General features: G+C 44.3%; 1 protein-coding gene and 1 long non-coding RNA gene across 2 annotated transcripts; both read right to left on the reverse strand.

Annotated features, from left to right (window-relative positions):
- Window positions 1-38,782: 38,782 nt before the first annotated feature.
- Window positions 38,783-78,926, reverse strand: ONECUT1 (one cut homeobox 1). The gene is made up of 2 exons (XM_053593908.1): window positions 77,546-78,926; window positions 38,783-45,962 (listed from the first exon to the last, which is right to left on the reverse strand). The coding sequence occupies exons 1-2, from the start codon at window positions 78,648-78,650 to the stop codon at window positions 45,670-45,672; spliced, it is 1,398 nt and encodes a 465-aa protein (XP_053449883.1). The 5' UTR covers window positions 78,651-78,926; the 3' UTR covers window positions 38,783-45,669.
- A 10,551-nt stretch (window positions 78,927-89,477) lies between these two features.
- Window positions 89,478-94,115, reverse strand: LOC128587587 (uncharacterized). The gene is made up of 3 exons (XR_008380620.1): window positions 93,639-94,115; window positions 93,341-93,429; window positions 89,478-90,281 (listed from the first exon to the last, which is right to left on the reverse strand). It is a non-coding gene; the product is annotated as an uncharacterized LOC128587587 (long non-coding RNA).
- Window positions 94,116-144,179: the final 50,064 nt, after the last annotated feature.

The following is a 144,179-nucleotide window of genomic DNA, read 5'->3' on the forward strand; positions in this document are numbered from 1 at the left end:
CTTGAATGAGCTCCATTTTCCGAAAGGTCATAGAATTATTATTATTATTATTGTTATTATTTTCAGAGACAAGGCTGAAGCCCAGGCTGGCCTCATACTCCTGGGCTCAAGGAATCCTTCTGCCCTAGCTTTCTAAAGTGCTAGGATTACGAGAATGACCCACTGAGGTTGGCACAAGGCCATAGAATTAATTGGTCATGTAATCCTGTAATCAGAATGCTGGTGGTCTCTATAGACCTGTCTTCCCATGGCATTTCTGTATCAAATTCTATCTGCTTAAGTTTAGCCTTCTTTTCTTTTAGGAAAAGAATAATTATCCCTACATGGGTCCAAACTAAGGTTTCTTTCTAGCCCAGCACTTGCTCAGCTGATGGCTTGTGAAGATACATATTTACTTAAGTAAAAGTCTGAATCCTTCTTTTATTAATAATTCTGTAAATTAATATCCCTTTGCTCTCTCTTTTGGTGAAAGAAAACTCCATCCTCCCCCAACAGCCAAAGAATCTTTCTGTAGTGCACACGTGCCACATACAACTTTTTTCCTATGTCACTGACAACATGATCAATTTCCTGTTGACTTGATTTGCATCATGCACGTGCCATTAGATTTTATGACTAATGGATGACACCTTCTGAAAAGGACTTAATTACCTGTAATTCTAGTTCTTTTGCAATTGACTCACATCTGGTTTCTTTTCCTGGTCTAGTTAAGGCAAGTGATACGGAGATCATTTTTCTATCCCCTTCCTCATGGGGGTAAGGGTGAGGTTAGCTACCCACCACGATACCAGACTTGTGTTTCAGAAAAAAAGAAAGACAGTGTCCAAAGGATTTCTGGGGAGGTGTAATAAATGTTTTCACTTATTACATCTTTTATGGTCCAGTGTTCCAAGGTGCATAAAACCAGCACATTGAGGGAGGGCAAATGAGAGTAGGTGTCATATCTCAGCTTTCTTGTCTCATAGTACACCTGGGAGAACACCTGAAACCCTTGGTAAGCCAACACCAAGGTTAAGAATACCTCACTCTCTCTTGGCTGGGGGAGAGAAGAACTCACCTTGTAGCGGGATGGTAAAGGCCACAGCCACACCTGCTTAAGAAGGACATTTTGTTGCTGAAGAGCTACCCAAATATAAATACTGCCCACCATCCGCTTCTTCCCAGGAACATGGTGGGGACAGTCCTGAGCTGTCATCATAACTTTGGCAGAGTTGGGAATGGCTTTCTCCTAGTAAAAACAACTTGCCTGGCTTGGTGCACGTAGCACAGTGGTTATGGTGCTGGCCACGTACACCTAGGCTGGTGGGTTCAAACCCGGCCTGGGCCAGCTAAACAACAGCTAAAAACAACTGCAACAAAAAAAATAGCCAGGCATTGTGGTGGGCACCTGTGGTCCCAGCTACTTGGAAGGCTGAGGCAAGAGAATCGCTTAAGCCCAAGAGTTTGAGGTGCTGTGAGCTGTGCTGTCATGGCACTCTACCAAGGGCAACATAGTGAGACTCTGTCTCAAAAAAACAAACAACTTTTGGGCGGCGCTTGTGGCTCAGTGAGTAGGGCAACGGCCCCATATACCGAGGGTTCAAACCCAGCCCTGGCCAAACTGCAACAAAAAAATAGCCGGCTGTTGTGGCCGGCGCCTATAGTTCCAGCTACTCGGGAGGCTGAGGCAAGAGAATCATCTAAGCCCAAGAGCTGGAGGTTGCTGTGAGCTGTGATGCCACAGTGCTCTACTGAGGGCGATAAAGTGAGACTCTATCTCAAAAAACAAATAAACAGGGTGACGCTTGTGGCTCAGTGAGTAGGGCACTGGCCCCATACACCGAGGGTGGCGGGTTCAAACCCAGCCCCGGCCGAACTGCAACAACAACAACAAAAATAGCCAGGCGTTGTGGCAGGCGCCTGTAGTCCCAGCTGCTCAGGAGGCTGAGGCAGGAGAATCACGGTAGCCCAAGAGCTGGAGGTTGCTGTGAGCCGTGTGACGCCACGGCTCTCTACCGAGGGCGGTAAAGTGAGACTCTGTCTCTACAAAAAAAGAAAAAGGGGCAGTGCCTGTGGCTCAAAGGGGTAGGACACTGGCACCATATGCCAGAGGTGGTGGGTTCAAACCCAGCTCTGGCCAAAAAATGCAAAAAAAAACAACAAAAAACCAACCAACAAACAACAACAAAAAAACAAAACAAACAAACAGACAAAAAACCAACTTTCCTGCCTTGATAACCAGCCACCTGAAATTCTAGCAGTAACAGATACCTTTAGCTGAAGTCGTGTTCAAATGCAAATTCTCCCAAGAATGGTAACAAATTGATCAGTGTATTAAAAAAAAAAAAACTTGTGATTGTCGAGAAAGTCATATGTGCACATAGTAAAAATAAGTTCATATAGTATATAAAGTTATACTTTAAAATTAGTCTTCCTGGGGCGGCGCCTGTGGCTCAGTCGGTAGGGCGCCGGCCCCACATACCAAGGGTGGCGGGTTCAAACCTGGCCTCGGCTGAACTGCAACCAAAAATAGCTGGGCATGGTGGCGGGCTCCTGTCGTCCCAGCTACTCGGGAGGCTGAGGCAAGAGAATCGCTTAAGCCTAGGAGTTGGAGGTTGCTGTGAGTTGTGTGATGCCATGGCAATCTACCCAAAGGGCATAAAGTGACACTCTGTCTCTACAAAAAAATAAAAAAATAAAAAAAAATTAGTCTTCCTGGCTTGGCGCCTGTAGCTCAGGCAGCTAGGGTGCCAGCCACATACACCAGAGCTGGCGGGTTCGAATCCAGCCCACAGAACAACAATGACAGCTGCAACCAAAAAATAGCTAGGTGTTGTGGCCGGTGCCTGTAGTCCCAGCTACTTGGGAGGCTGAGGCAAGAGATTCGCTTGAGCCCATGAGTTGGAGGTTGCTGTGAGGTGTGATGCCACAGCAGTCTACCCAGGGTGACAGCTTGAGGCTCTGTCTCAAAAAAAAAAAAAAAAATTAGTCTTCTTCCTAGCCAGCACCCTCTGTCCCCCAGTTACTGCCCCCACCCCAGCAATCACACTCATCAGGGTCTCATATAGACTTCCGGAAATATTCCATACATATTTAGGCACATGTATGATATATAGCTTTTTATAGCCCCTGCCTCCCTCCCTCCCTCCATCCCTCCCTTCTTTCCTTCCATCCTTCCTTCCTTCCTTGAGATGGAGACTCAAGCTATCACACTGGGTAGAGTGCTGTAGCGTCACAACTCACAGCAACCTCCAACTCCTGGGCTTAAGTGATTCTCTTGCCTCAGCCTCCCAAGGAGCTGGGACTACAGGTGCCCGTCACAATGCCCAGCTATTTTTTGGGCTGTAGTTGTCATTGTTGTTTGGCAGGCCCAGGCCAGATTCGAACCCGCCAGCTCTGGTGCATGTGGCTGGTGCCTTAGCCGCTTGAACTACAGGCACCACCAGCCCTCCCTTTCTTAATGAACACATGAGTCCAGTGCACACCCGAGTCCACTGTTCTCTCCTCCCCTTTCCCTCCTTTTTTGCCTCCTTGCTTTTCTTTTACAGACTGATTTGCTCTGGGCTGATTTAGCAGTTGGAGAGAGCGCTCATCCTTCCCAGTCTTCTCTGATCACAACAGAGGGCAGAAGCTGACCTGGCTAAGGGATGATCAAGGGCGCCGGCCCCATATACTGACAGTGGTGGGTTCGAACCTAGCCCCGGCCAAACTGCAAGAAAAAAATAGCCGAGTGTTGTGGTGGGCACCTGTAGTCCCAGCTACTGGGGAGGCTGAGGCAAGAGAATTGCCTAAGACCAAGAGCTGGAGGTTGCTGTGAGCTGTGATGCCATGGCACTCTACCAAGGGCAACAAAGTGAGACTCTGTCTCTAAAAAACAAAACAAAACAAAACAAAACAATGTTTTGTTCTTGTTTTGAACTTTGAAGTTCTTGTGAACTTCACATGTCCAACCTTCATCGTCCTGGATTTGTTGCTGCTATTCTTGATTCGTCTGTTATGGGTTTAAGGTGGAGGTAGAGACCAGGCAGAGCAGGTGCAAGGTAGGAGGGGGTGGACCTTGACCAGACCCAGCAGTGGGAGCCGGGTAGCGCTATGAGTCAAAATGAAAACAGATAAATCCATTACCTAAGAGAACACAGAGGAGTTTTCTCTATCAGGTTTAAATATTCTGTTTTCTTGTATGTGGATTTCTTCTACATCAGATCAGACCACATTTTGTGACTTAGATTCTAATGGTAGATTTTTAAGTCGACTCCCATCCATATAATGAATAAGTAAGGAGGTTCTGTGTCTCACGAGATTAAGATAAATGTGGTCTAATTGGGTAGTGCCCGTTTAATACCCGTGTGTGTTTGATACTTTATGTAATTTGTATAATCGCCATCTATGTAACTCGGCTTTTCTATGTGACACTTCCTCCATTTATAAGATATACTTAGAATTCTGTCACTTTAAAAATGTTTAACCTGAATCTCAAACTTTTAGATCTAACTTCTAGGTTACCTAAAATTTAAGGGACAGAGAAACAAAGCAAACAACATCATGAAGAAGCTGTTGGACACATTGAGGAGGCCAGGCACTCTACAGGTCAGCTGACCCCATCTTCAACAGTTAGTAGAACATGTTTGTTTGTTTGTTTTTTGAGACAGAGCCTCACTCTGTTGCCCTGGGTAGAGTGCTGTGGTGTCATTGTAGCTCACAGTAACCTCAAACTCTTGGGCTCAAATAATCCTTCTGCTTCAGTCTCCTAAGTAGTTGCTGGGACTATAGGCACCTGCCTTGATGCCCACCTAGTTTTTCCACTTTTAGTAGAGACAGGGATCTCACTCTTGCTCAGGCTGGTCTTGAACACCTGAGCTCCAGCAATCTGCCCATCTGAACCTCTCAGTGCTGGGATTACTGGCATAAGCCTCTGCATCCAGCCCAGATAGTAGCATGTTGAAAAAGGACTGTTAAGATCAAAATACTATGGGGACCTAAAAAGCAGGTGCAATCTATGGTCCTGTACTGGATACAAGTTTAGAGAAATCAAGTATAAAGGACATTTTTAGGACAATTTGGGAAATTTGAATTTTAATTCGGAATTACATATTAAAAATATAATCATATAATTTAATTTGGCTCATTGTAAAGATGTTATTTTGACTCCAGAAAAAGGCTTTTCTTTTTAAAAGATGAACACTGTAAGTTTTAAAAACTGTATTTCTGTTCCCCTACCCCAGAACTTTGAGTTCTTACAGTGGAGGCTCCCAGATGAAGACAAGGGTGGCCGTGCTCCGTCTTCATTTCTGTCCTGGTTGCTTAGATGCAAGTGTCATTATTGACAACCGGGACTTGGTGTGTGGGGAGGAAATTACAGCAAATCAAAATGCTTGCAGCCGTACATGGCTGTCATTCTTGAGTAGGCTCTTTGCGGGTGTTGAGTTCTTGTATTAAGTTTTGCACTGTCAGCAGGGCAGGGTGTGTGTTATGTAAAGCCAGGGTTCTTGCATCACAGTGTTCAAGCCCTCTTACTGCACCCTGTCACATTCAGCTGCAGATGTGGCAAGAAGCTCCAAAGCAGCAAAAAAAGCTTGCCCTAGGCCTGCAACCTGCCCTCTGGGCTCAGTACGATATGGGTCAAGGTGAACCTCAAGGACTCCCGGTTGGGAGGGAAGGCAGATGGGAATCACTTGAGGGTTCAAGGTCTCCCAAGCATACAAACCTTAGAATCGTGTCTGGGCCTCCACATTCTAACAAGTCCTTTCTCATGAGGAACGAGGGAGCAGAATCAACTGTTATCTGGGTCCTCTGAGCTTCCTGGACTGGGTGGTTTGGACTAGACATTGAGATTCCCATAGAGATGACTGCCTTCAGGGGCCCCGATCTGGGCCTGGACCTGATACTTTATAACAGCTCCTATTGGAACTAATTCTTCAAGCTCATTCCTGTCTGTCCTAATATCTTTCGAGCAGAGGCCCCAGGGATCCCTGCTGGATTCTGCCTGAGTCAGAAGGCCACGTCCTTCTACATGTCCTCTGCGGGGGAGGATACAGGGTAGCATTAGCTGAGTGTTTTGCTGGAGAGCTCTCTGAGCAGACACTGCTATGCCCATGTGTTCATTAGCAGTAGGCTATGGATTAGGAGTGGCAGAAAGGCTATCTTTAAATAGATTTCTTTTTTTGTTTGTTTGGTTTGAGGCCTAGTGATTGAGGTCACGCTGGGAAAAGCTTCAGAAGTAGCAGGAAGCTCTAGTCAGAGGCTTAGGTTTTACATTTCACAACCATTATCCTACTTCAATGAGGGGAAGGAAAGGTTAGCTGGGTAGGGTAGAGAAATGAGGAACGGAAGTTCCTGGTCTAGAAGAATCAGAATAGGAAACACTATTAAAATACATATTTTGCGTGTCTTAATCATTGATTGGAGGGCTTGGGTTGGTGGGCACAGCTCAGCTTCATCAGGGAGTCCTTGGTGACTGTTGGAAAGTAACCCAGGTCCTTGTCACCTTAGAGTCCATCCTTCTCAGATAAAAGGCATGCGCTTATAATAGGTCTCTGCTCTGACAGAGGGGGACTGGACTTATTCAGCATCTTGGCTTTGAGTCCTATCTGTGGTACTTGCCAACCCTGGTATTTTATTTTATTTTAGAGACAGAGTCTCACTATGTCACCCTTGGTAGAGTGCCATGGCATCACAGCTCACAGCAACTTCCAACTCTTGGGCTTAAGTGATTCTCTTGCTTCAGCCTACCCAGTAGTGGGGACTGCAGGCACCTGCCACAACGCCCGGCTACTTTTTTATTTTTTTGAGACAGAGCCTCAAGCTGTTGCCCTGGCATCACAGCTCACAGCAACCTCCAACTCCTTGGCTTAAGCGATTCTCTTGCCTCAGCCTCCCAAGTAGCTGGGACTATAGGCGCCCACCACAATGCCTGGCTATTTTTTGTTGTTGTTGCAGTTGTCATTGTTGTTTAGCTGGCTCAGGCTGGGTTTGAAGCCGCCAGCCTCAGTGTATGTGGCTGGCTTCATAACCACTGTGTTACGGTGCCGAGCCCAGCCCTGGTATTTTAAATATCTCTCATGACTTCTCTGCTCAAGTGACCAGCAGACAGCAGAGCTTACTGTGGTCAGGTACAGACTGGGACAACTGCACATTGATGTGAGCAGATCTGGACTTTTTGAAAGAATACAGAAGAGAATTGAGTGAAATTTCTTCCAGGCCCACAATTCTAAGAAAAACCAACAACAATTATAAATTTGGTTTTAGTTTTACTTAAAAAAATGTTTTTAAAAAGATGAAACTTTTGGGCAGCACCTGTGGCTCGAAGGGGTGGGGCGCCGGCCCCATATGCTGAAGGTGGCAGGTTCAAACCCAGCCCTGGCCAAAAACTGCAAAAAAAAAAAAAAAAAAAGATGAAACTTTCTACACCATCATATAATTTGTAGATTCTTTGTGATTCATCCTTTAAAGTCTTAAAAATTTGCAAATTCGCCCTTTGAGGTTCTTTCTACAGTTGGCATTAAGGGCCTAAGGCTCTTTCATGATGCCCGGTGCCGAGGGTGGTGGCGGGGTGGGGATAAGAAGGAGGTGGATAATTTGTCCTCCACGCCTTACATCACTGTTTACAAGTTCATTCCTCTCTGCCTCATCCCTTAAGTGCCCGTAAAAATGGCACCTCCCTATAGTGATTTTACGTCACCTTCAGCTCCCGGGTTCAGGGTTCAAGATACCTCATTGTTTTACCTCTCTTCAAGCTGCCATTACGTCTGGCTGTTACCCTTGTGAAACTTGTCATGTACTGCCACCTACTGGGCAAAGAGTATATAAGTAAAAGAGCTGTGATCTAGAAAAGGTTAAGGCCCTAGGAGCTATAATGATTAACTAGGTTGCTACTTTTCATATAACCTTGTTAGCTATTTGGAAAGCAAAGGAAGACTCCACCAATGTGCTGTCAAAGAAAAATGAATCTTGAAAAATAGTTGTTTAGTAAAAAGGTTAGAACATTTTATGTCAAAATAATTTTAGGATTCCAGAAAAGGGGCACAAATAGCATAAATTCTGCTACTCTTTACTCAGCTTTCCAGGTTATTAGCATCTTACTTAATCACAGTGCAATGATTGCAACCAGGAAACTAATATTGATACCACACTTTTAACTACTCTACAGATACGATTTGAACTTAGCCAGTTTTCCTACTAAGGTCCTTTTTCTTACGTGGGATCCAGTCTGTGATCTGGTGTTGTATTTAGTCGTCATGTCTCCTGGGCTCCTCCACTCTGTGACAGCTCCTCAGTCTTCCTTGACTTTCACACTTTTGAAGAGTAATGGCCAGTTATTTTGTAGAATGGTCCTCAGTTTGCCTGATACTTCTCGTGAGTAGGTTGAGGAACGTGTCTTTGGTGAGAATATTATAGTATTCTCACTGCATCACATTGGGGAACACAAGACGTTGGTGTGTCTTATTTATTAATAGTGATGCTACCTTTATGTCTTGGTTAGGTGGCATCTGTCAGATTTGTTCCTGTGAAGTTACTGTTTCTTTTTAATTAATGGTTCTGTGGGGAGATACTTTGAGATTTTGCAAATCTCTGATTTCTCATCATGCTTTCACCTGTTGTCTTTAGCATTCCTGATGGCTCCTGTCTGCAGCAATTATTACTATGCTGTTTGTTTGCCTAGCAGTGATTATTTGTTTCTATCTCTCCTACAGTTTTTACTTTATTGTTTTAGAGACAGGGTCTTACTCTGTTGTCCAGGCTGGAGTGCCGTGGTGCAGTCCTAGTTCACTGCAGCCTCCCAACTCCTGGGGTTAAGCAATCATCCTGCCTCAACCTTCCAATAGCTGGAACTACAGGTGCCTGCCACCAAGTCTGGCTAATCCACCTTCTTTTTTATTTTTTATTTTTTGAGACAGAGCCTCAAGCTGTCGCCCTGGGTAGAGTGCCCTGGCATCACAGCTTACAGCACCAGCACAGCATCACAACTCACAGCACACACCTCCAGCTCCTGGGCTTAAGCGATTCTCTTGCCTCTGCCTTCCCAGTGGCTGGGACTACAGGCGCCCACCACGATGCCCGGCTATTTTTTGGTTGTAGTTGTTATTGTTGTTTGGTGGGCCTGGGCTGGATTTGAACCTGCCAGCTCTGGTGTATGTGGCTGGCACCTTAGCCACTTGAGCTACAGGTGCCGAGCCTAATCTAGGTTCTTTTTTTTTTTTTTTTTTGAGACAGAGCCTCAAGCTGTCGCCCTGGGTACAGTGCCGTGGCATCACAGCTCACAGCAACCTCCAAGTCCTGAACTCAAGCGAGTCTCCTGTCTCTGCCACCCAAGTAGCTGGGACCACAGGCACCCACCACAATACCTGGGTATTTTTTGGTTGCAGCCGTCATTGTTGTTTGGCGGGCCCGGGCTGGATTCGAACCTGCCAGCTCAGGTGTATGTGGCTGGTGCATTAGCCGCTTGAGCCACAGGCACCGAGCCTTAATCTACATTCTAAAATTGGAATTCTACTGTAAGGAAAGAACTATCTTTCCCACATTTATTTAATCATTCAATTATATATTTATATTAGTAAAGACTCAAGCATATTTATTTTGTGGTGTGTTATAATCTAACGCTATCATTGTTTATTTTGCTTTTTTATTTCAGAATATTATGGGGGTACAAATATTTTGGTTATGCAAATAGCTTTTGTAAAATTTAGTCAAAGTTATAAATGTGCCCCTCACCCGGAGTGTGCATTATACGCATTAGGTATGAATTTACCCCTCCCATTCTGCCACCTCCCACCTGTTTGCTTTCTGTTGAGTTTTACTGCCAAAGGGGCACATGGGTATTGATCAATTAGTTCCAATTTAATAGTGAGTACAAGTGATGTTTCTTTTTCCATTCTTGTGAAACTTCACTTAGAAGAATGATCTCCAGTTCCATCCAGGTTGTTGCAAAAGGTCTGAGTTCACATTTTTTTTTTATGTCTGAGTAGTACTTCTTGGTACACATGTGCCACATTTTATCAGTACGTTTATATATTGATAGGCACTTGAGTTGGCTCCACATCCTTGAAATTTTCCTGTTGTAAACACTCACATAAACTTATCTTTCTGATAAAATGTACTTTTTCCTTAAAGGAAATACGCAGTAGTGTGATTGCTGGATCAAATGGTAGGTCTACTTTTACTTCTTTGAAGCATCTCCATATCACTTTCTTTTTTTTTTTTTTTTGCAGTTTTTGTCCAGGGCTGGGTTTGAACCCACCACTTCCGGCATATGGAGCTGATGCCCTACCCCTTTGAGCCACAGGCGCCGCCCTCCATATCACTTTCTCTAGAGGTTGTACTAGTTTGCAGTCCTGCCAACAGTGTGTAATGCGTTCCTCTCTCTCCTCGTTCCCCACCAGCATCTGTGGTTTTGGGATTTTTGGATAATAGTCATTCTCTCGGGAGTTAGGTGATATTTCGCTGTGATTTTGATTTGCATTTCTCTGATGATTAGAGATGTTGAGCATTTTTTCATATGAGCTCTTTACAGATTCTGGTTATCAGCTCTTTATCAGATGAATAGCATGCAAATATTTTCTCTCATTCTGTAGGTTGTGTATTCACTCTATTGATTGTTTCCTTGGCTGTGCAGAAGCCTTTTAATTTAATTTAATTAGGTCCCATTTATTTATATATATTGTTGCTGTATTTGCCTTTGGCGTCTTCTTCCTAAGTCCTTGCCTAGGTTGATGTCTATAAGAGCTTTTCCAACATTTTCTTCTGAAATTCTTTTTGTGCTGTAGGTTTAATTCTGTTATCTAATGTGAGTTAATTTTAGTGAGTGGATCCTGTTTCAAACTTTTTCATGTGGCTATCCAATTTTTCGAGCACCACTTAATTTTTATTTTTTTTCCCAGCATCACTTATTGAATAGGATTATTTTTTCCAGTGTATGTGAAATCTTCTTTGTCACAGATTAGATGGCACTGTGAGGATGGTTTTATATCTGGGTTTTCTGTTCTGATCTATACGTCAATGTCTCTGTTTTTGTGTCAATACTATACTATTTGGTTGCTATAGCCTTGTAATGTGGCTTGAAGTCTGATAAAGTAATGCCTACGATTTTTCCTTTTTGCTTAAGGTTGCTTTGGCTATTTGGGTTCTTTTCAGGTTTCATGGAAAGCATAAAATTGTTTTCGTAGATCTGCAAAAAATGACTTGGGTACTTTAATTGAATCTGTAGATCACTTTGGGTAGTATAGATATTTTAACAATGTTGATTCTGCTGATCTGTGAGCATCATATATTTTTCCATTTGTTTACATCCTTTGCTATTTTCTTCTTCAATAACTTGTTGTTCTCCCTATTAAATATATTCATAAGTGTTTTGTTTTCTTTGTTGCTATCGTGGAACTTTTTTTTTTTTTTTTTGCAGTTTTTGGCCGGGGCTGGGTTTGAACCCGCCACCTCCGGTATGTGGGGCTGGCACCCTACTCCTTGAGCCACAGGCACCACCCTCGTGGAAGGTGGTGATTTGGTGATTTGATTCGGTTCTTAGTTTGACTGTTGTTGGTGTTATAGGAATGCTATTGATTTGTGTACATTGATTTTGCATCCTGCGTCTCCTGACAGACTCTTTAGGGTTTTCTAGATATAAGATCATATCATCAACAAATAGTGATCATTTGATATCTATTTTCCCCATTTGGATACCCTTGATTTCCTTCTCTTTTCTGATTGCTCTGGCTCAGACTTCCAGAATTATGTTGAATAGAAGAGGTGACAGAGGGCAACCTTGACCAGTTCCAGATCTAAGCAGGAATGCTTTCAATTTTTCTCCATTCAGTATGATGGCTATGTGTCATATATGGCTTTTAAAATTTGAAGTATGTTTCATCTATGCCTATTTTGCTAAGAGTTCTCATCATAAAAGGGTGCTGAATTTTGTCAAATGCTTTCTTTGCATCTATTAAGATGATCATATGGTCTTTGTTTTTGCTTCTGTTTATAGGCCTGCATATGTTGACCCATCCTTGCATCCCTGAGATGTTCACTTGATTATGGTGGATTTTTTTTTTATGTACTGCAGAGTTTGGTTTGTTAGAATTTTATAGAGAAATTTTGCATCTATATTAGTAAAGGATATAGTTTTCTTTCTTTTTTTTTGTTGTATCCTTTCCTGGCTTTGGTATCAAGGTGAAGAGGGCTTCATAGAACAAGTTGGGGAGAGGTTTCCTCCCTTCTCAATGTTATGAAATAATTTCTGCAGTACAGATACCAGTTCCTCTTTGTAGTTCTGGTAAAACTTGGCTGAGAAATCATCTGGTCTAGGACTTTTTTCATTGATACTTTTTTTTTATTGTTGCTTCAATTTCACTACTGGGTATTGGTTAGTTTAGGATTTCTGTTTCTTCTTGATTGAGTTAGGTAGGTTTCCTAAATTTTCCTAAATTTTGGTTTCCAAAAATTCATCCGTTTCCTAAATGTTTGCTCGTTTGTGGGCATAGAGCTTTTCACAGTATTCAGACATGGTGTTTTTATTTCTATATCTGTTGCATTTCCTTTTTCATTTCTGATTGAGCTGAGTAGAAACCGTTTCTGTTTTTGGTTAATTTAGCAAGATGTCTGTTGATTTTGTTTATATTTTCTTAGAACTAACTTTTTGTTTCATTAATCTTCCATATAATTCTTTTTTTTTTTGTAGAGACAGAGTCTCACTTTATAGCCCTTGGTAGAGTGCCGTGGCTTCACACAGCTCACAGCAACCTCCAACTCCTGGGCTTAAGCGATTCTCTTGCCTCAGCCTCCTGAGTAGGTGGGACCACAGGCACCCGCCACAACACCCGGCTATTTTTTTTTTTGGTTGCATTTCGGCCGGGGCCGGATTTGAACCCGCCACCCTTGATACATGGGGCCGGCGCCCCACCGACTGAGCCACAGGCGCTGCCCCAATCTTCCATATAATTCTTGATTTCATTTAGTTTGGTTTGATCATATAATTATTGATTTCATTTAGTTTGGTTCTGATGTTATCTTTTTCTTCTGCTAGGTTTGGGATTGTTTTGCTCTTCCTTTTGTAGTTCTTTATTTATTTTTTAATTTTTTAGAGACAGTCTCACTTTGTGGCCCTTGGTAGAATGCTGTGGCATCACAGCTCACAGCAAACTCTAGCTCTTGGGCTTAGGCGATTCTCTTGCCTCAGCCTCCCAAGTAGCTGGAACTATAGGTGCCCGCCACAACACCCAGCTATTTTTTTTGTTGCAATTTGGCCAGGGCTGGGTTTGAACCCACCACCCTCCGTATATGGAGTCGGGGTGTTCTACTCACTGAGCCACAGGAGCCACCCACCTTTTCTAGTTCTTTGAGATGATTCATTAGATTGTTCGTGATCTTTCTGGGGTTTTATTCACTGTAGCATTTAAGGCTATGGACTTTCTTCTTAGGACAGCATTTGCTGAATCCCACAGATTTTGATAACTTGTGTCCTTTTTGTCATTTAGTTCAAAAGAATCTTATGATTTCCATCTTGTTTTCCTCCTTAACCCAAATTATTGAGCAGTAGGTTTTTAAATTTCCATGACTTTGTGTCATGGAAATTGAGTGTTTCTGTTGGAGTTGATTTCTAATTTTATTGCATTGTGGTCTGAGAAGATACATGGCATGATTTCTGTTTTTTTGAGTTTGTTGAGGTATGTTTTGTGGCCTAAGATGTGATCAGTTTTGGAGGATGTTCTGTGTGCTCATGAGAAGAGTGTATAGTTAGTAGTTTGGGATAGAATGTTCTGTAAATGTCTTTAAGGCCCATTTTCTCTAGCACAGTGTTTTCCAACCTTTTTTGGCTCATGGCACACTTGAACCTATGTTAAAATTCCATGGCACAGTTAAATTATGTTGATCAAAAAATGTTTAAAAAGTATAATTACTGTGCTTTACTTATACACTCTGTGTTACATGTATAAGTATTTAGAGTTGTTATGCTTTTTGGTTGAATTGTTTCCTTTCCCATTAGATAATGATTGTCTTTATCTTTCTTTTTCTTCTTTGAAGTCTGTGTTATCTGATATAAGAATGGCTATATCAGTTTCTTTTTGTTTGCATTTATATAAAATACTCTTTTATTTTCCTTCACCTTGAGTCTGAATGGGCCCTTGTAGGTTAGATGTGCATTTTATTGTTTCAATTGTCCAAGCTTAGGCTTTAGGAGCGCTTTTAAGTCAGCTTCTGTGCCTTTTAAAATCTTCTTTTTTTTTCAACTAGGACAAAGTAACAGGGCCATTTTTCTTTTCTTTTGTTGGGTTTTTTTTTTTTTTTTTTTTTTTTTTGCAATTTTTGGCCAGGGCTGGGTTTGAACCCGCCACCTCTGGCATATGGGGCTGGCGCCTTATTCCTTTGAGCCACCGGTGCCGCCCTCTTTTGTTGTTGTTTTAAGACAGGGTCTATCTATGTTGCCCAGGTTGATTTTGACCTCCTGGGCTCAAGTGATCCTCCCACCTCAATCTACCAAATAGTTGGGATTACAGGTTTGTGCACCCTTGGCTATTTTTTTTTTTTTTTTTTGGTTGCAGCCATCATTGTTGTTTGGCGTGCCTGGGCTGGATTTGAACCCGCCAGCTCAGGTGTATGTGGCTGGCACCTTAGCCCCTTGAGCCCCAGGCGCCGAGCCACCCTTGGCTATTATTTTTGTTTGTTTCGCAGTTCGGTGGGGCCAGGTTCGAACCCACCACCCTCGGTATATGGGGCTGGTGCTATACTCTTTGAGCCACAGGCTCTGCCCATCCTTGGCTATTTTTAGTAAAAGTAATATAAATGTTCTCATACAAAGGTTTTTGTAGACATTTAAAATTGTTTTATTTTGAAATAATTTCAACTTACAAAAAGAGTTGCAGGAGGCTCAGTGCCTGTAGCCCAGGCCTGCCAAACAACGACAACTACAACCAAAAAATAGCCGGGCCGTTGTGGCAGTCGCCTGTAGTCCCAGCTACTTGGGAGGCTGAGGCAAGAGAATCACTTCAGCCCAAAAGTTTGAGATTGCTGTGAGCTATGACGCTATGACACACTACCCAGGGTGACAGCTTGAGACTCTGTCTCAAAAAAAAAAAAAGGTGTAAGAATAGTATAAAGAATACTAATTAATATACCCATTATCTAGAATTACCAATTTTTTTTTCAAGATCTCACATATTTATTACTGCACCAGCTTATTAGGGAATAGCACATAAATGAAGAGAAAACTCATTTTCCCAATGAAGTGTGGCAAATGTCCAACTGATGACATTTTCAGCTTGATATGGTAAGACGATGATAGTGACCGTAGTACAGCATAAGTACATGCCATCTCATGTGCAATTTCTTATAGACCCAGCTTGGGTCTTCTCCAGTGTCTCCTCTGAGTTGTACCTGATTTTATTACCGGTTTTCATTCAAATCCACTGGGGAATGGGACGATTTTGTTTTTGTTTCTTGGCCAAAAACCGCTTGATTCTGAAAGTCTTATGAGAGGACATGGCGACAAACGCGACTACTCACCAATTTTTTTTTTATTGTTGGGGATTCATTGAGAGTACAATAAACCAGGTTACACTGATTGCATTTGTTAGGCAAAGTCCCTCTTGCAATCCTGTCTTACCCCCAAAAGGGGTGGCACACACCAAGGCCCCACCCCTCTCCCTCCTTCCCTCTCTCTGCTCTTACTTTCTCCCACCCCTCCCTCCTTCTTTCTCTCTGGAGTCTTACCATCCTGTTTTCCCGAAAATAAGACCTACTTCAGGAAAGATAAGACGTCCCTGAAAATAAAACCTAGCGCATCTTTGGGAGCACACCTTAAAATAAGACACTGTCTTATTTTCGGGGAAACAGAGTATGTCACCCTTGGTAGAGTGCCGTAGCGTCACAGCTCACAGCAACCTCAAACTCTTGGGCTGAAGCCATTCCTTTGCATCAACCTCCCAAGTAGCCGGGACTACAGGTGCTTGCCACAAGGCTCGGCTATTTTTTGTAGCAGTTGTCATTGTTGTTTAGCTGGCCTGGGCCTTGTTTGAACTTGCCACCCTCAGTGTATGTGGCTGGCACCGTAACCACTGTGCTACGGGAGCCGAGCCTGCTTTATAATTCTTTATGTATATGTTTACATTATTATTTTCCCTTAACCGTCGTAGCAGAGGTTACATACATCATGCCCACTTATCTCTGAATAGTTCCACAGGTATAGTTGTGAATGGGCTTTGGGGCTTACCAGTGGGATGGTGGGAGGGATGCTGAGTTCTGCCCTGAAGAGGATTCATACCAGCTTAATTTTATTTTTATTTTTTTTTAATTTTAATACTATATAAAAATTTTGTTCCTATATAGTTCCATACTCTCTTGTGATGGTCAATTTTATATGTCATGTTGACTAGTCACTAATTGCCAGTTACTCAAATGCTAATGTAGATATTGCTGTGAAGGTTTATCTTATAGACATGATTATTGTTCAGAATTAGTTGACTTTATTTTATTTTATTTTATTTTTCAAGACAGAGTCTCATTTTATCACCCTCGGTAAGGTGCCATGGCGTCACAGCTCAGAGCAACTTCCAACTCCTGGGCTTAGGTGAGTCTCTTGCCTCAGCCTCCCTAGTAGCTGGGACTAAAAATAGCCTGCCACAATGCCCGGCTATTTTTTTGTTTTTTATTTTTTTGAGACAGAGCCTCAAACTGTTGCCCTGGGTAGAGTGCTGTGGCATCACAGCTCACAGCAATGTCCAACTCCTTGGCTTAAGCGATTCTCTTGCCTCAGCCTCCCAAGTAGCTGGGACTACAGGCACCCGCCACAACGCCTGGCTATTTTTTGGTTGTAGTTGGCATTGTTTTTGTTTGGCAGGCCTGGGCTGGATTTGAACCTGCCAGCTTTGGTGTATGTGGCTGGCACCTTAGCTGGTTGAGCTATAGGCGTCAAGCCAGGCTATTTTTTTTGCAGTTTGGCCGGGGCTGGGTTTGAACCCGCCACCCTTGGCATATGGGGCTGGCACCCTACCCACTAAGCCACAGGCACTCCTCTAGTTGACTTTATTTTTTTTTTAATTTTTATTTTTTTCAATTTTTTTTTATTGTTAAATCATAGCTATGTACATTAGTGCAATCAAGGGGTACAATGCGCTGGTTTCATATACAATCTGAAATATTCTCATCAAACTGTTCAACGTAGCCTTCATTGCATTTTCTTAGTTATTGTATGTAGACATTTGTATTCTGCCTCTAGTAAGTTTCGCCTGTACCCATTCTAAGATGCACTGTAGGTTTGGCCCCACCCATTACCCTCCCTCTACCCTAAAATCCCCCCTCCCTTCCCCTTCCTTGGCCCTTTCCTCATAGTCTTGTGCTATAGTTGGGTTATATCCTTCATGTGAAACTAAAATTTAGCTTTATAGTAGGGCTGAGTACATTGAATACTTTTTCTTCCATTCCTGAGATACTTTGCTAAGAAGAATATGTTCCAGCTCCATCCATGTAAACATGAAAGAGGTAAAGTCTCCATCTTTCTTTAAGGCTGCATAATATTCCCTGGTACACATGTATTACAATTTGCTAGTCCATTCGTGGGTCGATGGGCACTTGGGCTTCTTCCATGACTTAGCAATTATGAATTGGGCTGCAATAAACATTCTGGTACAGATGTCTTTGTTATATTGTGATTTTTGGTCTTCTGGGTATAAACCTAGTAAAGGAATCGTAGGATCGAATGGCAGGTCTATTTTTAGGTCTCTAAGTATTTTCCAAACATCCTTCCAGAAGGAATGCATTAGTGTGCATTCCCACCAGCAGTGTAGAAGTGTGCCCTTTTCTCCACATCCACGCCAACATCTCTGGTTTTGGGATTTTGTTATCTGGGCTACTCTTACTGGGGTTAGGTGATATCTCGAAGTAGTTTTGAATTGCATTTCTCTGATGATTAAGGATGATGAGCTTTTTTCATGTGTTTGTAGATTGTGCGTCTGTCTTCTTTACAGAACTTTCTTTTCAAGTCCCTTGTCCACCCTGAGATGGGGTCACGTGTTCTTTTATTGCTAATACGTTTGAGTTCTCTGTGGATTCTGGTTATTAGACTTTTATTGAAATATAACCTGCAAATATTTTCTCCCATTCTGAGGGCTGTCTGCTTTCTTTACATACTATGTTCTTGGCTGTGCAGAAGCTTTTTAGTTTGATCAGGTCCCAGTAGCGTATTTTTGATACTGCTTCAATTGCCTGGGAAGTCCTAAAATATTCATAAAATATTCACCCAGGCCGATTCCTTCAAGAGTTTTTCCTGCACTTTCTTCAAGTATTTTTATAGTTTCATGTCTTAAGTTTAAATCTTTAATTCAGTGAGAGTCTATCTTAGTTAATGGTGAAAGGTGTGGGTCCAGTTTCAATCTTCTACAGGTTGCCAGCCAGTTCACCCAGCACCATTTGTTAAATAGGGAATCTTTTCCCCACTGGATGTTTTTAATTGGCTTGTCAAAGATCAAATAACGGTAAGTAGCTGGATTCATCTCTTGGTTCTCTAATTCTGTTCCAGACATCTACTTCTCTGTTTTTGTGCCAATACTATGCTGTTTTGATCACTATCGATTTATAGTACATTCTCAGGTCTGGTAGTGTGATTCCTCCTGCTGTGTTTTTATTGCTGAGTAATGTTTTGGCTATTTGAGGTTTTTTCTGATTCCATATAAAATGAAGTATTATTTTTTCAAGATCTTTAAAATATGACAATGGAGCTTTAATAGGAACTGCATTAAAATTATATATTGCTTTGGGTAGTATAGACATTTTAACAATGTTGATTCTTCCCAGCCATGAGCATGGTATGTTTTTCCATTTGTTAACATCTTCAGCTATTTATTTTCTTAAAGTTTTATAGTTCTCTTTGTAGAGATCTTTCACATCCTTTGTTAGGTATACTCCCAAATATTTCATCTTCTTTGGCACTACTGTGAAAGGAATAGAGTCCTTGACTTTTTTTTTGGCTTGGTTATTGTTGGTATATATAAAGGCTACAGATTTATGGGTGTTGATTTTGTAGCCTGAGATACCGCTGTATTCCTTGATCACTTCTAAAAGTTTTGTAATAGAATCCCTAGTGTTTTCCAGATATACGATCATATCATCTGCGAAGAGTGAAAGTTTGATCTATTCTGACCCTATGTGGATACCCTTGATCGCCTTTTCTTCCCTAATTGCAATAGCTAAAACTTCCATTACAATGTTAAAGAGCAATGGAGACAATGGGCAATCTTGCCTGGTTCCTGATCTAAGTGGAAATGATTTCAATTTAACTCCATTCAATACGATATTGGCTGTGGGTTTGCTGTAGATGGCCTGTATTAGTTTAAGAAATGTCCCTTCTATACTAATTTTCTTAAGTGTTCTGATCATGAAGGGATTCTGGATATTATCAAAAGCTTTTTCTGCATCAATTGAAAGAATCATATGGTCCTTATTTTTTAGTTTGTTTATGTGCTGAATTCCATTTATAGATTTACGTATATTGAACCAGCCTTGAGACCCTGGGATAAATCCCACTTGGTCATGGTGTGTAATTTTTTTGATGTGTTGTTGGATTCTTTTCGTTAGGATCTTATTGAGTATTTTAGCATCAATATTCATTAGTGATATTGGTGTATAATTTTCTTTTCTTGTTGGGTCTTTCCCTGGTTTGGGGATCAAGGTGATATTTGCTTCATAGAATGTGTTGGGTAATATTCCTTCTTTCTGTATATTTTGGAAGAGGTTTAGTAATATAGGTACTAGTTCTTCTTTAAAGGTTTGGTAGAATTCTGACATGAAGCCATCTGGTCCTGGGCTTTTCTTTTTTAGGGAGATTTTGTATAGTTGATGCTATTTCAGAACTTGATATAGACCTGTTCAACATTTCCACTTCATTCTGGCTAAGACTTGGTAGGTGGCATACTTCCAGGTATTGGTTGATTTCTTTCAGATTTTCATGTTTCTGAGAGTAGAGTTTCTTGTAGTACTTGTTGAGGATTTTTGGAATTTCTGAGGGGTCTGTTGTTATTTCATCATTAGCATTTCTGATTGATGAAATTAGAGATTTTACTTTTCTTTTTACTGGTGAGGTTGGCCAAAGGTGTAACTATTTTATTGATCTTTTCAAAAAACCAACTCTTGGATTTATTGATCTGTTGTATAAATCTTTTGTTTTCAATTTCATTTAATTCTGCTCTGATTTTGGTTATTTCTTTTCTTCTGCTGGGTTTGGGGTTGGAGTGTTCTTCCTTCTCCAGTTGCTTGAGATGTCCCATTAAGTTATTAACTTCATCTCTTTCTGTTTTCTTGAGGAAGGCTTGCAGTGCTATAAATTTCCCTCTTAGGACTGCCTTTGCGGTATCCCAGAGGTTCTGGTAATTCGTGTCTTGATTATTGTTTTGTTCCAAAAATTTGGTGATTTCCTTCTTAATCTCATCTATAACCCATCTATCCTTCTGTATAGGATTGTTTAGCTTCCATGTTTTTGTATGGGTATGCAAGTTCCTGTTGTTATTGAGTTCAACTTTTATTCCATGATGGTCTAAGAAGATGCAAGGAATAATTTCTATTTTTTAAAATTTGCTGAGGTTAGATTTGTGGCCTAGGATGTGGTCGATTTTGGAGTATGTTCCGTGGGCTGATGAGAAGAATGTGTATTCAGTTTTGTTGGGATGAAATGTTCTGTAGATGTCTGTAAAGTCCAGATATTGAATGGTTAAGTTTAAATCTAAAATTTCTTTGCTTAGCTTCTTTTTGGAGGATCTATCCAGCACTGCTGAAGGGGTGTTAAAATCTCCAACTACTATGGAACTGGAGGAAATCAAGTTGCTCATGTCTGTTAGAGTTGGGTGCATAAATATTAATAATTGAAATCTCATCATATTGAGTATTACCTTTAACAAATATGAAGTGTCCATCCTTATCCTTCCTTATTTTGATTGGTTTAAAGCCTATTGCATCTGTGAATAGGATTGCAATGCCTGCGTTTTTCTGCTTTCCATTTGCCTGGAGTATAGATGACCATATCTTCACCTTGAGTCTATATTTGTCTTTTAGTGTAAGATGTGATTCTTGTTGCAGCAGATATCTGGCTTGAGTTTTTGTATCCAGTCAGCCAACCTGTGCCTCTTTAGAGGACAATTTAAACCATTCACATTTATTGAGAATACTGATAAGCCTTTCAAGAGTCCAGTGGACATTTTTAATCCTTTTGCAACTGTGGAAGTTGGAATTTGATCAAAATTTTCTAGGTGGGTTTACCTTTGTGGTGGAGGATTACGCTGGTCTTTATGGAGGATAGGTCTGAGAATATCCTAGAGAGCTGGTTTAGTTATGGCAAATTTCTTCAACATGTGAATGTCATTGAAGTATTTAATTTCTCTGTCATAAATGAAGCTCAGTTTAGCGGGGTACAGGATCCTGGGTTGAAAGTTATTTTGTTTTAGGAGATTAAAAGTCAATGACCATCCTCTTCTAGCTTAAAGGGTTTCAGCAGAGAAATCTGCAGTTATTCTAATATTCTTGCCCTTGTAGGTGATGGTTTTCTTTCGTCTGGCTGCTTTCAGAATTTTCTCCTTCATATTAACTTTAGTGAAATTGATTATGATGTGTCTGGGGGATGTCTTATTTGGGTTGAGTCGTGCTGGAGTTCTGAAACTGTCTGCTATCTGAATTTCAGATTCTCTTGGCATGTCTGGAAAGTTCTTCATAAATCATGGAGAAGAGACTGTGCCTTGTGAAGCCACTTCGTCGCTTTCTGGGATCCCTATGATACGAATATTGGTTTTCTTCTAATTATCCCAGAGCTCTCTGAGAGAGTGATCTGTTTTTGTCTTCCATTTCTCTTCCTCTTTGAGAGTTTGGGTGCATTCGAAAGCTCTTGAGGGCTGCAACTTCTTGTCTCAATGTGTCAAAATCTTTGGTCACTTGGTCTTTGAATTCATTGAATTCTTGAGATATCTTTTGGGTTACTGCTTGGAATTCTAATTCGATCTTATTTGCTATCCAGATTCTGAATTTGATTTCTGACATCTCAGCTATTTGTTTGTGCATGGGATCTTGTGCTGTGTCTGCCCCATTGATCCTTGGGGGAGTTGATCTACTCTGATTATTCATATTGCCAGAGTTTTTCTGTTGATTTCGCCTCATGATTGTTTTTCACCATTGCCTCTGGCCGTCCTCAGAGTTGGGGAGGTGTCTCTGCAAGATTAGACCCCAGAGGGATCAGTCTACTGTTGTTGGATCTTTGTAGGGAATGACCCTGTGTAGTTCCTCTGGGTCTGCCCTAGCCATGGAGTTTTGGTTGTGGAAGCGGGTCTGAGTGTGACACACCCAGATCCAGCAACAGGGCGGGAGGTGGTGCGCATGGTTCTGGGAGTGCCTGGCTCCCAGTGACTTTGGCACAGAGACCCCAAGTCTCCAGCAGTCTCTGGCCAGGAGAAGGGCTCTGCACAGAGGCAGGGAGGGCTCCAGAGGGCGCGCAGCTACCAGAGTCCCTGGCCAGACAAGTGGGCCAATGTGGAGGCAGGAAAGGTATAGGAGGGAGGACGCAGGGTTGCGTGGCTCCCGCAGTTCCTGGTCAGGGCATGGGGAGGCCCGGCGGGCACGGGTTCCCCCTAGTTGACTTTAAATAAAGGAGATTATGCGATACAGAGGTGCAGGAATATTTTGGAACTTTAAAGCCCTCTATGGATATCTCATTCCTCAACTTTTCCTTAAGCTTACTGGTCAACTTCTCAGTTTGCCCCAATTGTTGCCACCAGTGCAGCTGCAATATGAAGCACTTGTGCCTGACTGTATTTCGCAAATGCCTCAGGGAAGAGGTTGTTGGAATTGAGTGAAAACTGAGTCAGGTAAAATTTTTAAAAGCCCTGTCACTGGAGATTTCCAGTTATCAGAGAAGTGTGTTTTGGGAGAGCTCCAAAGGCCTTCTGCCCCCTCCAGTGGCTACAGGGCTGTTGGTTTTCACCCTGTTTGCAGGTCTATTAATTATTAAAGTTGTTGCAAAGGTGGGGGAAAGAAGAATTGAAATAGCCCAAGTTAAAATGTCATGAGCCTGTCTGTTCTTACCAAAATTTAGCTGTTTTTCTTAAATAAACATCCTCAGATTATTATAAGCTTTTGGATAATTTTCAGAGTTCTGAAAATGTTTGAAAGTTTTTGCCTGTGTCCTCATTGCCTTTTCTTCTTTGCCGTTCCACCTGCCTGCCGTAGGGACATTCCCCCCTGCCTGCCGTAGGGACAAGAGCACAGAGCTGGTGTCCATCCAGGTTCCCTGTTGTCAAGGAAGCCAGCAAGCACAGGGTTAGGAGTTCAGAACTCTTCAGAATGCAATGATTTTTTTTTAAACCTTTGTAACTTCTCCATGGTTGTTGATTTTTGTCCTGCCAAGTCTATTTCACCACATGATAAAATGCAAAGGTCCAGAGGGCCTGGGTTAGGTACTTGTGATAATTGTGTAATAACTGAGTGATTGCACTCAGGGAAGAGGATTTCACATGTCCGTTTTTGACATTGAGAATAACACAGTGTACTCTGTGAGGTTCCTGAGAAAGCTGATAAACACTTTAACTCTAAAATTGTCTGCAGGTCAGTTCCTACAACCCCTTCTTTGAGTTTGATTAATTTGCTAGAGTGGCTCACCGAACTCAGGGAAGCATACCGTCATACCGTGTTTACTGGTTTATTATAGAGGATATATATATATGTATATATATATATATTTTTTGTGTGTGTGTGTACAATTTTTGGCTGGGGCTGGGTTTGAACCTGCCACCTCCAGCATATGGGGCTGGCGCCCTCCCCTTTGAGCCACAGGTGCTGCCCCTATTATAGAAGGTATTTTAAAGAGACAAAGAACAGAAGAAAAGATACATAGCATAAGATCTGGAAGGGGTCCTGAGCACAGGACCTTCTGTCCCTGTGGAATTGTACCCTCCGACTAGGTGGGTGCATCTTTTTTTTTTGAGACAGAGTATATGTTGCCCTTGGTAGAGTGCCGTGGTGTCACAGATCACAGCAACCTCAAACTCTTGGTCTTAAGCGATTCTCTTGCCTTAGACTCCCAAGTAGCTAGGACTACAGGCGCCTGCCACAATGCTCATTTTTTTTTTTTTTTGTAATTGTCATTGTTGTTTGGCAGGCCTGGACTGGGTTCAAACCCCCTAGCTCTGGTGTATGTGGCTGGCACCCTAGCTGCTGAGCTACAGGCACTGAGATGTGTTCTTATTCACTTTCCTATCTGCCTACACATGTTTAACTTTCTGGAAGCTCTCTGAGCCCAGTCCTCTTGGGCCTTTTATGGAGATTTCATTGGATGGACATCTGTGTAGATATGTGATTGGACCATAAGGGTATGATCTAATACGAATGGATGGCATGGGGAAACCCAGCAAGGCTTGTCTGTTGTGAGTCTTCTCGGCCTCTGTGTGTAGCATTTCTTCCTCCAAGGTATGGAGCGGGACCCCTTGTGAAATGAGGGTCTTCTGACCCACAATCAGAAAGGCGGGGGAAGATTAGAGACCTGCCTCAGTTAAGAGAAAGGAGAATAGGAGACAGTCAGAGGGAGAGATGTTGTTTTTAGAGGCCTGCTTCCGAGGCCTAATGAGCCCCAGCATCGTAACAGAACACTCAAAAGCCTGTAACAAGGGCTGTAGGAATTATGAGCCAAGAACTGTGGACAAAACCCAGTAATATCGCAGTCACCCTACTTATACACCATGGTAAACAACACGAATACAAAGACTATGAATGTATCATAAGTGCAGTATATTTTGGGGAGGGCAAAGACCTTGATTGGGAAGGCTGGTTAGGCCACAGTGTGAGGGAAGTTCATACCCAAGCAGATCTCACCCAGACTGTTCCACAGAGCTCATGGCATCTACATCTTTACTCTTGAATTTTCATCCATTGGAATCACTTAATGCAGATTCGTGCACCCTTCTCCAGACCCTCTTAATCAGAACCCACAAATGAGGTCTGTATAATCAGGGTCTTCTTAGCTGGTTCTGGTGCAGTGAGGCCACAGTCCAGCACTTGAAAGATTACCAGCTGGGGCACTGGACACCCAGGCACCTTTCTTCACCTGCAATCAACAGTCTGCAGTCAGTTACAAATGCAAACAATGTAGCCTAAACATATGTACCCCTATGATAATGATAATAAAAACAGTCAGCAGCTGGATCACTCTTTCTGTGGCCTCTTTGGCACATGCTGCATGAGTCACCTGGGGATCTTTTCAAAATGCCCTTTCTGAGTCAGCAAGTTTGAGCTGGGGCCTGAGATTCTACATTTTTAATAAGCCCCCACGTGATGCTGTCCTCACTGGTCATAGGATTACACTTTAGTAGTAAAATAGGAAAGTGGTTTGAATGACCAAATTGTCTTTGCTACCCTTTAGCTATGCATTAACGAATAAGTAAAGAAAAAAAGCTCCTTGTTATGCGTTTAGTGTCTGTGAGGCACTAAACAAATACTATGCATTCAGGCGGCACCTGTGGCTCAAAGGAGTAGGGCGCTGGCCCCATATGCTGGAGTGTTGGAGGTGGCCGGTTCAAACCCAGCCCTGGCCAAAAACTGCAAAAATAAATAAATAAATATAATTAAAAAAAATACTATGCATTCACAGCCATTTTGTGAAACAAGTATAATAATTATACCCTCTCTACAGAGGAGGAAATGGAGCCTGAGACAGACAAGTGATTTGCTCAAGGTCGCAAGGTGGTGCCCTTTAACACCAGGCTGCGCCATACCCTCTCTACCGGCTCTTTTTTTTCTTTCGAGACAAGAGTCTCACTCTGTCGCCTTAGGTAGAGTGTCATGGCGTCGTCATAGCTCCCAGCAACCTCAAATTCTTGGGTTCATGGCTCAATTACCCAGCAAGTTTTTCTATTTTTAGTAGAGATGAGACATGGGAGGGGAGGGCGGGGTGATGGTGATACTGGAACTTCGTCTTCAGTAGGTTCTGGGTCTCGGTGATTTGAAGAATAAATCCGCGGACCACAGATCAGTGGTAAGACAGGATTTATTTACAGAAAAGAATACAAAAACACCAGAGCTCCTGGCAGAGTGGGAAAACGAGTCAGGAGAGAAAAGTGCTCTCTCCCTCTCTGTCTGTCCTGGGCTCTTTGTCTAGGGGTATATATTGTCACATGAGGCCTCTGTATATATAGTTACATTTAGTGGGGCTTGGTAGTTACATTTAGCGTGTCTGGGACCTTCTGTGATGTATCTGGGACACTCAATAGTTACATTTAGTGTGTTGGTAGTTACATTTAGGGTGTCTGGGACCTTCTCTGACGTCTTTGGGACACTCAGTAGTTACACGTAGCATGTCTGGGACCCTCTGTAGTTACATTTAGCGTATCTGGGACCTTATGTGAATTCTTTGGGATACTCAGTAGTTACATTTAGTGTGTCTGGGACAGCATGTCTGGGTCATGTCTGGGACGTGAATGAATGGCTACAATGTCTTTCATTCCCAGGCCTAAGAAACTTACATGAAATTGACCAGGCCTAGAAAATGGGGGTTCCCTGTTCAGCCTAAGGTGCTGGTGTCTCCCCAGAAGTTGTCTGGTCCCTCTGGCTACTGGAGCCTCCTGCAGGGCCCCCCTGCCTACCCTCCAGCCTGCTGGTTCCTCTGCTCCCTGCCACTGCATCAACATGGCCAAGGCAGAGGCAGCTGTTCTGCCCCCCCAGCTCCACAAGCTGGCTGGGACACCACCTGTCCTGTATCAACTCTCCTTCTCTGAGCAGAAACTCTAACTGCTGTTAGGGAAAAGGGATGAAGACTCTAACTGCTTCCTGCTGAGTAAGGCAATGATAGCAGGGGGCAGGTAGGGTTTCCCTGGAGGGAGAGTGATCCAGGTGTCCACGATAGAATCAGGTCTTGGTCTGGAACCATCTTTACTGTGTGTGGCTTGATGACATTTTTGGAAGACACAAATCTGATGAGCACATTAAAAGGCAAGGGTAGAACAGAGAGGAGGGGGTTAATTACAGTGTCAGGTTAGAAGAACAAAGTCAGTAATGTTTAAAAGAAAACTATATTGGGGCGGCGCCTGTGGCTCAAGGAGTAGGGTGCCGGTCCCATATGCCAGAGGTGGCGGGTTCAAACCCAGCCCCGGCCAATAACCAAAAAAAAAAAAAAAAAAGAAAACTATATTAACACTTTTCTTGCTATCTCCTAAATAATAACTCTAAATTTTCTTTAGGCTCACAAGTATAGATGGACTGTGGTTGATTCTCTTCATGATCTGCTTCTGTAGAAGGTGGTGGGTTCCAGGATTTTACTTGTGAATGTTGTATCCAGGAATCTATTCCCATAACTTTAACAGCTGTAGAAGATGACAAGATAACAGAAAAGGGGCCTTCCCAAGTTGGGGTTAGGGAAAGTGAATTAGAGGGAAGAGTTTTGATCATGACTAGATCTCCAGGAGAGAAAAGCTCCTTTAGTGTTGAATGTGAAAATGTAGTTGGGGGGGGGGGTGGCACCTGTGGCTCAAAGGAGTAAGGCGCCAGGCCCATATGCTGGAGGTGGTGGGTTCAAACCCAGCCCTGGCCAAAAACTGCAAAAAACACCCCCCACCATTTTATGGGTGGTGCCTGTGGCTCAGTGAGTAGGGCGCCTGCCCCATATGCCGAGGGTGGCGGGTTCAAGCCCAGCCCTGGCCAAACTGCAACAAAAAAATAGCCAGGTGTTGTGGTGGGCGCCTGTAGTCCCAGCTGCTTGGGAGGCTGAGGCAAGAGAATTGCGTAAGCCCAAGAGTTAGAGGTTGCTGTGAGCTGTGTGAAGTCATGGCACATGACACTCTACCCGAGGGCAGTACAGTCAGACTCTGTCTCTACAAAAAAAAAAAAAAAGAAAATGTAGTTGGGAGGTTTTTTTGTTTGTTTGTTTTTTGTTTTTGAGACAGAGCCTCAAGCTGTCGTCCTGGGTAGAGTGCTGTGGCATTACAGCTCACAGCAACCTCCAACTCCTGGGCTCAAGTGATTCTCTTGCCTCCACCTCCCAAGTAGCTGGGACTACAGGCGCCCGCCACAATGCCCAGCTATTTTTTGGTTGCAGCCGTCATTGTTGTTTGGCAGGCCTGGGCTGGATTTGAACCCGCCAGCTCAGGTCTATGTGGCTGGTGTCTTAGCCGCTTGAGCCACAGGCACCGAGTCTAGTTGGGAGGTTTTTTTTTTTTTTTTGCAGTTTTTGGCTGGGGCTGGGTTTGAACCCACCACCTCCAGCATATGGGGCTGGCGCCTTACTCCGCTGAGCCACAGGTGCCGCCCCTAGTTGGGAGGTTTTTAAGGATTTGTTAAATTTAGCTAAAGAAGTAATATGTTTTAATTCTATAGTTTCTTGATCTAATAATAAATTGTTAATTTAAAAGGGTCTTTCATATAATAATTCGAATGGGCTACAACTGAGTTTCTGAGGTAAATTTCTTATTCTAAGGAGAACAATGGAAAGCAATTTAGTCCAAGGTTGATGAGTCTCTTGAGTTAGTTTTTGTAACTGTCCTTTGATTTTATCATTCAGTTTTTCTACTTTCCGAGAAGACTGGGGCCTCCTAGAGCAGTGTAGATGATATTTTATGCCCACGGCTTTAGATATTCCCTGAGTCACAATTGCCTTGAAGGCTGGCCCATTATCACTTTGCAACCTCCGAGGGAGTCCAAACCTGGGGATAATCTCATGTACTAAAGCCTTTACAACATCGTGGGCCTTTTCTGTACTGCAAGGGAATACTTCAACCCAAATAGTCAAGTATCCACAGATACCAGTAAATATTGTACACCATGTACCTTAGGGAGGTGAGGGAAATCCATTTGCCAATCTTCACCTGGATATTTACCTTGTTTCTGTATACCTGGGGGAGCTAGATGGTGATTTGAAGGATTGTTTCTCTGACATACATCACAAGTCCTTATTATTTGTATTATGGTTTCCATTCTAGAGTGAGTAGGACCTCTTTTGGGGCATTTTTAATTAAAGAATAGATAGCTATTTCACTATATCCAGGAATCTGGAGTCTGCAAAAGCCTGTAATTCCTAAGAAGCCTCAAAGTGGTCTGAGAGTTCGAGGTTTAAGGTGAGACAGTATTGGTTCTATTCTTTCTTTGCCCAAGGCTCTCTTCCCCTGTGAAAGCTGGAGACCCAAATAGTGAACTCCTGGGACACATAATTGGGCTTTAGCCTTGGAAATTTTGTACCCACAATGAGGTACAAAGTTTAATAGAATTTGTGTAGCTTTGTGGCATTCCTCTGCATCTGGTGCTCCCAAAAGAATGTCACCTACATACTGATTAAGAGTTGCTGTAGGATATTAAAAATGACTCAAGTCTTTGGCTAAGGCGTGTCCAAACAAGTCAGGGCTGTCCCTAAATCCCTAGGGTAACACCGTCCATGTGAGCTGGGTGTTGGAGTCAGAAGGGTCTTCAAAAGCAAAAAGGTATTGGGAATTTTCATGAAGTGGAATGCAAAAGAAGGCATCTTTTAAGTCTAGGACTGTGAAATAGGCAGCCTTTTCAGGGATATGAGACAAATAAAGTATACAGATTGGGAACTACAGGATGGAAAGGATGACCACTTCATTTATAATGCAGAGGTCTTGGACTAGTCTCCAAGTTCCATTTGGCATTGGCACTTCTAGAATAGGAGTGTTACATGGACTATTGCAAGGTATTAATAATTTCTGTCACTTTAGATTCTGTATTATGGGGATTTGTTCATTTTTAGCGTCTGCTTTTAGAGGATATTGTTTTTGATTGGGATAGATGGTGGGATTCTTTAACTTAATTTGGACTGGTTGAGCATATCTTGCTCTTCCCACCTGTTCCTCAGTAGCCCACACTGCTGGGTTAATTTCTGTCTCAATAAGTGAAGACATAATATAGGTTCCCGTCCCATTTTCATGTAAATGATTGTTCCTGCTGCAGTTAGTATGTCCCTCCCTAAAAAGGGAGCAGAACTTTCAGGCATGATTAGGAAGCCATGTGAGAACAGCCAGTCATCCCAATTACAGCTTAAAGGCTGAGAGAAAAAATGGTAACCGGCTTTCCAGACATTCCCTGTATAGTTACAGGTTTGGGGGATAAAAGACCAGGGCTAGAGAGAAGTACAGAAAAGGTCACTCCAGTGTCCAGAAGAAATTCCATCTCCTGGCCTTCCACTATAAGGCAAACCTGGGGCTCCTGAGGGGTGATGACACAAGCTGGAGCCATGAGATGCCCCGGGCACCCTCAGTCCAGTTTGGGTGCTGATGGGATCACTGTCCCCGGAGGCCTTGGCCTCTAAGGACAGGCCACCCTCCAGTGGTCACCCTTGCATTCTGGACAGGTGCCAGGTGGCTTGCCCAGCCAGTGGTGCTGCTGGGGACAGTGCTTCCTGAAGTGGCCAGCCTGACCACATTGGCAGCACTTGTTTTTAGCTCCTCTGGCTTCCCTCTGCCCCTGAAAGGTGCTCATTTGTCAGAGTGCCATCACTAGAGCTTTCATTCTTTTCATATCCCTTTTCTCTCTTTCTTCCTCTTTCTCCTGATAAAAGACCACAGTGGCCATTTTAAGAAGATTCTCCAGGTTATGATCTGGGCCTAGAGCCAATTTCTGGAGTTTTCTTCAAATGTCTGGGGCCGACTGAGTGATAAATTTATCTTTTAAAATAATTTGGCCCTCTAAGGAGTCGAGTGTTAACTGAGTGTGTTTTCTCATCACCTCCCTAAGCCACTCAAGAAAGGCTGAGGGACTCTCATTTTGCTCCTGGTTAATAGTAGATAACTTAGAATAATTCATAGGCTTTTTCTTGGATCGACATAAACCTTCAAGGATACATGTTAGAAAATTTTTACGCCACCAGTTACTTTGTTTCTCAAGGTCCCATCTGGGATCTTCAGAGGGAATTGCCTGTCTTCCCGGGGAGTATCTGTCCCTTTCCTCAGTATTGGACAGGAACCACAAATCACCCCACTTCCTAGCTTCATCTAAGACTTCATTTTTTCATTAAAATTTAAAGTTTGATCTAGTAGTAACATTCATATCTCCAAGAGAGGTCAAAGCTTTGTTTTAACCCTTGGAGAACATCTATGTATTTACTGGGGTCATCAGAAAATTTTCCTAAATCAACCTTAATTTGCTTTAAATCTGCCAGAGAAAATGGAATATATACTCGCGCACTTCCCCTTTCACCACCCGCAGTCTCAACCAAGGGACACAAAGAAGGATATGGTTGCCTTCTGGGGGTCCCAGTAGGACCAGAAAAAACTCTTGGGACAGCCTCCCTTCTGGAGTTTTGTGAACGCACAGAGGAAGGTGTAGAAGAAGTAGATATTGGGTTTGAATTAGGTTGTGACAGCATCTCCCTCGGGAATCCCTGACCATTTGGGGAAGTTACTACAGCCAGGAGAGCTGAATCTATCGGACAGGTTTTATATAGTTGGGGGTTGTAAGTAAAAAGAAAGCTTGTGAAAGACTTGGGGCAGAATCCCCCACTCAGCCCGGAGCTCTGACCACCCCAATCAACCGCAAGAGTCGTCTCTTGATGCAAAAACGCAAGAGGATTTTTATTCCTGTATACGGGGACTTGATTCACAACTCTTTTAGGAGCCGAGAAATCAAGTCCCCCACAGCAGTTTTTTACAAGCTTATAAAGGCAAAAACTACAAAGTAGGCGGGAATAGCAGACATGCCAGGGACTCTAACAAAGTAAGAGAGAATACACACACCTGGGATTCTAATTAGATAAGGAGAACTCTAGTTCACTATTCAACTGTCTTAAGACAAGACTAATAGTCAAATATTTACTTAATAGTAAACATTTGCTGAAGCTCCTGGGGCTATCTCCTGGAACAGTTACAAAAGGTCACATTCCTATGGTAGGGAGCGAGAAGTGGTCACATTCTCATGGTAATATTTTCTTTCACTTGCACATAGGGCACTTCAGACCACTTTTCCTCTTATTTACAAAAAGTATCTAACTGAAAAATGGTGTCATAATTTAGAGTACCCTCTGGGGCCATTGTTTACCAGTGGAGAGTTGATACTGAGGCCAGGCCTGGGTGCAGAAGAAAACCATATATTCTTTTTTCAGTGTCTGGGGATCAAACATGTCCCAGTGCTTCAGAATACAGCCCAGCGGAGTGTTCCAGCAGCACAGGCTGAAAAATCAGGTATCCAGGAGCCTGGTCCCACCTGATGACAGTTCTCTTGGCAAGAGAATGTTACCCATGTGTGGGAAAGAACAAATGTCCAACATCGTAATCAATCCCACCCCGTATTCCTGGGTTGTCAAAGTGTCCTCTGACCAACCCAAGAAGCCTTCCACCAAACAAAAGGAAGTGTCCTCCCAATGTTTGGGGAAGAATCCCTGAGGAGAGTGGCCTCCTCAGCCCCTGCGCTTGTCTGGAATTAGCCACTCTTACCAGTGTAGTGCTCAGTACTTGCTGACTCTCCTGTGCTTATAACCTGCTGGCAGCACAGCCTGATAAATCAGGTGTTAGGGAGCCAGGTCCCACCTAATGCAAATTCTGCCCTTTTCTGCCCCTTCCACCCCCAGCTCTAGAGTATCAATCAAAGTGGGGATGAGCCCAATTCTGGAGAAAATGGCTGTGTGGTGCTTGCACATTTAACTCTATATAATCTTTACAAGTAACAATGGAAAATAGCAAGTCTTAAATGCTGTTTTCCAACCTCTTTTACCCCCCCAGCCCGCCCCCCAAAGGTTAGCCAGACAACAATAATTACTTAGTGACAAATCAGAGTTGAGAGACTTTGAAACCTTTGCATTACAATTAGTTGAAGTCTTAAAGAAATCTGGAAGCATTTTTAACTTTCCCATCTACACCAATAAACCAGAAGAAATCAAATACCCAGGGTCATTTTCATTGCCTTTCTTCATTTTTAAGAGACTGAACTGTAGCTGAGGGTTTAGGGCCATTCTTGCCTTGGGGAGTTGCTTCCCTTCACAGGCCTCTAGTTGCCCAGAGAAGCCAGGCTGGGGAGTCTTTTTGCCCTTTGTTTGGAGCTGACTTGTAGTTAACATGGTTTAGCCTTTTTTTTTTTGTAAAGACAGAGTCTCACTTTATGGTCCTCGGTAGAGTGCCGTGGCCTCACCCAGCTCACAGCAACCTCCAACTCCTGGGCCCAAGGTTTAGCCTTTTTTCTCAGACACATGAAAATGCCAATTGAATTTAATTTTGCAATGAAAGGCAATAAAAAAGGACCTTATGGGGCGGCGCCTGTGGGTCAAGGAATAGGGTGCAGACCCCATATAGCGGGGGTGGTGGGTTCAAGCCCAGCCCCAGCCAAAACTGCAAAGAGAAAAGACCTTACAACACACCTACAACAATTGAGGCACACTTAAAACATCCAAAAAATACCAGAATGCGCCCTTACAAACTTAACTAGATAAAGCAATCCTTTACCAACGTTCAAACAAAGATGTAAACTACAAGGAGAGAGGGAGAAGCTGAAGAGGTCTATAGAGATTATAGAGATCAGGAGAAAAGTTTGGGACCACGGAAGAGAAGAGAGGATTGTAAAAGCTGGGAGAGCGCGATTTTCAGAAGGCCCTCCCATGTCCTGGGGTCAGAACCGTTGCTGGGGACCCCGGGTCCTCTGGGTGCTACCTCTTTGCTTGGCTCTCAACCAGAGAAAAGGAGTAAATATAGAACAGTTTCAAAAGTCTTCTAACATTCCCTTCGACTCCTTTCTGGAGCCACGGGGAATTAGAAAGTTCGTTCCCCAGCAGCTTCCTGCCTGTGACCTGGAGGTCAGAAGCCACACTATGCACATTTACTGGCTGATGGGCATCAAAATTATTAGTTTTCATTATTCTAACTATAGAGAAAAGCAGGGTAGAGGTAAGTGGTCGCATGGCTTACCACAGATCTTCAATCCCAGACGCGAGCCCCCAAATATGATACCGGAATTTCATCTTCAGTAGGTTCTTGGTCTTGGTGATTTGAAGAATAAATCCGTGGACCACAGATCAGTGATAACACAGGATTTATTTATAGAAAAGAATACAAAAACACCAGAGCTCCTGGCAGAGCGGGAAAACTCAAGTCAGGAGAGAAAAGTGCTCTCTCTCCCTTTGTCTGTCCCGGACTTTTTGTCTAGGGGTATGTATAGTCACATGGGGCCCTCTGTAGTTACATTTAGCTGTCTGGGATCTTCTGTGATGTATATGGGACACTCAGTAGTTACATTTAGAGTGTCTGGGACCCTCTGTGACATCTTTGAGATACTCAGTAGTTACATGTAGCCTGTCTGGGACCCTCTGGGACCTATCTGGGACCCTCTGTAGTTGCATTTAGTGTGTCTGGGACTCTCTGTGACTTACTTGGGATACTCAGTAGTTACATTTAGTGTGTCTGGGATGTGAATGAATGGCTACAATGCCTTTCTTTCCCAGGCCTAGGAAACTTCATGAAATTGACCAGGCCTAGAAAATGGGGGTTCCCTGTTCAGCCTAAGGTTCTGGTGTCTCCCCAGCAGTTGTCTGATCCCTCTGGCTACTGGAGCCTCCTGCAGGGCTCCCCTGCCTACCCTCCAGCCCACTGGTTCCTCTGCATCAACATGGCCAAGGCGGAGGCAGCTGGTCTGCCCCCCCAGCTCCACAAGCTGGCTGGGATGCCACTTGTTCTGTATCAGTGGGAGGGGAGGGGGGTCTCACTCTTGCTCAGTCTAGTCTTGAACTCCTGAGCTCAAGTAATCCACCCGCCTTGACCTCCCAGAGTGCTAGGGTTACAGGCCTGAGCCACTGTGCCTGGGTTCTACTGGCTCTTTTCAGAGATCTCCTCGTCTAGCCATGCTCTCTCTTCATTTCTACCTTTTAGGAATTCAGGAATCCAGCATTTTGTCTCCACCTGTCTTGTATTTCAAAAGAAATACCTCAAGGGAGATCACCTCAGTCTTTGTGGCTGGCTTTCACCAAATGCTGCCCACAAAAGGTTAAACCGTTTTTATTGGACACAGGGAAAGAGCAAGCAGAGAACAATCTCCAAGCAAGAAAAGGAGCACAGGAGGTTTGCTGACAGAACAACGGAAATAAAGTCAACACACTAGTGAGAATCTGTGGATGTCTGTTTTCTGCCACCTTTTACATGTACCAGGATGTCAGTTTTTCACAATTGTTTTCTCAGACTGCAGCTTAAGAAAAGATGCTGTATCTTTTTTTTTTTTTGAGACAGAGTCTCAAGCTGTCACCCTGGGTAGACTGTCGTGGGGTCACAGCTCACAGCAACCTCAAACTCTTGGGCTTAAGCGATTCTCTTGCCTCAGCCTCCCAAGTAGCTGGGACTACAGGTGCCCGTCACAATGCCTGGCTGTTTTTTTGTTGCAGTTGTCATTATTGTTTTTAGCTGGCATGGCCTGGGTTCGAACCCACCAGCCTCAGTGTGTGTGGTCGGTACCCTACTTACTGAGCTATAGGTGCCGCCAAGATGCCGTATCTTAAGACTGAAATTCTTACTGTTTTGAAGAGATAGCTTTTAAGACCTAACCCTTTCTCCCAAAACAAAAAAATCCTCAAAAAGAAGTGAAAGGCAAAAATATTCTTTTGTGGCTGGGTGTGGTGGTTCAGGCCTGTAATCCTAGCACTCTGGGAGGCCGGGGTAGGTGGATTGCTTGAGCTCAGGAGTTCCAGACCAGCCTGTGCAAGAATGAAACCTGGTCTCTATTAAAAATGAAAAAAACTAGCCAGGTGTTCTGGCAGACACCTGTAGTTCCAGTTATATGGGAGGCTGAGGCAGGAGGATTGCTTGAGCCCAAGAGTTTGAGGTTGCTGTGAATGATGATGACACCAGGGCACTCAACCCCAGGGCATCAGAGTGAGATTCTGTCACCAAAAAAGAAAAAAATAATAAATAAATAAAATAAAAATACTCTTTTCCAGGTATTTTTGCTAATGTGATAAACACGGCAAGGTACTGATCACAGCAACTTGACTAAAATTCAAATGTGGGGGAGCAGATGTCCTGGTTGTATGGAATTTTGATGATGACCCATAGAAGGGTTGGAGGTGGGTATGAAGGTGGAAACACCTGAAGAAAGAGCAAGGTGCCCCTCTCCCACCACCTTCCTGATGCTCATGAGCATGTCTGCTGAATGCAGCCTATTCTCCACAAACATGGTCTTAGGAAGTGACAACCTTGCCAGGTAGGGTAGAAATAGGAAAGACCATTTTGAAGGGAATTGAAATAAATTACATTTTATTGATGGGTATTTGCTATCTGCAGTCAGTAGTTATACTATTTTCAGTGCTTTCAAGAAATAGAAGAGAAATACTGACACCCCCTACTCCACATGGAAGGCATCCATTTTTATTCTGGCTTCCCTACCCCTGGGTTTAATTGATAATATCTTCTGCACGTATTTTTAGGCCCCTCAGGTTATACCTATGGAGCTTTCCAGATCTTCCCAGAATAGCTTTATTCTCCTAAAGTTCTTAAAGTTGAAGCCCTCATGAGGCAGTGTTCAGGGTGCTCCAGAAGACTCTTCTTTCTTTGTAAGGTTCAAAGTCAACTCACCCTTCAAAAACTTCTTCTAGACAGGCCATTGCTTTTTCCTTTCTGGCATCCTAGTGCTTAGACATTCACATGGTGACTTTTACAGGGCCGAGCTCACTGGATCACTTGGCAGGGCCCCATTCATACTTTATTCTATAGTTCCTCCACCTCACTGGGAGGATATAATGCAATTACTAGAGTTGTATGAAGAAAGCAGTCCAGCTCTTACATTTAAAAAATGAAAAATCTGACTTAGAATTTTTTTCTTTTTTTGTTAAAAAGGTCTTCATTTTAGGATATTTGCTGGTAACAAGCATAGCCAAGATTTATTGGAATTTATACACCAGACACTGTGCTCAGATTTACTGGCTTCTAATTTCCAGTCCTTACAACAATCCTGTAATGTACATATTTACACCTATTTTACAGATGAGGAAACTGAGATTTAGAGAGGTTAATTTGCCCAAGGTCACACAATTAGTAATTAGCACAGCAGGAAATCTAAGCCTGCTTTCTCTTTTCCTTGAGTCAGGTCTCTATTCTACTATCAGTTACTCTATTCTATTAAGTAAGAGGACCCCAAATTCCTAGCCCTTTCCCAGCAGCTCCTGTGACATATATACCTACAGAAATTATTTTACTAGAGAGGACTTTTAAAGGCCATTTTCTTTAATAATAATTTTATTTCTTTTTATTTCTTCTTCTGAGAGTCAATCACGTTAATATAAATGGCTAATATCTAGAAATAGAATATTTAATTTTCATTTAAAAACATCTTTTTGCCAGCGCCTGTAGCTCAGTGGGTAGGGCACCGGCCACATACACCCAGGCTGTGGGTTTGCCTGGGCCAGCTAAAAAAACAACGATGACAACTGCAACAACAACAAAAATAGCCGGGCGTTGTGGTGGGTGCCTATAGTCCCAGCTACTTGGGAGGTGGAGGCAAGAGAATTGCTTGAGCCCAAGAGTTTAAGGTTGCTGTGAGCTGTGACACCACAGCATTTTACCAAAGGCGACAAAGTGAGACTCTGTCTCAAAAAAAAAAAACAAACCAAAAAACCCATCTTTTTGTTCTACTAGAAAACATCTCTTCCCTCCCCTTCTTCTTTTTTTTTTTTTTTAAATTAAATCATAGCTGTGTACATTAATGCAATCATGGGGTACCATGCGCTGGTTTTAGATACAATTGGAAATATTTTCTTTTCTTTTTTTTTTTTTAATTTTCTTTTTTTTTTTATTGTTGGGGATTCATTGAGGGTACAATAAGCCAGGTTACACTGATTGCAATTGTCAGGTCAAGTCCCTCTTGCAATCAATTGGAAATATTTTCATCACACTGGTTAACATAGCCTTTCTGGCTTTATCTTAGTTATTGTGTCAAAACATTCATATTCTACATTTAGTAAGTTTCACATGTACCCTGTAAGATGCACTGTAGGTGTGGTTCCCCTTCTTTTTTAATGGGGGTACAACTCAATTAATATGGATAGGTGTAGATTATGTTTCTCCACCAGGCAAAATGCAGTGAGCAGCTTTTGATGGCTGTTAGAAAGTTTTTCTCTTATTTCCAAAAGGAATTCAATAACAGAGGTATTATGTTACTGAGTAATGAATACGTTAAAGCTGGCAAACAGTAAGTTGCAGCTTTTGCTCTATTTGAGTGAGAACAAAATTGAAATTCTTTTTTTTTTTCTTTTTACTCTTTCTGGAACCATGGCCCTGGCTTTTGTTCTCAAGCACATCATCCTCGTGGTTTCACCCTTCTTTCAAAGAAAAGCCATGAGCCCCTTGCTTAGGATTGCGGGGAGAATAAAAACAAAAGGCAGCAAGAATTGTCTAAATTTAAAGTGCTGGAAAACCCAACATTTTATTTACTACATTTGGTGACTACATAAATGCTGAAACATTTTAACACTGAAAAGCATGATGGCATCATCACTTGCTTTTTTTTCTTTTTTGCTTAGCAAACACAGCAGATGATATTGCACGGCATAAAGTGAGAACAGTAGCGAAGCTTAAAAAAAAACGAAAGAAATCTTAATGCAGTACAGGAGATACTCATAAACAAACCAGAATAATGCCTAATGCATTACACTTTTTGTTGCTACACACGAAAATACAGAAGAAACATTGGACAGAGAGAAAAAGAGAGAGAAGAGAGAGACAAAATATTAGCAAACAACCATAACTGGGTACAATAATCATTTAGTCTGAAATGTTGATGCAACATAGAAACTACCACTGTTTTCTAATTGACAAAGAAAGTGACAGCAACATTTGTCTTTTATCAAAAATCTTCTAAGCCCCTCATGGTTAGGTTTTTTTTTTTTTTAACTAATTAATTATGTATTTACCTTTTTTTGTTTTTGTTTTTCTTTCTTTTCTTTTTTTTTTTTTGTTCCGTTGTTTTTCATTGCTAAGGAAGAACTCCCTCTGCTCTTGGAAGATTTTCTATACTACTGATTTTTTTTTTTAATTTTTATTTTTACCTGATGATTGTCTTAGGCACCCTCCTTACATAATAAACCATCAAGCTAACTTGAACAGGGAAACTGAGTCACACTCAAACAATAGCTAGAAGATGTATGGAAAATAGTGGGGGTAAGGATCTAAGGACACATGGGCTGATTTAGACAGGACAGTAAGGGAGTGGGGGGAGATATGAAGACTACCAAAGCAAGTGGAAGACAAGGTTTTAAACTTTATTTTCTTAAAAAATTCTCGTCACTTGGTTCAGACGGCAAATCTAAAATGAGCCCACAATGATTATGTCATAAATGCAGAACATACCACGCAAAATCAAGACTGACACAGAAACAGAAAAGGTGACCTGGTGAACACAGCTCTGCTCAGCGCTTCACTGCGGGTGGTAAACGTCAACCTCCCTCCACCATTTTCCGGGCTTTTCTACAACTCACTGCACGGCATTTGTATTAAAAACAAGTAATTCATCATTGCTTACCAACAGAGCACTGAGCGACCCTGCAACTCAGAACAGATTTATTGCCCTATTAAAATATGTAATGAGTATAAAAATGTTCCTAAGAAAATGTAACATTTGACCTGAAGTCTAAGCCCTCCCTTTCCTTCCCCCCTGCCCTCCCAAACACCCCTACAAAAGAAAATAAGGTAAAATCCTTGTATTGAGAGGGAACATATTTACATCTACAGGTTTATGACATGTAGTTGAAGCAACTTATTTCGGCAAAATAAAACAAGACAGTGGGCACCGGCTTTTCTGAGAACGCCACTTGTCGGTTGAGAATTCTGTGTCTGTGCTCATCTAAACCAGGGCCAACTATCTGAACTGCCTTGAGTAAAGGAGGCTGGGGCAGGGATCGTCTCTAGTGCAGAAAAGAAAACCACCTAGTGGGAAGATGAAGACTGAGAAGAGACAAAATTCAAATAGGTCTGGGGTACATTCACCCAGGGAGCTTCACATTTCAGGATAATTGTTACAATTTTGCTAGGGTTGTGTGGGCAGTGGTGGGGGCAGTCGTGGGTAGCAGATTCCAAGAAACAGAGGTGGAAAGGGATATGTAACTTTGAAAGACTTTTTTCCCTTAAATTCTATTGCTGATTGATCACATTTTGCAGCTTTTGTGAGCTGGCCGGAGGCGTAGGGGCCATATCAGTAGCTCCTGGCCTTGACCTTGACTTCCTCTTCCAGGGCATGAAGCCAGTTTTGCAAAAGGAACTATATTGCCCATGCCCTGCCTCCTTACTTGAAGCAATTCAGAAATTTAGGAAAAAAGAGAGGATTTCCAAATTCAAGTTAGCTTGTCTCTTTGAGTTTTTACACTCTTTACTTCTCATACCTGTGCGAATGGTTTAAAAAAAAAAAAAGCAGGAAAGTATCTCACAAATGCCAGTGCTTTGAAATATTAAAAAATTCTTAAATTCTTTGGAATTTCAGGTCTTACCTGCAAAGTAATCTTTCTTAAAAAAAAAAAAGAAAAATTAATAAATTAAAGGAAGAACATGAATAATGTCTTTCTTCTTTCTAAATGACAAAAAGGACTACCTTGAAACACTCATTTTGGCATGTACAAGTTTCTGAAGGGGGACCTGGCAGTGTTCACAGCACACACTGATGTGCCTACTAAGAAAAAGCTAAAGATACACCCTGCAGTTAAGAGAAGCTCTTGCCTTCAGCTTATCTCAGCATCAAGAACAAAAAGATTGTAACATAAAGCTTTGGCCATTGTGATTCTACTATATACATTTTAAAAACTACACAGTCATAAATTAAAGCAGTGATTAAATAAGCTCATATAAAATGTAATTAAATTAAGAAAATCACAGCACATTATAGAGAAAAATAGGAACCAGTTTCACAAAAAGGAGATTATATATATATATATATATATTTTTTTTTTTTTACCCTGTGGAAAAAAATTTTCTACGAAACACAAAAACTTCATTAGTAACCATCAAAATGAAAATCACTTCTTATGCCATTCTTGCATTTTTTACACAACCCTTAACTCACCTGGGGAACATTTCCAGAAATTAAGTCTTCCTTGAGCAATAGAGTAGTTCTGCCAAGAAAATAAACCCCAAACCAACGGGGAGGGGGGACATCCCAAACATACAAACTACAAAATAAATAAGAATTATAAAGTTTTTTTTTTTTTAAAGTAACCTTAACAATTATCAAACTAGTAAGTTCTGCCTCATCACATAGACTCTCTATACAACATAACCCTAAAACTTTATTACTATGAGGTATTTGGAGGAATTGGTAAAAGTGATACGGCCTGCCTGGTTGGGGGGGGGGGACCCAGTGAAATAGGGTGGGGTGACCTTGAGAGGGAACAAGGAGGAGGAGCTTTGGTTTATCAGCAAGAAATTGGGGGAAAAAAGTCATCCTTTGGTATCAAAGAAAGTTTCATTGCATGGTTGCACGGAAAAAGCACCACGGTGAATAATTATTCCTTTTTTTTTTTTTTCTTTTTTCATTTGTGGCCTTTCAAGAGGCTGAGGTATTCAAAGAGTATAAGGTGAAAGAGGTCAACAGCGGTTTAACACTTTGGTTCAAGGAAGGCACTCGTCCTAGGAGTTTACAAAGTTTGCAACATGTTTGCCTAGAGATTTACAAGTAGAACTAGCAGTAATAAGAGTAGTATTTCCTCCTGTTGTTGTTAACATTATCGTATCGTTATTAAGAATGAAGACAAGTTTACACACTGAGTGAAGAGGAGGGGAGAGGAGGGGGGGAAGAAAGGGGAGGAGTTCCCTCTGCAGACCAAGGCCGTACATGAAAATATCTTTGGTATTCTTTGGTATCATCAATGTGATTAAAATCACCAATGGAAATTGAGTGAGGTAGCGTCTTTGGTTCACACTATAAATAGTAGATCTTTACACTTTTTTTTTCTTTTTCTTTTTTTTTTTTTTTAACACGTGGAAGTAGCTATTTCTTACCTTCTGCTTCTTTGTCCTTGCTATTTAAGGAAATAGTTACCAAATGTACTGGAAAGCTAACCACACCACAACAATAATCCAGAAGGCCAAATGTGTCTCAAAACAGCCTCTGGGGTTTGAATGCACCCTAAACAACTAGATAGAAAAGGGAGAAGTGCTTTCTCTTTGTTTGCTAAATGCATAGTTTTCATCCTTTATGTACAAAGAAGGGAGGATCTTTCTTAGGGGAAATGCCGTTATGGTTCATGTGTAAATGTCCTAAGACTCTTTGGTATAGCAAAGTTTGCATTAACCTGCAAAGATGGGTCATTCGCCTGGGGTAGCAATGGGAGTGGAGTGAGTCCAAAAGTAGCGTAGTGCTTTTATATTTTCCTGGAAAAATAATTATGTTTTTTTGTTTTTGTTTTTTAGGGGAGGGGGCACAGTGAGTGACATGTTCGTTTAGAACTTCTGGAATTCCCCACGTGTTTTCTTTGGTTTTTGGAGTCTGCCGGAATACTCTACTTCTGACATCCAGAACTCTTTAACCTGAACGTTTACTGAAGTCTGAGTTTTGGGGATGTCCAGACTTCATACCTCCCTGCCCTCTTTCAGGAAAGCTTCCAGTCACGAGGGGACCTGAATGATTTACAGTCAAAAACAGATTAACTTCTATTTTACTTAAAAAAAAAAAAGGTATTATTTGAAGTGCAGCTTTGGAATAAACAAACCTACAAATAAAAGAGTGAGATACTTTTTTGTGGTGACTGTGCTAAAAGGTTAGGAAATGACAGATGGACAAATGGCACATGATCTGCTCTGTTGAATGTAGGTTTAACAATCCAAGCTATAAATTAATGCTACTAAAACAGGAACGGAAGTATTTTTGCTACATGCCAGTTCAGAAGCAAGTAAAGAATCAGCCATACATGACATAGTAAGGGTATTGCTTGTGAGAAGCTTTTATAAGTTTGTCCATTGTCATTTCTAAAAAGCAAAGGTTGTGAGTATGCTTAAACAGTCAAGTAAAAAAATTGCTTTTCAGGCTCTGATTTGTGCATCTGTTTATGAGAAAATATATCTCTAGGCCCTGAAATTGCATAATGGGTGCAAATTCAATGCTGGTATGAGAATTATCTTTGGTGTCAGCAAATAGGATAACTGGTTATTTTAAAAGAAAACATTACGGTGGGATATTAAATATGAAGTAATATTCTTTGAGACTGTGCCTACACAGTAACAAAATAACTGGTTGAAAATATAATCTTCAGTTGGATTAATATTGGGAGTGACATAGTAAAAACAAAGCAAAAAACATGGTTGTCTGAATTCAACTCTTATTTGTCCCGGGGTATTGAATTTGGTAAGATTATGTGTAGACACAGCTTGAATTTCCCTGCATTTTAAATTCTCATGTTTTAAATAAAAAAGACTTTCCTCCCTCCTAAATTATAAACACCCTAGATAGCTATATCCCCCGCTCCCTCCATTCCCGGAGAGAGAGAAAATGTCAATTGTTTTTTCCCTTTTTTGTTTATATCACTGATGAGATTGTATTTCTAGCAAATCTTGAAGGGTGGTTATTTAAATGGTCTCTTTTAATAGCTGAATTGTAATTGTGCCATATTTAGAAGGGAAATTTTTAAGCTGAAATTTTGGGTGAAATAACCAAAAATACTAAGACAAAATACGTCAAGGCAAAAGCAGTATTTTGTTAAAGGAGAAGTCTACCTTGGTCTCCTCCCCTCATCCTGCAGCAGATGGGAATGAGACCCAGACAGATGGCTTGTTGGTTTAGCTTCACCTCTCAGGGTACCTGACTCCTTTAGACCTAAACAAGATGCTGAGATTTGATGCCAAGGGGGTTAGGTTTGGCATCAAAATGGTTTAATTTTCTTCCTTGGCATTCTGACACATCTCACTGTCAGGATAATATTTAGTTTTATATTTTTAGTTAGGTATGATAATTAACTCAGAGTATCCAATTCTTTACCTAATGGTACAATAGACATCTGCTTAAATAAATTACCATCCAGTTGAATTCAGAGATGGTTTTTTAAGTGATTCACTAGGGGGCACTATTAGGACAACTTGCAATAACTTTATTATCTTTTTTTTGGCCTTGACTTCTACAACCCCAGTTAAATGATTTGAAAAATAGAAATTTAAGATTTCTATTTCTAAAAGGTCTAGTGTTTTATCCGTCCCTGTTAGAAAGTGGAATCTATATTATACAATTTCCAGCTTAATGCAGGAGCAAGAAAGAATGTAGGGTTCGTTGGAGGCTATTCTTAGTGAAACAAATTAATGCTTAGAACCAAAAGTCTCGTCTTCCACTGGAACTCTGACTTTTCCTACGAATTTCCACCAATTCCACCATTTTTTTCAGTTGTGGTTTGCTGTTTTATTGATGTCCAAATCATAAAATGTCTGGGATTATTAATAAAATCAGTTTGATTATTTCTTACTATGGTTACAAATTCTAGATAGCCCATTTTTAATAATAATATTCATCTGCTTACTTATTTGTGTTTGTAAAGTATTTTAAAAGGTGGCAAATACATAAAGCAAATTTAAGTCAAATTAACCTATGCGTAGAGTTCTTTATTTAGTAGTCTTTTACTAAATAGCATTACTTTGAACAAAATTTTTAATTTAGTTACTTAACCCTGTTAAACTTAGTTTTCTAGTGTATGAAATGGGGTCCTACTTTGGAAGGATCCCCAGGTTTTCTCAGCTAGGAACAGATTATTAAATCACGTCTCTCTACTTAAGCGATATTTATGGATCCTGAAAAGGAGTGTGCTGTCTGGATATACATGAGTCCTGCCTCGACCTCTCTGCCATGATCTTAATTGCTTCCCTGAAGCTACATTCTTTCTTGCCAGTTGTGAAAACTCATATTTCAAATGCTTCAAGAGTCATAAATAATAGTCATGATTCTATGTGGTGTGTGTATTACAGCTAGATCAGTTCATACGTATAACTTTACATAGTATCTTGTGTAAAAATAGCTTTGGATATTAAAATCATTGCAATAAAATACCTGCACTATAATATTAAGTGTGTTCTTTGGTACCTAGGTGACTTTTCTTTTTTAATGAATGGACTCTTGTTTCACTTCTTAAAAAATATCTGAACATTCCTTAACAAACAAAGAGAATGCACTGGTTTAGGTGTCATTCAAATTTTCTTTGCTGGGTTTGAATCTGCATTTAGGTTGCAGGCCTGGCAGGTTCAAACGCTAGGCTAGACGGGCGAAATCACACTCCTAATCCAAGGAACTCAGACAACCCCATACCATGGTGGTCACACTCCCACAGCACAATGCTTCCTGAAGACCAGCCCTGCCTAAGTCTCTAACCACTGGTGGTGTGTTTGTGTGTGTGTGTGTGTGTGCGCGTGTGCGCACACACGCACAGTACTGAGACACCATACACCTTCAAGGCATGGTAGAGCAGATGAGAAAGTCCGATCTTAAGGGATGTCCGCACAATGGCTCCAAATCACTATGCTTCCAACCACTAACCAGCCAAGCACAGCGAGAATGATCATGGGTTGAAGGTGTGAGATCCAATGGTGTTTTCCTGCTCATCATTTTTCTTGCCAAATAGTTGCCCCGCTGAAGTGTGTGTCTCCAAAGTCAGAATGCAGGTGAGCTAAGTCTTTGGTTTCTTTGGACTATAAATAACACTTTTTTTTTTTCCCTTCCAATATTTCTAAGAATAAACCTGCTATTTTGAGGTCCTGGTCTTTAAAAAAAAATTTTTTTTTTTTTTTTTTTTAATTTAAAGCTTTTCCACCGAGGTTTTAGTTTGTGGTTCTCCCTTCATGCTTTGGTACAAGTGCTTGATGAGGAAGATGAGTTGCCTGAATTGGAGCTGCCCTCGTCCTGCCACTTGTCCAGACTCCTCCTTCTTGCGTTCATGAAGAAGTTACTGACGGTGCTCAGCTCTAGCCCCAGCTGCTGGGAAATGGTGATTTGCAATTCTTTGGACGGACGCTTATTTTCCTTGAATATTGCATGTAGAGTTCGACGCTGGACGTCTGTGAAGACCAGCCTGGGCTTTTTGGGTGTGTTGCCTCTATCCTTCCCGTGTTCTTGCTCTTTCCTCTTGCATGCTGTAAAGAAACGCAGACAACGTTAGAACAAATTACCTGGGAGAATCCTGAGCAGGAAGGCAGAGACCTTAACATTTGCTAGCCATTCTTCATGGCCTGCTTTCTGTCTGCTGACCTCTGATTGAAGCACCGTGCGGGACTGGGAGGGAAGTGTAATAAAAGGTCGGAGAATTGGAAGCGAGTGGAATTCTGAGAGACCTGCCTTTGCTGACTATCTGCTCTTTGTCCTAGGTGAGTCAGGGAATTCCAACTGTGCCTCAGATTCCTCATTTGTAGAATGTAAGGTATGGCTAAATGAACTTACTGCTTTGAACTTTTTTTTTTTTTGGCCGGGGCTAGGTTTGAACCCGCCACCTCCGGCATATGGGACCGGTGCCCTACTCCTTGAGCCACAGGCGCCACCCCTGCTTTGAACTTTTATTTCTCCAACTGGAAAATGGATATAAGAATAACATCAGGCTGGGCGGCACCTGTGGCTCAAGGAGTAGGGTGCCGGCCCCATAGACCGGAGGTGGCGGGTTCAAACCCGGCTCTGGCCAAAAACTTCAAAAAAAAAAAGAATAACATAGGCTGGGCAGGGTGGCTCATGCCTGTAATCTGAGCACTTTGAGAGGCCCAGATGGGAGGGATCTATTCGAGCCCAGGAGTTCAAGATCAGCTGGGCAACATAGCAAAATCCTATTTCTATAAGAAATAAAACATTTAGCTGGGCATAGTGGCACATGCCTGTGGTCTCAGTTACTCAATCCAGGACTTTGAGGTTATAGTGACCTTTGATTGCGCCACAGCATTCTGGCCTGGGTGACAGAGACAGACCTTGTTTCTTGAAAAACAAAACAAACAAAGAAAAATCCCTCAGAATACCTGTCTTGCTGGGTTGTAGTATGAGATAGTGTATCTATAAGTTTACGCTAACTTTACAAATGCAAGGTTTTTTTAGCAAGAAGGGGCTGTCACCCTCAGAGTGTTTGGAGTCTGCTGCCAATAGAATATTAAGAGCCTAATTGAGAGTCTAAAAGCATAATAAAGAGAAAATTCACTCGTGTTCCTTCCCATCTTTTTGTTTTTCAGGAAACTGTGTGTAAGAAAAAGGTGTATAGTGTCCCACTATTCCCATCAAAGTCTCCTACTAATTCTTCAGTGGAACCAGGAACTGTGCATGTGTGAACTCCTCTTCCTCGACATCAAGGCTCAAGCTGTCAAGTTAGTCATGTCCAACCTTTGGGGTCTCGCTGCACCTCTGTTTTGCTTAGTGTGAAAGTCTTTCTCTTAGAGTCGCTCTCCTCCCCTACCCAGTCTCCCACGGAGAAGGCCCTTTCCTGCCGGCGGCCATGCCTTCCTCGTCTGCTTCTTGGCTGCAGAGCTATTCGGGTGCATCATGGCAATGTGGCCCCCAAAGCCCCAGGGTTTGGCACCAGATCAGGGTCTCTTCTCATCTTAGATGCTGTGCTCCTCTTTTCAGCCTGATGCAGCTCACTAGCTTCCGCCTGCCGAAGGACAATGAGGGCTGTGCTGCTAAGAATGCCCTTCCTCCTCTTCATCTCTGCTATTAATCAATCTGTACAGCCCTCCCCAAATAAGCACACAACCCAAGTAAAGACAGTGAGCTGCTTATGCTAGTGTGGCTGTAAGACAAGGCTCTTCCTCCCTGACTCCCATCAGAATGCTGCCTCTTGGGTCACCTACATAGGCGTTCTGGAGCAGCCACTGCCATCTTCATGGCTGGCTGGCTCTGCTTCTCTCTAACTACAGTAAGAGGCAATGGGGGTGTGCTCCTAGGTTGAGGTAGGGACTGCCATCCTTCCAGACCTTAGACCTCCTGTTGGCTGCCCTCCCTTGCTGTTCCAGGTTTTCAGTTCCTTACCAGATGGGTCACAGGTTCTGGCTAGATTTAGCATCCATGCTCTCCCCAGGTAGCTCTGCTCCTCTGCCTCCTCTCCTTTCCATCCCCAGTATCTCCAGGTCCTGAACTTCAGAGTTTCCCCAAAACCTTAGGTGCCCATTAGTACAAATTAGCTCAGTGACAACTCAGCTAGACAGCTTACAGGTGAAAGCTGGGGAAGCCTCTAGTCTTTGGAGTCCAATCTAAGAATCTCACTTTGTTACCCTCGGTAGAGTGCCATGATGGCGTCATAGCTCACAGCAACCTCAAACTCTTGGGCTCAAGTGATCCCCTTGCCTCAGCCTCCTGAGTAGCTAGGACTACAGGTGCCACAACGCCCAGCTATTTTTAGAGATGGGGGTCTTGCTCTGGCTCAGTCTGGTCTCCATCTCATGAGCTCAAGTAATCTACCCTCCTTGGCCTCCCAGAGCGCTAGGATTACAGGTGTGAGCCATTCTACCCAGCCTAGGTCTCTACAGTTTTTGTTTTTTGAGACAGTTTCACTATGTCTCCCTCGGTAGAGTGCCGTGGCGTCACAGCTCCCAGCAACCTCCAACTCTTGGGCTTAAGTGATTCTCTTGCCTCAGCCTCTCAAGTAACTGGGACTATAGGTGTGCACAACAACACCTGGCTATTTTTTGATTGTAGTTGTCATTGTTGTTTGGCAAGCCTGGGCTGGATTCAAACCCGTCAGCTCTGGTGTATGTGGCCAGTGCCCCAGCCACTGAGCTACAGGCACCGAGCCTAGTCTCTACATTTTAAAAACTTCCCTTCCCAGGCGGTGCCTGTGGCTCAAGGAGTAGGGCGCCGGTCCCATATGCCAGAGGTGGCAGGTTCAAACCCAACCCCGGCCAAAAAAAAAAAACTTCCCTTCCCTTTTTTTTTTTGAGACAGAGTCTCACTATGTCACTCTTGGGAGAGTGCTGAGGCAGCACAGCTCATAGCAACCTCAAACTCTTGAGCTTAGGTGATTCTCTTGCCTCAGCCTCCCAAGTAGCTGGGACTACAGGTGCCCACCACAACACCTGGCTATTTTTTTGTTGTAGTTGTTATTGCTGTTTTTAGCAGGCCTGGGCCAGGTTTGAACTGCCAGTCCTGGATATGTGGCCAGTGTCCTAACCACTGGGCTATGGGCACCGAGCCTGCAAGTTTCTTATTTATTTACAAATTATATACATGTGTGACTGTACAACTCATATTATGCACATTATAAAGCATCCCTAAATTAAAGAAAAAATATATTTTTGAGACAAAGTCTCACTATGTCACCCTCAGTAGAGTACCATGGCATCACAGCTCACAGCAACCTCACACTGTTGGGCTTAAGTGATTCTCTTGTCTCAGCCTCCCAAGTAGCTGAGACTACAGGCGCCTGCAACAAGGCCTGGCTATTTTTTTTTTTTTTTAGTTGCAGATGTCATTGTCATTTAGCAGGCCCAGGCTGAGTTTGAACCCACCAACCTCAGTGTATGTGGCTAGCGCCCTAATCACTGAACTACGGGTGCCAAGCCAACTAAAGAAATTTTTAAAGGGGTAAAATAAAAATAAGTAGACATGGAAATTCTCAGAGCTGAATCAGCTTGCCCAGGTCCTGGAGGACATTCCTACCACTTAAGGGACTACTGGTCCAACCATTAGTAAATATAAGAGTGAGAATTTCAGAATGGACATGAGGGGAGAGCTCAGTCATAAAAGAGAGATTGTTAGGTAAGTCAGGCCTTATGGCACCTTTTATAATGTATCCCATAGGTCACTGGCTAGCCTCCTTGCCCACCATGAGGGGGGTTACAAACAAATGGAAGTATTAAATGTCCACTTCCCTCAGAGCATTGAGCTACATAACCTGAACCAGGTGAGATTCCCCAAATAGAATTCCCCCCTCCTTCAACCCCGGCTGGGGCTTACAGCCTTCACTGAGCAACTAGGTTAAGTCCCTGACAAAACTGACTAGACTGGAGTCAACTCATGTGGACACAGCCTTAAAATTAACACTGATGCACATGGCCAACTAGTTCATTCACTGACTTTCGAAAGTGAACCTAACACAGGTTTTGTTGCTATGCAAATTAAGTACACCTAAACAAATAACTGCAAGAATATAAAAAGAGTATGCGGGCTGTCACCTCAGCTTGAGGATACCGAGGAAGGCATCCCAGAGAGATGCTTAAGAGGGGCCCTAAAGGATGAATAGAGGTTGGCGAGTGAGAGAAGTGGGGAAAACGCATTCCTGGCAGAGGGAGCAGCATTTGTGAAGAACTGACAAGTATTAGATTTTGATTGGTGGGAGATTGGGATTAGTGAGGTAGAGTGCGTGCAAGGAGGAAAACGATGGGAGATGAAGCTTCCTGGGTAGACAGGGGTCAGATCTGAATTATCTTGTAGGTAAGGATGCATTATCAAAAGATTGGAGAAAGGGTATAGTGTGATTCAATCAGGGCTTAGAAAAACCCTCTGGTGGTGCTGTGGAGGACGAACTGGACAGCAGCAAGATTAGGGAGCAGGGTGCTGCAGTGGGTGCTGTGGTCCACCACCCTGATACCCTTTCAGGACGGAGGCACTTGTTCCTCCAGCTGCTGGAAGAGTGGTGGCTGGTGGCTTCTCAGGTGGGGTCCATTCTGGAAATTATCCTTGGCCATCCAGCAGGAGGGGTGGGGGAGTAGGAAATGGGGGTATATAGGGGTGACGGTTGTTGAAGACAGTAGGAATGAGTTGGTTTAAGGCTCCCCACCCCAACCCCTTGACTCTAAAGGGCCATCCAGTCTCAGAGCAGCCTGTACGATTGGTTGAGGCTATTCTTGCAGTGCCACTGTAGCTCAGCTTCTCCCCCTGCCCAGTCTTAGTTCCTCCGCCCCTCCCACAGGTGCTATTATCATGGCCCTCTCCAATAACTTTCCTGCACGCAAATCTCAGAAACTCAGTGTCTGTGCCCAGAACACCTGATCTAAGAAAGCCAGTTAGAAAACCACTGACTGAGAAACCCAAATTAGACAGTGGGGTGGGAGAAGGGCTTCCTGGGAGGTACGTGTAGAATCAAGGGGACTTGCTGCTGCAGTAGCTGAGAAGGTGGAGCTCAGAACACCTCCCAGGTTACTGGCTGGATGGCAGTGATGGGGCCTTTAGGAAATGCAGATGGAGAAATGAGTTTAAGGAGGGCAGTAATCACTTCTATGTGACACAATCACCTTTGATGTTCTGGCTGGACATTCTGTTAAAGATCTCCAACAGGCATCCAGCAGACAGCAGGATGTATGAGGACCTGGGGCTCAAGAGAGAGGTTTGGGCTAGAAATATAGACTGGGGAGCTGTCAGGGCTCTGAATGGTAGATTACACAGAACACATTCCTATGGAAAAGTAACCAACTGAGCATTGGGTACAGACCCAACTTATCACTCAAAAGGCAGAGCTAAGGGAAATCTCTTCTGGGCTGTGGCAAGGACAGGAGGTGGCTGACTGTTCATATGCTTTGAGCCACCAAAGCTGCTTTTCAAAGTAAACTCTATGAGATAATATATGCAGATAAGCAAGTGTATAAATGAACAGATTTCAGGAAAACAAAGTAGGGTTAGAGAGATACATGTAAAGGGAGAGCTATGTAAGTAAATTTGCAGGTCTGTTCTGGGCTGGTTTTCCAGGTCAATACCCCCATTATGGAAATTGAAGAGCCATAAAACCTTCCCATGTGATCCCCATAAAACCCAGGGGAGGCAGAAACAGGTATTCTTCCTTTTCCTGTAGATGGAGCACTGGCAGGGAGCTTAGGTGACTTGCCTTGGGCCTCCAGCTCCACTGGGCCCTGAAAGCAGAGGGAGCAACACACTGTGAACACCCTCCCCTGGCAAAGCAGGGGTGGCAGCTGGGGCAGTGAGGTAGTGCCCTGGGAACCTGCATTCAAGGTGTGCAAACAGCAGCAACTGGTCAGTGGGCGGCAGGCTGGTTGTCAGGCAAGCCTGTCCCCACGTGGCCGAAAGGTCTGCAGTTTGCCCTTCTCGGACAGTGGGCTGGATGGGAGTGGGGAAGAAGGGAGTGTGGGCAGCAGAGGGGACAGGATGCCCCTAGGACAGATGCCCTAGGGACAGAGAGGGTCTAGTGTTAGGAGGGCTGTGGCAGGGCACAGGGCATCTGTCTCCACAGGGAAACCAGCTTTGAGATGAAGCTGAAGGAAACATCTGTCCTAATGGAAGGGGAAAGATGGGGAGCAGAGGGCTTTGGATAAAGCAGGAAAGGTCTGCTTCCTCCCACTCAGGTCAGAGGTGTCACCCAGGCCTCTCACCACTCCCCCCTCCCCCAGGCTGTCTAGGACAGAGGCGCTGCAGGGAGTTCTGCCCAAGACAGCATAAGAAACAGCATGGCGGGTCTCTCCTTTTCAAGGACAGCCCCATAGCCGTAGCCTGGGAGAGGTGGGATCCCTGGACTTTGTGATGACAGGAGGGCAGAAGTGGCCTGGGCCTGGGGCTGGAAGTGGAACAGGGTTCTGTATGCTAAGCACAATTGCCCTTACAGGCCCTTACATGCCTTACAGGGCCTCACCGCAGCTGTGTGAGGTAGGTACTACCATCTTCTCTAGCTGACAAATGAGCAGTGTGAGGTCCAGCAAGGCTAAGGGATGGGCCTAAGCCACCCAGCCGGTAAATGGTGCAGCTGGGACTTGAGCAGGCACGGGGCCCAGTGACGGTACAGGAGGTGTGGCCCTAGCCCTTCCTCAGGCACAGTCTAGGGCAGGCGTCCTCAAACTTTTTCAACAGGGGGCCAATTCACTGTCCCTCAGACCGTTGGAGGGCCGGACTATAGTTTAAAACAAAAAAACTATGAACTAATTCCTATGCACACTGCACATATCTTATTTTGAAGTAAAAAACAAAATGGGAACAAATATAATTCACACAGCTTCCTGTGGCCCGTGGGCTGCAGTTTGAGGACACCTGTTCTAGGGGGAAGGCGGAGAATCATGCCAGCTTTAGCTTTCCTCAAGCCTTCAAACAGCCCTTTCTGTGTGATTCTAGAGTATCTCAGTTTTTTCCCCCCAACAAACTTTGCCTTCTCTCCTTTGTCCTGTTTGCCTGTAGCCGAGGCTGAAGCTGAACTCGAGAGGCAGCTGGGACTCCCTGTTGAAGGAATGTATTTCCTATCCCAGTGACACGGGCATCGTCCTCTGGCTTGCCATTCACGCACTCCTGAGTGCAGGCTGAGGCGTTCTTGTACTCATAGGAAGAGACACCCACCAACCTAAACTGACCCTCTCCTCCAAAAAGCAGTCTCCCTGTTTTTCAGCCTCTGACTGGTTCAGGTTTCAGCCTGAAGTGACTGCCCTGCACCTGCTCATTCATTTGTGAGCAAAGGGGGTGAGAGGGCTCTTTTCTGAGAGCTTGGCTCAAGAATTTTGATTTCTAAATTTCTTTTTTTTTTTTTTTTTTTGGTGGTTTTTGGCCGGGGCTGGGTTTGAACCTGCCACCTCTGGTGTATGGGACCAGCGCCCTACTCCTTGAGCCACAGGTGCTGCCCGATTTCTAAATTTCTTTTTTTTTTTTTTTTTTTTTTTTTTTTTTTTGGCCGGGGCTGGGTTTGAACCCGCCACCTCCGGCATATGGGACCGGCGCCCTACCTGCTGAGCCACAGGCGCCGCCCCGATTTCTAAATTTCTAAACCTCTGTTAATGGCTGATCCACTGGCACTTACTTCCATTAGTATCTCTCCCTTTACGAAGACCCTCTATAGCTTGGGCCCCCATAATTAGAAGTAAGTGATATGGGTGCCTTAGTTATGATAATTATTGTACAAAATGGTCCAAAGTATGACATACCTGATGAATTACATGCTTATTATGCATTTTTATCTCATATAGACCCATTGTGAATTGTAAGGCTCAGTTTATTGATCCCATTTTGTAATTAATTGCTGTATATATTACTTTATAATATTCACAGCAATTAGAAGCTATAAAACAGAATTCCTTTAAAAATAACTTACAATTTTGACTTTTCACTAAGGCATCATGCATTGTCTACAGTTAATTTCAAATGAGTGAGGTTTTCTTTGTTTGCAATTCTGGAAAGTTGTCTGTAGAATCAAATGGTAAATGCTATTCTCCTCATGACATGCTTTGTACACTTAGTTTTGCAAAGGGTCCTCTAAAGCCCAGGAGGAAAGCCCCTGGTGTCTGCTCTACCATGATATTCAGAGACTCTGATGCTCTGACCCCAACCACCTTTCCATCTCACCCCCCAGTGCTGTGCACCCACTAACCATCACTCCCGCCACATTGCTCAAAGTCATTCTGAAATACATTATGAACTTTTACACCTCTATTCCTTTGCTCAGGATGTCCCCTCCATCCAGAATGTCCTTCCTTTTCCCTTTGTTGTGCAAAAAGTTCCCTCTGTAAGCAAAGCCAACATCAAGCCTCCTCTTTTCTGCTCAGCCCTCTTCATCCCCTCTCCCATACAGGGAGAGTTGCTGTCTCTTGAGGCCAGAGGGCACCTCCCTCCAATATAAGTAGTTATTACTCATCCATCTCTCTCACAGAATCCATCAGAGACTAGAGCATGGGCTATTTCTTTCTTCTATCCAGGTAAGTAAGCTGAAGGTGGCTCCATAGAAAAACAGTCAGACCCAAGTTGTAAGCCTTTAACTTTCAGAAATGTGTAAATAGAATGAAGCTTTATGAGACACCCTTAATCCCTGTACTAAATAGTTCTTTTTGAGGCAATTAATGGCATGGTGGGGGATATTTCTGAAGTGCCACTGAGAATTCAAGAAAGGTTGACTGAGCTCTGGGCAAAGGAAGCTGCCAGCACTACTCTGCCTGAGTTAGAAGGTTGTCAGGGCGAGGGGCAGCGCAGGCTGCAGAAACAGAACAGGAAGTACGGAAGGTGCACTGGGCTGGGGCACTGAGAGGAGGTGGAAACCAGCCCCTCCTCCATATTAGGTGTCCAGGTGGGAGCACTGGGAACCAGGGGGCAGAGGGACACTGCCTTGCTAAATCCGCTGGGTGTCTGGTCCCCTACACCTTAGTTAGATATAGAGGAGAGAGATAAAGATAAGATTTATGGATAATGTCAGCAAATACCCACAGAGTCTGTGCGGTAGAAACCATAACAAGAAATTAATGAGATGACCCAAGGGGAATAGTCTTGAAGAAATGCAAATTCAAGAGATGGAGTATTCAGCTGAAAAATACTTTATAAATAAGGAGAAATAGGTGGCACCCTAGCTCTCTCAGCAGGGCAACAGCCACATACACCTAGGGTGGCAGTTTTGAACACTGCCTGGGGCTGCTAACAATGATAATTGTAACAAAAAAATAGCTGGGCATTGTGGTGGGCGCCTATAGTCCCAGCTACTTGGAAGGCTGAGGCAAGAGAATCGCTGAAGTCCAAGAGTTGGAGGTTGCTGTGAGCTGTGATGCCATAGTACTCTACTGAGTGAGACTCTGTCTCCAAAAAAAAAAAAAAAAGAGAAATAAAATCCCCCTCCTTTTTTTTTTTTTTTTTTTTAATTAGAGATGGGGGTCTCACTTTGCTGCTAGGCTGGAATGCAGAAGCATGATCATAGCTCACTACAACTTTAAACTCCTGGGCTCAAGAGATCCTCCTGCCTCCATCTCCTGAGTAGCCAGGACTACAGGGTGCACCACCACACCTGTCTAAGTTTTAGTAAAGATGCAGTCTTGCAATGCTGCCTAGGCTGGTTGTAAACTCCTGGCATCAGGTGATCCTTCTACCTTGGCCTCCCAAAGTGTTAGGATGACAGGCATGAGCCACCACACCTAGCCTCATTTTGTTTCTTTTTCTCCTAGCACCTCCCAAGTCATTAGTCTTTCTGGGCAGGACCTCTGGCTACTGGGGCTCTGGATCCATGGGAGAGGGTAGAATTTCTTTCTCTTGGGTTTCAGGGGTGGCCTGGATTTTTGCAGTGGGAGAGACTCGGGAGGACCTTGAGAAGTTCTTAGTCTGGACTATAAACGGGAACCACCAATAAACATTATTTTTTTGAGACAGAGTCTCACTTTGTTGCCCCTGGTAGAGTGCTGTGGCATCATAGCTCACAACAACCTCTAACTCTTGGGCTCAACTGATTCTCTTGCCTCAGCCTCTCGAGTAGCTGGGACACTACAGGTGCCCACTACAACACCTGGCTGTCTTTAGAGATGGGGCTCCCATTTACCTCAGGCTGGTCTAAAACATCCCATCTTGGCCTCCCAAAGTGCTGGGATGATAGGCATGAGCCACAGAGCCTGGCCCCCTGATAAACTTTGAAAGCACTGGTACCTAAGACCCATCTCCAGAGATACTGATTTATTCAGTCTAGCAGAAGGCTAAGGCTGAGATTTTTGAAAGCTCCCCAGATGCTGCTAACACATACCCGAGGCTGAGGACCATTACTCTAATAATCAGCACTTCTGCAACTTAAATTACCTGGACATCTTATGATGATTCTGATTCATTAGGTCAGGGTGGGGCCTGAGTTTCGGACTATCTGACAATTTGCCACCTAATGCCCACCTGCTGGTCCGGGCCCACACTCTGAGTAGGAGGGCCCAGAGCCCCAAGTATGAACTCTAATTAAGGTGTGGTCCCAATATAGGAACATTACCTGGGAGAACAAAGGGGCAGCTTCTTCAAAATGCACATTCCAGGCTCGGTGCCTGTAGCTCAACCAGCTAAGGGGCCAGCCACATACACCAGAGCTGGCCTGTTCTAATCCAGCCTGGGCCTGCCAAACAACAATGACAACCATAACAAAAAAAAAAAAAAAAAAAGCCAGGCATTGTGGCAGGCGCCTGTAGTCCCAGCTACTTGGGACGCTGAGGCCAGAGAATCATGTAAGCCCAGGAATTGGAGGTTGCTGTAAGCTGTGATGTCACAGCACTCTACCCAGGGTGACAGCTTGAGGCTCTGTCTCAAAAAAAAAAAAAAAAAAAGTACATTCCAGAACTCCCTCCTAGACCTTCTGAATTAGATTTTCTGAGAGCAGGATTTGCAGAGATTTTTTTTTTTTTTTTTAATAGAGACAGAGTCTCACTTACTTTATTGCCCTTGGTAGAGTGCTGTGGCGTCACACTGCTCACAGCAACATCCAACTCCTGGGCTTCAGCGATTCTCTTGCCTCAGCCTCCCGACTAGATGGGACTACAGGTGCCCACCACAATGCCTGGCTATTTTTTCGCGGCAGTTCGGCTTGAGCCGGGTTTGAACCCACCACCCTCCGTATATGGGGCGGGCGCACCACCCGCTGAGCCACAGGTGCCGCCCGGGATTTGCAGAGATTTTAAACAAGCTTCCCAGGTAATTTAGATGTCCAATAAATTACACTGGAGAGCTACTTGCTCCTAAGATAATATTTTCAAACTTTCCAAGGTCAAAAGAATCATTCCGTACACTTGCCAAAAGCACAGGCTGACTAAATTGGAATTTTAGGAGAGTGGCCTGGCAACCTGTACTTTAGGAAGAATACCAGGTAATTCCTAAGACTCTGGTCTAGGAAAAGCTGCTTTCTGGCATCTTTCTTTGGGGAAAGTCCAGGTAACCTTCCTCTTCCTCCCCCTGTAAAATTGCACTATGCTGGTTGTGATAGACGGTCGTGCAGAGGAAAACAGCATGTGTGTGGGCTTGGGGAGGTTTAGAGGTGGAAGGGTCCATCCACTGGGTTCGTTAGTGGAGGTGGAGGGTTTTGTTCTGTGATTTTGATGAAAGAAAAAGCTGGTTGAGAACAGGATCAGATGAGTGGCGCAGAGCCTGTTAGCACTAAAGGCAGGGCCTCCTCCATTTTGACTTGTCTGAATTTACTGCCTGGTGCCTAAGGCAGAGGGCGGGAAGGAACTGTGGGACCAGAGAACATCTCCTTGGCAAATTAGGGTATTTAACATCCAGAAAGATGAAGAGCAGAGTTTGTGTGCCACCCCTGATTGTCCACTGGGCTGGCACCAGGAGGTAAACCAACGAATTGGAGCTGTCTTTTATATTTACACCTCCTCACCCGTGCTGTGATAGAAGGACCTCTCCAGTTTCCACTGGGTTGTTACATTTAGATTATGTTTAAAGTGTTACTTTACACAATAACGTGGCATGTATTCACACCCCCCACACATAACACACCCATGCTGCCTATTTGGGGCTGTGCTTTCTTAAACTTGAGCATGCATTAGAATCACCTCAAGGATTTTTTTTTTTTTTGAGATAGAGTTTCACTATGTCGCCCTCCGTAGAGTGCTGTGGTGTCAGAGTTCACAGCAACCTCCAACTCTTGGGCTTAAGTGATTCTCTTGCCTCAGCCTCTCGAGTAGCTGGGACTCCAGGCCCCTACCACAATGCCAGGCTATTTTTTGGTTGCAGTTTTCATTGTTGTTTAGCAGGCCTGGGCCAGGCTCGAACCTGCCAGCTTTGGTGTATGTGGCTGGCGCTCCTCTCACTGAGCTACAGGAGCCGAGCCACCTCAAGGATTTGTTAAAACACAGATTACTGGGCTCTACCCCAGAGTTTCTGATTCAGTAGGATGATGTCTAGTAAGTTGCCGTGTGTTGCTGGGGGTATGTGTGTATGGAAGTGGGGAAAGAGTTGCAAATAAATCTTATCTAAACCATTTGTTTATTTTATGGGTATGGGTGAAGCAATTTTCAAACTATATATTTTATATGTATTACAGGATTGAACAAATGAATAAATGAAAGAGAGAGAGGTGTTACTGCGTGCCAGGGCTCTTACTGTAGAGTTGGGGTAGAATAGGAACCAAACGACCTTGGAACATCTTATTATGCCAGAAAGTTAGAAAACAAACAAACAAACCAAAACGGGAGCATGTCAGAGAGGTAGAAGCCAGACTGAAGGCGCTCCCATCCATCAAATCTGGGACAACTTGAGCACCAAAATAGTTAAATACAGCAATGAATTACAAAGCACTGGGGGAAAAGGAATGCCTGAGTCCACAACATTAATAAATGGATATGCAAATGAGAGAGAAGGGAGGGCTCTTGTTCACTGCACAAAGCTGAGGGCTGACTGTTAAACGTGGCAAGAGAGCTGGAGATGGAAAATCATTTACAAACCATCATTTAAAGATTAGATCAGGCAAGAATCAATAGATGCTAAATCTATAGGAAATTTTGATGAGGAGTAGGATATTTGCATGGTCTTAAAATATTTCTCCATTGCTTATTAGTTGCAGAGGGGGAAAACTCAGTTATTACATAATGGACAAATTAGACAATACCTTGACTGAGTGATCAAAATGAACTCGAAAGTTAAATGAGGGACATTGCGGGCCTTCAGATGTGATCCCCTGAGAAAGCCACACCCATGTCACCCATGCAGGTATCTCAGTAAGAAAACATAATCTCAAGTTAATTGTAAGGAAACATCAGGTCAACACAAAATGAGAACTATCTTATTAAAAAAGAGGGGACAGGCCGAATGCAGTGGCTCATGCCTATAATTCCAGCACTCTGGGAGGCCAAAGCTGGTGGATTTATTGAGCTCAGGAGTTCAAGACCAGCCTGAGCAAGAGTAAGACCCTGTCTCTACTCAAAATAGAAAAAATAGGATTGGCGCCTGTGGCTCAAGCAGCTTAGGTGCTAGCCACATACACCTGAGCTGGCGGGTTTGAATCCAGCACAGGCCTGCCAAACAACAATGACGGCTGCAACCAATAAACAGGCAGGCATTGTGGCGGGTGCTTACAGTCCCAGCTACTTGGGAGGCAGAGGCAGGAAAATCGCTTGAGCCCAGGAATTGGAGGTTGCTGTGAGCTATGATGCTACGGCACTCTACCCAGGGTGACAGCTTGAGGCTCTGTCTTAAAAACAAACAAATAAACAAACAAACAAAAAATAGTCATTGTCATGGTGGGAGCCTGTAGCCCCAGCTACTTGAGAAGCTGAGGCAAGAGGATTGCTTAAGCCCAGGAGTTTGAGGTTGCTGTGAGCCAGGTTGACACCAAGGCATGGCACTCTTGTTTGGGGAAACAGAATGAGACTCTGTATTTAAAAAAAAGGGGGAGAGGGAAGGACATGTCAATGTTTTAAAAGATATAGAAAGACAGTGGGAATATTTCATATTAAACGAAGCAAGAGAGATAGGACAACTAAACCTGAGACTGGATCTTGTACTGGAGGAGAACAACGTTGTAAAGGACGTGATTGGTGCAAACGACAAAACTGACTGTGGCTGTATGAGAGACCATCCCTATCCTTAGGGATATTCTATGTATATCCTTAGGGAATATACTCTTAAGGATGTAGGAGTCAGGGGCCACGATGTATGTTACTTACCTCCTAATGGTTCAGGAAACAAGTCTGCATGAGAGAAAGAGAAAGAGGGCATGTAGCAGATGATAAAGAAAATGGGATAAAATGTTAGCAATTGGTCAGTGGTAACAACTGGCTTAAGAGTATACCAATATTCTTTGCACTGTTTCATTTTTGCAATTTTTTTATAAACATGAAATAATTTCCAAATAAAAATATGAACAATCATGTTTTCTTTTTAATGTTTAATGACACTGAAATGAGCTCAGTTTTGTGAAAAATAAACTTTCAATATGTATACTTTTAAAAATCTACATGGAAACAAACCAATATATAAATACCTATTATCTTTGGGTTATGGAATTATGGTGATTTGATTCTGTTTTAGTGTTCATAATGTTTAATATTTTTCAAAGTTTCTACACTGGGCATGTATTGCTTTACTAATTAGCGAACATTTATTTTTATTTATTTATTTTTTTTTGAGACAAAGTCTCAAGCTGTTGCCCTGGGTAGAGTGCCATGGCGTCATAGCTCACAGTAACCTCCAATCCAGGCTCAAGCGATCCTCTTGCCTCAGTTTTTCTATTCTTCTTAGAGATGGTGGGGGTCTCGCTTTTGCTCAGGTTGGTCTCGAACTCGTGAGCTCAAGCAATCCACCCGCCTCTGCCTCCCAGAATGCTAGGATTACAGGCATGGGCCATTGTGCCAGGCCTAGAAAATTTATTTTTGAAAAAGAAATACAAATATTTGGTAAAGGTTCCTGTACAATGTTGCTAATTACTCTTGTCATTCATTATTAATAGCAAAAATAAAACAAAATCTGAAAACAGTCAAAATGTCCAAAGATTGGAAAGGTTGTTAAAAAGGTTATGTAAGTTATGAGACTTCTGAAATATTATAAGGCCATGAAAATTTGTTTACCCACCAGTTTATGGACCAAAAAGTATCTATAAAGAGGGGATTGATTCAAGAAATTATTGCACAGATATAAAACAGATTTGTAGAATTTTTTTCTGACAGAGTGCTCCAAGAGAAAAGATGTAGCTTTTACTTCTTCCTCTCCTGTCTTGCAAATTGCAAAGACCCTGTCTCTATGTTCAATGAATCTTTATGTTATCCACATTCACTGAATGCGAAATATGAAATCCATGCATGAGATAAAAGGGACAGAAAGGGTAGAATTACCAGGATTTTCTATTGTCTCCATTATTTTTTTATGTATTTTCAAAAATCCACCATACAATTAATAACACAAGATTATTAATTTAAAAAATTACAAAATAGTATGTATATAACAGCTCACTGGAAAAAGATTGGCAGGATTTTCACACACACACACACAGATTATATGTGAGGGGGTACTATGGGTGATTCTTGTATTTCTTTCTTGATTAGTTTGTAATACTTTTATAACAAGAAAAGAAGTTACTTCTTAAAAAAGCATTGGAATTAAACAATTAATTTATTTTGAATATGCTAAGTATCCAATAAACGGCAATCAAATATTGACTAAGCCTATGTCATGACAAAAGCAGAATCCAAAATTATATACACACAGTATAACAATGAACTTCTTGAAGAAAATTTCCTCCTTTATGCTGAAGGCAGTGTTCTAAAATGATATAGCAGTTGTGTCTAAGTGTGGTATTATTGTGTCCCAAAGGTCACCATATGTAGGAAAATTAGCAAACTCATATATTTTAATATTTTAAATATTTATATTAACATGTACAAAAATATTTTGTAAATAAAGGTACATTTAGCTACACTTTCCCATTTCCTTATGTATGGCAACCTTTGAGACACGCTGTATTTTGTAAGCTTGAATTTTGAACAACTTTTGTTGTCTTTCATAAAAACGGTGTGATAAGGGGACCTACATTAAAGCACTTGGGATATCATGCATGGGATAAAAGGCATAGAAAGGGTGGAATAGGGATAGGAACCTACTCAGAAGGGTGGTCCCCTGGGCTACTTCTCTTTCATTTCATCACTAAGGTAGTTTCTCTGGATAGCACCCTCTGGGGAGGTGATTGTCAGGTAAAAGCATGAAAGGAAGTGGGAGCCATTCAGTATTTTCCCTAGAAAGTTATATTTTGGGATATGGAAGAGGCCCTTGATTATAGTAAGAGAGGGATACATGTATGCTTGTGTGTGTGCACACAACACACACAGTCACAAATGCTCATATACTCAAAAAGCCAGGGACAATCTCTGAAGAATATATAGTACACAAGAAACTGGTAACAGGGGTTTCCTCTAGGGGAGGGGAACTTGTTAACTAGGGAAACAGACTGGCAGGAAAACTTGGGTTTTTCTCTGTGTGCCTTTTCAAGCTTGAGGCCAGGAGTTTAAGGCCAACCTGGAAAACACAGGAAGACTTCATCTCTATAAAAAATAGAAAAATCATCCAGGGCGGCACCCGTAGCTCAGTGAGTAGGGCGCTGGCCACATACACTGAGGCTGGTGGGTTTGAGCCCAGCCTGGGCCTGCTAAACGATGACAACTGCAACCAAAAAATAGCCGGGTATTGTGGCGGGCACCTGTAGTCTCAGCTATTCAGTAGACTGAGGCAGGAGAATTGCATAAGCCCAAGAGTTGGAGACTGCTGTGAGCTGTGACGATACAGCACTCTACCAAGAGCGACATAGTGAGACTCTGTCTCAAAAAAAAAAAAAAATACTCAGAAGGCTGAGGCAGGAGGATCTCTTGAGCCCAGGAATTTGAGGTTGCAGTAGACTCTGATGACATCATTGCAGTCTAGCCTGGGCCAGCAGAGCAAGACCCTGTCTCAAACAAAACAAAATGAAAAACAAAACAAAACAAACTTCATTTAAAAAATTTGATGCTCATGGGGCAACCGTGAAAACTAGATCAGAGAAAAGTAAAATTTGCTTTCTTATGAAATAAACTTAGTTTTTTTTTTTTTTTTGCAGCTTTTGGCCAGAGCCGGGTTTGAACCCACGACCTCTGGTATATAGGGCTGGCGCCTTACTCCTTTGGGGCACTGCAGGTGCTGCTCAGAAATATGCCTAGTTTTTAAAGATCTACACCAGTAGTTGTCCAGACAGCATTCAGAAATATATCAAATATATTTCAGGAATATTAGTTTAACAATTGTGTACAGGAGGCAATTCTCTCACTGAAAAAATGCAAGCCCCAGGCCTTAGGACACCAGGAATTTATGTGGTTCTATTTCCTGGCTTGGGATTGGTTGAAGACTATGCTTAGGGAATGTGGAGAAGGTTTAGGGGTTAGTGTAGAAAATATACTTATATCTCTCTCCCTCAAATAAATAACATATCCCATTAAAAAAAAAAACAAAAACAGAAAATATGCTTGTCTTACAGAAAGCTTAGCTCCTGGCTCCACGCCTATAGCTCAAGCGGCTAAGGCACTAGCCACATACCCTGGAGCTGGTGGGTTCGAATCCAGCCTGGGCCTGCCAAACAATGACAACTACAACTACAACTACAAAAAGTAGCTGGGCGTTGTGATGGACACCTGTAGTCCCAGCTACTTGGGAGGCTGAGGGAAGAGAATCGCTTAAGCTCGAGAGTTTGAGGTTGCTGTGAGCTGTGATGCCACAACACTCTATCCAGGGTGACAGCTTGAGACTCTGTCTCAAAAAAAAGCTTAGCTTCCATGGAAGACTGATTTGTGATTCAAACCAAGTCTTGCCAACACTTGCCCACCCTGCCGACAGGTCTGTTCCTTGTATCTCCTCTCCTGTTGTCTTTACGTACAGACAGAAGGCGCCTGAGCTACCATTGCTAGGGGTTACTTTTGTTTCTCTTAACAGCAGGGATGGATTTTGGGCTAGCCCTTTCCACTGGTTCTTTAGGCCTGTGTGCCCAGTGGCAGGTGACTGACCAGAATGTGAGTGACCATCACTGCCCGCCAACACTGGGAAGTGAAAAATGGACCTGGAGGAGTGAGCCGGGATCTTCACTTCATTCGCATCGTGCTCACAGCACGTCGCTCCCAGTGACATGTTCCAGTGAGGCAGAAACAATTTCCTCGACTGAATGCCTCAAATCTGAACAGCGGCCTGAGAGCCCACCTATCTTGAGCATGTGTGAGAGGGTGGGCAGTTCTGAAACATCCATCTTTATATTTTTAACAACAAGCCACTTTTTAGTTACGGGTAGAGTCAAGCACCCAGCTTCCAGGCCAGAGCCACAAGAGCCAGTTCCACTTCCCTTGTCGCTCCCTGCGATGTCTTCTCAACTTCCCACATAGCTCTCAAATTTTGCCCACCCTTTTCTCCCACCTTTGTTGATAATGACATATAATCAGAACCTCATTGCCACTTCCAGCTAGTACGCTGCCACTTCTCCTCCCATTACCTCCCACTCCCGGGGGATTTCCGAAGCACACATCTACCCCTTTCAGGCCACAGCAGTTACAACTTCCTTTGGCCTACACAGACACACAAGGTCCTTTCCCATATCTTTTCAGTCTTCTTTCCAGTTTCCTTTCCTTCTTCCACAGAACCTTATTCCTGCCTAGATAACAGCGCTTATCAGAGACGTTGTCAATATTTATTTACCTGTTCCCTGCCCTCTGTGAGCCTCCAGGGCAGGACACATCATTCCTCTCTTATGGGCTGGTACTCAGCCTAGCACGTGGCTCACAGAAGGCACCCACTAGCGTTTGGGCAAATGACAGAAAATGGACCTCTCGAATGACATAGTATGGCCCTCCATGGGCCTTCTCAGACTGTAATTTACACAGTCTGGGGATCTTGTTCAAACGCAGACTCAGGGTCAGTAGGTCTGCCGTGGAACAAGGAGGTCCGCATTTCTTACAAGGTAAGGGGAGCCACACTTTGAGTAGTAAGGACCTTTGCAACAGTAATAACTTTTTTAGATGAAGGACCATGTAGAATTAATTATTCCTTTAGGGGTCTCGAATATTTTAGTGAACTTTTGATTTCAAAAAGATCAAAAGAAGGTAAAGATTTTATATATACACACACACTCAGAGTATGATATGGAGCTACAGGTTATTCCAGAAATATGGGTAGAATAAATAAATTTGCTCTTAAATGCTCAATATCAACATGTTAATTTTCAATGCGAAGTTATGTTAGAATCACTGGGAAGGTGTCAAGCAACATACATTCTCCCCCGCTCTCCTGCCCCATTTCTCCCCACCAGTCTGACTTGTTCTAGAAGAATATGAAACCCTCTGCCCACAGCTCCCACTGCTGAAAACCACAGCCTTGGAGAACACTTTGTTTTTCTTTTTGTTTTGAGACAGAGTCTCACTATGTCACCCTTGGTAGAGTGCTGTGGCGTCACAGCTCACAGCAACCTCAAACTCTTGGGCTTAAAGCGATTCTCTTGCCTTAGCCTCCCAAGTAGCTGTGACCACAGGTGCCTGCCACAACACCCGGCTATTTTTTTTTTTTTTTTTTTAGTTATCATTGTTGTTTAGGGGGCCCGGGCTGGGTTTGAACCCGCCAGCCCTGGTGTATGTGGCTGGCACCCTAACCACTGAGCTACAGGTGCCGAGCTGAGAACCTTTTGTTATTGGTGGGAATGTATGGTATCACTCAGCAGGGCTAGGGAAGAAATAAGTGTTCAGTTTTATGGTAATTCAGATCCAAGAAATCTTCTGTAAACAGATTTTAGCCAGGGCCTCCACACATTCTGTGGTTCCCTCTGCCTGGAAACTTCTTCCTCCATTTCTGACTCAAGTCCTACTCATCCTTCATGTCTTCAAAATTGACCCACCTTTACACCTTGAACTTCTCCTTCCTACAACACACACACACACAAGTATGAGAAAACTATTTGTCTCTCTTTCCTGCTAGACTATGAGTTCCAAAGGACAAATGTACTGTACACGTCATTCCTCATCTGGAGAATGAATGAAAAAATTAACTCTTCTTTCCACCTTTAATGAAATGTCCTCATTTACTTCTTACACCCTGTCCTCAATTGGCTGAGTGTAATTCCTATGAAGCTGACATTTAATTCAGGGCTTAGACCTGATGAAAGGACAATACAAAATTTCTTGGGGCTTGTTTGGTCCAAATTGTTTGGGTTGGGCAATAAGACAAAAATAATCTCTTCCTCTTCAATGTTAAAATAAAATAATAATTACTGCTTCAAAAACAATATTGATTGTGTATGTAAGACAGGAAGCGTAACAACAAAATGAATACCTGTGAACTCACTACCCAGCAAAAGAACTAGCTGCCTTGTGAAGACTGGCCTCTCCTCTTCTCTCCTTGCCTTTCCCTAGCAGAGAGAACCACTCTCCTGAATTTGTGTTTATTATTCACTTTTTTTGTAGAGTCTCACTTTACTGCCCTGGGTAGAGTGCCGTGGCATCACACAGCTCACAGCAACCTCCAACTCCTGGGCTTAAGCGATTCTCTTGCCTCAGTCTCCCGAGTAGCTGGGACTACAGGCGCCCGCCACAACGCCCGGCTATTTTTTTTTGGTTGCAATTCAGCCGGGGCCGGGTTTGTACCTGCCACCCTCGGTATATGGGGCCGGTGCCTTACCGACTGAGCCACAGGCGCTGCCCTATTATTCACTTTTTAATAGGGTTTTGTTTTGGTTTGTTTTAGATACAGGGTCTTGCTCTGTCACTCAGGTTGGAGTTCAATGACACAATCATAGCCCCCTGCAGCCAGGGCTAACCTGAACCTCCTGCCTCAGCCTCCTACGTGTTTTGGATTATAGGTGGGAAGTTACTACGTCCTAAAAAAGTGTTAAAAAATTTACCACATATTTATGCATTTCTAAACAGTAAGTTGTTTAGCATTTCTTGCTTTTGAACTTTGTGGATATTTTTCTGGTTTGACTTTCTATAGCTTGTTCTTTTTTTCCAAAAAAATTCAATATTTTTCCTTTTTTGGGGGGGTTCCACCCTAGTTTGCCTTCTTTTCTTTCTTTCTTCTTTTTTTCCCCAGCAATGTTCCTAAAATTAATCTATGCTTTTGTGTATAGCTCTGGCTTATTCATTTCCATCATGGTATACTATTGCTTATATGAACAAATGGTGATTTATTTATGCATTCCTCATCAGTGGACATTTAGGCTCTTTCTGTTTTCTTGCACGTAGGAACAATGCTACCATGAACAGTCTTGCCACATCTCTAGGAGCATTTGTGAATTTATCTAGAATATATACCAAAGAGGAGAATTTCTAGATGTGTAGGTCCAGGATCATAAGAGGGTGCCACGTTACTTTTTTAGCAAAGGTGTCAGTTTACAATCCTTCCTACCAGCTGTGTATAAGAGTTCCTAATAATCCATATCCTAGCCAATGGCTTGTATTATAAAGACACAGGCAATGGAATCTCAAACTGTAGCATTTTTGTGACAGAAGGCAGTGCTCCTGACTGGATGGGCTACAGAGAGGCTGGCTTGACACTCTACCCAAGAGACCGGCCTCCTGAGCCCTACACTTTGTTGAATCCTGATATTGGGGATAGTAATTAATTGAGATAGGGGACCAGGGTTCCAGATGGGCTTTGCTGCGGATATACAATCATCATAGTAGACAATGGACTGTAGAACGTCGGACCTGGAAGGGACCCTAAAGCCAAATTCATTTAAGGAGACTGAGGTACAAAAATGTTAAATAACTTGAAGTCTGAGAGCTTATCACTGCAAAAGCCTTTCTCTAGGACACTTGATTCTTTTTTCCCCCCTAGAATTTCTGGGAAAAACAGCTGAAAAGAGAGAACATTAAATAGAAATGTTTAAATCAGATTTCTTGTATAAGGGTAAAATTTAGGTCCAGATGTAATGTCTCCCAGAGATTTTTAAAAAGTAATTTAATATGGCATACCATGATCTATAAAATTAATAGTGACTCCATAAATATTCAAATAACTGACCAAAATTTATTTTTTAAAGGTAGTCATTTGAGGGCGGCACCTGTGGCTCAAAGGGGTAGGGCGCCAGCCCCGTATGCTGGAGGTGGCGAGTTCAAACCCAGCCCTGGCCAAAAACTGCAAAAAAAAAAAAAAAAGGTAGTCATTTGACTGAAGTGAGTGATGAATTTGATAACTTCAGCTTCTTTGCTTATGAAATAAGTAGGGATAATAGTATCCAATGAAATAAACAGAGGAAAGATAGATTCTCCACAAGTATGGTTTCAAAAGCAGATTTAACTCTACCAAAGACATGGGTCTCCTGGGGAAATTGAACCTTAGTTACCTGATGGATCATTCTTGTCCTTGTATCATCTCCCCCCAGAAAAATGGTAGGTACCTCCTTTAGGAGTCACTTTTGTAAGGAAGGAAAATCTTAAATTCATTAAGTTTAAAATCATTCTTCCCCAACGAGCACTCATAATTAAGCTTTCCTAAGATTCTGGAAACTGTTTGTGACAATCATGGCAAAATAGCCCCAGTGACTTGAGGGTTTATAATCTAAGATGCCTTTACATGTGAATGTGAAAAATATTAAAAGAGACCAATTTGCAGGAGGGGGACTTAACACTCTACAGAGTATGCATAATAATCAAATGTAGCATAATCCTGTGCAAAGGACTCTGTTCCCTGCATCAGAGGCAGTCAGTGTGGACCTGGGGGAGGGGAGAAGGACTGCTTAATAATAGGAAGGGTGTTCATGTGAAGAAAAGTGGTCTCCAAAGTCTGAAGTGGAATTTTTCCTTCTGGAGCTATTTTCTGCAGGAATTCTCTTCCTCCCCACCCCTGGACATATGCCTGGTTCCTCTCTTCCCCAAGAATACATTTACCATTTAAAAATATCTTTTGGTTTAACAATGTTTGCTGGCCGATAATAAAAGCTTTCTGTGATCCTTCCCTCTTTTAATGCCAGGAGAAAACTCAGGAACTGTTTACTACTTTGGGTGGGTGGCTTGGAGGGAAAAAATAAAACCAAGTGGTTTTGCCCAGGAATGCTGACCAATCGGTACTAAAGTACTTCTGGTTCAAGTTTTCCTCCTAGCAGTCATTTTAATCAGCACTTCCCCTTTTTAATGAGCTTGTAGTGCCATTACATAATCACCCCGCTCACTGGATTAATGATGAAAAGAGGAACTGATTTTTCCAGCTGCATCATTTCAAGTAAATGTTAACTTTCTTTCTGAGTCCTTAGTTAACCGCATTAGTGTGACAAATATGTCTTTGTCTAGCATAAGTAATTAGAATTTAATCACTTTAACTGCATCTTAATTACCCCAAATGAATTGAAAAGACATTTAATAGCAAAGATTAAATTGCCTTAATGAACGATTTTTGTGACTCCATCAATACTCGAATAGCGTTAGCCACTCCTCTCACGCACTCCAGTCGCGGAACCTGTAGTGAGCACAGAGGTCACTAGGTGGCGCGCTTCGCTCGTTTGTTTATTTAATTTTCCCCATTGATCTGTTTTAGAAGACAACAGGAAAGAAAGCAAAAAGCACATATTTATTGTGTTCCTCCGATAACCTCTCTTTGGGACTATGAGATCATCACCAGATGTGAAAACGAAAGCAGTGACTCAGAAACTCGATTCTGAGTACCCCATGGCATATGCAAAGAAGTTGGGAAACACATCCTGCCTGGAAATATGCAGTGTTTGACAGAAACTGTGAGTTGTCCTTTGAACAACTGTCAACAGATACAGAGTTTTTTTTTTTTTTAATTGTTGGGAATTCATTGAGGGTACAATAAACCAGATTACACTGATTGCATTTGTTAGGCAAAGTCCCTTTTGCAATTGTGTCTTGCCCCCCAAAAGGCAGATACACAGAGTTTTAGTCAACTCATTATTTTTTAGTGCAGAGTCTTAAAATATAAGTAACAGGCAAGCTTTGCAATAACAAGGCAGGCACTGATGTGGAGCAAAAAAAAAAAAAAAAAAGGTAATTGCTACCCAGGTGTAGAGAGGAATGCCAAAGCCTTAAGGCATGGGATGCCCTGGCCCTGGGGCCCTACTCCAGGCATGGGTCCACAGCTAATGAGATGGGTCTTGCTCATCAATAATTGTTTAAGTGAACAAAGGGGTAAGGGAGTCTTGGGTTCCCCATCTAACTGGGGCACTGCCTTGCATTCCCTCTGGCTGCTTCTCCAAAGACAGTAATTAAAAACTCTCTCTTGGTGGTGCCTGTGGCTCAGTGAGTAGCACACCGGCCCCATATGCCGAGGGTGGTGGGTTCAAACCCAGACCCGGCCAAACTGCAACACAACAACAACAACAAAAAAAACAAACAAAAAACTCTCTCTTGAGTCTAAAAGAATTGAGTTTCCATAAGCAACTACCTTTGAGTAGAAGCTAGCATACCCAGAAGGAAGGTATGCTTCCTTTAGTTTTAAGAACTTTATTATGGAGAGGCTTTCTCAATCGGGTGTTTGTGACAGTGAATCAGACATTTCCACACTCTGGGTCCACTGACCTGGTGGACCTGTACTGTCAACAGAAACACAAGGTGAAGGGGAGGAAGGTTCTGGGCTTTGAATTGAGAAAGCTGAGTTTAGGGCACCAGCTATGTTTTCACAGGTAATTATTTAACCTCACTGAAGAGAACAACAGGGGAAATAATGGTAACTACCACATAGACTGGTGGTTCCCAAACTTTGCCACACGTTAAAACCACCTCATTCAAATCTCAGTGCCCAAGTCATGCCCTATGCTAATTACATCAGAATACCTTGGGTTGCAGCCAGGCATCAGGTCTTTTTTTTTTTTTAAAGGTTGAAGTGATTCCAATGTATAGAAAGATTTGGGAGCCACTGGCATAAATGATGAATATTAAATGAAAACATTTAGGTGCCTACCACAGTATCTGACAAAGAGAAAGTGCACAACAAACTTAAGCTCCTTCCTTATCAATTGCTATGACAAATCTGATGAGTTGTACAAGTTAGAATCTAGTACTGTCCAGCCGTTATTAACATCTGAAAGAGATACCTATCTAAAAGAGAAGACAATTTCTAGAAGTGAATTTGTTACAATTTTATGATAATGTAACATCTTTTGGAAATATTCCATAGCAAGACCTAGTGATAAATAACTTTTGTGTTTAAAAATAATCAGATTTTTGTGATTGGTCACCTAACCTAATCCTATCATCTCAGGGGAAAAGTAAGTTTCATTAGTATTAACACACTTGTACTAAAATAAGAAACTGTGCAAACCTATTAATAGAAGGTAGAGATTTATGATTGTACACTAAATCTATAGAAATAAGTTTCTTTTTATTGGACTCTATGAGGCTGACATTTTTTCATGTGGAAATAATGTGGCTTTCTTCCCTGGCAGATGCTCATTCATCTTATTTAAATAGAAACACAATGAAAATAATATTCAATGAATATTTGTGGAACACTTTTCTCCAGCATAAGGAATGTGTCCTCTAACAACCACATCTTCAGTAAGATCCTCCTTCTATTGCTACCTGAGGTTGGGGGCCATTCCACCTTACCAATTACCCTGAGTGGGGAAATCCTGCTGTTTTTTTTTTCTTTTTTCTTTTATTTATCTGAAATCCTGCTGTTTTAATGGGGACTGAAATGAAACTGGCCATTGCTCATTCAAATCATCAAAGCTCCTAGGCTGATTTAAAATATTAAGTTGATGCTTAAATATTCCAATAAGTGGAGTTTACACATTACACTGGGCACTGTCACTTGAGGGACAGACAAGGGCTCTAACTAGCAAGCTCAGGAGCAAGATTCCCGAGACTGTCCTATTTAATTAACCACCGACATTAGTGTAAGGATTTTCTTTCTTACAAGAAAATCAGGAATACATTTCACTGATATCCTCTGTAAGAACAATTTCTTCTGATAACTTTGTGTAGCAGCATCTGATTAGCTGAATTTGCCAAGAATGTGGAAATGATGACATCAAAACAACTCCGTAACAACCTCCTTAAAGACCTGGTAGATGAGAGATGACTATAGATTTTCCCCAGCGCGGATCAAAGGGACTGAACTGAACGTTTTAGCTTAATGATCCAACCCCTGTCACACCCACAGGGACGCGAATTCCGATTTTATAAGCAGGTGTGCACACGCCCTCAGACGCACACACAGAGCTGCCGAGGGGGGACGAAAAGATCCACTACCTGATCGACACGGATAGGTTTGATCTTTTCAATTACTTGACTATGCCAGTGTCTGTTCCTGGTGGGGCCTCCACCCTCATAAACTTTGGAACAGTAGCTGTTAATTTTTGTTTTCTCTACAACTTTCCAAATACACCGTAGTCGCCATCCGAGGGCGAAGAGAAACTGGACCCGGCAACAGGGCGCTTGGGCCCTGTCCAGGGTCCTGACGCCGCCCCAGGGCTGGTCAGCTTCTGACCGCCTTTTTACCAACTCTACACCAGACGGAACAAAGACTTCCAAGATCAAGGCCCCAGGGCTGCCTCCTGACTCTAGGCCAGTTTGCTGGTGGAGGAAACAACAAAACAAAGGAATTGTCAACTTGTCAACCCGCCGGAACCGTATCTCTCTCAGGCTCGCTCAACCTCTGACTTCAGACTGCCAGGGTTACCTTCTCTATTCTGACCGCGTTTTTCTCAAATAAAAACATGCCAACAAAGGCACGATTCGGATAGAAAATCTGAACACTCATCTTTGGGGAGGTTAGAGTTGGGGTGTAATTTGGGGGATGGCAATTATGTCTCCATGAGTAGGGCTTTGTTGGGCACCTCGAAAGATCCACCAGACATCCTTCTCTTTTTCCTTCACACCTTCTTCCTATCAAAACAGCTATTGTTTTGAGAGTCTCTACGACAACGGATAGTCTAAGTACAAAGACAAGTGAGCCTATCTTTCCGCGGCGGGGCGCATCGCGGACGCTTGCTGGGCGCCGGGCTCCAGAGGCCGGCAGGGGGCGCCAGCAGCTTCGATAGCGCAGCTAGCTAGTCGGCGACTCAGAATGAGCCCAAGTCGGGGGGAGGGGCCTGGGAGCGCAGAGTGCTGAGGCTTGGAGATACAGACGCATCCTGGGCTTCGGGTGGCTTTGCTGCTACAAAACAAATGTGCTATTGTTGCCACTGTCCTTCCCAAATGTCAACTTCAAGCCAAGAGGGCTGGCTGGGTCTCTAGTGACCCCTGAGCCCTGGGCTGAGTGGCTTGCTCTCGATACCGGGATCGGATCTTAGGATGCTTCCAACGCGACCCCGGCTGCACTGGCTGGTGGGATAGCCTCACTCCTTCCAAAGAGGCTGTTGGGTTCTTTTGTCTCTAGCAGGCGTCCACGCTGCGCTGACACCAACGTCGCCACACAATAGCCGTCAGTGGTCCTCAAGCCCCAGAAGCAGGTGTCGCCCATCCCAGCCATGCTCATACCAGAGGCCCCAGTCTTCCCTCCCCGTATGCAGACTTCTTAATCCCAGGCACACCTTCGTCTCCTCGCCGGGGTTTGTGCTAATGGGGTCTTTACAGAGGAAACTATTGTCCCACACCCTCCAGGGGACAGATACACGCTGTCAGAAAGGCGTCACGTGGAGCCTTCTGGTGACTGTTCCTAAGAGCGAGACCTTTTGATTTAGAAATCAGCTGGTGAGTGTGTGAGGGTCGCCAGTCGACTACCCGGACCCAAAGCCACCATTCGTCCTGGGCGGACTCTGGAACTCTTTGGTCTCCCCCTGACAACCGGCTGTCCCTCTACCACGCTGGGAGGAGGCAAACCCAAGCCTTCCGAGGAGGAAGCGCTTCCCGCGAGCAGCCCCTTTTGCCCCGGGCTCGGAGGCGACACGGCCGGTCGCGCCCCGCCAGCCCTTTGTTCGCGCCGCAGCCAGCTGGAAGCAGCTTGCAATGCTGGACACCCGCAGCGCAGAGACGCTGAGCGGAGCGCGAGGAAACCGTGGCGCTTGACGCCTTCTCCCCCTGGTCTCTGGCCCAGAAACCCTTCTAGATCCCGAGTCCCACCCGCTCAGCTCTAGCTAGCTTTCCTCCCTGCCCTGGCCTTTGAGGATTGGAGAGTGGTGCCTAGGGTCCAGGGTCACGCTCCTGCATTCCTGCATGGCTCCTGGGGCCCAGGGAGGCAAGGGGATAGTCGAAACGTCACCGCCTGGGATAAATATTAACAAAAAAGCAAATGGACTTGTGTGGGGCCCAGTTATCAACCAACCAGGCCCCAAGGCCACTCGAGGCAAACACAGCCCAGGTTGGGCCAGGCGAGACTTTCTCATCGCAGTCACCCCACCGAACCCCTCCTCCCAGGCTCAGGTCCTTCCCCAGGTCGTTTTGGGGCAAATCTGAGATTGGAAGAGGGTACAGTCCTGAGTGCTGGTGGCCAGCCCCACTCCCCGCCATTTGCGGTTAGTTTCCTTGTCTCCCAGGATGGCAGGGGCCGGGTGGTCCATCATTCGTCCCCGCCCAAACCTGCAGCCTATGCGCCTTAGTCTCTGGGTCTGCCGTGCTGGGCCCGGTGTTTCTCCTGCTGGTGGCTCCTGCGGTGTGGCCGATGCCTTCTGGAATCTTTAATTGGTAACTAATCTCCTTCCCTCTTGATAGGCGCTCACGTCAGAGGCGCGGCCCGAACCATCCGCCCACCCCACCCGAGAGGACACGTGCGAGAACCCTGTTGCGCTGCGTTTTAATGGGGCAGCAGCAAGTATTACATTGAGGGAACAAATATTGATTTTTTTTTAAGGTAGTTAATTTGGTGAGAATTTCCTCCTATCGTCAGTCCTCCTCTAGCTGCTGTAATTTCGTGATGGGAAGGCGCCTCCCCAAACATACTGCCGCATGAGGAGGGTTTTCACCCTATTCAACAGGCTGCGCAGAATTCGGGGCGCAGAGAGGGGCGTGGAGGAGCGTGGAGGGGCTTAGAGAAGCCTCCCTCCCACGGTGGAGCTAAGAAACCGAGCTCAGTGGACCTTGGCCTGGAACGACAGTTGGGACGAGACTGGGGGAGGGTCTTTGAGTGCAGCAGCCAGCAGAGCTGCAGGAGGCACCTCTGCACGTGGGAGCTGGCAGCGAGGGGCAGGCACTAACGTCCCCGGCCGGCCAAGCACCTGGTGATTTGTTCCAAAGCTGCACTCAGGGCTTGCTAGAGGTCATTTGGAGTGTTCAGAACCTCCCCCACCCCTTTTTAAATGAAAGTATTAATCAACGTTGTTCTTCAGTGACTTAAAAATAGGTCTCAGCTTTTGTGGCTTGACCAGATGGTCCTTGGTTCCTTGGAGAAGGCCCTCTTGGATCAGTACAGAACCCTCCGCCCCAGCCCTCCCCACCACTCCTTTAAGTTGAAACAAAAATGGAAGCGACGTTTTTCACCAGGGATTCAGGATGCTGAGTTTGCTCCGTGTTTGGCGCCAAACGCCTGTCTCCTAGTTTCACTTTTTGGAGAGAAAGCCATGAGCTGGCGTTCAAGAGCTGCATGGCTTTCCACCCGCTGCTGGGTGGCCACACAGGAGCCTCTTGGATGATCACTTGGGTCTCTGCGCGCGCCCCGCCTCCGGTGTGCGGGTCCCAGCACTTAGGCTCTCTCCCCCACCACAGCGGCTTCCTGGAGCTCTGCTTTGGAGGTCGGAGGGTGTTCACGCCCCAGGTTTCCAAGCCTTGGGGGTCGCCTCTGCACAGAACGAGTCAGTCTTCATGGAAGTCCGAAGCAAGCCCGTCAAGGGGTGGGAGGAGACGGGGTAGGGATCGAGCTTTCGGGGAGGGGTAACCTTCTCCATTTCCACCTTCTCCGCACTTTCCCCGCCCCACTCGCTGGCCTTGGCGGTCGCTGCTTGGGTCCTGAAGACCCGCTCCGGGCTGGCGTGGGAGTGTGAAAGGCACTACCTTGGGCATCCGCAGAGGCTGAGCAGTCAGGGAGAGCAGTAGACGTCTTGACCACCCTCTCCGACACCCCAGCTGCTCGCAAGGTTTTGGTCAGCCCACGGGGGGCGATATGGTACGGGCGGCACAAGGGCAGTGGAAACGCGTGAACCTGAGATTTGCCGGGTCACCCAGTCAGCCTCACCCCTCCCTCTGCGGTTCTCCTACCCGCGCCTCGCCGGGCTCCCGGGCTCAGGCAGCAGGAGTCTGCGTGGACTTTGCTTGGAGCGAAGGAGGACGGGGCCCGGCTGGAAAACCAGGCAGGGGAGAGGCGCAGAGAGCTGAGCGCTCAAGACCAGACCCAGGGAACTCTTGAGATCGCGTCCGGGCTCGAGTCGCAGGCTCGCCGGCACCTGCCACCCCCCAGCTTCTCATTGGCAGGCACGAGGTGGGGGCGGGGGGCTTCGTCCTCAAGCTTTGATTTTAGACTGTGAAACGGCTCAGTGCCCCCGGCTCAGAGCGGATTGACTGTCTCTCAGTTCTCCAGGGACGAATTAATGGAGAAGGATGAGTTAATTAACAAACCCTCATTCCAGCTTTTACCTTTTCTTTTCGCCGAGGCTCAGGCCTGGGCCCCCGGCAGAGACAGGGGTTGGGGAAGGCAGGGACCCAGTGGTCAATCACTTGGCAAACGCGACCCCGTCTCCTGAAACCCAGTCCGCCCTCCGCTGTCCTCAGCTCTACCTTCCATCCCTGGGGGCCGCAGAATTCGCCTGAAATGCCGGATGGGGTTCAGAATGGGCTCGGATGTCCCCTTAGCCTACTCGCTGTCTGAGGGAGCCAGACGCAGCGTGTGTGTGGAGCCCCGAGACCTTCCGGCTCCATTCAGAAACACCCGCGGCTCGGGGTCAGGCCCGGGAAACCTCTGCTCCGGGACGGGGGACATTTCCACACTCTGACCTGCCTGCACAGGGATTCAGACAAAAATCACCAAGAAGAATAATAAAACGAATGCAAAGTCCTCAGAGAGCCGGCAGTGAAGGCAGACCGTGGGCTCGGCCAGAGTTCTGCCCTCCCACCTGGACCTCAGTACTGTCCGCCTCCTTTCCACAGCCGCTTCCACGCGCAGAGCGCTCGCTAACTCTCACACCTTTTCCGCACCACACACTCACTGCCCAGTGGCTTCTGAGCTTTGGTCGGCACTCTTAGATTGTGATTCCCCAAGCCCACCCAGCGCCAACAGAATAAGCGCGGGAGTAGGTCACCGTGGCGGGTTCAGCCAAACAGTGACGCAGGTCTGGTAAGCTCCAGCCCAGCGACGGGTACGTGCCAGGGGCATTGCGAGGAACAGCTGTGCTCAGTTCCACGCATAGTTGCCTCCCTCTTCCCAAACCTGGAGTGCTCAGCTGAAAAGCGGCTCACAGACCTTGTCTCGCCAGGTGCGGGATTTCTCTCAGCCTCCCGCTGTGCGAGCTTCTAGAGCTGTCCCCGAGCACAAACGCGTCCCCAGCAGCCGCTGAGACCGTGCCGCTTAGCTCTTTGAGCTTCCACAGCCAAAGCATTAAACCTTGGGGAAGGAGATCTGCTTCCCGGCAGTGTGTTAGCCCTTCTAGACACAGGGACCCCCCTCCCGCCTCCGCCCACCTCTGGGAAGGAGGGAGAGGTGAAGCGCGCCCAACCCACTCTCCTTCCCTCCCTCCTTCCGTCCCTTTGGCTTCCCATTTCCTTAACTCCCCTAGCGCTCAGCTCCTTGGCCGGCTCACCTGCTAAGCGGAGCGCCGACATGCGCTGGAACTCCGGCTCCTGCAGCCACTTCCACATCCTCCGGAAGGTTTCCCGGCCGGATTTGAGTTTGCTCCAGGGTTTGGGATTGCGCAGCAGGTCCGAGAGGGTCCCCTGGGAGCGGCAGAGCACCCTCTGCGCGAAGATGGCCTGTGGGATGCTGTAGCGTTTGAGCTCGGTGGTGATACGCTGCGCCACCTCTTTGGTATTGATCTCTTCCATCTGCCCTGAATTACTTCCATTGCTGACCTGCGCGCCGGTCACCGAAGGGTTGGGTTCCCGGGCTGTGCCCAGGAGCTGCCCGTGGCCCTGGGCGTTCAGGTGGGCATGGGGGTGGTGCGGAGGAAGGCCGTTAATGGGCACCATACCGGCGGAGGTGGGCGTGAGGTGCTGCTCGCCGTGGCGGCTGAGCATGGCCGGGTGGTGGGCTTCAAAGCCGTTGGGGGTGAGCATCTTGTCGGTGGGCATAGCGGCGCCCGGGTGGGCATAGTGGGGGAGCCCTTGCTGGGAGTTGTGGATGCTGCCCAGACCGGAGCTGGAGAGGGGAGAGAGGCTCTGGCCCATGCCGGCCACGTCCTTGTGGTAAGGGGTATAGAGGTTATTCATGGAGGCCAGCCCGCGCTCATCCCGCATGAGAGTGAAGCTTCCGCTCACATTGCCTGCCAGGCGCTGGTGGTGGTGCGGGTGGTGGTGGTGATGGTGGTGGTGGTGATGGTGGGGGAACTTGTCCGAGACTGTGGAAATGGGCGGCAGCGGCTGCAGAGGGGTTAAGGTGGTGTAGGTGGTGGGCATGCTCATACCTGGGGGAGTCTCGCAGGCCATGGTCATAGTGGGGTGCAGGGGGCCGGCCAGGCTGTGCTCGGGGGCCCGGTGGTGGTGGTGGTAATCGCCGCCGCCGCTGCCGCCGTCCAGCAGGGACGCCATGCCCATGGAGCGCGGGTGTGCCGGGGGCAGGTGGCTGCCGCGATGCGCCACGGAACTGCGCGCGTGGGGGCTGCCGCCCAGCAGGTCGGCAGGGGCGGGCACTGGCTCATGGCTCACCCCGTGCAGCTCGCCGATCGCCTCCATGGTCAGCTGCGCGTTCATCGTGATCCGGGCGAGCGAGCGGCGGACACAACATCGATGTGGCCGGGCAGGAGGCGGCGAGCAGCGCACGGAGTCCTGTCTTCACATCGGCGGCCGGCGACTGTTGCCTTCCTTCCTTCCTTCCTCTTACTGTGGGGCTCTGTCTCTCTCTCTCTTTCTGTGTGTGTGAATGTGTGTCTCGCCTTTCCTCTTGCCCCCACCTCCCTCTTTGCGTCCTCGGCTTTTTTTTTTTAAATATTAATTTCCAAAAAGGATCCGCGCGGTGGGGAGAGAGCTGTGCCCCCAGCCCGCCCGCCCCCGGCCCCCTCTCGCCCCTCTCTTTAGAATTGTGAGGCCTTCGGCTCCCCTGACGCGGCCCGCGCGCCTGCCGCGGCTGCTGCCTGCCAGCGCCACTCTCCAGCTCCAGCCATGGCTCGGTTACTGTTGCAGACTCTGTGGCCGGGGTTCGCTCGCCGCTGCTGCCGCGGCGGCCCGCCCTCTCGCCCGCCTGCTGCAGCGCGCATGCGCGCCGCGCGGCCCCGCCCCCTCGGTCCCCGCGCGCGGGGTCCGTGACGTCCCCATACAAATGAAGGAGGGGGCCCTGTGCCTTCCCCGCGGCGCGGGACAGCCGGGTAGCTGCGGGCATGTGCAAAGGACTGGCGCGGAGCAAGGTTTGGGCCTGCCGCCGCAATCCCGGGAGACTGGCGCCCGGCTGGTCTCCCTTGCTTGGGTGGAATCTCTCCTCCCAGCCCCGGGATGCTCCTTGCCGGCTTCTATCACCGCGCCGTATACTTGGAGAGCCATCGTCGGTCTCTCTCCAGTTGCTGCTTCCCGTGCAGGTTGCCCCGGGAGCTGGGGACGGTGTCATCGCCCCTTGCACTCGGGCCCTCTGAGCTTTATTTCCCGGAGGGCTGCTAGGAGTCCGTGCTTTCCCTGCCTACCTTTAAAAGGCTCAGGCTATGATGTTGGGGAAGGGGGCGGAAGGGGAGCAAATAGCCTAAAGGCCTGTGTCACCTTGGAGGCTGTTGACCCCGCACCCTTCCTCCTCCCGGATACTAACTCGTTGCCCATGCTTTCTCATCGATGCTCTGGGGAGAAGAGTACTCTGTGCTAAGAATCCCAATCCCCGCCATACCTCACTGTCCCCCGCCGCCTGGGTCCTTCTCCTCTTCAGCTCATAACTAAGGCTGCGCTTCTGCTTCGCCGAAGACTCGGTCCGTGGGGGGTGGGAAGAGGAGAGCCAGTGCCCGGGTGGGTACCCACGTTAACTTCCGGGTGCTGGTGAGGCCACCGAGGCGCGAGAGGTTCCTGTGGTCGCTCCAAGGTAAAGCACCCAGAGGCAGCTGCTTTCGAGAAGTACTGACGCAGCAGGACGGATGCTGGCGCAGGGGCCTCCGCTTGGTCCGTAGGGACGCCCTTTTTCCAGCGTCCCTGAGAGAAGCTTCTGGATTTGAAAATCAATTCAGCATCCGGAGTGATTGCACCCTTCTGACTGTCACTGTCCATCCGGAACCGAACCTGGTCCTTGGGCCTGCTGGGGTACGCGTGGGGAGGCCCCCAGTGTGGGACTTACACCCAGCTGCCACATGCCACGGCTTTCTTTCATTTACAAAAGAAAAAAAATCCGTAACAAAAGGCAGAGCCGTGTCCGCTTAGGTGCTTTCATCCCTTGCAGAAAAGACAGATGTGCCCATTGTCCGGCCCCTGGCAGTTATGCCGGGTCATCGAGGAGCCTCGGCGCCAGGCAAGCGGTGGTCACAACGGGAAGAGCTTCTCAGAACCTGGGTATCTGGGTCCAGATATGAACCAAGCTTGTTCTGGGCCAAACTCAGACTGTGGGTTTGTTTGCTGGGCCACCGGGCTGCAGTGTTTCCACTGCAAATGTTCCCAACCCCGCTACAGAGGCCAGGAACGTGATAGTAGTCTTGGTTGAGTTCCCAAGGCAAAAGTTTAGGCTGGCCAAACTTTGGAGAGAAGCCCCCATCAGCTAATGCATCAGCAAGCTCATTTCTTTGCCTAAGTCCCTGCCACCACAAGGGCACATTCAGGATACGATCTAGGCAGGTAAAGGTCAGTGGGTACAGTCAACCTGATTTCCTTGATTGTGGCCTTGTCCTGGACTGGCATATCTGGCTGGTTTTATCACGAGAGAAAATACCACCAAATGCACTTCCATTCTGTCCAAACAATGTGAACAAAGGCCCTGGAAGTGGGAGTCCAACTCAATGGATTTCATGTCTACTTGCATAAGAAACATTATGGAATTTAGGCTCCCCACAGAAGAAAAGGTCTTTGGGAAGAATACATATTGACATAAAGGAACTCAGAAAACACCATTACTCTATTTAAACTTATGTCTATGTCTACTTATTCACCCACACATGCATTTGAGCTTAAAACATATATTTTCTCCCTAGTAGATCACAATATGTTGGCAGGAAGCTGCACCCTTAGTTCCTTATTTTTTCTGTTCTCTTTTCCTGGAGCATAGGGAATGGGGCTCTCATATGAGACCAAACAATGGGTTAAAACAGTGGACAGTCTTTGAGCTAAACTGTTGTTTCCCCCTTCCCATTTTAATCCTGGTGAAATGATTGATTTGCCCTTATGACAACCCTCTTCCCAAAAGGCAGTTTGTTAAAAGAAAGAAAGAAGTAAATATCACCAAGTGCACAAACTGTTCATGGTTTTCTCTTTGTGTGGCTAATTAGGAATTTGATCTTGGAAACCCTCCTTTATGTGAGGCTCTTGGCTGAGTCCCTGGAGTCCACCTGAAGACGGCTGGGATCAGGTGAACTCAACTTCCCCCAATCCCAAGGGGCTTCATGAAAAGGAGGCCTGGTTGGTTCCTAAAGAAGGAGCCAAAGGAAAGCTCTGGAAAGGCACAATATGTGTGGGGTTGCTCATTTAATGTTTTTTTTTTTTTTGGCATTTTTCTCTAAAACATTAAAAAAATTGTGTATGTAGGTCTTGGTTTGGTGTGCAAATCTCCCTTATCTTTCCACAGTTTATTTAACCATTGCTTTTTTGTAATTGACTGAATTGCAGTGATTTCTTAGTCCAAAATATGTATTACTATATTCTTCTGTGATGTCTCAGAATTTTTTTTTTTTTTGAGACAGGGTCTCCTTCTTGTTATCCTGGCTAGAGTGCAGTGGCATCATCATAACTCACGGCAATGTCAAACTCCTGGTTCTGCATGATCCTCCTGTCTCAGCCTCCCACGTAGCTGGGACTACCACTACGTACATTCTGCTAATTTTTCCTTTTTTTTTTTTTTTATAGAAACAGGGTCTTGCTCTTGTTCAGGCTGGTCTTGAACTCCTGGCCTCAGGAGATCCTCCTGCCTCATCCTCCCAGAGTGCTAGGATTATAGGCAAGGCCACCGTGCCCAGTCAGAACATTCTCCTCTTACTAAGTATGTGTGATGAGTAGGCAGGATGCTGGTGTCAGGCCTGGTTAAGGTGATGTGCATGTACGTGTGTTGGAGGGGCATAAGAGAGAGCATCCCCTGATGGAAGGCTAGGATTGCTTTTGTCATTTTGTCCCTCTCCTTCCTCCCCTCTTCCAAAGCCCAGCACAAAGCCTGGCACCCATTAGGTGCTCTAAGGGGGATGAAGGAATTAAGAATCCTTTGAAAATTGGGAGGTCAATGTGTGTGATTGGGGGGAGGACTTGTTTTTAGCTGCTTAGACTTTGAGCAGCTGCAGGGAATTTAAAGAAAAAATTAGTGTCAGTCACCAGCAGAAAATGTATATATGTAAGCAAAAGGGAAATAAGACTTGATTGGATGTTTGTTGCTGGCAATATTTTCACTGTGAAAACAAGGATTTTAGGGTGTTTATTTAGAGTCTGGGACGTAGGAAGGGGAAGTACAATTTTGCTTTCTGGGCTAGAATTTACCTGGCGACTCCACCAGGCTTAGAAAAGAGAAAAAGGACAAGGCCATCCCTCCAAATGCTGGTCACACAGGTTCTCTGAAAATCTGCCCTCAGTTCCATAGTTAATTCTTTAGTTCTTTTTGTGAGTAGTAGGGATGTAACAAATGGCCCAGTCCCAGTTTGGGGGACCATTCTTAAGAAATGTTTCTAGACCCTCTGAATCATTAAATGTTTGCTTCTCATTTGCTGGCCTTACAAACAGCAAGCCTAGATGTCGGCACAAATTCCTCCACCCAGGGCTTTTCAGGGAAAGGCTGGCTCCTTGACTAGAGCCTCAGAAAGTAACTCACCAGCATTTCTGATGCCTGTAGCCAGTCTAGCATTAAACTATAAGGACCCACCATTTTGGCGTCTGGCTACAGTAGGCACTTGATAACTGGGGGTGAAGGATTTGGTCCTGGATGCTTCCTGCCAGTCTCCTATCTTCCTTTGGAGTCCTCACCTCTGGAGAAAAAAAATTTTTTCTTTACTCACCACTATAGTAACGAGAAACTTCTGGAGAAATTTTATTTTGAAAATTGCTGTTGGCTTAGAACACCAAGAATTTTAGAAAGGGAGTGGCCTGGTGATTCTTATTGAAAAGCATTAAAAAGATTAACCACTGACTTCTGTCCAGTCTTTGGGCACCCAGGATGTGGTAATCAATTATTCTAGCTCTCTCTCCCAGTCTTTGATTTATTTAGCATACAGTGTTTGTTTACCTGTTCAGTTAACTTTTCTCCTTTTTTCTTCTTAAATTACAATTTTTTGCCCATGAAAATACTTTTTTTCATTTATCCATTCTATTTATTTATTTATTGTTAAATCATGGCTGTGTACATTTGTGCAATCAAGGGGTACAATGTGCTGGTTTCATATACCCATGAAAATATTTTTTAACTGGAATTTTGCACTTTCCTTTATTTCTTTTCCTTCTCACCCCTCAGAATCCCCACGAGAAGGTGTTCTGCCAAAGGACTGTCAGCTCATGCCAACTCCAGACGATTCTGGGTTCTAGGAACTGCCAACGGCAGTCCGGGCGGCCATCCGAGGATGGAGGATGCCAGACCAGTCTGCACGAATCTCTGGCTATTTCTTACCCGGAGGAAGAAAACCGCTCGCTTTCCTGGACTCTCGGGTGAACTAGAGGCGGTTTCTCCAGGGTTGAAATCCATTCGGGGGTTGCTCACTTCGGCAAGAGCTTTTCAAGGCTTCAAGCCAACATCACGCTGATGGGAGAGGGGTATCCTGATGCTGTGGGGATGAGGCAGGGGTTTGGTTCCTGGGGAGTTGCCCTCCTCTAGTCAACCCTTCAGTTTTTCTTTCTTGGTCATAACTTTATATCGTTGAAGTATATTACAAAAGAGGCCTGTCCAGGCCACCGGGTGGGAGCGGAGGCGATGAGTTGTTCTGATCCGGGTTAAGGCTCCTGGTCCAGTGTCTCCCCATCTGGGGCTCTACGCTTTATTAGCAGCCTGCGGGAGTAGAGAATTCCGAGGATGGGGGCTAGGAAGGACAGGGACAAGGAGGAGGGGTCTTCACACTGCCAAGATTCAGCACGCAAAATGAGAAACGCTGGGGTGGTGGTGGAGGGCAAATTTGCTTCCAGACGATTTTCAAGTGCAACATTCCCTCACCCAGGAGGAACACTTAAGGGCGGAAGTTGCAGGTCGCCGCCTAGCAGGGAGCCTCCCTCAGGTGGGTGACACTTAGACCAGCCACCCGACTCTAGGCCAACTGGGGGCCAGCGCCCTGCATCACCCAGGCCCAAGAGCAGCTGCACTTGGGAAGAAAGAAAACTCTTTAAACAAATCATTTTGGTGTCTAATCAATTAGTGTTTGCGCAGTCAAGTACCATAGATTTAACAGAATAATCGTTACAGCCCTTGTCTTTATTTGACCCGCAGACACCTAGAAGATTTAAAAATGAAATGCCAGTGTGGTGGGTTCCCTCTCTCTCTCTAGCCTCCTCTGCCCGGTCAGGGCTTTTGCTTCTTCAGGCCTAGCCCCCTCTTTCCCTCCTCCTTGGTCCCTTCTTCCCCTTCACACTTTCCACACTTTTAACCTTCTTTACTTGATGGTAGGGCCCAGTTGGCCCTTTGGCATCTCTGTCTTTCATCTCCCATCCCCTTTACTCCAGACCTAGCCTCTGCGTGTGCAACCCCAGGGACTCCAGGCGAGCCCTCCTGTCCTCTCCCTACCCCAGAGCCATCCGGGTGTAGGATTGTGGAGTTGTCAAGCGCCCAGTGATCTTTTCCCTGAACCCTCGCCCTCTGGCCCCTTCCGGAATCAGTCCAAGACCAAAAGGGTCCTGTGCTGTGCTCTTTAGCTTTTGTGGAACTTGGCAAAGACCTTCACCTGAATGGTGATGGGAGGGAGAGAGTCCCAGTGGATCACTGAGTGGGGACTGTAATCCCATGCACACTTCTTGAGACTGGTCAGCTCACAAAGGCTGTAGTTGGGGGTTCGAGGCCAGGATGGTCTCCAGGCACTTGAGAATAGCTGCTCTTGAGTCTCCCTTTCCACTCCTTTTCTTTTTCAGGCCTAACAGGTATGGGTGCATGTAAATGTGTACGCAGGCTAGTCGTGAGCACCCAGGCCATCAACCCTGTGCTGGATTCAGGCTCCAGGGGGCTCCAGGGGCTTGAGGGATGGCCACCAGGGCCAAGAGACCTGGAGGTGGGGCTATGGGGTGTTAGTGGAAAGTGTGTGGGGGGGGAAGTGATGAAATTTGGAACCCCCAAGTGGGCAAGAGCACCTCTACCTTTTTAAATTCCTCTAATCTTGTAGTTCAGCAGGAAGGTTGGGGGCTGCAGCTGCTGTCTGCAGACAGTGGGTTGGTTAAATTAAAGGCTGTAGTTCTGAAAGAGGGAGGGATGAGCTGGAGATGAACCTGCCACTTCCTCTCCACCCCGCTCTTCCTCCCAGAACTCCAGCCGCCCCAACTTGATCCTGAGATGTTTCTTTTTTTTTTTTTTTTCATTGTTGGGGATTCATTGACGGTACAATAAGCCAGGTTACACTGATTGCAATTGTTAGGTAAAGTCCCTCTTGCAATCATGTCTTGCCCCCATAAAGTGTGACACACACCAAGGCCCCACCCACCTCTCTCCTTCCCTCTTTCTTCCCCCCCCATAACCATAATTGTCATTAATTGTCCTCATATCAAAATTGAGTACATAGGATTCATGCTTCTCCATTCTTGTGATGCTTGAGACGTTTCTACACCCTTGGAACTGCCTTGCAGTCCCTGGTCTCCTCACCACCTGAGAAACTTCGCTCTCAACAATAGATGATTATAATGTACTTGGCTAATGCCTGTATTTTCCTGTTTAACATACATTAATCCAAGTAACAAAAAAAATCAATATTGCTAACAACATTGCAAACAAATCCTAGCTTCTCTCACACAAAAACCTCCTCCGATTTCCAGTCACTCCTACCCCCTTGAATTTTGCTATCCTACTTTAGTCCACTGTTACCTCCTGGTTAGCCTGGAGTCCATTTCTGGCTTTTTATTTTTTATTATTAAATCATAGTTGTGTACATTAATGCAATCATGGGGCACTATGCACTGGTTTTATATACAATTTGAAATATTTCCATCAAACTGGTTAACATAGCCTCCCTGGCATTTTCTTAGTTATTGTGTTAAGACACTTATATTCTACATTTAGTAAGTTTCACATGTACCCTTGTAAGATGCACCGTAGGTGTGGGCCCACCAAATACCCTCCCTCCACCCATCCAATTCTGGCTTTTAATAGCCCCTCTCTAAAATGCCATATTTTTTTTATTGTTGTTGTTGCCATGAGAGGAACCCACAGTACCCCCCAGCCCAGCCTTCTCTCTCTTTGGGTCCTTTAAGGCCCCTGAGTTTACCTCAAACTTTGTCCCTTTCAGCACTAGCAAACATCCAAAGTCACTGGCCAATGACTTTGGGTTTTGTTGTTTTTCCTCCCTACCTAAACCCTCCATGTGGCAGCCTCAGCCCTTCTGAAGGGCAGGAGACCTTACACTCAGCTCTGCCCTAGTTACCCAGCCTACCTCCACCTAATCTCAGTTGGCAGCTCTTGCTGAGAGTTTATGATTCTTATTTTGATAATTAAAAAAAAAATTGGTGTTTTCCACCTGGAAGGAACAAACCAGAGGGGCTGGCTAATGAAGGAACTTAGGTTTGCAAAACACTGTAAATAATTTAGTATTGTATTTCAAGGAAAAAAAATAGCTTTCTTAAATCATCCCCGTGATATAAATTGCGGACGTATAGTATGGTCCTGGGTAAGTCTAAATTTTTAAAGGAGCAATATTCAAAGAGACATAGATGTCTGTATTAATTATTTATTCGCTGGTGCCTTCCTTCGTTTCTAACTTATTATTAATTAGGCGCCTCTAGTCTTTCGCAGAGCGCTCCACTGAGCCGGTTGCAGCTTTAAATATGAATTAAAAGCAAATCCAAGCTACTGTAATGCGAAAATTATTCCGTGTCTTGCATGGCAGAGATGAATAGCTGCGTGGATCAATACCGTGAAACTCGGCTCCCAACGACAGGGTTATTGATAGCTTATATTAATGATGTTAATGATGGAAAAAGGAAAACAACGGCCCACCCGACTTAGAAACTTTTTAGCTGCTGAAACCCCCGCAATAAGAACGGGAAGGGGGCAGGAATTGGGCTTAAGTGTAATAAGAAAATTATTTATGAAACCGGATAAGTGACTTCAGAGCCTTGATGCATTTGAACCTAACGCTCTCGGCTCCTGGCGGCCCCCGGCTCCAGCTGGGGAGACCGCGAAAACCCCAGGCCACGGTGAGCTGTGGGGCGGGGGTTGCTCCAGTCGCCTCCTCAGCCTCCACTTTGCCCCCCTCTTCCTCTGTCCCCTCCGGGGGGACGGCGCTGTGGGGCGCCGGTGGCAGAAGCTTTTGGAAGTTGGTGGACTGGAGCAGGTTCAGGGCCGGTCCCTGCTATCCGCGTGGGGGCAGGAAGCCTGGCCAGTGGGGCCCAACAGCTTGGGATTTTGGCCTGATTTTTTCACTGGTTCTCTTGGCACTGGCTCAAGCAGTTCAACCTGGGCCTGTGGGGGTGTGTGTGGGGGCCTCAGTCGGGCTCTGCGCTGTTGCCTCCTGCCCATCTGGCCCAGGCTCTCGGGATCCCTAAAATGCCAACGGATGGCTGCTGCCTGAGCATGGGAGGGCTTCCTACGAAGAGAAACTGTTCTAAACAGGGTACGAAGACTGGAAAAGACGCTCCCTCTGCTCCCTCTGCACCTCAGCGGGTTCTTTACTGGGCCCAGAGTTTAACTCGGCCTTGGCATGCGGCTACCAGACAGCGCAGGAGACTCCAGATCCCTCATTCCTGGGCGTGAGGAGTAGAATAAACGCTCAGGTTTGGGCCCCATCCTACGGTAATTCCGCACAGGCGCGGCCCCCCGCCCCCACCATCCCCAAATATCCACACACTCTCCCTTTCTCCCTAGTCCAGGGGCCCTGAGAGGGACAGGGAGGACTAAAAGGTTAAATCCTGACCCGGGAGACAGGCGGGAAAGGTCAGAGCTCGCGGGTCAATCACCAATCTGAGGTCCCTTCCTGTGCTGGGCATGGAGTCCCTGGGTTCCCACCCCCAGCCAGGGTCCTAGGCTTTGGAGGCAAAGAGGGTGCCTCCCCGTAGCTTGGGAGGGGTGCAGTGCAAAGGGTGGGAGGGTCTGTCTAGGTCTGGCAGTGTGGTCCGGGAGCCCGGAGTTTAGGCTTTTAGAGAAGAAAGTTGGGGGCTTTTAATTTACGCTGGGTACTGTCGTTTATTCTGTGTCTCGGGAGGGAGAAGAGGCCACCAGAGCTGTAGGAAAAGACCAAGATAGTTCACCAAGGCTATCCGTTTCCCTCCCAAGGACCAGGTCATTTTGTTTTAAAAATTAGGTCTTCAGCAGAAAGAGGGATGGAGGGAGGGGATGGGGCCTTGGTGTGTGTCACACTTTATGGGGGCAAGACATGATTGCAAGAGGGACTTTACCTAACAATTGCAATCAGTGTAACCTGGCTTATTGTACCCTCAATGAATCCCCAATTATAAAAAAAAAATTAGGTCTTCAAAATACTGTCTTTCTTCCCTCCTACCTATCCTTTCTTCGCATCATCATTTTTATTTCACTTCTCCTTTCCCCCTTTTTTCCATTTCTAGTTCTTTTCCCTTCCAGTCTGCTTCCTCCCTCCTTTCACGTTCCCCCTTCCTTTTTTCTTCACTTCTCCTTATTGTCTCCTCCTTTCCCTCTCTCTCCCTTTTTTCTTTTTCTCTTCCTTATTCTAGCTTTCTTTTCTCATTTACTTCCTACTTCTCCAGATAGAGACCTAATGCAGGCAGGTCTCTGCACCTCCAGAATTTCATATAAAAGTTGCCAGCTCTAAGAAGGTGAGCTCCCGGCAAGTGTCAGGGTGCAGAAGGAGCACCCCGCTTCTGGGGAGTTGTTCCCTGTAAGTGATGTTCCCCGGTTTCTCAGCTAGGTTTTGGGCCACACCTGGTGCAGGGTCCTGTCCCTTTCCAGAGCCTAGAGCATTCGTGGTATCCACGCATGGTGCATTCCTCTTGCTAAAAGAGCTACGTGGCATCAGCAAAATTTTTGGATTGTTTTTATTTTTATTTATTTGATTTTATTTTGAAAAAAAGTGAATCTCAGAGGCTAGCACTGGCAGAACTTTAAATTTATCTGAGGCTGCCAGGGGCGACCCACTAGAAACCACTATTCAGATAATTAGACAAATCCCAAACTTTCTGCCACCCAGAAAGAACTTCCTCTCAGCATTTGACTTCAAAGTCCACAATCAACTCCGTGTTTCAAATAAGCACCCGGCCTGCATTGGCACAGTCTTAACGCTACACAGTCCACCAGCAAAGGGCCATGCCTCAGAAAGGAAACACAACAGACACTGCAAAAAAAAAAAAATCACTTGATTGTGGAAAAAATCAATATCAAAATTAGATTTATTGTCTGCTTATGTGATTAAAAATGACAAAGTGTTGCCTTTTATTTTCATAAAAAGACAGAAGGCTGAATAAAATAATTTACTATCGAGTTCTGCTCGTCTTACTTGCCTGGCCAAACCTGGACCTGGCCAGTAGGGCGATTGTGAAGCACAGTGGCTGCCGAGGCCCCCTGTGCAGGAGTGAGCTCTCCGTCGGAGGACGAGTGCTTCTCTGTGCCAGCAAAACAAATCTCCTAATTTCCACTTTGCCGCAACGCTGGTCCAGTTGGACAGTTCCCAATTCTGCCTCGTTCCAAAGAAATGCTGCGTGATCTGTCCCTTGCTCCTAACTTTGCAAACCCAGGTCCTGGGTCCTTTTCTCCAAATAACTTTGAAGATGACGGTACTTTATTGGTTTCCGGACTCTGACAGCGCCAAAGTCTTCCTGGCTCTGTCAGCCACTACCTACCACATCCGCATCCAGCCTTCGATCCTGGAAAGAACTGCTCCATCCCTCTGTGCGCGCGCGTGCGTGTGCGTGTGCGGGTGTGTGTGTATGTTGTGTTCGCGCGCGCGACTGCCTGGGACCGCCTGCTTGGCCCGGGACTGGCGGTTCCCTTTCCCGGGAGGCTCCAGGGGTTTCAATGTCTAAGCTGGAATCACTAAAATGGGGTTTCCAAAACCTCTGTGGGCTGAATTCTTCGAGTGTGGCGGGCGGTGAGCGCATTCGAGGAAAACGACCGCTTTGGGAGCACGCTGGTTACAGTGACGCTGGGAGCTATTTACGTTAAAAACAAAACAAAAAAGAAAAACTAAAAAACTCATCTTACACTCCTTTCCTCTTCCAAGCCGAGTCAGGATCTACCCGCATCTCTCCAAGGCTGCAGAGCAAGCTCCTACTCATTCACCATCTTTTCCTGAAATAAAGTGGTTCCCCATAGCGCCAGGGGTCTTGGAGTGCTGGCCCTGCCAGAGTGCGAATAGCTTCACCCGCGCTCAACAGCACCAGACCAGGCTGGTTCCTCCCAGTCCCTGAATACACCTTCTGACTTGGAACTGGCTGCCTTTCCCAGGTTGCACACGCCAGGGACTTATTTGTAAAGACAGTAGTTGGTCCTTCTTTTGTTCTGAAACCAAGCTGAGAGGGCTAATCTACTGGCAGTTGGGGAAATGAAGCCCAAGCAAATCGAGTACTCTATAAAGTCTCTAAAGCTACAGCTCCTCCAAGATCATCCTGGACTCCTCTTGGGATTGAGGGCCTAAGAAGAAGCAGACATGGATCCCTTGCTGTTTGTAAATCTGACAGAACCCGCTGAACCCCAAGGCTAAGGCTAGTAGTGGCTGAGTCCCACCAGCTCAGCAGCTTCCTCTCCATTCGGTCATACCAGCTGCATTCCCTCAAGTCTGGGCGCCTTTACCCTAGACTCCACAATGGAGCTGGTGAGGGCTCAAGGTCCTGACAGACGGGAATGACCTGGTCCTCTCTGGGATGGGGAAGGCAGCCTGAGGGGTAATGTGTAAGTGGTCCCTCTTGTGGGCCAGTTCCAACACCAGCTTCCTGGAAACCTGGTCTCTCCCACTGCCCTCCCCTGCCGTCTCTCTAACCTCTGGCCCCAATCTGCCTCCCTCTGCAACCTCTAGTGCTCCCAGCTTTTGGCCCAAAGGTCAAAGGTCCGGCCTTCTCTAAGCCCGGGTTTTCTCCTGCGCTGCACTAGTAGCCAGGGAGAACAGAGCTGTATCTCAGCCCCAATTCTGTGATGATGTGGGGTTTTGGGGGGAGATGATGATGCCGTTTAATTTAAGAAATTATATCCAGAATATGAAGTTAATTATCTGGACATATTAGGAGGTTTTTGCTTTCTTTCTTTGAGGATACAAATGGCTAAGCAGAAGCAAGATGAGGAGGCTTTGATCAAAAGATTGAGGAGCAATCTTCCATTGCATTACTTCATTGCCCCAAGCTGGCCAGGGCTGGAAAGAAATTGCCAGAAGGGATAAGAAAAAGCAAATGAATGTCCAGCCCTGCAAGTATGTGGTTCTGTTCCAAAGGGGCTGACCTATGCCTGAGTGAGGGCAAGGCTGGCAGAGTAAAAAGCTGATTTCTATGCATGTTCACGTGGCCCAATGTAATGAACACATCTCTATGAATTTCTGGAGGCAGAGGGCTCAATTTATTTTGGTTTTAGTATGAAAGTCCTTAGCCTTAGCTCTGTCTACAGAGCAACTGAGTAGTTAGAATTCTCTCTCCAACGAAAGTGATGGTCAATAGAATTCTTGGTATCAAATGAGCAATAATTTGCTGTGGCTACATGCTGGATAATGAAAGATGTTAGCGGGATCAATAAAAAATGAAAACACTTTTACTTACATCTTGAGTTACTGTTTTAAGAGAGCGAGAGATGCAACAAACTCAAAGCTAGGTACAGAGCCACCCAGCACCCCTCTCAGAACCGAAAAACAGAGTGCTATTACTACCTGACTGTCCCTCCCAGTATGCCAAGCCTCTACCCTCTCCCTCAGTGTGTCACAAGAGTAGACTATTTACATAAAATTAACTCATAGAAATAAAAATTCTTTGTTTTTTCTGTTCCTTAACATCAGAAATAAATTTGAAATTGTTTTCCACCAGGACTAAAGGTCACCTAATTGGTTGTAGTTTGCCAAAAAAGTACACGTGTCCCAAAGCTTAATTGCCCTTTGAAAAAGAAATACTTTAAAATGTGCACTTGACCCAGATTCCCATAACGGCCAGTGTTCTTTGGTTATATAGATAAAGGGCAAATAACAGATTTAATTCCTTTGGTTTTGTTCTGTGTTGTCACTAAATCTGGAAAGTTCAGACCTTAAGCTCGCTTTTTTCCCCCCAGACAAGTTAATTCCCCCTTCTTTTAATAATTTCCTCTGTACAATTTATTTTTATTTTGTTTTGGGTTCATTTGTACTTTCCAGTCTGCTTTTTTCCACCACTCAATCCCAAAGGCTTTCTTACACATCTGGTTGTTAAAGAACCTATTGTGAAACAATCTGAGAAATAGCCTGCATTTTCTAAAAACACCAAGACTTGAAAAAGAAGAAAAACATCCCGGATACTCTGCATGAAACAGTGAAACGAAAAAGCTCACTGCCAGTTTCCAGCCCCCAAACCAATATAAGTAAAGAACATTCGAAAATGTGTTTCAACGCTTTTGAGGCTTAAAAAAAAAAAATACACGAATTTAGCCGCGGCTTTAACGCCATCTGACCACAGGAGCTGGTTTTAACGGTCAGTGTCGCAAGGTCAGTGGCCTATGATCTTTAGCACGTTTGGTTTGGATTTGGAGAGACAGCTGAGCAACCTGGGAGATTTAGAAACCGTGAACCAGCCTAGAGAAGTGTACACAAGTTTCAATTTGGGGATTTCTCCCAGTGAGCGAATCCCGAAGGCTCCATTTCTACAAAGCTGACAAACGCAGGTGCGGTTCGGCCTCAGTACGCTGCGGGCGGGAGCACCGCTCACATACCGCAGACCAGAGCTCGCCTACCCGCCATCCGCGCTGGGAACGCCAGCGTCTTTACCCCCAGCTGAGGGGAGCCCCTCTCCGCTCTCATTTGCTACTTTAAACTCGCAGGGAGGACTTGTTAGCGGCCTGGCCCGACGGGCAGGCTGGGAGGGGCGCGCCCTCGCCCGGTTCCAGCCGTGACGCTGCCGCTGCCCTCCGCCCCCGGCGCCCACGCGGTTTGCGTGGCCACAAGCTCAGCGGGTGAAACAGCGTGGCCAGGCCGCTGGAGCACCTACCCCAGCCTACTGCCCCCTTCTCCTCCCCCCCACCCCCGCATACGCCGGTGAGACTGGCTTACCCTGGTGGGCGAGTCGCAGCGCATTAGCTGATTTCATGGCAAGTTGCTTCTGTGACATGAGATCAGGTTCGTGTTCGAGGATTTGCCCCCTAGGAGGGAGGGAAAGGAGAGTCAATCTGCATAATTTCAAATAAGAAAGAAACAGGGGAAGGGGGATCCGAATTTCAAGCCCCCGAATTCCTCCCCTCCCCCTATGGAACCTATAAATCACCCCCCATCCTCGCTCCCACCCCGTCCCCCATCCCCAACGCCCAGTGCACAGGAAGAAAAAATAATCGGCACTCGTCGCGGGTGATACCTTTTATTGCGCTCATTTTAAAGACAGGGGCAGGGTGGCCTTCTGTCCGAAGACTTTCTTTGCAGCCCCGCCCGGGGCAGGTGTGTCAGCCCGGCGGCTTCTGGGCCGGCAGATTCCTGCAAGGTCGCGGGGTAAAGGGCAGGAGAAGACCTCGGGCTCCTAGCCCAGCGACTCCCCTCGGTGCCCAGGGTCTGAGCCAGAAGCACAAACCCAAATTCCCTCCAGCTCCTTCGTCTCCATCTTTAAGTCCAGGCAAAGATCAATTCCCCCTCTCTCTCTTGCTTGCTCTCGCACGCACACATTTGCAGCCATAAATAAACAGCTCCCAGCTAAATCAGGAACCAGAGAAGAGAAAGGGGGTAGAGAGCAGAAAAGGGAAGGATGAGAACCGGAGAGCGAGTCTCGCCTCTCTTGGACGCCGAATGGCTCTTTTTGGTCAGGCCAGCCTCGCATTTGGGGATGCAACTTGCATTTGAATAGCTGCCTGAGCTTGTTATGGACCCGGGAAAGCTCGGAAAGGGAATCACTATGCAAATTGTCCCAGTTACAATCGAAAGGTTCGATCTCCAGGAGCTGCCTGACGGAAGTTGATGTCAGCTATCTGGTGCATTAGGGTTACATTACCGCCTTCGCTGGCCTCCTCGCCACCCCCGCTCGCGCCTTCAGGGGAGGCTCCCCCCCTTTTGCTTATGTGTATAAGTAATTTTTTTCTCAGTAATTAAAAAAAAATAAAAGAAGAAGAAAGGAAAAAAAATAAAGGCCGAAGGTGGAGGAGTAGCTGGCTGGGGCCTGGGCGGCCCACAGGCGAAGAGAGGCGGGGGCGCGCCGCGCGGGCGGTGGGGGCTGGGGTTGTTCTTTTGCGGCAGGTGTCGATGGTGCGTCTGAAATCAAACATTTAGAAATGTTTTTTTAGCGCTTTGCAGGACGAGGCGGCAGCAGGGGGTTGAGGCGGCGGATGTCTGCCTCCGCCCGCCTGCTTGATCCTACAATGCCGGCTGCAGATCAATACCGACTCACTGTAATCCCAGTAATTGTAGAGCTCGCAGCTTTTATTTTAAAGAAATAGGACACTAGGGCGCAGGCAGGCGGCTGAGGCAGCGCGGTCGGGCTGCGGTGTCCTAGAGGGCCTTTTGGGACGCCCATCTTCTACCTCAGAGCCCTGAAAGCTCCTCACAGCTGGGTGGTGGCCGGACTGCAGCGCCCCGCATTGGTCAGGGCCCGCCTGGGGGCCGTCGGGACCTCGAAGTCCGCGAGGCTTCGGGCCGGGAACGCCCTCCAGGGACTTAGGGCCGGCCGCGTGTGGCCGGGCGAACAGCATCTGACCCCTCATGGTCCCCGCAGCCAGAGAGGGAGCCGGGCTGGGGTATGGGCATCCTGGGCTTGGGCGCCTATCCTAGGCTGCACTGGCTCCAGACCTTGATGCTCAGGACCTGAGGATGCTGGACCGGGGCCTTGCAGTCTACGGAGAGAGAGATTTTGTCCTTTTTTTTGGGACGCCTTCTAGGGCCAGAGGTCGGGCCAGACTACAGGCTGCCCCAATTTGGGCCTAGCCAACGTCCAGCCCCATTTCTGAGAGAGGGCGCTAGGACCCGGCGATTGCCGGAGGCGCCCCTCAGGCAGGGTTTCCTCCAGGTGAGCAAAGCCACTTTTGACCGACGCCCACCGACCCCCGCGGCCTCCTCCGCCGAGCAGGCTCCGCAAGCCGCCTGCTGCCCCTATCGCCCACCCCTTGCTGGCAGAGTCCGGGCAGGACCGCCGGGGCCTGGGGCCATAGCCCCCGTGCTCTGGGCCGCCCGCAGCTTCTGGCGCCCCCTAAAATGACCATCTGTCATTCAATTAAGGTTTCAGGGCAGCTGATGGGGGAGCCAGGGTCAGCGACCCCAGGACAAAACGGCCTGCTGCCTCGGATAGGAGAAGTTCAAATGTTAAATGCAGAACATTGAGCCCTCTCCGCGTCCGGGGCCCCGCTCGGCCGCAGGTCCGGCCGGTGGACAGCAGCGGGGTGAAGGGCAGCGGTCATTAGCACTTAGATTTCAGCTCTGGGCCCAGCTCCTTCTGTTGGGCTATTTTGATCAGAGAACCTTTAACCCTTTCACACCAGCCCTCCCTCCAGGGAAGGCCAGATTGTCCAAAGGGGGAGAGACATTGGCAGATCAGATGAATCCATATAAAGAGGATTCGAACTGTATTTCTGGTCACTTCTTTATAGGAAAAGCAAAGGACATACTTATGAGATAGAAGAAAGTTCATTGTAGCCTAAATAAACGAAAAGATCTTCATAAAATTTTATTTTTAAATTTTTAGTTTTGGGGAAAAAGTGCATTTGTTAAATATGACAATGGAACTAGTGGGCAGGTGTGGGGAGAGTGGGCCTGTAAAAAATTAGACTCTTCTCCCATAAGTAGGTGTATTGACCCAAATGTATGAGTGGTGATGACCCCAAGTAGCTACAGATGGTGAAGTGTTGGCTAAGAAGAGTCTCCATTGTCCCTGCTCTCATTTACAGTTGGACAGTTGGTTTTCCCCCTTTGGACTTTTCTGTAATAAAAGGAGGTTAAAAAAATTGTAACTAATGGAATTCATAAAATACATTCATTAAGCCTCCACAGGCTATTTAGATATTAATAAGCTTGGCTTTGCCATACTACATTCAGGAGAAGCAGCCACATATTTAGCAGTTTTCAGTGGAAGATCCAACTAGTCTTAATTATTAACCATGAAGTCTGAAATTGACTCTAATAGCAAGATACCATTTCAAGGCGTGAAAACCTAGGGCCTTCAGCAGCCTAGTTAGTGGTAGAGGAAGGATCCAGGGCTTCTACCTTCCAGCCCCCATTGTCAACATTAAACCTTTTGTCCCTACTTTTTGAAAGTAAGGATCAATCAATCAATCAATCAATCAGGCATTCAGCATTGAAGCACCTTAGCAAATTTCATTGGATAACAATGAATAATGCATGGCCGTCCAGTATATTGACTGTGGTAAATGGTCTTTAAGATAAGGTGCTGCAACAAGTGCCTTTAAATAAAATCAAAATAAAAAGTTTACCACAATCATAATAAATTGTTCAGTCATCATCCTATTGACCCACGTAGCATCTTTCTTCAGGAGCATTTGGAGTTATTTTTCCCCCTTACAAACAGACCAGAACAAATTGATGAATAGAGCTTTCACTATGCTAATTTAGACATTATAAATATTTAATTAACATCCCTAATAGCCAGTCATGGAGCCCCCCCACTTTACACTCTTCTTAATCTAAAGTAAATGCTTTTCCCATTAATAGCCTAATGCCATATTAGCAACTTCCTTCGTAAAAGGGCCCCATTTAGTCCAAAAGGAGGGGGGCATTGAATAGTCTGCGTTAGATAAGGGTTTATTCCTGTTTGTAAAGGATCCTGGGAACAATTTCAAGTCTCTGCAAATTCTGCCTTTCCCAGTTCTTGCTTAAATGAGACTGTCCTAAGAATGCGGGAGGGGGAGTAACCTCTCAATTTCATTTTCAAGACAAAGTAATCTTTGGAGATTGTGCTAGCATAAAACTATATTTATTTTAGCAAGGATTCCATTAAAAGTGGGTCATAGACAACAGATTACACATTTCCAATCATGAACTATGCTAGCCTCTTCGGTAAAAGTGATACAGTGAATAGAATTTTGAGCCAGGGATCAAAGGACCTAAGTTTGAGTCCCGTGGCCCTTACTAGCAGTTAGGTTCTTGGACAAAGGACTTAATCCCCTAGAACCTCAGTTTTCTCTTTTAAAATGGTAATTAATGTGTATGCCACAGAATTAAAGATTGGATGGGAAAATACATGCAAAATTGCTTGGCATACAGTAGAGTCCAGGGGTCCTCAAACTGCGGCCCGCAGGCCACATGAGGTGGTGTGATTTTATTTGTTCCTTGTTTTGTTTTTTTTTACTTCAAAATAAGATATGTGCAGTGTGCATAGGAATTTGTTTATAGTTTTTTTTTTTTTAAACTATAGTCTGGCCCTCCAATGATCTGAGAGACAGTGAACTGGCCCCATGTTTAAAAAGTTTGAGGACCCCTGCAGTAGACACTTAATAAATATTGGGTTAAGCTCTGTGCCTGTAGCTCAGTGAGTAGGGTGCCAGCCACATACACGGAGGCTGGTGGGTTTGAGCCCGGCCTGGGCCTGCTAAACAACATTGACAACTACAACAAAAAATAGCCAGGCATTGTGGCAGGTGCCTGTAGTCCCAGCTACTTGGGAGGCTGAGGCAAGAGAATCACTTAAGCCCAAGAATTTGAGGTTGCTGTGAGCTGTGATGCCACAGCACTTCACCAAGGGTGTCATAGTAGACTGCTTCAAAAAAAAAAAAAAAGAAAAATTGGGTTAATTCTTAAATGATCCCAAATTCATTAACCCTTCTTCTGCTTATATTTATTTTTGTCCTCTCTAAAATATCATTATCTTTATCTAACATTGCAGGAGCACTTTATATTTGGAATCATTGCTTGTCTCATCAGTCCTTGAATCTAATTTCCATAACGTGAAGTGAGAAGAAACTGCGAGGCCTAACTCTGTCCAAGAGGCAGCATCAGAACAGATATTGGAACTTACATGTTCGAAAGCTCTGAGTCATAAACTCTGATCACTGAAATGTCCTTCTGCAGCAGTCCTTATGTGGTTTAGAAAGATTCCAGAAGCAGCATTATATTTCCCTGGGGGCAGGTATCAGGTCAGAACTGAGAGTTCAAGAAATTAGAAACTCTCTAGGCTGATCTAAGTCTGGGACTGGAATCTATAGATGCTGAACATTAAATAGCTAAAGAAAGGGAAATAAGCTTCAGACAATTTAAATTTAAAATGTTGGAAAGATAACCCATTTTGTTCTGAGAATATTTTTCAAGGAATCTGAGAAAAAATCCAAATTAATCTCTTGGATGTTGTTGGTTGTAGGAGACAATAGATACTCTGAGTTACAATAGATACTCTGAGTTACTCTTTTTGTTTACTAGCACTACATAAATACTACTTAATGTAAATAGATGCATTAATATCAACAAGATAGGTATTTATCCAAATAGAATAAATATACTAGTAAAATAACATAATTTTGATTTCCCGGGCAAATAAAATTTTCCTTTTTAGTTTTGGTTAGCCGTGGAAAGTCTCAGATAGAAAAAACAATGGGAAGAAACCACCCAAATGCTTATCAACCCAGGAATATATACCATAGAATACTATTCAGCCATAAAAAGATGGAGACTTTACATCTTTTGTATGAACTTGGATGGAGTTGAAACACATTCTTTTTAGGAAAGTATCACAAGAATGGAAAAGCAAGTATCCAATGTACTCAATACTAATAGGAAGCCAGTAGATGAGCTAATATATGCCCACCTAAGAAAAAAAGTCAATTAAATTCGAGTTAGAAGGATGGAGAATGAGGGAGGGGGAGAGGAAGGGGAGGGAACTTGGTGTACTCCCACTTATGGGCACAATGTAAGGGTATGTGGCACACCTTTTGGGTGCAAGACACAACTATAAGAGGGCCTCTACCTAACATATGCAAATATTGTAACCTAGTTGTTTGTACCCTCACATCAACCTGAAATTAAAAAGAAGAAAAAATAATGGGAAAGTGGCAAGAAATTGGCAGGGACTATTTCCTAAGTAGCAGGGCGTGGTGGGAGGTGTGAGCCGACAGGCAGCAGAGTCTGGCTGGGGTAGCTCCCCTCTTGCTTTTTCTCTGCTCTTTCACTCTTGGGCCCTCTGCCTTACCCTCTCATTTCCTCTTTCTACTCAGCGATGATTAAGTAGAAAGGGAAACATTTTTGCACTCCCCTCGACATATTGTTTTGAGGTACTCATAAGATTTTGACAAGTACTTCCTGTTACTTTCGGAGGACAATATTGGTTTTATGGGAATGCTGGGTGTGGGCTTAGAGAAATCTCTTTAGCCACTTCCTGGGCCTCCTATGTGAGGGTTAGGGGCCTCGTGGAGTCAGGGTATGGGAAGTTGCCCTGAAGGTTGTAGAAGCAGAATAGGAAGTGATTTGCAGCATGTAAAACTTCCTGTTTGCTTGGCCATTCACTGTCCACTTCGTACCAGGCTCCTTGCTGGCCACAGGCAAACAAAAGAATCAGTTGCTGTTCCTAATCTGAGAGAAGTGGCAGATATTTAGATGCAACTTCAGAGATGGGACGAGATCTGTGAGAGTAGAGAGGTTGAGTAGCCACCTGGGTATGGGGAGTTTGTGAGCGAAGGCTTTACCCAGGAGGTGATCTCTCAAACCTAGTTGGTTGAGATGGAGCTGGGAGGGGAAAAATGAGTGTAGAGCTGCAGTTCTCAACCTGTGGGTTGCGACCCACAGGAACTGTATTAAAGGGCTGTGGCATTAGGAAAGTCGAGAACTACTGGTGTAGAGGAAGGACTCAGAAGCAAAGGAATGATGCTACCTAGGGAAAATAGGTGCTACAGAATGAGTGTTCACCCTGGCGGACAGAAGGGTGTGTGGCTCTAGAAAAAAGTCAGCTGGAGCCTGGGAAGGGCCTGTTGCCAAGTTGGGTGTAGGCTTTCTCATTTACTCAGCAGGGAACCAGTGAAAGTTTCTAAGCAGGTAAATGAGGCGCTCATATTTATTTATTTATTTATTTTTGTATTCTGCATTTAATAGGTTTCTCCTGTACCCATTCTAGATGCACCATAGGTGTGGCCCCACCCATTACCCTCCCTCCACTCCGACTTCTTCCCTCCCTTCCCCTCCCTTGGCCCTTTCCCCATATTCTTGTGCTATAGTTGGGTTATAGCCTTCATATGAAAGCTATAAATTAGCTTCATAGTAGGGCTGAGTACATTGGATACTTTTTCTTCCATTCTTGAGATACTTTGCTAAGAAGACTATGTTCCAGCTCCATCCATGTAAGCATGAAAGAGGTAAAGTCTCCATCTTTCTTTAAGGCTGCATAATATTCCATGGTATACATGTACCAAAATTTGCTAGTCCATTTGTGGGTTGATGGGCACCTGGGCTTCTTCCATGACTTAGCAATTCTGAATTGGGCTGCAACAAACACTCTGGTACAGATGTCTTTGTTATATTGTGATTTTTGGTCTTCTGGGTATATACCTAGTAAAGGAATTATAGGATTTAATGGCAGGTCTATTTTTAGATCTTTAAATATTCTCCAAACATCCTTCCAAAAGGAACCTATTAGTGTGCATTCCCACCAGCAGTGTAGAAGTGTGCCCTTTTTCCACATCCATGCCAACATCTCTGGTTTGGGGATTTTGTTATGTGGGCTTCTCTTACTGGGGTTAGGTGATATCTCAAAGTAGTTTTGATTTGCATTTCTATGGTGGTAAGAATGATGAGCTATTTTCATGTGTCTGTAGATCGTGAGTCTGTCTTTAGAGAAGTTTCTCTTCAAGTCCTTTGCCCACCCTGAGATGGGATCACTTGTTCTTTTCTTGCTAATACATTTGAGTTCTCTGTGGATTCTGGTTATTAAACCTTTATTGGAGGTATAACCTGCAAATATTTTCTCCCATTCTGAGGGCTGTTGGCTTGCTTTACTTACTATGGTCTTGGCTGTGCAGAAGCTTTTTAGTTTGATCAGGGCCCAGTAGTGTATTTTTGAAGCTGCTTCAATTGCCTGGGGAGTCTTTCTCATAAAATATTCACCCAGACTGATTCCTTCAAGAGTTTTCCCTGCACTTTCTTCAAGTATTTTTATAGTTTCATGTCTTAAGTTCAAATCTGTAATCCAGTGAGAGTCTATCTTAGTTAATGGTGAAAAGTGTGGGTCTAGTTTCAGCCTTTTACAGATCGCCAGCCAGTTCACCCAGCACCATTTGTTAAATAGGGAATCTTTTCCCCACTGAACGTTTTTTAATTGGCTTGTCAAAGATCAAATAACGGTAAGTAGCTGGAGTCATCTCTTGGTTCTCTATTCTGTTCAGACATCTACTTCTCCATTTTTGTGCCAGTACCATGCTGTTTTGATCACTATTGATTTATAGTATAGTCTGAGATCTGGTAGTGTGATTCCTCCTGCTTTGAGGCGCTCATATTTATTAACTGATGGCAGAATGAGGATAGTCAAGGGGCAGGGAGACCGATAGAAAAACAGAAATAGCAAATACCAACAACACAAGCATCCATTTACCAGCCCGAGCAACATAGCATGATCCTGTGTCTGCAAAAAATAGAAAAATTGGCCAGGTGTGGTGGTGCAGGCCTGTAAGTGTCAATTACTGGGGAGACTGAGGCAGGAGGATTGCTTGAACCCAGGAGTCTGAGGCTACAGTGAGCTATGATGATGCCACTGCATTTCAGCTTGGGTAACAGAGCAAGACCCTGTATCAAAAAACCACCTCAACCCCCCTCCCCAAACTAGTATCCATGTTGTTGGCATTTAAAACCCCAATTCATCAAATAATTTTCCAAATCTCCACTTTTCTTATATAACCATTGAGAAATTATAGTATCTGAAGAGAATAAGTGTGATGTTTACTTAGATATTCCTTCCATCACAATAAGTACCTCATAGTTCTGCCTTGAATTTTTGCTTCTGTCCTCTGTTGAACTTGATTGCTTGTCATCAGTGTCTCAGCACCAAGTCTCTGCCTCAATCTGAAACTTCTCTTCAGTGGCTGTGTGAGCTGGTTCTATTTGAACACAACATAAAGCAATTCTGAAAGCCTCAAAGAATAATGCCTATCTTCACTCTCATCTTCTCGGAAACGTCTTAAAACCTGCGCTGCTCTTTCTGTGTAGTACTCCATACAGACTTCCTAAAGTTCATCTTTATTTACTTATTTATTTATTTTCTTCTTCTTCTTTTTTTTTTTTTTGAAACAGGGTGTCACTCTGGCTGGAGTGTAGTGGCATGATCATAGCTCACTGTAACCTCAAATTCCTGGGTTCAAGTGATCCTCCTGCCTCAGCTTCTTGAGCAGCCGGGCCTGCAGGTATGTGTCACCACACCCAGCTAGTTTAAAAAATTTTTTTGTAGAACAGGGTTTTGCTATGTTACCCAGGCTGATCTTGAACTCCTGGGCTCAAGTGATCCTTCTGCCTTGGCTTCTCAAAGTGCTGGGATTACAGGCCTGAACCACTGCACCCAGCTTAAAGTTCATCTTTAGAGGTTTATTCTTCTCGAAATTTCTCTGAGTTGCTAAACAAGCTCTCTTCGTTTCTCTGTGGAGTCCCTTCACCACCACACTGCTCTTCTGTTGATTTTTCTCCTTCTTTGCTCCTTTACTCTCACATACCACCTCTTCTAGAAGCTCATTCTCCAAGGAGCCTTCTGGGAGGGGGAGTCTGCCTCTCTCCAGCATTTCCTTAGGGGAACTTTTCCTTAGCTGGAGCTTTTTTTTTTTGTAGGGGAGGAGCCTCCACCTTCTTATACTTGGGGAATACACTGCTCACATCCACAAAACATTAGAGAACACTGAACTACACTAACAGGTTTTGTAGACTGTGTAGTGAGAATTCAGAGAGGAGAAAGATCAACTGGACTAGTCAGAGAAGGCTTCAAGGAAGAGGTGAAAGTTGAGCCTGGATTGGTAGGTTTTGAGAAAGTAGATGGGAGGCCACAGGATAATTTGGTCTTGGGAACTGGCCTACAAAAGGAGCAAAGGTACAAGGCTAGAAACCATAGACTTTCTTTGTGCTTTCCACTGTAAAATGAAGTACTGAGTCAACAAGAGCTTTGGGAGGCCCTCAGAAGATCACGGTGTCTCTCTGTAACGGAGAACTCAAGTAAGCAACAATTAATCACTATTTTCAGTAGCTGGATAGTTTACTTCCCCTGTCCATAGTGGAATCTGTGATTTCTAAGCAATGAAGAAATGAACTGCCCATACAGTATCCACTTTTTTTTTTTGAAGACAGAGTCTCACTATGTCGCCCTCTGTAGAGTGCATGGCGTCACAGCTCATAGCAACCTCAAATTCTTGGGCTTAAGCGATTCTCTTGCCTCAGCCTCCCAAGTAGCTGGGACTACAGGTGCCCACCACAAGGCCTGGCTATTGTTCTGTTGCAGTTATCATTGTTCCTTAGCTGGCCCGGGCCAGGTTTGAACCCGCCACCCTCGGTGCATGTGGCCGACACCGTAACCACTGTACTACAGGTGCTGAGCCCCCGTATTCACTCTATCCTTCTTCTGTATTAACAAAATCCTTGCATTGCTGGATGTAGCAATGTGCCCAGACATGTAACCGTTATCTCCTGGACTTTCTTGCAGAAAGGAAACTAGCAGTGGTCCATGAGAGGTAAGCAGGTGTCTTGTGAGAATTCTAGAAAAAGTGCTTGAAGAGAGTCTAAATCAGCTGGGATATATGACCTATGGCCTTGCCCCTTTTTTTTTAATCTTGATGCTTGGATCATGACTTGATGATTGGAACTGTAATGATCATCTTGCAAATATGGGGCCATTTTGAGGATAAAAACTCTGTGATAAAGGTGGTGCTGCAGGAAGATAGAAAGAACCTGCTTCCTGATGAGCATGAAGCCATCATTCCAACCTTGGTGTGTGCCTTTGGATTTTTTTTTCATGAGAAACAAATAGCCCTCTATGCTATTTAAGTCAAAGTTTTTTCAAATATTCTACTAATAGCTGAATGCATTCCTCAGTGACAAATCCTGTGCAGACTTTGAGAGTAGATTCTAAAAGGAGCAGGGGTTCCTTGACATTATTAATCATTCAAGCAAAAGAATAATCATAGTTTTTCATTTTCTTCACCTTAACAGTCTATAACTTAACTGATCTATTGTATTATTTCCCTTTTTGTTTTATCACATATAGATAAATTTGGTTTCTTGTTACTTATACTAACACTAGCTTTTATTCTGTGTCCTCTCATGTATATATCCGCTTTGTTTATACCCTTGTTTCTTACATGAAATAGCTTTGAATTTTTTTTATGCTCCTTAAACCAGATTTATTAATTATTGGTGCTGGAAAGCTTCTAATTACTTCATTAGATTTTCTTTTCTTTTCTTTTTTTTTTTTTTTTTGAGACAGAGTCTCATTCTCTCAGCCAGGGTAGAGTGTCACAGTGTGATAGCTCATGGCAACATCAAACTCTTGGGCGCAAGCGATCCTGTTGCCTCAGCCTCCTATGTAGCTGGGACTACAGGCATCTGCCATGAAACCCAGCTAGTTTCTCTATTTTTATTAGAGATGGGGTCTCTGTCTTACTTTGGCTGGTCTTGAATTCCTGAACTCAAGGGATCTTCCTCCCTTGGCCATCCAGAGTATTAGGATTGGCATGAGTCACCATGCCCGGCTTTCATTAGGTCTTTTAATGTAGTCATGTGTTATGGTTAGGAATGTATCCCCCAAACTTAATCCTCAGTGCAACATTATTGGGGGGTAGGGCCTAATGGGAGGTATTTGGGTAATGAGGGCTTTGCCTTCATGAAGGGATTAATGTCATTATTTCAGAGGTGGGTTTGTTATAAGATCGAGTTTGGCTTCATCTTGCTCTCTCTCTTTCTTGTGTCCTTTTTGGCCCTTCTGCCTTCCAACATGAGACAAATCCTGGAACCATGTCCTTAGACTTCCCAGTCTCCAGAACTAAGAGCTCAATAAATTTTCTGTTCCTTGTAAATTACTAGGTCTCAGGTACTTTGTTACAGCAGGACAAAAGGACTAAGATATCATGTCTGAGCATTTATATTTTAAAGTATATATATTATTATTATTATTTATTGAGACAGAGTTTTCATTCTGTTGTCCAGGCTAGAGTGTTATGGTATCAGCCTAGCTCACAGCAACCTCAAACTCCTAGGTTCAAGAGATCTTCCTGCCTCAGCCTCCTGAGTAGCAGGAACTAAAGGCACCTGCCACAGTGCCCAGCTAGATTTTCTAGTCTTGCTGTTTCTCTGACTGGTCTCAAACTCCTGAGCTCAAGGGATCCTCCTGCCTCAGCCTCCCAGAGTGCTAGGATTATAGGTGTGAGTCACTGTGCCTGATCTGAAGTCTATATTCTTAAATGATAAATTGCTTTATTTTTGTTTCTTTTTTATATCTCTAGTGAAGCCTTATGAAATACGTGCATCAGAAGCTTACTTTGTCAATGAATTTTACTTCAGAATAATAAAGGAGACATAACAAAATATTTATTTATTTATTTATTAAATTTTTTTTTTATTGTTGTGGATTCATTGAGGGTACAATAAGCCAGGTTACACTGATTGCAATTGTTAGGTAAAGTCCCTCTTGCAATCGTTGAAGACTATTGTGCATTCATTGAAAAGAATGAAACATTGGTTAGTGGAGAGGCTGCCCCATATGACCTTGTCTGTAAGGCATGCAATTAAGGTTTTCTCCTGTGCTTGAGTTTGATTTGTCTATTTCTGTAGCCTGTGAAACCTATACCATGATTTTTTTCTGTTGTGATGTACTCCCTTCCATTTCAGATTTATTGAATTAAATAGTAAAATCTCTAAATCTTTAGAAAGCTGTGTTCCTGTTTTTTTTTTGTTGTTGTTCTTATCTCAGTAGCAGGAAATTTGGCCTCAAACCATGGACTTTTGCTGTCATTACCAAGCACGGTGCCTAGTCACATGTTACAAGGAGCAGTGTTATATGGCTCACTTGATGTAAAAAAAAAAGTCATGCCCCTAAAACAAAATATTGAATATATGAAAATATTGAATCTGTCTCTTGAAATATGCTTTCCTTCTCTTTTGTATTTTAGGAATTCGAAACTCTGTGGGGCCTTGGTGTGTGTCACACTTTATGGGGGCAAGACATGATTGCAAGAGGGACTTTACCTAACAATTGCTATCAGTGTAACCTGGCTTATTGTACCCTCAATGAATCCCCAACAATAAAAAAAAAAAAAAAAAAAAGGCAATATCCTGGCCAGGTGTGGTGGCTAACACCTGTAATCCCAACACTTCGGGAGGACGAGGCCGGCGGGTTGCTTGAACTCAGGAGTTTGAGACCAGCCTGAGCAAGAGCAAGACCCCCATCTCAAAAAAAAAAAACAATAGCTGGGCACTGGGCGTTTTGGCAGACGCCTGTAATCCAAGCTACACAGGAGGCTGAGGCAAGAGAATCCCTTGAGTCCAAAAGTCTGAGGTTGCTGTGGACTCTTGGCACTCTACTCCAGGGCAACTGAGTGAGACTCTGTCTCCAGAAAAAAATAAATGAATGAATAAAAGGCAATATACTAACATGTAAAACCAAATTCTTTTTATAAAGCATATTTAATTTTCAAAACAGCACGATGGTAAAATGACGAAATTTATAGTATTCTGCCTGATTCAGTATAACTCTAATTAGCAGCAGCAGCAGCAGCATCAACCCAGAACTTGGAGGTCAAGAGAGTTTGGAGGAGACGTGGACTCACAGAAGGTGCAACTCCTAAGCCAGAAAGAACATCTGTGCACTGAATATCATCATCTTCACACAGTCAATCTACGAAAACCTTCCCTGAGTTTTAATCTGTAACGGAGGCTGGCATACCCATTTGGGTATAAAGGTAGTGAACCTAGACATTTCCCTCTTAAGTAAAAGGCCAAAAATCCCAGATCATTAAACTTAGTAAATGTAGAATATAAATGTCTTAACACAATAACTAAGAAAATGCTGTGAAGGCTGTGTTAACCAATTTGATGAAAATATGTCAAATGGTATATAAAACCAGTGTATGGTGCCCCATGATCGTATTAATGTACACAGCTATGATTTAGTTAAAAAAAAAAATAAATTAATTAATTAAGCCATTGGAATACAGAAGAAAAAAAAAAAGGGAATTCGAAACTCTTTGTCCCTGAAATTGTAGTGTCTGGAAATAGAATATAAGTGGACTAAACAGAATAAGAAGGTAGACAGGGATAGGCAATTAGAAATAGATTATTTTGGGTGGTGCCTGTGGCTGAAGGAGTAAGGCTCTGGCCCCATATGCTGGAGGTGGCAGGTTCAGATCTGGCCCGGGCCAAAAACTGCAACAAAAACAACAACAACAAAAAAAAAAAAAAAAGAAAGAAAGAAATAGATTACTTTAATTCAAAACCCAAAGCAAACACACAATGCTTCTTAAACTTGTGTTATAAAATCCATTGTTTTCAATAGGAACAAGACTAAAATTCTAGCAACGTCTGTGGATGATAAAGCATTGCTCTTATAAAACTTAGATTCTTCTTAGGAAACTGAGGTGAGGGGGTGTCTCAGCAGATGGAGCTTTGGATTTTTACCTCCATTCCAACCAGAGTAGTTCTATTTTATAAAATATTTTGGGTATGAATTAGTTTGGATAAATATTTTTTCTGCAAAAGCAGTAAGAAATCATTGTTTAGTACCGTTTTGGCTGAACTCAAGTAAGCATAAGTAATCAGTATTTTCAGCACCTCTGGGGAATTTAGTTCTCCTCAATCTTAGGAAAATCTGTGATTACTAACAAATGAGCAAATACTATGAAAATTTTTTTTTTATAAATTAATTTTAGCACTCAAACAAAAATAAATCTTCAACTCTATTGGTATAATATGATACTTGTTGTTCTGAGTTTTAGTTTTGTTTTGAAATGTCAAAGATCCCTAACAAGATACTGGACATTGGAAAATTAATGATAGTCCCGTATTGACATGTGGGGTTTATGTATTTCAACACCACCTTTGTCATAATGACAGTGCAAATATAATTTGTCTAAGTAGAGATAATTATAAATTCAAATAATATCACAATTTTCAGGGATCTCAGAGGATGGCCAAGATATTTAAAACATGGTTGAAAAATGAATATAGGAAATGTGGCATTCTAATTCCTAAGACACTTTGCAAAATAGGACATATGAGGCTGGCTAAGTTCACAAACTCATCCTAGAAAAAGTACTACATACCTCAATGCTGAATATCACTACTGTCACCTTAGAAGTACTCTCCTTGGTCATCTGGTGACCGTAGTGATAATCGCCAGTGAGGTATGTAGCACTTTTTCTAGAATGCGTTCATGAACTTAATTGTCCAGACTTGCATATTTTATACTGGCTTAATATTACTCTGTAGGATGAACTGAAGTCTGAAATTCCATTAGTGTTCAATTTACGTTTAAGATAGACATGGCCATTTCATGTATTAAGACCTCTCTGCAGGTTTCAGTTTTACAATTGTCAAAGAAGAACAATAAATACTATCTGTCTAGTTGTTTCACATTTTCTCTGTGGGGCACAAATAAAGGAATGCAAATGTTAGATTTAAATAGAGGGACTGAGATGGAAGGTATTAGGATAATAATTTCTTTTGGTTGGGGATATGCTATCTCCTTCTGCTGATTCTGACAAAGTTGAAATATATTTTCTGGCTATCGATGAATATATCTGTTAAGATGGACTAATTTGATAGTTAAAGTGTAGTAGTTGAGGATGACAGGGGCACAAGACAGAATTGGAGAGTTGGGCAGGGGCTGGGCCACATTTGGTCCCATGGGCCATTTATGTTGTATTTCAACATCCAGTGAAGAATTTTTAACAGAGAGTGGCGTGACATAATTTATGACTCCTCTGGCTGCTCCCTGGGGAATGGAGAGTGGAGGTCCACACGTGAAAGTGGGAGCTTTTAGGGGGCATTCCAGTTTCAGATGAGAGAAGATGGTTTAGACTAAGGCCGTAGCAGTGGAAAGGCAGAAAAATGGAGACTTTTGGAATATGATTTGGAAGTGGAGCTGACAGCAGTTGAGGATGAACTGGAAGTGTATGGGCGGCAGAGAGAGGAAACAGCTTAAAAGGTAACTATTAGATGTTTGGCTTAGCGATGGTGCCATTTACAGAGATGAGAAGACTGGGCAGAAGCAGAGTTTTAAAAAATTTTATGAGAGGGAGAGGGAGGAGAAGGTAGTTCCCATTTCCTATTTGAGGACCTTTTATACATCCTCATTTCTTCCTATGAGAGATGATAAATACCTGCCTCATGGGTCAGTTTAATGCTATGAAACCAGTAAAACCAATATGCTGAAGTATGGACTAATTATATAGTGTGCTATGTCTCACTTGTTTTTTTTTTGGGAGATACTGTGTTTAAAAGCATTTGTTTATTCTTTTGGGGGATTTTGTTGAAGTCTGTAATGTGTTAACTTAATCAGACTGTTACTGGGAAGAGAGTGGCCAGTACTCAGAAAAACCCAGACGCATGCCCATATGAGAAGAAATTGCTGCTGGTGGAACATAACTATGGATTTACTCCTTCCCTGTGGAGGAGGCAATACTGAGGTGTGGTGGCAAAGAGCTGGCTGCCCAAAGTCATTGGCTGTTTGTTAAAGATGTGATATTAGTCAGAGTAGATTACTGCTGTGATGAACTAACCTCAGAAATTTCAATGGCTTATTCCGACTTATTGCTAAGTGAATGACCTATTCTAATTTTCATATCTCAGACATTGCCTTGCTTAGTTATAAAGAAAATCTAAGGCTGCTCTGGCAGCTCATGCCTCTAGTCCTAGCACTCTGGGAAGCTGAGGGGGGAGGATCCCTTGAGCTCAGCAGTTTGAGACCAGCCTGAGCAAGAGTGAGACCCTGCCTTTACCAAAAGTAGAAAAATTAGCTGGGCATTGTGGTGGGCACCTATAGGCTGAGGCAGGAAGATCACTTGAACCTAGGAGTTTGAGATTGCTGTGAGCTGGGCTGACATCATGGCACTCTAGAGCCTGGGGCAACAGAGGTGAGACCCTGTCTCAAAAAAAAAGAAAAAAGAAAATCTAAGACTGCTATGATATGAAACATCAGCTCTATCCTGCTGTCTGTCTGGATAGAAATAGCTCTTAAATCTACTCAGCTGTGATCATCTTGACTGGCATATTAGAACAGTTTTCTTCAGAGTGCAGAGTGGTGTCCTTTGCTTCAAGGGACAGAATATCTTAAAGGGAAGTAGTATAATTCACGGCTGAGTTAAATTTATGCTGATTCTATTAAAAATAATAGGAGACACAGTAATAATCTTAATTTTATTTTGTAATGCTCCACAACATGTTTTGGAGACCTGCTTGTAAGTTTATGTATGTTATTATCTCTCTCACTCTCTCCACCCACCCACCCATCCAACCGTTCATCTATTATATCGGTGTTAGGGTGACAAAATGTTCCTGGTTTGCCTGGGACCATCCTGGTTTTACTACTGAAAGTTCTGAATTCCAAGATCCTTCTTAGTCCTAGATAAGTTGGATGATTGGCGCGCACACGTGTGTGTGTAAGCCTATGATCCCTATTCCAAAAGATCTTTAAAAATAGAGTTAACAGCATCCAGTTTTACCCACTTTTAACTGATATTTCTTTGACTCCTCCACCCAGGGTGTAGATTTGTACTCTTATGATGCTTAATGGATACTTTTGTCCCACATTTTCACTTCTTTATATCATCAAATAATTGCCGTTCTTTTAAAGACCTTGGGAAGTCTCTTGGAGTTTCTTCCAGCTGGTATGATTCTACCTTTCCAAATCTAGTCTATTCAAACCCTGTCATACAATATCTTAATGTCCTTCCTGTCAAATTTCAGTTACAAAGAAACACCCCTTTCCTTGTAATCACATTGACTTCTCACAAATCTCCCTAACAGACACGAAAATGCTTTCTTGTCTAGTTTTTCCTTTTCAATTTTTAACCTCCTTCATTAATGTTCTCTCTTCCTCCTACGACCATCTTTCCACTTAGTCTTTGGTTAGTCCACAGGGAGTAGAGGCGGTTCAGGATGGGAAACTCTGGCACTGTAAGAGGTAATGGGTCCCCAGTAAAAATGAGTGAAATATGGAGACTTATTTCAGCTGTCTATTGACAGAATATGGGTTTATATTTCCATTCCTTACAAGCTCATTTGCATAGGGCAGCAGCTCAGCCTAGGCTGGATTCCGAAGCCTGACTTTGCAGCCCTGATCCCTGGCTCCACTATCTGGTAGCTATATAATCTTGTGCCTCAGTTTCTTCATCCCTAACATGGTGAGGATGTTAATCCTGCATACTCATAGGGTTGCTATGAGGATTAAATATGTAGGTTAATATCTGTAAAGCACTAATAATAACTGTGCTGGGTACAAAGTAAGCACCATGCAGATGTTGACTCATTGAGATAAACGGAATAGTTGATGAGTGCTTCCCCCTTCAAGCAAGTTTGGAAACACATACTTATAAATTTTTTCTTCTGTTCTTCAGAGGCTTTTGGCTATTTTAGAATGCTCTCTTTCTAAGCTTATTAATGACAATAAGTGGTGGAGTAAAATTGATGGAAGTCTGAGCACGGATGCCAATGGACGCGAGCAGCTGGTGCTTTGGAGTTTTATGTTTGGTTGGCAGAATAGCCTGGGGTCGTGTGGTATAAGGTGGAGCTCCTCATGTGTCTTTACCCGGGAGGAATGCCTGTAGGGTAACTCCTGGTGCTCTGCGCCTCTGGGTAGAATCAGGTACATCTCGATCCACTAGGTCTTGTCTCAGGACAAGACTGGGCTGATTAGTTTTGGAAGGACCTGGGAGCAGATTGGTAGAGACCAGAAGTGGCCTGTAGTCAGGGATGGGCAGGCACCGGGAAGAAGACCCTGGCAATTGTTGTCTATTGTGCAGGCACATCGTAGACCTTCATCCTCCAGCATACATTTAACTACCTGAATTGAGCTCACACGAGCTGCAGGAAATTCCTGTGGTGTTCTAGGCCCAGGCAGTTTGAGCTGAAAACAGAGACTGCTCAGAGGAAAGGGACTCCTTAGTTGGGACTGAAAGACGATGCCCTTTTGTCATGACATTGGACATACTTCCCTATCTGCCTATTGTCTCCGTAGTTTCTGGCTCTAACTGTATCTCTTTATTTGTGAATACATGTCATCGTTTCCAGCTTCTATCTGCCCAGCGAATGGTGGAAAGTAGAAAGAAGAAAAATCTCATCCCCGTTCCTACAACTGGGAGGTATTCCTTGTCTGGTTGGATATGGTTCATTCGCTTCTCTTTTGTGTCATGTACTTAAAAATTGTCATGAAATATTTAAAATATGCTAGAAGATACAAGGGATAACACGGCCTCTACCCAGGTACCTACCATCCTGCTTTAGACACGGGACAATCATAAGGGCCACTGAGACTCCCTGCGTGCTCCTTTTCTGCCGTGTCTCTTTCCTCTCTCCAAGAGAGAAATATTATTCTGCATTTCTTCATATCCTTATTGGACATGCATCTGTCTCTACTTAGTGTAAAGCGTTGCTTTGCATAGTTTATAATACTTATAAAAGTATTTTTTCTGCAATGTGCACTTGATGCTCAGTATTACGCCTATGGCATTTAGAAATGTGGATGTACCTTCAGTTCCTCCATTTTCATTGCTCTCACAGTCATTTTCAACTGGTGTGCCGCGCCACACTTGTGTGCCATGAGAGATCTTAGGTGTGCAGCAAAGAATTTTAAAGATCATTAATTAAGGTGGTGCCTGTGGCTCAAAGGAGTAAGGCACTGGCCCCATATGCCAGAGGTGGCGGGTTCAAACCCAGCCCCAGCCCCCCCCAAAAAAGAAAAAAGATCATTGATTAAATTATTTCTGAAAAAAGTTCAAAGCACAGTAAGTATATTCATTTTTTTGCTCTTTTTTTGATCCACATAATTTAAGTGTGCCTCTGAAGTTTAACTATAGTTTCAAGTGTGCCGTGACATAAAAGGTTGAAAAGCACTGCTGTTTAGTATTCCTTTCTATGACTTGAGTAGCATTCATTCATCTATTCTGTTATTAATAGAAATGAATGATCAACTCGTTACTTGTTTTCATAGTTCACTGTTACAAACAATGAACTTCTCTGTGGCTGGCTCTTCACATACGTGTAGAAGGGTATAGTCCTGGGTATAGTCCCAGGAAAGGAAATGCTTCCATTTTACTAGATAATTGTCAAATTATGGTACCAATTCCCATTGTTTTCATCAACACCGGGCATTGTCAGACTTTAAATTCTACTGATTTCATGGTGTAAAATGGCATCTCATTGTTATTTTTACATGCTTCTTTCCATCAACTGAACCCCTTGTTTTTGTGCATATATTTTCATATGATTAAGATCGTCCTATGTGCATGTATTTTTGTATATTTTTACACTTATCATTAAAATGTAAGAGGGCGGCGCCTGTGGCTCAGTGAGTAGGGCGCCGGCCCCATATGCCGAGGGTGGCGGGTTCAAACCCAGCCCCTGCCAAACTGCAACGAAAAAATAGCCAGGCGTTGTGGCGGGCGCCTGTAGTCCCAGCTACTCGGGAGGCTGAGGCAAGAGAATTGCGTAAGCCCAAGAGTTAGAGGTTGCTGTGAGCCGTGTGAAGTCATGGCACTCTACCCAAGGGCGGTACAGTGAGACTCTGTCTCTACAAAAAAAAAAAAAAAAAAATAAAATAAAAAATTAAAAAAAAAAGTAAGTATTTCTCCTTCTATGTACTCTTCGTAAACAATTTTTAATGGCGATGTGATGTCCCAACATATGAGTGGAATAAAACATTTCTATTACTAGAAATTTAGGTTGTATCCAGATTTTTACTGTGATAGCTGAGGCTCTAAATGCATTTGACTAGAAAGCTTTTTATGTATTTTGGACTATTTCCTTAGGCTGGCTTTCCAGAAAGTGAATTATTGGGCCAAATAGTATGTACAATTCTAGAGTCCTTGCTCTGTCTACTGCCAAATTGCTCTTCAGAAGGCTTGTTCCGATATTCTTGCCAACCAGAAGTATACAATTAGAACCTGGAACTTGAAGGGCACGGCTGATGTCTTTTCCTGATTCTGGGGAGAGTGGTTCCACATACTTTGTATAAGCAACTCAGAGTATCTGCTGGACTAGAAGGCACACAAGAGGAACTGACACTCAGAAGGATCAGAGGCTGAACTATTGTAGGGTGACTTGTCCAGAGGATAAGTCTGCTTCTCACCCTTTCCAGGTAGGACTGACTGCAGGAAGGAAGGGCAAGGCAACTTAGGACTAACTGATGTATTGCTGCTCAGAAGGCCCTTTCTCTTCTTTACTTTCTTCTTTAGCCCATCTCTGCCATCTTTTTTGTCTCCTTTCTTTTTGATTTTCAAGCACATGATCATTTCTGCAGATAAAGACATATGGGAGCCAGAAGTCCCTTTTTTTTTTTTTTTTGCCAGACAGACTAGGGTACAGTGGTGTCATCCTAGCTCACTGCAACCTCAAACTCCTGGGCTCAAGTGATCCTCCTGCTTCAGCTTCTCAAGTAGCTGGGGTTAAAGGCACATGCCACCCCAGACAGCTAATTTAAAAAATATTTTGTGGAGAGGGGATCTTGCTATTGCCCAGGTTAGTCATGAACTCCTGGCCTCAAGTGATCCTCCTGCCTTGATCTCCCATATTGCTAGGAATATAAGCAGAAGCCACCATGCCCAGACTCACTTTTTAATTTTCATTCAAAGCCAGAGTCTCCCTTTGTCTCCCAGGCTGGTCTGAGTGGTGTCATCATAGCTCACTGCAGCTGTATCTGGTGGACTCAAGCTACCCTCCTGTCTCAGCCTTCCAAGTAGCTAGGACTATAGGCCTGTGCAATCATGCTAATTTTTAAATTTTTTATAAAGATAGGGTCTCACTGGTCTCAAACTCTTGGGCCAAGTGATCCTCCTACCTCAGTCTCCCAAGGGGGTGAGACTACAAGTGTGAGCTGCCAGTCTTGGCCAAGATTCACTTTTTAAGAAACTGAGTCAATTTCATTATTCCTTGGAATATATTATCCATAATATTGCATATCGTACTTAATTAAATCTGACAAGTATTAGACACCTACCATCTGCCAGGCTAGTCCCTGAGAATACGATGGTGAAAAAAATATCTTACAGCAGTTTATTATTATTAGCTAGAATGCTATAGTATTATTCTTAGTATGCAAATACTCTATGCCATATGTAATGGTTATAGAGAATTGAAACATACATGTCTATTATTAGCAATACTTAAGATGGCTATCATGACTAGCAGTCCCTGAGAATTTGTTGTTATGAGAATGTGATTTTCTGAGCCCTGCTGGAAATGAGCTAGCACAGTATAGGTGGGAAATTTTTCCTGAGTTCCCAGATCTTTCATAGCTGAGCCAGCATGCCAGATTGGTTGCTTATTAGAACTGGCACGGTGCCTTGAGGGGCTAATGTGTTAATACTCAGTAGTGCTCCTCTCGGGCACTGCCCTGCCCTTCATTAATGTCTCCCAGGATCTGCCGCTGCCTTGTGGGTCTCCATTCTGCCCCTGCTGTTCTGCTAAGAGCCTCCAGGAGTGGGGTTTCAGAGCCACTCATACATCATAGGTGACTCTTTAAAAAGAGATCTTAGAGATGGCAGGATAATTTAACAGCCATGAGTAACATTTGTTGCTCCAGAGGCTAACATAATGATGAAAGCAGTGAAACCTTGGGGTCCAGAGCAGGGTCTTTTCACCTGAGAGGGTGAAGAAGGCTCCTGGTTATCTATGCATGCTGTGGAGGGGTCTCTTTTCATTTTTTTTGATCTTCCTTTGAATGTTCATTTATTTGCTAACAGGTCATGAGGGAAGAAAGGATACATAAGTAGCTAAGGAGAACACTGGGATATCTTGGGTTGGTATGAGAGAGTGAATCTTTTTCCTTGCATAGTGAAAACTGGAAGGGATTTGAAGAGACCTGGGCAGGCTTGGCCACAAAGCCAAGTGGCAACCTCTTAGCTATAAATATCCTACTCCAACTCTTCACAGAGAGGGCTTTCTTAGGCTGTATCCTGTGCTGAACGCTAAGGCCAGCCTTCATTCCTTTATGCACACATTCCTAACAAGGATTAGGACATTACATACTAGTAGTCTTGGATAAAATTTCTCAACATGAAAGAACTATGTCTGATTTATTAATTGTACAAGTGTACAATTCATTATTACTATTATTATTAAAACTAATGAATTCTACTTGGGTTTGAATCGCCATATAATTAGAGAAATAAAATTCTCTTTCTGCATGCTGAACTCATTGAAATTGGATCATTTGAATACGCCAATAAGCTTCAATTAAAATCAAACATTTATTTTATTACTCTGCATTCAATTGAATTGAATTATTATCTTTGAGAGGAAATGTGGATAATAGATGCGCAAGGCAAGGCAATATATACAATGGTAATAGAATTAAAACAGTATAATATGGTACTCTCCCTCTGTCTCACCCTGACCCTGCGTGTCTGCCCTCTTCAGCGGCACCCACTGTCATCAGGGTTCTTTGTGTGCGTGTGTTTGTGTACGATATCCTGTGAGAGATCTCTCAGAGATCTATCAACATCTCTGTGTAGCTCTATCTGGATCTGATTTTATTTTACATAAATGAGAGTGCAGTATATACTTATTTGTCTTTGCTTTTTACTTAATATAATGTGTTGCCCACGGCTTCGTATCTTTTGCGAATGGCTGCATAGCATTTCACTGTAACCCAAAAATGTCTGGAGCACCCAGCAAGTGCTGAGTGCTGACTGGGAAGTAAGGAAGAATATGACAGGCCTCTGTCTCCCTGGGACTCACGCTCTGGTGGAAGAGAAGGTATATACCTTATCAAGAAGGATAGCCTGTAGGTGTGCTGTACGAGAGGTACAAGCTGAGTTCAGAGAATGAATTTAGGAGGAAGAGATTAATTCTATTTGGAAGACCTAAGAAGTCCTGCCACAAGTGGAGCTTTGAACAAGGTACTGAATAATCAGTAGATCCATGGCAGGTGCTGACATGGGCTAAGGACACTCACGCAGGGACAGGTGGAAGGGGATGCATGCTAAGTCCATTCAGGGCATGATTACTATGTATGGGATGTGGGTGAGACATCAACTAGGTGGTGGTGGTGGGGGTGTTGGTGGGAGGATGGGAGTGGGGGCAAAGCTGGAAAGATGGTTTGAGGCTTTGAATGTCAGAGTGAAGAGAGAGCAAAGCTGCTCACGTGTGTGTGTGTGTGTGTGTGTGTGGAGTGGAGGTCTGGAAAAGTGGGTGCAGATGGAGGAGGGCAGGCTTTTGTATAGGCCAGATGTAGGGAGGGACAGAATTAGAGTGAGTTTTGTGGGGGGAGGGGAAGGAAGGGATGAATTCCTGAGACATCACAGAGCTAATTTTTCTTATGAATAAGGGTTGGCAGCTTTGTAACATCATTAGCCATTCTAAATCTATTCCCTGATGAACTTGGAGTTTTGAATTCCTAATGAGGACAATCTGACTGACAACCCATTTAGGATAATACACTTTAATAGAAAAGTCAAAGACACTTATTTCAACAGAGACACACAACACCATTAATCTGTGGAAGAAAAAATAACGGTGGGGTGGCACCCTCTGCCATGCAGTTATCATGGACATGGCTGATTGCAAAAGTCACTGGATAATTGTGTATGTGGGATTCTGAATTGGAATAGAGACCACACTTCTGGGTCCAATTGTGCCACTGCTTGCAAAGGTGATTGTTACAAGTGAACGTGCTAGAAAATCTTTAAAGGGCAAAAAATGAAGGAAAGGAAAATGCTCCAGATAACCTTAAGAAAGTATAAATGACATTTTGCAAGCCAACTTCGTGAGATTGTCCCTAACATGAGCACTGTGGTGACAATTGGTCATCACTTGGTTTTCTGCATTGTTTTGGAACCTCTCACAATTCCAAACGGTTCTCTATTAGGAAATGGGGAATAAGACAATTAGCACATGAATTTATTTGTCAAATTCAAATCGATTAGACCCTTAAAATAGTATACTATTCCTTTCAGCCAACAGCAGCTTTTTTTTTTTTTTTTTTTTTTATATAAACTAGACCTCTCCTTGCCCTCCAGGGAGAAATACATGTAGCACAGTAAGTGAAATTAATACCTTTTCTATGTGCCCCTAATAAATAGTTTCTTGCCCTGAGCAAGTGGCTATTTGTAAGGCTTGTCAAGTGTTTCAAATTGCGGGCTGGAAAGACACTCAGGTGAGTGAGTCATTGCTTTTGTTTGGCCTAAGCCACTTTAAAATTTCTAAGTGGGTGGTGTGTCACAGCAAAGACTCTATGAGTCCTCACCATCCTCCCTGTTGGGAATTTTCTGTGACTTGAGAGTTATGACTATGTGGGATGAGAACAAGTGGCTGGAACTCTTCATCCTACATATTCCTTGGAGGCCAGGGTGGCTGGGAGGGGTGAGGCATTAAACGAGCTGCTGGCTAGATTAGTCATTGTCCAGGCTCCATAATGCAAAAATCCCTTCTGTACTTGCTCTATCCCTGACCTTCTCTGAATACTCCCAGAGTCAGACACATTTAATTGTTAGCAAGTTTCTGAGACCGTGAGTTGATTTCGACTTCTTTATAACTACTCAGAGAGCAAAACTTAGGGTGCACAAACATCTCTTGGGGTTGCTTTTTCCTTTTTTTATCCTCATATATTTTTATCATGTTAAACATGACACAAAAGTAGAGAAAAACTATATAAAAAAGACTGTATTTCTTGTAGTCCCAGGTACATGAGAGGCTGAGGCAAGACAATTGCTTGAGCCCAAGAGTTTGAGGTTGTAGTGAGCTGTGACGCCACAGCTCTCTACTGAGGGTGACAAAGTAAGACTCTGTCTCAAGGAAAAAAAAAAAAAAGATTATTCCTTATTTACTCTCGGCAGTTATCAGTATTTTGATAACATTATTTCACCAATCTCTTCTGTCTTCCTAATCTTACAGGATTAGTAATCTTATAATGTCATCTGCTTTTACTCACCCCACTGGGCAGCTCTCCAAGATGACAGCTTTTTCTCACATATTCATAAGGTAATTATTATACACAACAAATCTAATAATAGATTCACTTCATATATATTCGTATTGTCCTGATTGCCTCTAAAATGTCTTTTAAAGGTGGGTTGTTTGAATCAGGGCGCAAACAACATCCCTTTATTAAACCTTGCATTGGCTTTTCTATTTCTTAAGTCTCTTCTCATCTGTGACAGTTGCCCCAATCTCTTTATTTAAAAAAATGTTTTTTTTTTTTTAACTTGCCATCGTAGCTAGCAGACCCCTATTTACTTTAAGAATACTGCTTATATGTTGAAGAAACCAAATAACTTCTCTTATAGAATGTGCCACATTCTGGCTTTGGTTGTGATTGTGTATTTTGAAGGTTCCACAGAACCGTTTGGTAAACACAGCTTGGGTGCAATATGGAATAAACCTTCTTCCTTTTCTACTCACCAGCCCTTCCAATATTTGAGGGCAGCAAATTCTGTCTTTAGACTTCTCTTGTCTGAGGCAGATGTCCCCAGTACTTTCAAATTTTCCTCTTGAGGCTCACTGTAGCACCTTCTGTTTGCTTCTCTCTTCTTGGCATGTTCCTACACAGCTGTGGCCCACCCTCCCATGTGGGGTGGGGGCAAGGCCTTCACAGATAGGAGGTGTCCACCTGGTCCAGAAAGGGAAGACCCTTCAGCTGGCCAAAATAAACTGTCAGTAGTTTGAATTTTACATTGTGCTCTTTTCAGAACTGTCTTCACAAGTTTCTGGTGCCACCTTTCTTTTTAATTTTTTAACAATGAACAGAATTTGTTCATGAAATGGAATTTTCAGGTGCAGCTTGATCTTGAGCTGACTGGACTCCTCTCTGCTTTCCTCTCCTTCCTCATTCCTCTATCCCAGTGATTTTCTTTCTTTCTTTCTTTTTTTTCTGAGACAGAGTCTCACTTTGTCACCCTTGGTAGAGTGCTGTGCGTCACAGCTCACAGCAACCTCCAACTCTTTTGGGCTTAAGCGATTCTCTTGCCTCAGCCTCCCGAGTAGCTGGGACTACAGGCGCCCGCGGCAACGCCCGGCTATTTTTTGTTGCAATTCTCATTGCTGTTTTAGCTGGCCAGGGCTAGGTTTGAACCCGCCACCCTTGGTGGATGGGGCTGGCGCCCTGCGCACTGAGCCACAGGTGCCGCCCTATCCTAGTGATTTTCAACCAGCATGCTTTCAGAGGATCTTTAGGTGTGCCACAAACATTTTAAAGATCATTCATTAAATCATTTTCAAAGAAATTCAAAGTACAGTAAGTATATTCCTTTTTAAATTGTTTTTTTTGATCGATATTATTTCAGTGAGCCACAGAAGTTTAACTACAGGTTCAAGAGTGCCGTAAGATAAGAAAAGTTTGAAAAACACTGCTCTAGCCACGTGAGGTGGTTCATGCCTGTAATCCTAGCACTCTGGGAGGCTGAGGCAGGTGGATTGCTTGAGATCAGGAGTTCTAGACCAGCCTGAGCAAGAGTGAGACCCTGTCTGTACTAAAAAATTAGCAGGGCCTTGTGTTGGCTATCTGTAGTCCCAGGTATTTGGAAGGCTGAGGCAGGAGCATCACTCGAACCCACGAGTTTGAGGTTATACTTTAGCCTGGGACAAGAGAGTGAGACTTTGTCTAAAAAAAAGAAAAAAAGAAAAACACTGCTCTGTCCTCAGGCAGATTCTCCTCTGGTGGTTACTTGAGGACTACAGCACCCTTCCCAGCCACAGTCTTTGTCCTGTCCGACAAGAAAGGGAAGCTCTACTTCCTGTGATATTTCTAATCTTCAAAGACTTCTGACTGCTGCAAGTTCACCTGGATTGCAACAAGACTTTTCCTTTAGTTTATTTCCCAATTGAGACTATTTCTAGACACACTGAACCTTTCACTGAGTCTAGTGAGAAGCAAGAGAAACCCAACATCCATGGATGGAGGGGACCTCAAACTTTATCTTGTTCAGTCTCTGGTCTCTGATAGTTCATGTCTCACCCTTTTATCAGCTTAGGCCAGAAAGGTGAGATGATTTTCCAGAGGTCACACAGAAATCTGAGGGCAGAGCTGGGTCAGAATCTCTCTCCTGTGGAGGCTGAAGCTCTACTTCACAGGAGGAATCCCACTGTGGCCTTCATTTCTTGGGTGAATGTTTGAGGCATTTTTACTCCACAACATCTGGAACTGCTTGGCCTTCAGCCCTGAGCATGCCAGTTTTTCTGGGGCCCAGAGGGGCAGCAGCTACATCTCCTGGCCTTTCTTTTGAACCTTGGCGCCAGGAGATGACGATTTCTCAGTAGGCAGGGCTTGTGATCTTTGGACAGTTTTACTTCAAACCTTTTAAAAGGACAGATCTTTTTCTTTTTTTTTGGAGACAGAGTTTCACTTTGTCACCCTTAGTAGAGTGCCATGGTGTTGCAGCTCACAGCAACCTTAAACTCTTGGGCTCAAGCAATGCTCTTGCCTTAGTCTCCAGAGTAGCTGGGACTACAGGAGCCTGCCACAGTGCCCAGCTGTTTTTAGAGGCAGGGTCTTGCTGTTGTTCAGGCTGTTCTCAAACCTGTGAGCTCAGGCATTCCCCCTGCCTCACCGCACCCTGCATAAAAGGTCGGATCTTAGAAATTTCAGGGGAAGATACTCTGGGGTACAATATCTAAACAATTTATGCTAAAGGTAGCACACACACATACATATAATGTATATGGGGTTTTAAAACTTGGTATTTATTGGACCAATACTACTAAACACAAATAATAAAATTAAATAACCCACAACCTTACTATCCTTTTCAGCTCATTTACTTTAATGCTTCCTTCTCATTCCCAGTTCCTGTATATACCTATTCACGGGGTGAGAGTGCTGAAGAACGGTCAATGGCAATGCCTCTAGGATCAGCTGGGTCTGGGTTCAAATCCTGATGCAGCCACTTATTGGGTGACCTTAGGCAAATTACCTAAATTTGCACACTTTTGTTTTTATCTGTAAACTGAGGATAATAATGATAATAATGTTATACTCATCAATTAATTTTTGTGAGTATCATTTGGGAGAACGCTTATAAAGGGGTTAGTATAGTGACCAGCCCACATATCCTGCAGACAGAGCGATGATAATGCTATCATTATAATTACACTTTTTACATAGTGAAAATTGTAATATTGGTATATCTTTTGCTATTTCATGTAATATGTAATCAACATGAAACATTTCAACTGAAATAATTAAAATTAAAAATTTCTGTAGAAAGAGTTTCTTGGGAAATCCAGGATGTTATCCTCCTCTCATCCTCTGTCCAAATTTCCTGCCTTGATATCACATTTTGAGTCTCTCGCAGCCCTTGATTACCTTGGGTTCACACATGACAGCTAGGCACAGCTCCTCCTCTCCTCTCTTTGGCAAGTAGGCTAGAAATGGAAGGGTCAGGGGGCACAGAGATCATCTTGCAGCCAGTAAGTGGCTTCACAGGACAGTGCTTGGCTGCACAGAGCCTTGGCTGTGCCCATGCAAGCTGGGGGGGTTCATGCCACATGACTTCCCAGGAAGTCTAGCGTTTCCCTCTGCACTGTTGAAGGTATGTGTATAACCTTGCAGTTAGAGTTAGTCTCTCTCTTTTCTTTGTTTTATTTCAAGGGGCTCCCTTGAAATGGCCAAAATTCATCATTAAATAGTAGATACTCCTGTGAAAGAAAAAGAGGCATAGGGAGGCCTTCAAAGAGAGAATGGACTCCTAAATAAGTCCATATGGCTGGGCCAGGGTGTGGCCGGGGCAGCCGAGGATAAGAGGAAAGCTGACTGTCACAGGCTCCTGCCGCAGGTCCCCCGGCTTATCCTCTTTTAGAAGATGCCACTTAAACATTTAGAAATGTAAAGGCCCGATATCCTAATATCTCTAGGTTAGCTCAGGGGCGTAGGCAAAATGGTCAAGGTGGTAAAACTTGTCTCTTACGGTTTCATAAGTCTCGTGTGTGTCTGCTGCTTTGCCTCTATCCACTTTCTCACCCTCTCAGTCATGGGATGTTCTGCTTGTTCCCTAGGCTGTTCAGATAAAACCAAATCACAGGTGTTAGGGATGTTACCTTCCTGGGAAGGTGTAACATTTGTAACATTTGGAGAGAGGGAAATGCTTGTTGCTACTCAGAATCTGGAGACTTGGACTAAAATATCATTAATTGATGGGTTGCTTTCGAGCTAAACTTCAATATCTCTGGCCTCATTTTCTTATCTGTCAAGCAATACAATAATTAGATGATCTTAATATCTAGAACTATTTTTTGGTGAGAGTATCTGTACGTGTGAATCAAGGGATCAAGGATACATTTAAGTAGACGGACTTTCTGGTACCTTCTAAATCAGTCACAATCTGCCTCCTGCTCCACGTTCCTCCCCTGAGAGACGCCAGGAAACCGGGGGGTTCAGGGTGAGGGCAAAGGTAACACATCTTGTGTTGTGATCTGTGCCTTCTGTGGCCACCAGCTGGGGACCACCAGATGGATTACCCTTTGAAAAAATCCAGAGCAACTGGAGGAATTGACAGATGCTGTCTGCTGTACATGGCTCTGTTCTCAGGCAAGGGACAGACATGTGGATGGCCGTTCATATATGTTTAACCTGCATTAGGCTAGATACTTGGAGAAAGTAGGTGACACACCATCTCTCTCCCCCACCAGCTTTGACATGAAAAGCCACAACTTTATGAATGGAAGTATGAGTGGTTTTGGAAAAGATTTTCCTCTTTTGTGACCTCTCCTTTCCTGCCTGATGGTTTTGGCCCTTTCCAAAAGGGCTGCTCACTCACTGTGGCTGCTTCAATGGGGCCACAGTGAGTTTAGTCTTTTGGCTTGATTTCTGCTGTCCTTTGCCCCTGCTGCTATTTTTTTCCCCACATAGAGAGGGGTCTTGCTGTGTTGGCTAGGCTGGCCTTGAGCTCCTGGGCTTAAGAGATTCTCCTGCCTCAGCCTCCTGAGTAGCTGGGATTATAGGTGCATACAATTGCACCTGGCTTTCTTCTGCTGCTTTTAAATTTTTCATAGGTTGGTTTGCTGGCTTTTCTCCCTTTTCCTTTATCTTTCTCTCTTTCCCTTTTTTCTCTTCCCCTCCCCCCCGACTCTCCCTTCTTTTATCTCCCTTCCCTTTTCACTCCCTTCCAATACAATTTTATTCAAGTCCAATACAATTTCACCTACTATATGTTAAAGGGAAAATAAGCCACACATAGTCATGTAGAGAAGTAGTTAAAATACAAAGTAATACATGCCATTGTAGAATTAAATTTACAGATTGAATGCAAGGAACTTTAAATTGCATAATGATGAAAGTAACTTACTTGGACTCAGCATTAGGGCAAAGGTTTTACAGAGGAATTTGGCATGGGTCTTTTTTATTGAGACAGATTTTCACTCTGTTGCCTGGGCTGCACCGTAGTGGCATTATCCTATCTCACGGCAACCTCCAAATCCTGGGCTCAAGTAATCCTCCTGCCTCAGCCTCCCAAGTAGCTGGGACTGCAGGTGTGTGCCATCTCATCTGGCTACTTTTTCTACTTTTTGTAGATAGGGATTTCACTCTGTTGCTCAGGCTTGTCTGAACCTCAAATTGATCCTTTTACCTTGGCCTCCCAAAGTGTTAGGATTACAGGCGTGAGCCACTGCTACCTGCCTGGTGTGGGTCTTGGAGGATGTGTAAGGGTTCACCAAATGTGTAGTGGTGGGAAGAGGTACCTGTATGTGTGATGGAGCCAGCAAGTCTAGAGAGCAGCAGAAGACAGAGACCATCCCTCATGTGCAGGAGTGAGATGGGAGAGACAGGCCAAACCCATGTTCTGAAGAGCTGGTGAGTGACGTGGAGGAGTTTAGACCTTTATTCTGGTCAAAAGCTTCTAATGATGTTACAAACTTTCTAAACAGGGGATATGCAGGAACACCTCTGAATTTTAGCTAAAAACTCAAAATTATGTTATTATAACAGACAATAATAATAATAATAGTAATAGCTAACATTTATTGTTCACCTATTATGTGTTAGAGACCCTATGTTAACCATTTTACATCCATTATTGCACTTGGTTCTTCGCATCACATTACAGTGTGGAGTGTTCTGGGATGAACTGTGTCCTCTTCAAATTCACTTGCTGAAGTCTTAATCCCTAGTATCTCAGAATATAATCATCTTGGGAGATCGGTTCTTTACAGTTTTTGGCTGGGGCTGGGTTTAAACCCGCCACCTCCGGTGTATGGGGCTGGCGCCCTACTCTTTTGAGCCATGGGCACGGCCCAAGATCAGTTCTTTAAAGAGGTAATGAAGTTGAAAGGAGGCTGTTAAGGTGGGCTCTCATCCTATTTGAATAGTGTCTTTATATGAACATGCAGAGACTCCAGAAATGTGTGCACACAAAGGAACAGCCACGTGGGGGGCAGGGAGGAGGGATGCAGCGGGAGATCCCGTAAGTCAGAATGGATTTCAGCCTTGCCCACATCTTGAACTTGGACTTCTGGCTTCCAGAAACATGAGAAAAAACTACTGTTACTAAGTCACCCAGTCTGTGGTATTTTGTTATGGCAACCCTGGGGGGCTGTTAGACCCATGTTATAACCAGGGCACAGAGAGCCATTTTCATGGGATTGCACAGCAAACCCAGGGCAGAGAGGGGATTGAACCATAAGTCACAACACCTCAGGGCCTTCTCAGAGTCTGAAGGGGCCCAGAGGCTGTGAGGAATAGCAAACATGGCAGAAGAATGGGCCCATGCTTTAGGCTAGCTGTGTTTCCCATACTCTTTGTTCATTCACAAATATGCCACCAACTTTTCTCTTTTTCCTAGTTATATTAGTAACATCAAAAAGAAATCCAACAATTTCTCTCTAGGTCAAGGGTGAGAATCTTATGGTGTATTTTAAAACCTAGGAAACGGTCCATATTTAAGTGATCAAGAAAGATCTACGAGGCCGCCTCCCTTGCTGTAAATTGTGTGCTTTTGTTACAGATGATTATTGCCATCCTCCACGGCAGCTGCTACTGAGCGTTGCCCTGCGTCTGTAGCCTGTTGGATCACCCAGTCATCAGTCTGGCTTTGCAGAGTGCACAGCTTGGGTTTTCCAGGGTGTAACTCAGTGCCAGGGTAAGTTTATGTGCTGCTTAAGCCCCTGCAGCCTAGAGATAGGAAACACACACTAAATGCTGTAACTATATTTTTTGAGTGCTAGATTTGTGCTAATAAATCAGAGAAGGCCTGGCAGGGTTGGGACTGGTGCTAAAGACAGTAATGTCAAGAATCTGGCCTCTCACCACCATCCCTAGCCCACCAGATCCTAGCAAGGAGGGCAAGGGGGTCTGTGCATAGCAGGGGAGCCCAGGATTTAACACCTGGATACACAGCCACTTGAGAATTCCACGTGTCCTTGTCCCTTTTCAAGAAAACAAAGGGGCTTGGTTCCCATGCTCAGTGGTTAGGGCGCCAGCCACATACACCAGGGCTAGTGGGTTCAAACCCATCCCGGGCCTGATAACAATGACAATTCTAACAAAAGAATAGCCGGGTGTTGTGGCAGGTGCCTGTAGTCCCAGCTACTTGGGAGGCTGAGGCAAGAGAATCACTTAAGCCCAAGAGTTTGAGGTTGCTGTGAGCTGTGATGCCATGGCACTGTATTCAGGGTGACATAGTGAGACTCTGTCTCAAAAAAAAAGAAAGAAAAGAAAACAAGGGAATTTTCAAAAGCCTCTCCTCACTGTGCTGGGGGCTCATGGGAAGTATGAGGAAGATTTATGAATGAATAATGAACATAATTTGTTACCCTTTCTCTGCCTCTTTATCCTTCTTCCATATCTTTTCATTTTAATCCCATTTTTTTCTTATGAAAATGAATGCTACAAACATGGGAAGAAAAGATTATACTGTGAGTAAAAGTGTTCTGCATGTGTAGTCAGGAGACCTGGATTTTGGTTGTGATTTTGCCGCTAATTGGTCGTGTGAGTCTGGGGAAGTCATTTTACCTCTCTGGTTTCCATTTCTGACTCTGTGGAATGAAGGGGCTGGACCATGTAACTTCCGATATTTCATGATCCTCGCTGCTTTGAACTCTGTGGAAGAAAGTTGCAAGACAGAAGTTGAAGGAAACCAATTAGCGTGCATTGTTGGTGTTGGGGTCAGACCTGAGGAGCAATGTGCTCCCTCGTTTTCATTTTGACAGTCCCCTCTCTCACCTCTGTATTACCCAGCTGTGTGCTCCTGTTTCTCACCGGAGGCAAGGGCCTTGCTCTTGGGCGTTCCATGGACCATGCTTTAGGCATTTTCCAATACTCACCTTATAGGCCAAACTTTACCAGTTCTGGGTCCTATTCTCACGTAGCACACTCAGGTGAAAGAAACAAAATGGATGAACAATTTCATAATAAGGAGTAAATAATTTATTTTCTCCAAAATGGCATCAGATTTCAGATGCCATAGCCTCTTGAGTCCAATAACCACTTACTGAGCACCCACTATGTATAAATTGTCCCCGCCCTCCCAGGTGCACACTTTAGGGAGGGTGGTACACCATCGACTGTGATGCAAGCAATTCTGTGAGGAGGGGAGGAAAACTGTGCTGAGCTGGGTCTTGGTGGCTGAAAGGCAGCAGTGGGTGGAGGGGAGGGCAGGCTGGTTGCCACAAACCTGTTGGATAAAGGGCAAGGAGAGTTCAAAGTGTGTTTAGTGTAAAAAACAGAAGATGCACTCAATGGAAGCACAGTGACTGGGCGTTGAAGAGTCTGGGCTACCTCTGTTGGCAGTTGGGAGCCACTGAAGGTGGGCTGGGTTTGGCATGAGCAAAGCTGTGCCTAGAATTCAGCCTGTTGGAGGACCGGGTGGGAAGTGCAGGTGCAGCCGTGGTCTTTCTGCTCCAGGGCCCCGAAGTCCTATACTTGAGGGGGCACACAGGTATTAGAACGGATAGGAGGCACCCTCTGTGACCTTGTAACAAGTGTGATTTGAGTAGGAGACATTGGTAACTTTGTATGTAGTTGAGAGCTTTGGTTTTGGATCATACAGGAAGCTCCTCTGGGGATTCTTGGGATGATTTGGGAGGAACTGGCAGAGTCAGGATGGAGGTAGAGCCAGAGAAATGACTTTGTGTGAATGTCACCACCTCACTGGGAAGCTGTTGTCAGAGAAAAGGAGGAGGTTCTGTGGGCAGTGAATGAGGGCAGTGGTTTGGGAGAAAAAAGGGCACTGTTGACCAAGTCTTTATGGAATTCCAGGGAAGGGGATATGGCTTTTAGTGACATCCCACGGAGGAGGTGGGGGTGGGCATTTGTTTGGCCTCTGCACAAGGATGATGCTGTCCAGACTTCTTTTTAGCCCCCAAAGATCGAGGTGGGAGTGTGGGGGCAAATACTATGAATTCTTTGTCACCTTGCTCATCAACATCCCAGGACACGATATTGATCTAGTACCTTTTGGTATTGTTTTGAATCTCTTAAAACCTAGAGATTAGTGACTGGGCTTCTTCCTGTAGCAAAAAGCACTCGGGAAGATCTGAAGGGAGAAGAGCTGGCCTGACCTCTTCTGGGTCTGTCAGACAGACAGATCCTGGCCGCTTGCCCCCACCTCACCTGGGAGATGTGGAGAGGGCGCATAGGCGAGGTGGGAAGACCCTTCAGTGCAGGATAGGTACCAAAGGGAGACGCGGAGATCGGAGATCAGGAATCAGAAGGCCCGGGCCTTATTCCTCTTGGAGTCGAGTGGCCGCTCGCATTTCAGGGCCGCTGATCTTGCATTCTCGCGGCAGTGCCCACTCAGATACGCTCAACACATCCACTTAAGTAACTCGATTACTCTCGCAGGCGCTTTTAAATAATGCACCTCCCATCAGGTGGGGCGCTCAATCATTCAGCACAGGACCCAGCGTCTCTCCTCTAATATCACTTTACACACAGCTAATGAACACAAGTTCCTAACAAGTGACTGCAGCAGTCGATAAAGGCCGGCGCGCTCCTACCTGCCCGCGCCGCCGCCGCCGCCTCTGGAGCCAATTAGCCCTCTGCTTCCGGGCGCCACGGGAATACATAGCCCAAAGTGCCTCTGCTCACCCGGGGTCATCTTCCTCTGTTCTCCGTCCTCGCAGAGGGCAGGCGAAGCGCGGGAGGCCGCGGCGGTTCCGCCCCCCGGCTGGCCAGTCCACTCCAGCGCCTAGATCCGAGCGGAGGATGCAGAGGGCGGGTGGGGGAGATGTCAGCGGTCCCCTCCTCCGGATGCCCTGCAGAGCCACCAACAGACTGGCTGTACCTGGCGCCTCTCCTCTCTGGTCTCCAGGCTTTAACTCGCTTCACAGGTGGGAATCCAGGAAGAAATGAAAGGTCCTCTTTTGAGCCTGTCCTCTCTTCTGCCCACGCGGCTGCAAAATCCCAGTTGGTGTAAAGGATCGCCCCTGTGCTGGGAGTCGGCGTGGGTGACTGCAAGCAGGAAGCCCACCAGGATCTTAATTTGCTTTCCTGTGAAGTGTCTGCGCTGCCTCTCTCTCTGGGCTGTGAAAATACTCTGTAAAAGTAACGCTCTGCACAGAGACATCGTGTCAAGTGATCATTCAGAGGAAGTGGAAACAGCATTGGCCAGAGGACAGAGCCTCCAATTATTTTCTGTTCCGCTCTGCCACTTACTAGCTTAGGGACCCTGGGCATGTCACCTCACCTAGATGGGACTCACTTTTTCAACGAGAAATTGGGAAGATAAAACCTACTTCATAAAGTTGTTTGAAAATTAAAATAGGCAGTGGGTGTGAATATTTAGAAAATGGTGGAGTGTTGTACAAATGGAATCATTACTGCCTATGCTAATTTAATTATGACCTTTTGTGACCTTAATTCAACTCTCTCTGGCCCTTTTGTATTTCATTTGCACCACTTTTTCCCCATAGATTTTTTTTTTTCTTTTTTAACAGAGTTTTGCCCAGGCTGTATTTGAACTCCTGGGCTCAAGTGATCTTCCTGTCTCAGCCTCCCAAGTAGCTGGGACTACAGGTGTGTACCACACCACTCCACTTTTCATATCTACTTCTTTTGATATTGCTTTTGTTTAATTTCAAAAGTCTCTCCTTTGTTTTAGGTTTTCTCAAGGACACAAGCTCCCGAGGCAGAGCCTGTATGGGCCAAGTGTGCAATGGGGTCTTCAGTGGCAGCTATTCTATTGAGGGATTTGTATACAGTCAGTGCTTAATGAATGCTGCAGATCTACTGAGGTCACTTGAGCACCTAGGGCTGACTTCTGAATGTTATCTCATCTCCAAGAAAGATGGCAGTGGTCTGACTCAATAAAAGAAAAAAAAGTGATCCCAGAGAGTTAGTTATTCCTTGACAATTTATCCTTTCCTTGATCTCCTTTTTCTTTGATTTAATGAATGAGTTTGGTTCCCTAAGCCAATTGTGGAAGTCAGTCATTCTTCACAAGTTCTCTCTCCCTAGTAAGGGAATAAAAACTTTAATGATGGGACCTTGTTGTAATGAGACTAGAAGAGCTATCTGTTATGAGTTATGATTTTCATTCAGTCTAAGACAATATCTTAAACAGAAAGGTACAATGGGATTAAAATACCTTTATTCCTCTGGATTAGAAGCATCAACCCTTTTGAAACTTTACAACTACACATTCATTGCATTTATATATAGTTTTGAGCAGGATGAGTGTCTGTAGGGAATAGTAGTGCTGAATCTGGTGATTTTGTGCCTGGTGCAAGCTGCTAACAACAACTCTCCACTTCAATCTATTAATTGCTTAATGTTTTTCTATGATGTGTGAAACACTATGCTGAGCTTCATGGGAGACACAGATGAGGGAGAGAGATGATCTCTGTGCTCAAATCAACTCTAGCTTACACAGGGCCTGCATTTCAGGGAAGCAGTGGGGCTGGAGTGTGCTCCTTTGCAATTATTAATTAATGCTTTCTTTTAGGACTAGGGGAGCCTAGCATCAAACATCATGACTTTACACCTCCATGCTTTATTTCTGGGAGTCTAAACTTTGGTACAAAGAAGGATACTCCTCTTTTTGTTTCCTCTGCAGTAACAGTGGCCACAATAATACTTGGCAAGTTTGTGACTTCCCAAGGCTTTCTTCATGATTTTCTTCCCTGCACCTGTTCCCATTCTTCACGTCACTGGGTAGAAAGTTATTTCAAATGTTCCCACAACTTCTTTAATTATGAAAGCCAAATTTACTCAAGTTCCTGAGAGAATTGATAGAGGTGCAGCCAAAGCGCACTGTGACTGCAGATCACTAGTTTCCATTTGGATTCAGTGAAGGCCGGGCATCCCAAATCCCCAAATCTGAAATCATTCAAATGTTCCAGAGTCTGAAACTTTTTCAGTGCTGGTGTGACACTCAAAGGAAATGCTCATTGGAACATATCAGATTTTGCATTTTTGGATTTGGGATGCTCAATGGCAAATATTCCAAAATCTGAAAAAATCTGAAATCTGAAACTTCCTGGTCCTAAGCCTTTAAGATGAGAGATACTCAACCTGTAGTTGGTCTTCCTCCTTAAGATTAATAAGCAAACACACTAGGTTTCTGCACAGTCAATAATTATCGCTCTGTGTGTGTGAAGACACAAGAAAGGACTGCAGAATTGGTGACATGAGTGCACCATTAATAAGCTTTAACACTGAATCTGATTTGACAAGGTGATGGCTGAGTATTGTGTGTGGGATGTGTGTGAGTTTTTTAAAATTTTAACAAGCAATAGGATCTGGAAAACACAGCACAGGAGTATTTCACTGGAAGGTTTCCAGTTTACTGTTAAGAGAAAGAAGATCAAGTAATATATGGATAAATATGTATAAAGCACAGCATGATTTCCTGTTACGCCCCCCATCCGGCATTTTCAGATTGAGAAGATTGGGAGAAGAGTGAAGAATTCAGGATAGTAGTGGTGGTCTGGGCCCAACTATGTCCCAGACTACATGGCTGGAGAGAGGGGAGAGGTTGTGCTTTCAACCTACTCAGTTTTAAGTCTGGGGTTTTCCTTTTAAACATCTTTAAAATGGATGTTTTCAAGTATACAAAAAAGGTAGAGAGAGTAGCTTCACAAGCCTCGATGTGCCACCAATTACCAACATTTGCCAATCTTATTTTTTCCACTACCACTGCTCCTATCTCTCTGGAGTAAGTATTTTAAAGCAAATCCAAGACACTATGTTTTATCACTTGTCAATATTTCAACATGTATTATAACCGATAAGAACTTAAAAAAAGTCACATAACTTTATGCTGCTATTACATACATCTAATACAAATGCTAATAAATAATCTCTAATACCCAGTTCATATTCGGTTTTTTTTTTTTTTTTTTTTTTTTTTTAATTTTTTTATTAAATCATAAGTGTATACAATGATATGATTATGGGGCATCATACACTCACTTCATAAACCATTTGACACATTTTTATCCCAGTGGTTAACATAGCCTTTCCGGCGTTATCTCAGTTACTGTGCCAAAACATTTATATTCTACATTTACCAAGTTTCGCAAATACCCCTGTAATATGCACCACAGGTGTGATCCCACCGATTCCCCTCCCTCTACCCACCCCCCCCTTTCCCACTTCCCCCTATTGTTAAGTTGTAGTTGGGTTATAGCTTTCATGTGAGAGTCCCAAATTAGTTTCATAGTAGGGCTGTGTACATTGGATATTTTTTCTTCCATTCTTGGGATACTTTACTAAGAAGAATATGTTCCAGCTCCATCCATGTAAACATGAAAGAGGTAAAGTCTCCATCTTTCTTTAAGGCTGCATAGTATTCCATGGTATACATATACCACAATTTATTAATCCATTCGTGGATCGATGGGCACTTCGGCTTTTTCCATGACTTAGCAATTATGAATTGGGCTGCAATAAACATTCTGGTACAAATATCTTTGTTATGTTGTGATTTTTGGTCTTCTGGGTATATGCCCAGCAGAGGAATTACAGGATTGAATGGCAGATCTATTTTTAGATCTCTGAGTGTTCTCCATATATCCCTCCAAAAGGAATGTATTAATTTGCATTCCCACCAGCAGTGCAGAAGTGTTCCCTTTTCTCCGCATCCACGCCAACATCTCTGGTCTTGAGATTTTGTGATATAGGCTAGTCTCATTGGAGTTAGATGATATCTCAAAGTAGTTTTGATTTGCATTTCTCTGATGATTAAAGATGATGAGCATTTTTTCATATGTCTGAAGGCCATGCGCCTGTCTTCTTCAGAGAAGTTTCTCTTCAAATCCCTTGCCCAGCCTGCGATGGGATCCCTTGTTTTTTTCTTGCTGATGCGTTTGAGTTCTCTGTGGATTCTGGTTATTAAACCTTTGTCAGAGTTATACCCTGCAAATATTTTCTCCCATTCTGAGGGCTGTCTGCTTGCTCTGCTTACTGTGTTCTTAGCTGTGCAGAAGCTTTTTAGTTTGATCAAGTCCCAGTAGTGTATTTTTGAAGCTGCTTCAATTGCCCGGGGGGTTCTCCTCATGAAATACTCACCTAGACCAATTTCTTCAAGGGTTTTCCCTGCATTCTCCTCTAGTATTTTTATAGTTTCATGTCTTAAGTTTAAATCTTTAATCCAATGAGAGTCTATCTTAGTTAATGGTGAAAGGTGTGGGTCTAATTTCAGTCTTCTGCAGGTTGCCAGCCAGTTCACCCAGCACCATTTGTTAAATAGGGAATCTTTTCCCCACTGAATGTTTTTAATTGGCTTGTCAAAAATCAAATAGCGGTAAGTAGCTGGATTCATCTCTTGGTTCTCTATTCTATTCCAGATATCTACTTCTCTGTTTTTGTGCCAATACCATGCTGTTTTGATCACTATCGATTTGTAGTAAAGTCTGAGGTCTGGTAGTGTGATTCCTCCTGTTTTGTTTTTATTTCTGAGTAATGTCTTGGCTATTCGAGGTTTTTTCTGATTCCATATAAAACGAAGTAATGTTTTTTCAAGATCTTTAAAATATGACAGTGGAGCTTTAATAGGGAGTGCGTTGAAAGTATATATTGCTTTGGGTAGTATGGACATTTTGATAATGTTGATTCTTCCTAGCCATGAGCATGGTATGTTTTTCCATTTGTTAACATTTTCAGCTATTTCTTTTCTTAGAGTTTCATAGTTCTCTTTATAGAGATCTTTCACATCTTTTGTTAGGTAAATTCCCAAATATTTCATCTTCTTTGGCACTACTGTGAATGGGATAGAGTCCTTAACTGCTTTTTCAATTTGACTGTTGTTGGTGTATATAAAGGCTACCGATTTATGAATGTTGATTTTGTAACCTGAGACGCTGCTGTATTCCTTGATCACTTCTAGGAGTTTTGTAGTAGAGTCCCTAGTGTTTTCCAGATACACAATCATATCATCTGCGAAGAGCGAGAGTTTGATCTCTTCTGACCCTATATGGATACCCTTGATCGCCTTTTCTTCCCTAATTGCGGTGGCTAAAACTTCCATTACAATGTTGAAAAGCAATGGAGACAATGGGCAGCCTTGTCTGGTTCCTGATCTGAGTGGAAATGATTCCAATTTAACTCCATTCAATATGATATTGGCTGTGGGTTTGCTGTAGATAGCCTCTATCAGTTTAAGAAAAGTCCCTTCTAGACCAATTTTCTTGAGTGTTCTGATCATGAAGGGATGCTGGATATTATCAAAAGCTTTTTCTGCATCAATTGAGAGAATCATATGGTCTTTGTTTTTTAATTTGTTTATGTGCTGAATTACATTTATAGATTTACGTATATTGAACCAGCCTTGGGACCCTGGGATAAAACCAACTTGGTCATGATGTATAATTTGTTTGATGTGTTGCTGGATTCTGTTTGTTAGGATCTTGTTGAATATTTTTGCATCTATATTCATTAGTGATATTGGTCTATAATTTTCTTTTCTTGTTGGGTCTTTTCCTGGTTTGGGGATCAGGGTGATATTTGCTTCATAGAACGTGTTGGGTAGTCTTCCTTCTTTTTCTACATTTTGGAACAGGTTGAGTAATATAGGTACTAATTCCTCTTTAAAGGTTTGGTAGAATTCTGACGTGAAACCATCTGGTCCCGGGCTTTTCTTTTTAGGGAGGTTTTGTATAGTTGATGCTATTTCTGAACTTGTTATGGGTCTGTTCAACATTTCCACTTGATTCTGGTTAAGTCTTGGAAGGTGGCGTGCTTCCAAGTACCGGTCTATTTCCTTCAGATTTTCATATTTCTGAGAATAAAGTTTCTTGTAATATTCATTAAGGATTTTTTGGATTTCTGATGAGTCTGTGGTTATTTTGTCTTTGTTGTTTCTGATTGATGATATTAGAGATTTTACTCTTTTTTTCCTGATTAGGTTGGCCAGAGGTTTATCTATTTTATTGACCTTTTCAAAAAACCAGCTTTTTGATTTATTGATCTGTTGTATTATTCTTTTGTTTTCAATTTCATTTAATTCTGCTCTAATTTTGGTTATTTGTTTTCTTCTACTGGGTTTGGGGTTGGAATGTTCTTCCTTTTCCAGTTGCGTGAGATGTCCCATTAAGTTGTTAACTTCCTCTCTTTCCGTTCTCTTGAGGAAGGCTTGCAGTGCTATAAATTTCCCTCTTAGAACTGCCTTTGCAGTGTCCCAGAGGTTCTGATAGCTTGTGTCTTCATTGTCATTTTGTTCCAAAAAATTGGTGATTTCTTTCTTAATCTCATCTCTGACCCAGCTATCATTCAGCATAAGGTTATTTAACTTCCATGTTTTTGTATGGGTATGCAGATTCCTGTTGTTACTCAATTCAAGTTTTATTCCATGATGGTCCGAGAAGATGCATGGAATAATTTCTATTCCTTTAAATTTACTGAGGTTAGACTTGTGACCTAAAATGTGATCAATTTTGGAGTAAGTTCCGTGGGCTGATGAGAAGTATGTGTATTCAGTTTTGTTGGGATGAAATGTTCTGTAGATGTCTGCTAAATCTAAATACTGGATGGTTAGGTTTAAATCTAAGATTTCTTTGCTCAGCTTCTTTCTGGAGGATCGATCCAACACTGCCAAGGGAGTGTTGAAATCTCCAACGATTATGGAGCTGGAGGAAATCAAGTTACTCATGTCTGTTAGAGTTTCTCTTATAAATTGAGGTGCATTCTGGTTGGGTGCATAGATATTAATAATTGAGATCTCGTCATATTGAGTATTACCCTTAACAAATATGAAGTGACCATTCTTGTCCTTCCTTACTTTTGATGGTTTAAAGCCTACTGTATCTGCAAATAAAATTGCAACACCTGCTTTTTTCTGATTACCATTTGCCTGAAATATGGATGACCATCCTTTCACCCTGAGTCTGTATTTGTCTTTTAAGTTGAGATGTGACTCTTGTATGCAACAAATATCTGGCTTAAGTTTTTGTATCCAGTCAGCTAACCTATGCCTCTTTAGAGGACAGTTTAAGCCATTCACATTGATGGAGAGTAAGGATAAGTCTGGTGGAATTTTGGGTATCGAGTTTTTCAAAGGTCCAGTGGACATTTTTAATCCTTTCGCCAGTGTGGAAGTTGGAGTTTGATCCGAAGTTTCTGAGTGAGTTTACTTTTGTGGTATAGGATTGGGTTGGTCATTGTGGAGGATAGGTCTGAGAACATCCTGAAGAGCTGGTTTACTTATGGCAAATTTTTTCAACATATGAATGTCATTGAAGTATTTAATTTCTCCATCATAGATGAAACTCAGTTTAGCTGGATACAAGATCCTGGGTTGAAAGTTTTTTTGCTTTAGGAGATTAAAAGTTGATGACCAGCCTCTTCTTGCTTGAAAAGTTTCAGCAGAGAGATCTGCAGTTATTCTAATATTCTTACCTTTGTACGTTATAGTTTTCTTTCGCCGGGCTGCTTTGAGAATCTTCTCTTTCATGTTAACTTTAGTGAAGCTAATTATGATATGTCTGGGCGATGGCTTTTTGGGGTTGAATCGTGCTGGGGTTCTGAAGCTGTCTGCTATCTGAATTTCAGATTCTCTAGGCATGTCTGGAAAATTTTCTTTCATAATTTCATGTAGAAGGGCCTCTGTGCCCTTGGCTGCCACATCATCAGCCTCCGAAATTCCTATAACCCTTATGTTATGTTTTTTCGAATTATCTGAGAGCTCTCTGAGTGAGTGATCCGTTTTTGCTCTCCATTTCTCTTCCTCTTTGAGAGATTGGGAGCGTTCGAAGACTTTATCTTCAATGTCAGAAATCCTTTCTTCTGCTTGCTCCATTCTGTTACTGAGGGATTCTACTGTATTTTTCATATCTTTGAGGGCTGTAAGTTCTTGTTTCAGTGTGTCTAAGTCTTTGGTGGTTTTGTCTTTAAATTCGTTAAATTCTTGAGACAACTTTTGAATTTCTCCTCGAATTCCTAATTCCATTTTATTAATCTTGTCTACAAACCAAATTCTGAATTCGACTTCTGACATCTCAGCCAGTTGTTTATGAATGGGATCTTCAATCACATCTGCCGTATCTTTTCTTGGGGGGGTTGATCTATTCTGGTTATTCATGTTACCAGAGTTTTTCCGCTGATTCCGCCCCATGGTTTACTCCCTTTGGTTTTTCCCCTGGGGTTTTATCGAGGGCCCGTACAGTGTTGTGGCCTGAGAAACTGGGGCCCTGTCTGGTGTGGTGGAGCAAAGTGGTTCTGTCTTGTTTTCAGCTGGTTTCTGTTCGATCCTATTGCAACTTCTACTCTGGCTTGAAGTCTCAGCTGTGTGAAAAAATCAGCAATTAAGTCACCCCGCCTGCCCACCTCTGGCCCCAGTTGGAAAAGGAGAATCAAACCTTCCTACAATCGCACACCCAGGGCACCACCTGAAAAGTCCTCAGTCTATTAGCCCAGTTCAAAAGGTCCGAATCAACTGTCTCAATCGGCACTTGTCTCAGGTGGAAGGGTTCAAGAGGTCTCTGGGAACTGGATCACAGGGGCCTGGTGACTCCTCTGAGACAGCTCACCCCAGTGCAGCGTGGAATCAGGAGGAGCCACCCCGCAAACAGAGCAGTCTGGGAAGGTTGACGTCTCCTTCCCCACTTTGCCCCTCCGTCGGACCCAGTCACTGGTATCTCTGCAGATGGCTAACCCAGTTGCCTGCAGTGAACAGACACTCCAGGGGTTTGCACCTGCCTGAATCGCGAGGAAGTCTGCCAGGCCCCCGCAGACTGCCGCTATCTAGCAGGAGGAGATGGGGCCTGACATCTTTGAGTGTTTGATGCAGGTGATGGGAAGGAGGTGTTCACTCAGGCTTAGCCCCGTCCCTGATGGATGCTGCTAACAGAACAGAACAGAACAGACAACTTTGTGAGGTTCTGTCTCTGTTCCTGTCATCGCCTACAGGAGACGGGCTGTTTTGAGTTCAAACGTCTTTGCTGCTGGAGAATTGCGTCTGAACACCTCTCTGGGTCGGCCCCGCCCTGGAGGCTTCTGGGTTTGTGAGCCGTGACACCGGTGGCCTCCTCTGGTTGCCCAGGGAGACAGGGGGTGTGGCCTCAGAATATCCAGAAGTGAGCGTTCTGCCGTTAAAGAAAAAACGGCTGTTGATCTACCTCCAGGGAACTGCTGCTCTGGTGTGGGCACTCAGGCGACCCTTTTCTCCTCTGTCCCGCGCCCCAGAGTCAGCACTGAGCGGCCACAGTTTGTGCTGGGTCCACACCCCTTAAGAGATCCCCCAAGAATCAGAACTCTTGGGGGATGGGCCCCCAGACCCGGATTGGGAGTGGGGCGGGGGGAAGCTAGAGTTTCATTCAGTTTCACGCAATACTACGGTCCGGGGAGGGCTCCTGCACTGCACCGCAGGGAAGTGCCGCCAAGGCTTGATTTCCCCTCAGCGGAGTGCCCTCTCCTTGCTCACGTGTCCCAGAGTCAGCGCTGACCTGACGCAGCTCAGGCACTGTGCACTCCCCTCGAGAAATCACCCAAGGAGCCGAACTCCGGAGGGATAGGCCCTCAGACCCCGAGTGAGAGTAGGGGCTCTCAGCTCTCAGCGGGGAGGCCAGAGTCTTATTCAGTCTTGTGCCCGGGGAGGGCTCCTGCACTGCACCGCAGGGAAGTGCCGCCAAGGCTTGATTTCCCCTCAGCGGAGTGCCCTCTCCTCGCTCACGTATCCCAGAGTCAGCGCTGACCTGACGCAGCTCAGGCACTGTGCACTCCCCTCGAGAAATCACCCAAGGAGCCGAACTCCTGGGGGATAGGCCCTCAGACCCCGAGTGAGAGTAGGGGTTCTCAGCTCTCAGCGGGGAGGCCAGAGTCTTATTCAGTCTTGGGCCCCGTATGCCCGGGGAGAGTTGGTGCACTGCACTGCAGGGAAGTGCCGCGAGGCGTGACTCCCCCTCAGCCCGGTGCCCTCTCCTCACTCGCGGGCCTCAGAGTCAATGCTACCAGTCGCAACTCGGGGACTGTCCACTCCCCTTGAGAAATCACCCAAGGATCCGAAGTCCTGGGGGACAGGCCTCCAGACCTCAGTGGGCGGGAGGGGAGCGCCGGGGATTCAGGGTTGCCGGCAAAGGATTCCCAAAGTTTTATTCAGCCCTATGTCCGGCAGGAGAACGCCACGGCACCCCAGTAGGGGAGGTAGGTCCAGTTTTTAGAAGGTCTTTCCCGTGGAGTGTAGTGGGAGGGCCTTTAATTTCTGCCCGCTTGTTAAATTGTGGGGCTCCAGAGCCGGTCTCATGGGGGAGGGGGACTCCCGTCCGCTTGGTGGTGGATTTTGTACCTTTTGTTTGCGTCCTTGTGATCACAACTTGCCTCAGCGGTGTTGATGTGCGTTCTTCAGCCTTCTCTCTTGGTGAGGCTCAAGTCCACCAGGATACTTACTAAATTCCTGTCCCTTAACTCTCCTTCTGGACGGGAGCCTTTGTTGAAAGCTGGCTTCAGTCCGCCATCTTGTCTCCCTCTCCCATATTCGGTTTTGCTAATTCGGTCACAAGAATGTCTTTTTCTAGTTGTTTTTATTGAATGAGAATTTAAATAAGCTTTACCTACTGCATTTAATTGATTCTCTTATATCTGTTTTAATCTACAGCAGGCTCCTTGTATCTGCAGGTTCTAAACTAGCGGATCTCACAAATTACAGATCAAAAATATTCAGGGAAAAAACCAATCAAAAATACAATACAGCAATAAAAAATAATACAAAAAAGAAAAGTACAGTGTAAGAGCTATTTATGGAGCATTTGCATTGTGTTTGGTATTAAAAGTAATTTAGGGGTGATTTTAAGTTTATGGGAGACTATGAATAGGTTATGTGCAAATACTAAGCCATTTTATACAAGCAACTTGAGCATCTGTGGATTTTGGTATCTGCAGGGAGGTCCAGGAACCAATCCCCCACAAATAACCCAGGGACAACTGTGTTTGCTTTCCATGCCCTTGGTTTGTTGTTGAAACTGGTGTTTGTATTCCAGTGGATAAAATGGTCTTTGGCAGATGAAAGACCACTGGATTGAGAACCAGGAGACCCAGGCTGGAGGCCCACTCTGCTGATAATTATCAGGGCAGTCTTGAGATACAAAGGTGAGCTTCCTGAATGTTGGTTTCCTTGTCCGGAATATGAAAGGGTTTGACCAGGTTTGTCTGTGAGATACCTTCTTAAATAGCGAAGTGCAGGATAAGAATGGCTGTTACACTTTGTATGTGCTAGATTCCCGAACTCTCAACTTTGTGCAAGGTAGGTATTATTTCTATATCTGGACCTGTTAAAAAAAAAAAAAAACCAGCTGGGCAGGGCCTGTGGCTCAAAGGAGTAGGGCGCCGGCCCCACACGCTGGAGGTGGTGGGTTCAAACCCAGCCCCGGCCAAAACTGCAAAACAAACAAACAAACAAAAAACCCAACTAACAAAATCCAGTCAGTTTTGGAAGAAGTGGACATTCCTCTCTAGCAGTCTTCTGACTTGAAGACTCCCCGAAGGTAAAGGGAGAAAACCTGAGGTCCACAGAAGAGTTGTAAGTAGCCCAGTGGGTTGTTTTCTTTAAACTTTCTCAAACTTTCCAACCTCATTGACCACAACTGTCAATTGCTCACCCATAGGTAAGAGTTCCTTCATTCCTCCAATGTCTGGAGTTCCTTCATTTTTTTTTTTTTTTTTGAGACAGAGTTTCACTATGTTGCCCTCAGTAGAGTGCCATGGTGTCACAGCTCACAGCAACCTCAAACTCTTGGGCTCAAGCGATTCTCTTGCCTCAGCCTTCTAAGTAGCTGGGACGACAGGCACCTGCCACAATGCCCGGCTATTTTTTTTAGTTGTTGTTGTTGCAGTTGTCATTGCTGTTTTAGCAAGCCTGAGCCAGGTTTGAACTGGACAGCCTTGGGGTGTATGTGGTCAGCGCTCTACCCACTGAGCTACAGGCGCTGCCCATTCTTTTTTTTTTTTTTGAGATAGAGTATCACTCTGTCACCCTGGGTAGAGTGCCATGATGTCATAGCTCACAGCAACCTCAAACTCCTGAGCTCAAGCCATCCTCTTTCCTCAGCCTCTCAAGTAGCTGGGACTACAAGCATGTGTCACCATGCCTGGCTAATTTTTCTATTTTTAGTAGAGACAGGATCTCACTTTTGCTCAGGCTGGTCTCCTACTCCTGAGCTCAAGAAATCCACTCATCTCAGCTCCCAGACTGCTTAGATTACAGGTATGAACCACCGTGCTTGTTCACCTTCATTCTTCTATAATTCATCAAGGTTTAAAAGGAGAATATTCCATGGAACATTAAAGTGGGAAGAGACCTCAACAGTAATTCACTCCAACTCTTTATATGATGAACAAATATTTTCTATAACATTCTCCATAGTATTATACTTTTTAACCATAGCCTTAGCCTCCCATGGAGGCAGCTCCTGGTAAGACCTGAGGTTTTCCTCTTTGAAACTCCCACTGTTTGGGTCTTACTATGTAGTCCATAAACTTCTCTTATCCTTACATGACAATTTTTTAAATAATTGAAGATTCCAAGGACTTAGATTGGAAAGTCATCCTGAAGAGGTTCTTTTAAAATATTTCATTATCTCACCTTCATTGTCAATATAGAATGTCTTGGACTGAACTATGTATTTCCTCCTCGGAAATTTACCCCACTTATTCACCATAGAAAGTCTGGACTACACTATCGTGATGATTTTGGATTGGCCAACTTCATGGTTTTGGGTGAAATTATTCCCGTATTCAACAATGGGGAAGAATGTGGGTGAACGTGGGAGCATAGGAGGGTGGCTCTTGGGTGATTCAATAAATCATGTAATGAATGAAGCTCCAGTGAGTTAATGGAAGTAAAAGCCACAGGCGAGCATGAAATTCTCTGAAAATACAAGAAGCGCAGTATTGTGAATAGGCTCTTGCTCAATATGGTAAGGCCTGTGCTAAGAAGCATTGCTATCTGCTCCAGTTCTTATAAGCTATAGCTCCTACAACAAGTTCTTTTGCTCTACTCTAATCCTACGTGTTACCTTGGACAAATTGCCCAAACTTTGAACCATGTTTTTCTTGTTGACACAGATATCAATTTACTACTAATGTTTATAACTTTCTCACTTCCCATGTTTTTTCCAACCCCTCCCCTGTTCTCATAGGTAGTTCTGGAAGAGTGTCTCCTAGGAGCAGGGAATCTTTCTCATCTTCCTGTGGCCTCCATGTATGGCCTGGGACACCCCTCCAGGGTAGTGCTTTCCTGGGGTGGGTGAGGGGCTATGAGGTATTATCCCTTGACCTCATAGCTTGAGTCAATGTCAATGTCAGTCTTCCCTTAGGCACTGTGTAGCTGCCTCCCTGGGCTGCATCCCAGGCCTTCTCATCCTGCCAGCAATGGCATGGGTTGCGGGGAATATAGAATATGGGCACTCCAAGGAAGGGTTAAGTGATCTTGGGTACAGTGCCAAAGGCTGCCTCCCCTACAAACTTGGAGCCAAAAGAAGGGAATTGGACTCATGAGGTGACACCTACAGGTCAGAGTCATCCACAAAGTCCTCTTTCCTGAGTGAGTGTAGTGGTTTCACTGGGACCAACGTAGGGGAGAACTTCCACAACGCCAGGGCACTCAGTAGCTTTTAATTTAGCTAAGCCAAACTTTCAAGATATATTATCCCTGCCCTGAATGTTTGGTTTTTACTCGACAAAACCGTCAGATTCTTAACTGAAATAATGAAAGGAAAATTTCCAAGGAGCCCTGTGAACTGAGCTCCTTTTTCTCCTTGCTCTGTCTCCCTGCTCCTCTGCGATTCCTATTGTTTAAAGGGGTTACTGCACAAACCAGGCAACTTCTCTTTCACTCAGCAAAGAAATTTAGCAATCTCTGAGGCCGTGTCACCTTGCCAGCAGAAACATTGAATGGCAATAGCACTGAAAGTCAACACTAATAGCCGACACCAAATTAAACTGCCAGACTCAGTGTGATGTAGCTCTGTCACCTCTTGACACCTCTGATGTGAGTACTGGGGCTTCTGCAGGAAATTCATCAGCCATAGTTCATGACGCATCATCTTTACATATCTGTCCATCTACATTTGACAGCAACAGGCAACCCTCAAATGACTTCAGTGATTGGTAAATAGATTGCACCACCTCCCGACATAGTAAACAGGGTTTTAACTCTTGGGGCTCCTTCAGCTTTGCCTTCCTCACTGTTAACAGCTGGTTAAGATGTTCCCGTTTTCCTTGTGTTTCAGGTAGTGACTGACAAAAGGCTGATTAAGAAAGTCTCCTTTCTTTTCTCTGTTAACCAATATCTCAAATGTTTCCCTTTATTCCAAGTTAACTATTCCGCGGACACACATTCTCTCGGATGTATATTTCTCAGACTGTCGTCTAAAAACATGTATTTGACCATTAATGGCTAGACTTACCATTGTTCTAATGGGGAGGATTAGATGTTTAGTACAGGCTCATCTTGCTAAT

Source organism: Nycticebus coucang, chromosome 6 (genome assembly GCF_027406575.1).
Source record: "Nycticebus coucang isolate mNycCou1 chromosome 6, mNycCou1.pri, whole genome shotgun sequence".
Lineage (NCBI taxonomy): Eukaryota > Metazoa > Chordata > Mammalia > Primates > Lorisidae > Nycticebus > Nycticebus coucang.

Bases quoted from the DNA above. Each gene is read 5' to 3' on its own strand.
- ONECUT1 (XM_053593908.1), bottom strand. From the start codon at position 78,650: ATGAACGCGCAGCTGACCATGGAGGCGATCGGCGAGCTGCACGGGGTG. The intron at 45,963-77,545 runs GTGAGCCGGCCA...GTTTCTTTACAG, and splicing joins GTCGGCGCTCCGCTTAGCAG to CATGCAAGAGGAAAGAGCAA.